The sequence below is a fragment of the Cervus canadensis genome, chromosome 32 (genome assembly GCF_019320065.1).
Source record: "Cervus canadensis isolate Bull #8, Minnesota chromosome 32, ASM1932006v1, whole genome shotgun sequence".
In the NCBI taxonomy this organism is placed as follows: Eukaryota; Metazoa; Chordata; class Mammalia; order Artiodactyla; family Cervidae; genus Cervus; species Cervus canadensis.
In genome coordinates, this window is record NC_057417.1 from 19,590,058 (window position 1) to 19,731,178 (window position 141,121).

General features: G+C 50.5%; 4 protein-coding genes across 13 annotated transcripts in view; 1 reads left to right on the forward strand and 3 right to left on the reverse strand.

Moving 5' to 3' along the window:
* Positions 1–28,601: 28,601 nt before the first annotated feature.
* Positions 28,602–82,286, forward strand: SBK1 (SH3 domain binding kinase 1). 3 transcript variants are annotated; one of them, XM_043455943.1, is made up of 4 exons: positions 28,602–29,420; positions 75,401–75,633; positions 77,413–77,615; positions 78,672–82,286. In XM_043455943.1, the coding sequence occupies exons 2-4, from the start codon at positions 75,408–75,410 to the stop codon at positions 79,509–79,511; spliced, it is 1,269 nt and encodes a 422-aa protein (XP_043311878.1). In that variant the 5' UTR covers positions 28,602–29,420; positions 75,401–75,407; the 3' UTR covers positions 79,512–82,286. The 3 variants fall into 3 exon arrangements, with proteins under 3 accessions (XP_043311878.1, XP_043311880.1, XP_043311879.1); XM_043455945.1 differs by lacking the exon at positions 28,602–29,420 and adding an exon at positions 39,640–45,326; XM_043455944.1 differs by lacking the exon at positions 28,602–29,420 and adding an exon at positions 56,320–56,694.
* Positions 82,287–118,142: 35,856 nt separating this feature from the next.
* LAT (linker for activation of T cells) lies at positions 118,143–122,992 on the reverse strand. Of its 6 annotated transcripts, none has more exons than XM_043455767.1 (13): positions 122,882–122,992; positions 122,265–122,543; positions 122,042–122,147; positions 121,881–121,915; positions 121,553–121,622; positions 121,355–121,416; positions 121,235–121,264; positions 121,093–121,150; positions 120,922–121,022; positions 119,074–119,136; positions 118,782–118,844; positions 118,590–118,664; positions 118,143–118,407 (listed from the first exon to the last, which is right to left on the reverse strand). In XM_043455767.1, exons 1-12 carry the CDS (start codon positions 122,919–122,921, stop codon positions 118,606–118,608), a joined length of 966 nt encoding a protein of 321 aa, XP_043311702.1. In that variant the 5' UTR covers positions 122,922–122,992; the 3' UTR covers positions 118,143–118,407; positions 118,590–118,605. The 6 variants fall into 6 exon arrangements, with proteins under 6 accessions (XP_043311702.1, XP_043311701.1, XP_043311699.1 ...); XM_043455766.1 differs by having other exon boundaries at positions 121,355–121,419; positions 122,882–122,990; XM_043455764.1 differs by having other exon boundaries at positions 121,093–121,264; positions 122,882–122,988.
* A 239-nt stretch (positions 122,993–123,231) lies between these two features.
* On the reverse strand, positions 123,232–131,820 carry SPNS1 (sphingolipid transporter 1 (putative)). 3 transcript variants are annotated; one of them, XM_043455761.1, is made up of 13 exons: positions 131,491–131,802; positions 131,199–131,403; positions 131,037–131,102; positions 129,405–129,541; positions 128,082–128,233; positions 127,926–127,992; positions 126,956–127,101; positions 126,174–126,329; positions 125,667–125,856; positions 125,139–125,204; positions 124,536–124,634; positions 123,849–124,020; positions 123,232–123,569 (listed from the first exon to the last, which is right to left on the reverse strand). In XM_043455761.1, exons 2-13 carry the CDS (start codon positions 131,347–131,349, stop codon positions 123,475–123,477), a joined length of 1,497 nt encoding a protein of 498 aa, XP_043311696.1. In that variant the 5' UTR covers positions 131,350–131,403; positions 131,491–131,802; the 3' UTR covers positions 123,232–123,474. The 3 variants fall into 3 exon arrangements, with proteins under 3 accessions (XP_043311696.1, XP_043311695.1, XP_043311694.1); XM_043455760.1 differs by having other exon boundaries at positions 131,199–131,407; XM_043455759.1 differs by having other exon boundaries at positions 131,199–131,820.
* A 6,461-nt stretch (positions 131,821–138,281) lies between these two features.
* Positions 138,282–141,121, reverse strand: part of LOC122433156 (nuclear factor of activated T cells 2 interacting protein) — an 11,698-nt gene continuing 8,858 nt past the window's right edge. The window contains exon 8 of the mRNA XM_043455779.1: positions 138,282–140,316. Within this exon, the coding sequence (XP_043311714.1) occupies positions 140,158–140,316 (159 nt within the window). The 3' untranslated portion in view covers positions 138,282–140,157. The remainder of the gene's footprint in view (positions 140,317–141,121) is intronic.

The window sequence follows — 141,121 nt, forward strand, 5'->3', positions numbered from 1 at the left end:
TAAATAATGTTTGATACCATCCTAAAATGTTTTAAGAAAGCAAGGGTTTTAGAAATTATCACTGGTATTTGTGCTCACCAATCTATAAAATGCTAATATAAAAGTTAGCTCTTGGTTGCTAAAGGAAAGCAAGAAGTGTGCTTTCAGTAAAAAAAAAAAAAAAAAGTGTAAAAAAAATACTAAAAATAGTTATGCATGATCAGGATTTTCTAAAATTAGATTACAATTAGTTAGATAAATAGATTTTGTTAAGAATGACACGGTCATAAGAAAACTGGTTAGAGCCAATTAGGTCCAAGATGGCAGAACTGACTTTCACTAGACCTTGAGCCTTGATATTTGCGCCCATTGTGACATATCAACAAGCAAAATGATACACCCATCAACACTGACTAAATCTGACCAAATGTTCTAAAGCTTTTAATTGATCTTTTCGATAAAACTTCCTAAATCGAATTCTTTTGAAGTTCCTTTGACATCTAGCTAACTTTGGGGTGTTTCAGAGGGCCCCTGAAACATCCCAAAGAGAGATATTAAACTGTTTATTTGGTTGGTTAAATTACATGAAAAAGATTATCAATGAGTAGTAAATCCGCTCATGTTATAATGTATAAAAAATTACTAATACAAATATCCTAGAAATTATATGGAGTTCTTAACATTTTGATATGTCTTGGTATTCTAATGAAAAACCTGATGACTTCACAAAAGTTAACAAAGGACTGAATGAACCGGTGAATATGCTTATAACTTTTATGGTTTCTATCTGAGAAATAACAGGTTTAAATCGTGTGTTTTCCAAGAGTAGGAAAAACTACACTACACCAAGATGAAAAGACAACAACCTCAGAGGTAGACAGCTTGCCCAAGATGTTGGATCTGCTTCGTATGATCATTTATAATGCTTTCTTGACTTCTTAGACCTTTGCATATAAATCAAACGCTTTTCTATCATAGGCCTGATTCTATGCCAGTTTTAAAAATCAGTCCAGTTGTTGGGTTTGTGGCCAATTACCTGCATCTAGTTCTGGGTTACCTTGGTAAATTTCTCTACTACAAGACTCTAACTGGTTGGCCCTGAGGAAATTTACTTAAAAAAAATTATAGTCATATTCAGGTCACTGTGATATTACCAGACAGGATCCCCTCACTGGGCCAATTAAAAATGCCTACTCTGACTCTGGCCATAAATTTGAGCCTTTTTATATTCCTCAAGCTCAATCAGAGCAAAAAGAAAAGTTTTAGCAAAATAAAAAGAAATCTCCCGCAATTATGAGATAGATTTATATAGATAACACCAGGCTATGGTAATTTAGGTTTAAAGTCTCCTCTGTGTTAAAAACAATTAAATCATACTAAAGGTAATCAGTCTAGTAACACTAGAAAACTGGGCTATGTGCCTTATAGATGGTGGTGCCAATGTATAATTTCCCTGAAAGATAAAGATTCATACAGAGTAGACTAAGTCAGACAACCTGGGATATACTGGGCTACATCTAATGGAAGCTCTTAAGTCTTACTTGTGACTTTACTAGTACTGCTGGCTATGTTCTTTGTATTTCACCTGTTTTACAAAATTGCTATTTCTTACAGTGCCAAATGTGTGACTGAGGCCTCTGATAAAATAATATATAGTTCCCTATGAGATCGATGATGATGGCAGTGTAACTCTAGATATGAGAAAAAGCAACAAGAGGGAATGTTTTCCTGGACCAAGAGGCTAGTAAGACAGGTGGTCCAGAGAATTTTGGATACTGTTTTATGGCCTAGTCCAGTAACAGCACATTGAGTGGCCTGTCAACAAAATCTTTGCCAAACCTGAGAATGGACATTCTCAGCACCGTGGGATAAAATGGTCATGAAATGCCCCCCTCAAAATCATGGTCAAGTTTATGAGCAAAAAGGGGCTCTGCCAACTGAAGAATGACACTTGCCATCTACATCTACAGAGATTAAATCATGGCCACTGCAACTGCTGACTTTCAACGGCCGTGAAAGGAGTTCAGGGTGAAGATCAAGAATGAGGCGTTCCGTGCTCTGGGAAAAACTGGCAGAACAGGCCTTCAGATAGTTAGATTTTTTCAGGAGATTTTGTGAGTCCCAATTCTTGCATCTTCTCATACCTAGAAAAACACTGACATCATTAATGGTGCCATCTGCTTTGGCTATTAAAGAAAAATTTTACAATTAAAAGTCAAAATAGAGTACTCAGCTATGGTTCAGACATCCTGGGAAATAACCAGGTGTTGCTATGGGTGTAATTTCAGATTAGACATTGTATTGCTAAACACTTGAATTTTCTGAGTCGTGTCAGGCTTAGATGCCACCATTCTCAAAACAATGTCTGCTGGAAGCTAGTAACTTCTACCTTACTTTTTATAAAACTAGGCAACTGGCCACCCAGCTACAAGTCTCCCTGAAGTGCCAGGTCCAGACTGGGTTTCAGGCCTATTCTTCTAAAAGAAAGAGATTTATTTTGTCTATTAAAACTCTAGTTATCCCTCCTCTAGCTACTACTAACTGGGTATGTTACAACAAAATGGCAGACCAAGGGATTGAGATTTTAATCATACAAGGCTCAAATCTAGGACTTGGAACTCAGGAATACTTCCAATTCAGTGTCTCTTCTCCAAGCTGAGGCAGTCCTATGCCCCATTTTGACAAGAAATTATCACAGTCATAGTTGCCCTGTTCCCTAAATTAAAACTGAGCAGGACTCTGTGGGGTGGTGACTCTGGAGTACAGATCTGCTGTACTGTAGGATATAGGCTTTATTCAGCCTCCTTGACCTTCCCTGAGTTCCAAAGGGTAGATTCAAACAATTGCTAATCAGGGAAGAGAAAAATACAGAAACAGAGGGGAAACAATCAAATGGTGGTACAGCCTTGAGACGGGTCCTGGTTCCTACTCAACGAAATATGCATAACAATGTCTTTTGAGTTCTTCTGCAGAACTGGAGCCCCCACCCAGCTGAAAGATGGTAACTTCAGACTAAACACAAGATTCCTAGAACACAGCTCTGTTGCTTGACCACCAGCCACTCACCCCAAATGTTGCCTCCTGTTTCTGGGGACCAGTGATGACCATCCTGTTAGGTCTCCTGTTTGGCCCCTGTCTATTTTATCTCTGAGAGGCGCGCCAACAGTTTCAAACTAAGTTGCTGTTATTACAAGAGTAAAAGCTGGTTTCAGATATAAAACACACCAACTTAGGTCAGGTATAGAGAGACTTCTGCTCTGCTAGGCAGGCCTACGCCCAGGCACAGCAGGCAGAAGTTACAGAAGAAAGAGACCTCCACCCCAATTCCCAAAAAGCATCTTGAGTATGAAGTCTCTCAAGGGGCAATTGTTAGGGAAAACACACTGCCTGTCCATCCACCTAATGTTACTCAGATCTCAATATTCGACTGCCCCCACAGATGATATAGAAGACCCATGATTGGGCCTTCCACAGAAACAACAAGACAGGGGGGAATGTGAGGCTGCTCCATGACAGGCAGCCTAGATTAGGAGTAGGCCTGGTTTTCCAGGGTAACATGATTATCAGGCCACCTGGAGCCAACCAATCAACATGCGCCTAGCAAGAAAAAGGGAACCTATCAGGGAAAGCTGAAAAAGCCCGCGAACACCCAAGTTTGAAAAAAAAGCCCGCGAAGGTTTGGGCCAATAAGATTACTTTGCAAACAGGTAACCAATCCGCTTAAGCCAGCCACCAACTGCTTATGTGCACCCTATAAATTTGGGTAACCGTTTGGGCCCAGGGCTCTTGGACCCTGCACCACTGCGTTGGTTGCGGCAAGAGCCCTGACTCGAGTCAGCAATAAACTTCCCTTCCTTTGCGTGTTGCATTGTCTTGGAAGCCTTCTCTCTTCCCGCTCAGGGATTCAGACATCGAGCATAACATATACTCTTGTCCTCCAATATGTAAATGACTTAAGACAACTTATTATTATCTGTCGCAGTTCTGTGGATTGACCAGCCCTAGCTGGATATCATTTGGGGTCTTTCATGCAGTGGCAGTCAGAGAGGTGCTGGGCCTGAAGTCTTCCCGGGTTCTGACTGGGCTCAGCCATTCAAGATGGCCTCGTCCTTCAGCTGGGCCAGCTGTGATGGCTGGAAGCTGGTCAGCCAACAGTCTCCTTTTTCCCACTGTCTTGCCATGTGGCTCGCCAGAACTTCCTCACAGCATGGCCTTTTTTGGTAATTGTACTTCTTACACAGTGGCTGATTTGCCCTGTAGGGAAATATTCCTGGCAAAAGCTGTAGGCTTTCTAAGATCTAACTTTGTGTTAGGTAGTTAGAATAGGGAAAGAGTCCAAAATGGCGGTGGCTAAAAGATCTGGAAAGGAAAAGCCGGCGAAAATAGGACAAAGGAAGGTCCAAGGACCGAAGTGAGAACCTCAGGTAAAACAAACACTCCTGGCTGGCCCAATTTACATAAGACAGGCCCAGGGACAGAGAAACATATAAAAAGAGGAGCCAAAGCTCTCCTCTCTCTCTCCTGCATGATGGAGCGATCTTCTCTTCGCCTTTGGATCTCTTCGTCTTTGGATCGACGTGCCCTCACACCTCAAAGATGGATTTTCCTGCTATTATCTAAATAAATAGAGCTGTGACACTGAGCTGTAACACTGATTTACTTAAGAGCTATAACACGGTCTGTCCTCTGAGAGCTGTGACCCACCAAGGGGCTTTAATGTCCGTCACTCCAAATTTTTGTTGTGACGAGACAAAGAATCAAGGAGCATACACTCGCATGACATTTGGAAGTCATGCTCCCTTCTACTTCATTTCACTGGTCAGAAGTGAATTCACAGGGTCAGTCCAGGTTCAAGGGCAGGGGACTACATAAGGCTGAGAACACTGATAGATATGATTCAATGGGGGTTCATCTTTGCACACATGGTCATGTGTATCAGTCAGCAAAGGGCAGGTTATGCTGCAGTAACAAACCACTCCCAAAATCTCACTGTCTCAAAACACAGAAGTTTAGGCCTCTCTTGTCTTTTGAGATGGCCCACACTCTGTGGAATGGGTTACTCCCAAGGCCTCTTGCCTTCAAAGATGTCCCATACTCTGTGGAATGTCAGTTCAGTTGAGTCACTCAGCCGTGTGCGACTCTTTGTGACCCCATGGGCTGCAGCATGCCAAACTTTCTTGTCCATCACCAACTCCCGGAGCTTGCTCAAACTCAGATCCTTTGAGTTGCTGATGCTATCCAACCATCTCATCCTCTGTCATCCCCTTCTCCCGCCTTCAATCTTTCCCAGCATCAGGGTCTTTTCCAATGAGTCAGCTCTTCACATCAGGTGGCCAAAGTATTGGAGCTTCAGCTTCAGCATCAGTCCTTCCAATGAATATTCAAGGTTGATTTCCTTTAGGATTGACTGGTTTGATCTCCTTGCAGGCCAAGGGACTCTCGAGTCTTCTTCAACACCACAATTCAAAAGCATCAATCCTTTGGCATTCAGCTGTCCTTACGGTCCAACTCCCACATCCACACATGACTCATGGAAAAACCATAGTTTTGACTAGATGGACCTTTGTCGGCAAAATAACATCTCCACTTTTTAATATGCTGTCTAGGTTTATTACAGCTTTTCTTCCAAGGAGCAAGCATGTTTTAATTTCATGGCTGCAGTCACCATCTGCAGTGATTTTGGAACCCAAGAAAATAAAGTCTTTCATTGTTTTCATTGTTTCCTCACCTATTTGCCATGAAGTGATGGGACCGGATGCCATGACCTTTGTTTTTTGAATGTTGAGTTTTAAACCAGCATTTTCACTCTCCTCTTTGACCTTCCTCAAGAGACTCTCTAGTTCCTCTTCATTTTCTGCCTTAAGGGTGGTGTCATCTGCATATCTGAGGTTATTGATATTTCTCCTGGCAGTCTTGAGTCCAGCTTGTTCTTCATCCAGCCTGGCATTTTGCATGATTACTCATGCATATAAGTTAAATAAACAGTGTGACAATATGCAGCCTTGACATACTTCTTTCCCGATTTGGGACCAGTCGGTTGTTCCATGTCCGGTTCTAACTGTTGCTTCTTGATCTGCATACAGGTTTTTCAGAAGGCAGGTAAGGTGGTCTGGTACTCCTATCTCTTGAAGAATTTTCCAGTTTGTTGTAGATCCATGCTCTACAACAAAAAAAGTTTCTGCAGTAAGAAACATATACACCACAAGAGTAGCTACTGCTCACCACAACTAGAGAAAGCCCGTACATAGCAGTGAAGACCCAGCACAGCCAAAAATAAATTTTAAAAAAAGGTTTCTCTTCTCTAGCAGAGGGAGAGGGCATATGGTTAAAAGTAGGCCAGATGGACTTCCCAGTTGGCTCAGTGGTAAAGAATCCGCCTGTCAATGCAGGAGCCACAAGAGACCCAAATTCAATCCCTGGGTTGGAAAGATCTGCTGGAGGAGAAAATGGCAACTCACTCCAGTATTCTTGCCTGGGAAGTTCCATGGAGAGAGGAGCCTGGTGAGCTACAGTCCACAAGATCGCAAAGAATCAGACACAACTTAGCAACTGAGCACACATGCACACATGAGAACACACACACACAGGCCAGAAAGAGCCCCCTTCCTGGGAATTTGAATATTGGGACAAAGAGATTGAAATGATTGGACTGTGACTTCAGATACTGTGCCTACTTCATGTAACAAGTTCCCCTTCCTGGCCTCTGGAACTGCCCATCTCCAAGCTTCCTGTTGACTACATGAGCAGCCAATTTCCTTTCAAGAAATTCACTTTTCCTTAAGTTGGCCACAGGTGATGTGAAGGTAGGCTATGCTGCTGTAATAAATAATCTAAAATCTCAGTAGCAGGACTTCCCTGGTGTGTCCAATGGTTAAGACTCTGCGCTTCCACTGTAGGTGGTGCAGATTCATTCCCTGTTCAAGGAACTAAGATCTTGCATGCCACACAGTGCAGTCAAAAAATAAAATAAAATCTCCGTAGCTTATTACATGTTCATGTCGTGGTCAGTGATTTGACAGGAGGGCTCCATTTCACACAGTCATTCAGGGTCCCAGACCTTTTTCATCTTGGGGTTCAACCCACCTTTAGGAACTTGGAGTCCTTCAGATCCTCTGCATCTGCTGGCAAAAAGAAATAGAAAGTAGAGGGTTCCACTGGAGGTACTTTAGAAGAAAGACCTGGGATTGTTATATATCACTTCTGACCCAGAGGCCATGGCCAGAACTTAATCAATGGCCCCATCCAGTTGCAAGAGAAACTAAGAAATGTAGTCTAGCTATATGCCAGAGTGAACAAAGAAACTGTGCTTGCCACCACTGCTTACTACCAAACAAAGTATATCTTGACTGGGACCTCCCTGGTGGTCCAGTGGCTAAGAATCCGCCTGCCAATGTAGGGGACGCGGGTTCAATCCCTGGTCCAGGAAGATTCCATATGTCGCAAGGCAACTAAGCCCATAGGCCACAACTACTGAAAACTGTGTGCTCTAGAGCCCATGTTCTGCAACGAGAGAAGCCACTGCAATGAGAAGCCTGTGCACTGCAACTAGAGAGTAGCCCCCAACTTGCCACAACTAGAGAAAGCCCACACGCAGCAACAAAGAAATATTTTTTTAAAAGGTTTTTCAAAATATATCTTGACTGATACACTCACTTGCTGTATTTTTAGCCCCTGGCCCCATGCCTGACACAGAGTGTGCACTCAATAAGTATTAATTGAATGAAGAAACAAATGAATGACATTTTATATTATTTAGTCTTCACAGTAACCCTGATAAGACTCAGAATAGTTAAGTAACTGGCTGAAGGTCACTCAGCTAGTAAGTGGCAAAGCCAGGATTCAAAGCCAGTGTATCTTCCATTGTTCCATGCCGTCATCCAAAAGTTCCATCTGTGTGCAGAGCCCTAAGCTGTCTAAACCAGTGCCTGGCCTGGAGGAGGTCACATAAAAAAAGAAAAGCTAAGAGCAGCCCAAGTTTGCCAAGATTTAAAGACCAGTTCCCTGGAAATTTCCTTGATAGCTCAGTTGGTAAAGAATCTGCCTGCAATGCTGGAGACCCTGGTTCGATTCCTGGGTTGGGAAGAGCCACTGGAGAAGGGATAAGTTACCCACTCCAGTATTCTTGGGCTTCCCTTGTGGCTCAGCTGGTAAAGAATCTGCCCGCAATGCGGGTGACCTGGGTTCAATTCCTGGGTTGGGAAGATCCCCTGGAGAAGGGAAAGGCTACCCACTCCAGTATTCTGGCCTGGAGAATTCCATGGACTGTATAGTTCGTGGGGTCGCAAAGAGTCAGACACAACTGAGTGACTTTCACTTTCAAAGACTCGTTCAGGATAGCAACAAACTCAATGGTACACACTTTAGTGCCAAATGCACTGCACAGATAAGTGTGGAGAGCTGAGGGATGCACTTTGGGCTAGAACCAATGGTCTGGGGAATCCTCAGGGACAAAGCAGAGCTCAAACATCAGGAGAAGCTATGTGCTCACAAATTCTCCCAGGGACACTTTGGAGTCAGGCTCTGGTCAATCACTGCATTGCAATGGATCTGACAGCAGACAGTGTATCTGACAGCAGACAGTGTGGGCCTTAAGACTCAGCCTAGCTGCCTACATACCACACTGTTAATCATGAGCTGAAATTCTCAAGATGGTTTTAGTTTGTATGAGAGAAAGCAATTCAAACTGACTTTAAGAAAACAGTGATGTATTCTGATTCACATATGTTCTTAAAAGTTCAGGTGCAGGTGACCTTCAGGCATAGCCTGATCCAGGGGCTCGTCCCACATCCTTGGTTTCTCTTGTTGTTGTTCAGTTGCTCAACCATGCCCAACTCTTTATGACCCCATGGACTGCAGCACATCAGGCTTCCCTGTCCTTCACTATCTCCCAGAGTTTGCTCAAACTCGTGTCCATTGAGTTGATGATGCCATCCAATCATTTCATCCTCTGTTGCCCCCTTCTCCTCTTGCCCTCAATCTTTCCCAGCATCAGGGTCTCTTACAATGACTCAGCTCTTTGCATCAGGAGGCCAAAGTATTGGAGCTTCAGCTTTAGCATTAATCCTTCCAATGAATATTCAAGGTTGATTTCTTTTAGGATTGACTGGTTTAATCTCCTTGCTGTCCAAGGGACTATCAAAAAGTCTTCTCCAGCACCACAATTCAAGAGCATCAACTATCTTTCTATCACTTCACTTTTGCTTTGCATTTGGCCAGGGATTGGACCCTGATGTTGTGGACCCTGATTACTCCAGACTATTATCCTCTCAGTAATAATTCTAAAGGAAAGAAAGATTTTCCTCCTGAATTGTCCTGGGAAAGAGTCCAAGGGCTTATTCTAGGTTGTCTTGGCTTGGGCCATCACTCTTGAACTGGATGAAATCAGATTTAAATTCTAGATAGTACACCATCTTCACACACTGACCATATCTGTACTCTGTCATCCCTCTATTTTCAGGCCTTGATGACTTTGGTTGAGGAAGGGTGCAGAAGGAAGGGACTCAGAAAAGGATTTGCCCTCTCATAAAGGGAGACAGACCTCAGGCTGGCACCTCTCATTGTAGCAATCAGGAACCTGCCCAACATATCATGACACACCCTGTAGAAGACACTATTAGAAATGCCTGGATTTTCCTCAGATACCCACTGAATGGGCCCTCTGTTTCCCAGAAAGAAGGCCAAGAAGGTGTGGTGGGTCCCAAGGTTGACCCTAGTAGGTGGACTATCTCCACCCTTCAGCCTTTCTTGAAGAACCAAGATTTTCCACTCATTACTGCCGAGCAGCACTTACTTGCCCATGTAACTCACTTTGAAACATAGAACCTAGTGTGGGGAACACCAGAGGACAGAACTGCTGATTGGGTCTGGGCTGAACATGATGGAAGGTGGTTAGGAATTCTCTTGTATCCAGATGGCCCAGAATTTAAGACACTGTCACTGCCTAGGGACCAGCTATAACAACAAAGAGAAACTCATTTGTGCTAACTTAAAAGAAGCGATAGTATATACATTAGAAGTGCTTTCAGCAGCAAGATACAAAGACATTTTTCCTGCTTAATAGTAAATAAGTGATGCTGTGTAGACTCAGCTGCTCAATGGCCCCATGGCATCTCTGATTCTCCTGGATTTGCCTTCATGGTGATAAGATGGCTGCTGCAGCTCCAGGTATTGTGTCCACATTCTAAGTAAGAAGCAGAAGGAAAGAGATGGTAATGGCAGCCACATCTGCGCTCCCCCCCCCACTTTTTTTAAAATAAAGTAAAATCCTTCCTGTAAACCTTGAGCAGCTTTCTGCTCCCATCTTATCGATGAGAACTGAAAAATACAACTTCCTTAAGCTGCAAGGGAGGCTGGGAAAGAAAACATTTAGCTTTTCTAGACTGTGCAGTGGCAACAGCAAGAGAGAAGGAGGTGAGGAATGCCAAATAGTGTCAACCATAGGAAAGTTTACTGAACATGTAGCAGGATAATATTTAGGGATATTAACTTGCTTTGTTTTTTCTTCTATCTCCTGATACTTTCTTTTTTCTTTCCTGCTGTCAAGTCAAAACTGGTGCTTGTCACCACAAGAGAGGAATGTGAGCAGATAGAAAGCAGTAAAAAGCCATGAATCTGGCCTTTGTGTCCCAGTCGCTTGAGTTCTATTTGGAGAAACATAGAGGCTTGCCAACCTCAGATTAGAAATATTCCCCTGAGGTATGGGACAAAAGAGAGAGAGGCAGAAGAGAGGTAATGAAAAAAGAATTTGGGAAGTCTCTGAGGATGAAGCCCTGAACTCTACTTCCTGAAAGATCCCAGAAAGAGATTTTGAGAAGCCTAAGGGCAGGTGGAAAGAATGCAGGCATGGGAACAACAGAATGATCCTGAGCCTTAAGGATGGTCCAGAAGAGGCCAGAACTCACAGACAGAAATAAGAGAACCTGGACAAGTCAGTGGCAGATACCTGAGAGTTGATGTTTGGACACACCGACAGGGACAGAGGGCTTCCCTGGTGGCTCAGGGGTAAAGAACCCGCCTGCCAGTGCAGGAGACACGGGTTCGACCCCTGGGTCGGGAAGGTCCCCTGGAGAAGGAAATGGCAGCCCTCTCCAGTATTCTTGCCTCGAAAATCCCTTGGACAGAGGAGTCTGGAGGGCTACAGTCCATGGGGTAGCAGAAGATTCAGACATGACTTAGTGACTTAATAACAACATCATAGACAGAGGACTTCAGGACAGATATTGTCCACCGTTGCTGGGCATTTCAAAAACCACCCAGGAAATTAGACATATTCATACAGTGCCATGTAAATGCCATTCTGGCTTGCAATAGAAATTATGCTAAGATACAAGAAAAAAAAAAATTATGCTAAGATACAGAAAATGCAAAGAAAGTTCTTCGGGTATCCATAAGAGGTCACAGTCTGTGGTTGCTTCCCCCGGCATCCATTCTCCCCTTGCTCCTTAGGAATAAACCCTGGCTTTTAGCACACTTCCCAAACTCCGTTGCAGCAAGGTATGATCATGTCACTAAGCAACAGCCAATAAGATATAATCAAAACTGTTCCATGGGACGTGCGGGAAGTTGCCTTCAAAGGGAGGGATCCATCCTTTATCCCGTCCTCTTTTATGCTGCATGGAATAAGGCAGCTCCAGCAGCCATCTAGGTCCAACAGGTGACCTTGAAAATAGACGGCAGGAGTAAAAGCGGAGTCTGAGTCTTTGTGACATGGCCATACCATCTTGGACTGCCCTTCTCCAGGCTTATTTGACATGAATGGAAAATGAACTATATTAGTCTGCTTGAGCACCATAACAAAGTACTATAGGTTAGGTGGCTTAAACAACAAAATATATTTTCTCACAGTTCTGGAGGCTAGAGATTTAGGATTGTCGACAAGCCTCTCTCATTGGCTTATAAACAGCTGTCTTCTCCCTGTTTTTACTTGGTCTTCCCTCTGTGTATTGTCCTAATCTCCTCTTCTGGTAAGGACACCAGTCATTGGATTAGCCCACTCTAATGACCTCATTTTTACCTTAATTACCTCTTTAAAGACACCACCTCCAAATACAGTTGTAACAGGGAAGAAAAAATCTGACTCCATATTAGACCTGTTTCTTTTACTTTAACCTTTGTGTTCTATTGCCTTTACTTCCAGTTAAGAATGTTGCTTATAGCCTGAAATATAGAGAATAGCCCATTCCCAACACTCTGACCTTTAAGAGTATAACACTTTTCTACTCATACAGGCATAAAAAGTTGTAGAACAGAGAATATTTGTCTCCTTAGATGTTTACAGGAACACCTTGAGTTGACTTATGTGGACAACTACAAGAACAAAAGATTCCAACACCAAGAAGTTTGCAACAACCAACCACATCCCTCCCTCACCTTGCCTTTAAAAATGCTCTGTTGGGACTTCCCTGGCAGTCTAGTGGCTAAGACTCTGTGCTTCCCTACAAACAATAAACGCTGGAGAGAATGTGGAGAAAAGGGGACCCTCTTGCACTGTTGGTGGGAATGTATATTGATACGGCCACTATGGAGAAGAGTATGGAGATTTCTTTAAAAACCAGCAATTCCACTCCTAGGCATATATCCTGAGAAAACTATAACTGAAAAAGACACATGTACCCCAATGTTCATTGTAGTACTATGTACAAGAGCTAGGACATGGAAGCAACCTAGATGTCCATCAACAGATGAATGGATAAAGAAGTTATGGTACATATATACAATGGACTATTACTCAACCACAAAAAGGGGCGAATTTGAGTCAGGTCTAGTGAGGTGGATGAAACTAGAGCCTATCACACAGAATGAAGTAAGTCAGAAAGAGAAAAACAAATATCATATATTAACACATATATATGGAATCTAGAAAAATGATGCTGATGAACCTATTTGCAAGGCAGGAATAAAGACTCAGACATAGAGAACAGACTTAGGGACACCGTAGGGGGAAAAGAGGGTGGGATGAATTGAGAGAGTAGCATTGAAATATACATACTACCATGTGTGAAACAGATAGCTAAGGGGAAATTGGTGTAGAACACAGGGAACAAAGCCTGGTGCTCTGTGACAGCCTAGAGGGATGGGAGGTAGAACGGAGTTTCAAGAGGGGCCAGGGGTATACTTACGGCTGATTGTTGTGGATGAATGGCAGAAACAAACACAACGTCATAAAGCAATTATCCTCCAATAAAGAATAACTAATTTTTTAAAAGGGGAAAAATAAGACACCCCGTGCTTCCATTGCAGGGGGCATGGGTTTGATCCCTGATCAGGGAACTAAGATCCCACCTGCCGAGTAGCCAGGCCCAAATAAATGAATAAATAAAATGATAATAAAAATAAAAAGGCTTTCCTGAAAACCTTCAGGAAATTAGGGGCTTGAGGAGCACGAGCCACCTGTTTCCTTGCCTGGCCCTGAAATAAACCTTTCTCTGTTCCAAACTCTGATACTTTGTCTGGCCTCACTGTGCATCAGACATAGTGACATTCTAAGGTTCCAGGGTTCAGTTCAGTTCAGTCGATCACTCGTGTCTGGCTCTTTGCGACCCCATGAACTGCAGCACACCAGGCCTCCCTGTCCATCACCAACTCCCGGAGTCCACCCAAACCCATGTCCATCGAGTCAGTGATGCCATCCAACCATCTCATCCTCTGTCGTCCCCTTCTCCTCCTGCCCTCAATCTTTCCCAGCATCAGGGTCTTTTCAAATGAGTCAGCTCTTCGCATGAGATGGCCAAAGTATTGGAGTTTCAGCTTTAGCATCAGTCCTTCCAATGAACACCCAGGACTGATCTCCTTTAGGATGGACTGGTTGGATCTCCTTGCAGTCCAAGGGACTCTCAAGAGTCTTCTCCAACACCACAGTTCAAAAGCATCAATTCTTTGGTGCTCAGCTTTCTTCACAGTCCAACTCTGACATCCATACATGACCACTGTAGGAAGGCCCAATTACCCAGAGCTGCACAGCAGGGTGGGTCTGGCCCCTGCTAGCAAGTGTGTGTTCTGGAGTGCTGTCCCCCTCCCCCACTTCATATGTTGCTTTTGAACTGTGGTGCTGGAGAAGACTCTTGAGGGTTCCTTGGACTGCAAGGAGATCCAACCAGTCCATCCTAAAGGAGATCAGTCCTGGGTGTTCATTGGAAGGACTGATGCTGAAGCTGAAACTCCAATACTTTGGCCACCTCATGTGAAGAGTTGACTCATCGGAAAAGACCCTGATGCTGGGAAGGATTAGGGGCAGGAGGAGAAGGGGACGACAGAAGATGAGATGGCTGGATGGCATCACCGACTCGATGGACATGAGTTTGAGTAAACTCCGGGAGTTGGTGATGGACAGGGAGGCCTGGCGTGCTGTGATTCATGGGGTCGCAAAGAGTTGGACATGACTGAGCAATTGAACTGAACTGAACTGAAGCCTTTCTGAGCCTCAGTTTCTTCTTTTGTGAAGCCTTGGTTTTCTCCTTTCTTAAGGGGCTTAACCTGCTGATGTCGGCCGTTGTGCATTCTGTTTCTCAAGCTCCCCCTGGGGCTGCTTTTTAGCTAAATTTAGGGCCAATCTGTCCCCACCATGGGCTTGTGGAGCTGGAGGAGGGTGTGGGTGGACTCGCGAAGTGATGGCTGCAAGCCTCCCCGCCCCTCAGCCTCACTCACAGTCTCCCTCCCTCTCCCACGGTGAGGCTTGGGACTGACTCAGGCCCCGCACTGACCGCTGACTGTCCTCCCAGGATGCACTTGGAGGAGTTATGGACAAGGTCTCTTCCCACACCTGGCATCTGCAGCCAGCCTACTCAGGGCCTCAGAGAAGAAGCAAGAGTTACATTCAAGCAACTCAGTGCTAAGTGCTCTTCATGGTTAGCTCATGGTACAGATGGCAAAACTGAGGTAAACCCCTACATTTACACCTGGGCCTTGAATCCCAACCCTCCTACCTCCTTTTTTTTTAGATGTTTTCTAAAAATTTATTTTAATTAATTAATTTATTTGGCTGCTCCAGATCATGGGATTTTCCATCTTTCTTCCAGCATGTGGGAACTTTAGTTGCAGAACGCAGGGTCTAGTTCTCTGACCAGGGATGAAGCCCAGGGCCCCCTGCACAGAGGGTATAGTGTCTTAGCCACTGGACCACTAGAGAAGTCCCCCAACCCTCCTACTTTTTTGAGAACCCCTCTCTTCTTTATTTTCAACACTTTCTCTCAAGTGAAATCCATCCCATTAATTTTTTTGAGTAAATAATTTACTGCTTAAAAAAAAACAACAACAACGCTAAAAGCAAAATAAATTTCTATTTGTCATTTCTATTCCCCAGCCTCCCTATGTTTCAACCTTCTGTGGTAATCACTTTTTACTATTTCCCTTCAGTGTTTTGTTTAATGTAAATAAAATATATTTTCTTATTTCCCATTTCCCCCATGTCTTACACAAAAGATGGCACTCTAAATATATTCTTCCTTCTCTTGCTTTTTTTTTTCACTTAACAGTGTATCCCAGCAATCCTTCCACTACAGTACATAGAAGCTTTCATTTTTTTATAGCAGTGATTCAGTCTTTTAAAAAATTCTATAGCAAGTATTCAGAAAACGTTTATTATTTGAATGAATGACTAATAATTTCAATCCAACAACCTTCAAATTGCTTAAAACTATGATAATATTTATCTTTTCAAATTTCATATGATCTTATTCTTCCTCTGCTGTAATTTCTAAAAGTTTGATAAGTATATTTCTTATCAAAAATTCGTATGCAGTGAATCAGTCCCCTATTGATGGCTTCTTGGGCTATTTCCAGTCTTGTAAGAAAAATGGTCAACGGAAACAGTAACCAACACACACACACACATAGACACACATGTTTTCATCCATGCCAAGTTGCTCAATAGCATAAATTTTCAGAGGTGAGACTTCTTAATCAAAGGATAAAAGCACTTGTAATTTTTTAAATTTTATTGAATTATAGTTGATTTACAATGTTGTGTTAATTTCTGCTGTACATCAAAATGATTCGGTTATACGTGTGTATATTCTCTTTCATAATATTTTCCATTATGCTTTACCACAGGAGAATGAACACAATTGCCTCTGCTATACAGTGTGTATGTGTGTGTGTGTGTGTTAGCCACTCAGTCGTGTCCAACTCTTTGTGACCTCATGGACTGTAGCCTGCCAGGCTCCTCCGTCCTTGGAATTCTCCAGTCAAGAATACTGGACTGGGTAGCCTTTCCCTTCTCCGGAGGACCTTCCCGAAGCAGATGTGAACCCTGGTCTCCCACATTACAGGCACATTCTTTACTGAATTAGCCTCCAAGGAAGCCCTACTATACAGTAGGACCTTGTTTTTAATCCATCTTATATATGTGAAAGTGAAAGTGTTAGTGGCTCCGTCGTGCCCAACTCCTTACAACCCCATGAACTGTAGCCCTCCAGGCTCCTCTGTCCATGGAACTCTCCAAGCAAGAATACTGGAGTGGATTGCCATTTCCTTCTCCAGGGGATCTTCCTGACCCAGGGATCGAACCCTAGTCTCCCACACTGCAGGCAGATTCTTTACCACCTGGGTCACCAAGGAAGCCATCCTATATATAATAGTTTGCATTTGCTAATCCCAAACTCCCAATCCTTCTGTCCCCCAGCCAAGGCATCTGTAATTCTGGTAGATAATGACAAATTACCAATCACAAGAATTGTACCAATTTGCACAGCCTATCGGAAATATACACAGGGGCCTATGTCTCTTTTGCCTCACAAGAGTTGAAAGAAAAATGACATACTAAGGGAAATTATTGCAGCACATATCACAAATGCAGGGATTTTCTGCCTAATCTGTAGAATTCCTAAAGTCAATAAGAAAAAGACCAGTGAATCAATAGGAAAAATGGGTAAAAATGTGAAAAAAAAATAATAATCTCTAAAGAGAAATTCCCCCTCAACCTATGAAAAGATGCCATGTTCACTCATAATAAGAGAAATGTACAGCAAAATCATACTGAGAGGCTACTTCTCACCTATCAAATAGTGGCAAAGAGACTTCCTGGTGGTCCAGTGGCTAAGACTCCGAGATCCCAGGGCAAGGTGCCCAGGTTCGATCCCTGGGCAGGGAACTAGGTCTCACATGCCACAGGTAACGATCCCACGAGCTGCAGCGAAGATCCAAGATCCGGCGCTCTGCAAGTAAGACCCAGTGCAATGCCCTCCCCACCGCCCCAACAGCAACAAAAAAGGAGTGGCAAAGGAAATTCAAAAATTTGCCACCTCATCAGCCAGAGCTGCTGCTAAACACCCTCCAAGCACAGGACAGCCCCACAACATGGAATTATCCAGCCCAAACATCCACAGTGCCAAGGCTGAGAATCCCAGCCCTGAGGTTGCCTCTGCCAGTGACATTACATCCAAGGGATCCTTTCTCAGTCTTCACCACTCTCGGTCTCTCGGGCAGCATTCAGCTCCACTCACCCTCCCTCCCTCCATCTTGAAAAGCTGACTTCTGTGACCAGGTTTCCCTTTCTGCATTCCCGTTCCTGGTTCATCCTGGCAATTAAATGTGGGGGTTCCCCGAGGTGGGGTCCTAGCCCCTCTTTTCCTCTCACTCCACACTAACCCTCCTTGATGTCACTCACTCCCTGAGTTTAATCACCATCCGGCCAAATCCACTCTTGAGGTTTGGTTCTGCATGTCTAACTTCCTGTTCATCAGTTCCACCCAGATGTTTCCCACACTCGCAGGGCCCATGAGGCCAAGCGTGCCCACCTGATGCTCCTACCAATTCTCTTTCCACGTTCCCTGTTTCAGTGACTGGCGAAACTGCCAGTCTAGATACATGAGCCAGAAGCCCAGAAGTCCCCCTCACCCTCCAACCTCACCACACCCCAAGATTTACCCCCAACATAGCTTTCACACTCATCCACTTCTTCCAGTCGCCTCCAGGCCACTATCACCTTTAGCCTGGACCACGACAGCATCTCCCACATGGGTTCCCCACCCCCATCCTGCCCCCGGTAGCCAGAGGGAATTTTTCAAGGCACAGATCTGTCCCTATCATTAGCCTCTCTTGACTCTTAGGATCAAATCAAAACCCTTCACCCGCTGGCACAGCCTGGCCCCTGTTGGTCTCACTTCACAGGATGATCTTCCAGGGGCCTCCCCAGCTTAAATACTGTGAAATTCAGGCTCCTGGGCATTTAAAGTCCTTAGACAATATACTGACTTGAGTGACACACATCTGAGGGGCCCTGTGGCAAAGCGATGTTGCTGCCTAGAGGAGTGTTCCAGGTAAATGAACAGGAAATACAGGGATCCTTTGGGGATGAGAGAAGTTGCATATCTTCCCCCATGTACTTATTGGCTGTTTCTTTTTTCTTTGTTTTGAAACTGCCAGTTCACAGACTGTGCTCTTGGTTTTATTGGGTTCATGGTCCTTTGTTTCTGATTTGTGAGAGCGAATTTTCTACTAAGGGCACTAGCTTTTATTTGTCGTTTGTGCTACACTTTAAAAATAGTTGGCCATTTGTGTTTGTTTGTTCCGTGGTACTTTTTGCTGTGTAGAAATTTTAATTTTTTTTTTTTTTTTTTTTGGTAATCAAATTTATAATTTCTGAACTTGGTTTCTTACCCTGAAGATTTTCCCATTGAGATTATTTTTTAAACTCATTCGTATTTTTTTCTAATTCGTTTATAGCTTTATTTTTAACTTTGAGATCTCTGATCCATCTGTTGTTTTCAATGCTTTAACAAGTGAGCTATCCAATGAGTGAGGGCCCAGATTTCTATTTTTCAAAGACTATCAAAAAGCCCATCTTTTTTTTTTTTTTAAATAGACCATCTTTTCTTCACTAATTTGAAATGTCCCAGGGACCAGGCATGGAGCTCAAATCCACACCTGCTATACTGGACTTTCTAATACATAGGATGCACATGTGCTAAGTCCCTTCAGTCATATCCAACTCTTTGCGACCCCATGGACTGTAGCCCGCCAGGCTCCTCTGTCCATGAGATTCTCCAGGCAAGAATACTGGAGTGGGTTGCCATGCCCTCCACCAGGGGATCTTCCTGACCCAGGGATCAAATCTGTGTTTCTTACATCCCCTGCATTGGCAGGCGGGTTCTTTAGCACTGAGCCACCTGGGAAGTTATTTGCAGAGGCTGAGGCTCATTGGAAGGACTGATGCTGCAGCTGAAACTCTAATACTTCGGCTACCTGATGTGAAGAACTGACTCTTTTGAAAAGACCCTGATGCTGGGAAAGATTGAAGGCGGGAGGAGAAGGGAACAACAGAGGATGAGATGGTTGGATGGCATCACTGACTCAGTGGACATGAGTTTGAGTAAACTCCGGGTGCTGGTAATGGACAAGGAAGCCTGGCGTCTATGGGGTCGCAAAGAGTCAGACACGACTGAACTGAAGTGAACTGAGGCTCTGTCTGCAAGCCACCTTTCTGCGGGGGTGAGCGCTCTGTGGTAGACTCTGCCAATAGGGGGCGCTAGAGGCACACTTCAGGACTGGAGGTCTGAGGACACACATTGACCCCAGGGCAATGGTGATGATTAGGGGTGACTGAGGGGCTTAAACTCTCCCACCACTTCATCAATCCCCCCCTACAAAGTCATCACAAATAAACAAAATTCAGCGGCAGCCTGGTTCTCCACCACTGCCTCTAAACAAGCTCCTCTTCCTTTTGTAATCAGCTTGCCTTCCCAAAGATGTCTACACAGAAATTATGAAACTGACCTTACTTGGATTCAGAAGAAGAGATCATCAAGATCTAAGGGGCTGCTCTTCCAGGTCCAAGACCCACCTTGCTGAGCGTTCAGTCGCTCAGTGAGCCCGATTCTTTGCAACTGTAGCCCGCCAGGATCCTCTGTCCATGGGATTGCCCAGGCAAGGATCCTGGAGCTGATTGCCCTTTTCTACTCCAGGAGATCTTTCCCACACAGGGATCAAACCTGCATCTTTCGCATTAGCTGCAGTGGCAGGAGGATTCTTTACCACTAGCGCCACCTGGGAAGCCCCCACCTTGCTGACACGGGCAGGCAGTTCACCCAGCCCACGAAACTTCTCTGTAAAGCTGAGCCCACCCAGTGTATTGACCCAAAGACAATATCCCCTGCCTCCCAGTCTCTGGTTCCTCCTTCTCACCACATACCACTCCGGAAGGAGAACCCAGACCTAAAGGCAGCGTCCACCGGTGCCAGGGACTGACCGTGCTGGGCTGGGAATCCAGTCCCATCTCTAAGGCCACCAGGCTTCTTCAGCTGTGGCTGGTGCCACCATAGTTCTTTGGACAGCTCATGACGACACAAGAGCATGAAGCAGCCGCTCGCTAGCTGGCATCTGCTGGAAGGGCTGTTGTACGGAGGGGAAGGATTTTATTTCTTTAGCTTGAGTCCCCAGGGGTAGACATAAGGCTAGTGGGTAAAAGGCGCAGGGGCCCTTCCCATTTCCAGAATCCGTCTTGGGAGGCTGTGAGTTCCCCGTCAGTGATCCTTTCTCTGGAATGGTTTTCTCCCGAGTATTAACATAACTCACCACTCACTTCCTTCAGGTCTGTCACTCAAGTGTCACTTTACCAGTCAGGCCATTCCCAACCACCTTTTCTAAAATTGCAAACCTCCCTCTGCATCCCTCTTCCTTGCTCCACTTCCCTAGGACATCTTATCATATATTTTATTAATTGATCTTGCTTATTATCTTTGTTACATGCTTATTACCACTAGAATACATGCTTATTATTTCTTAAATGCTTATTTTATCATTTATTTGCTCATTTTATTATTTGCTTATATGCTTATTTCATTAATTGATCTTGCTTATTACTTTATCTTATATGTTTATTATCACTAGAATACAAGCTCCACAAGGGCAGCGGTCTTTATCTGTTTTGATCGTGACTGAGTACTTTATGTCTAGGACAGTGCGTGCCACATAGTAAGTGCTCAAAAAATATCTGTTAACCAAATTCCTCCCAACCACTTTCAGAAGTATTATTTTTAAAGTTTTAAAATATTTTTTATGTAGACCATTTAAAAAGTTTTTATTGAATTTGTGACTGTATTGCTTCTGTTTTATGGGGTTTTCTGTGGGTTTTCTTTTTTTTTTTTTTTTGGCCACGAGGCATGCAGGATCTTAGCTCCCAGACCAGCAATCAAACCCACACTCGCTGCACTGGAAGGTAAAGTTCTAACCACCGGACAGCCAGGGAAATCTCAGTATTATTTTTATCTCCATTTCACAGCTACAGAAATTAAAGGTTAAATAACTGGCTTTAGCAGCAGCCTGTCTCCAGTCCCAGGCATTCTACATCCAGGGCCTGTGCCCTTATTGCAGTTACAAAATGCTTATATTGCAACATTGTCTGTAACAGAAGAAGGCTGGAAACAACCTAATTTCCCATCAGTAGGGGAGCGGTTAAATAAATTACAGTGTTAGGCATCCTGTAATCGTCTATAAAAGCAAGCGATAAACAAATTAAGGAGATCTATATGTGCTTATTTGAAATGACCTCCAAGGTATTGTTGAGTAAAAATAGCAGGACACAGAACAGTGCATTGCATGGGCTCTTATCTGTACGAAATAAGCAGGATGACCAGACACACGCAGGCTGGATGTGCAGAGAAATGTCCTGAATGAATATTCTAGAAACTGTTGACAAGGCAAAGGGGAGCCTGGGGTCTCCAGTGGGAGAAAACTTTTGTATACCCTTTGATATTTAGGGGATTTTAAATCATACACATGATTTACCTTTTTCAGCAATGTAAATCTTCCACATAGTTTGAGCTACAGGGCTTATATCAAAAATTAGCAGTCACCTACCCCACCCCTCTTGTATTCCACATCTTTTCCTAAAGGCAATGAATTCAAACCTTTCAGCTGTCCCTTCTGGTTGCTGTTCTCTTTCTTTTTTTCTTTTTTTTTAAATTTTTTCCATTCTCTAAATCAGGGTTTCTCAAACTTTAAGGAGCACGTGAATCACCTGGGATCTTGTTAAAACACAGGTTCTTATTCAGCAGGTCTGAGGTGAGCTCCAAGATTCTGCATTTCTAACAAGCTCTCCCAGATGATGTTGATGCTACCTGTCCATGGATCATTCTTTGGGGATTTTTCTAACTAACATGCTAATATAGCTATTTCTTGATTTTTCTGTTTTTGATCTTACTTCCTAATATAGAAAATGAAAATTTTGTTCTCTTCTCCCCCTGTCCCCACACATGTGCATCCTACCCCCATCCTCCCAATATAGTTAGGTACCTTTTTGTTTAAAACAGTTTTGTTATTTACATTACTATTTCTTTATAGATGGGCTTCCCTGGTGGCTCAGATTGTAAAGAGTCTACAACTTGGGAAACCCAGGTTCAATCCCTGGGTCAGGGAGATCCCCTGGAGAAGGGAATGGCTACCACGCCAGTATTCTTGCCTGGAGAATTCCATGGACAGAGGAGCCTGGCAGGCTATAGTCCATGGGGTCACAAAGAGTCAGACAAGACTAAGTGACTAACACTTTGACTTTCATAGCTAATATTCACAGCTTAGTCACATAATATACCTTGACTACATTTCCTTTCTTGTGCAACTTTTTGTTTTCCCTGGAGTTAATAATTTCTTAATTTTTTCCATTTCACCTTCCTTAATGCATACTCAAACGCTCTTGACAAAACTAAAAGTCTCTTCTTAGTAGATCCAAACATACATCACACAATCTACGTCTTGGCACCTTTGTCCTCTTGGACCAATATAGACTGATTACCCCTTCTATTTTTTCATTTAAAAAGATCAAAAAGTGGACTGGTAAGCAGAGTTTATGGCAGAAAGCAGAGAGGAGGGCTTAGAATCTCAGCTGTGAATTAGTCCTTCCTGACTTCAAGTTGGATTCCATTCTCCCTTCTCCCTTTTTGTAATACCCAACCCCGCCCCAGTTTTTAAAAATGCATATGACTGTGTAGTTCGGGGCTAAATTTCCCAGTCATCCTTGCAGCTAAGGGACCAACTGCTTGCTGACACAATACAAGTGAAGGTGAAGAAAGCCCCTTCTACATCACTCCATCTTTCCTCTTTCTTGAGGACTAAAAACTCAGCATGATCCCCATGAGCCAGCTTCAACCTAGAGGACCACCTATCTCTAGACTACTACCTAAAGAGAAACAAAATTCACTTGTAATAAAGAAAACCTGGACCAAACCTGGGTTTCAGATATAACTTTCTCCATATAATATAATTCTCAAGATCCTTCTGAGAAAACATTGGCATTTGCGGCAAAATGCTTAAGCAATATTCTGATAAAGCTTACTTCAAGTAAGACCTCTTCTAGGAAGCAAGCTTCCTATCTACTCAGCTGTCAGTCACTCAGGGAGCTAATGTTCTAATAACAGACACTCTTTTTCCTTGTTTCTAATTAAACAACAAATATCTCAGCAGTCTCTTTCCTCTGAAAGGGAAAGGTCTCCTTGAATCAACTTGGCCATAAGCCTCTTTCTTCATGGCAAACCTGAAGTAAAACTTTGGCCTGTGCTCTTAATTAATTTGTCAGGAGATTTTTTTTTTTGAGCCGCTGTAATTGGAGGCCTCTTTTTGACTGGGTTCATATCATTCTCCCCACAATCCCACGAGGCAGGTGTTTGGAATAAGCACCAGCAGCTTTTGCCTGCTTACCATCCTTGGAGGTGAAAAGGAATGAGAATCGACTCAAAACAAGGGGGGAGAGGGTTCTGCATAGACTGAGAATAACAATGTGCATGAACTGAAAAGGGAAAGTGAAAATTACAGTGATAGTCTCTCAGTCCTGTCCGACTCTTTGCAACCCCATGGACTGTAGCCTGCCAGGCTCCTCTGTCCAGGGAATTCTGCAGGCAAGAATACCGCAGTGGGCTGACATTCCCTCCTCCAGGGGATCTTCCCCACCCAGGGTTCAAACACCCAGTCTCCTGAAGCGCAGGCAGACTTTACCATCTGAGCCTCCAGGGAAGCCCTCGCCATAAACTGAAGGGAAGAATGAACTCCGCCTTCTGAATACTTGAGTCCAAATGGAAAATAAGGGGCATGGGGCCTGGGTAAGCAGGACAGGTTGTAGGCCTGGCAGTCACTGTTCACACTGGTTCCTGGTTTCCAAAGGCCAGGGTGCTAGGCTGGGAACCCAGCAGATGGTCTGATTGCTTCCAGCCAGCAAGATGTGGGTCCAGAGACCATCAGAAAAGGCCTAGGTTCTCAGAGAAGAAGGCAGGGCCTCTCCAAGGTGGATACATCTCAAGCCTCTTTCCTTTCTCTTCTTCTTTTTTTAAATGTTTATTTATTTGGCTGTGTCAGGTCTTAGCTGCAGCACATGGGATCTTGCATTGCAGTGTACAGATTCTAGTTGTGGAGCACTGACTTCAGGAGCTGCGGCTTACAGGATTAGTTGCCCCGAAGCACGTGAGATCTTCCCCGACCAGAGACTGAACTGTGTCCCCTGCATCGGCAGGCAGACTCTTAACCACTGGAACACCAGGAAAGTTCCAGGACTCTTTCTTTTTTGGAGGCTCACTGTGTCCTGGAAGCATTCAGAAATGCCAAAAACAGCATAATGAAGACCACAGTGTATCATAAATGTTTATGTGTGTGTTTGCTCACTCAACTGTGTCCGACTCTTTGCAACCCCCATGGACTAGCCTGCCAGGCTCCTCTGTCCATGGAATTTTCCAGGCATGAGTACTGGAGTGGGTTGCCATTTCCTCCTCCAGGAGATCTTCCTGATCCAGGGATCCAACTCGCATCTCTTATGAATCCTGCATTAGCAGGCAGATTCTTTACCACCAGCGCCGTCTGGGAAACCCATCATAAATGTTTACACTTGCCTAATTAACACACACACAAATAGAGTGCAAGATAGATATTCCACTCACAAGACAATGACAGGATTCATAAAGGACACTGACTCAGGAATAACCCGTGAGGTCAGGGGAGGGTGTAATCTGAGATGGGACAAGCTCTTAATGTTCCATAAATGTTCTTGGTTATCAACCCCATCAGAAAATTGTCATGCTTGAATATATAACTGCTTCTAGAAACCATAGCAGAAGCTTACATTTAGGTCTCTTCAGAAGCCTGGGCCAGACTCCCCCCACGCCTGAGACCGTTCTGTGAGCAGAGCCTGAGCCCAGGAGGATGGCTGGGGCTGACCCTAAGTGCCAAGGGTTGCAGGCCTGACTCCAGTCCCCCTGAGCTGGTGGGGCTGCCCCCGCTGATGCATTTTTGGCCCATAAGTCTGGTGCCAGGGCAGTCCCTCTTGGAGGGGGTTGAATGGCTTAGATGTGGTGCTCAGACTCTTCCCTGGATGCCTGATGACTAATCTTCTCTCTCCAGGCTGGAGTCAGCGGGGCAGGTGGGACCCAGAGTCTCAGGCTCCTGAGAACTGGGTCTGAGCCTCCACCCCCCAACCCTCAGCCCAAGAGCCAGACCCAGCCACCCAAACAGGAGACAGACAGAGCTTCACAGCCACCGAGAATTAAAACCTATTGATTTTCCCCATTAGCTAGAGAAGGCCATCAGAGTGCATTAAAACCAGGCAAAGCACCAGCATCATGAATAATTAACATCCACAAATGACAACCCCAGGGGGCCCAGGGGAGGGGGAAGGGGCGCCCAAAGGCCTGGGGCACCTGACCCCTTATGACTCCCACCCCCTCCCCGGGAGTCCTGGCCTGGCCTGACCTCCCCTCCTCTCCATGAATCTCTACTAGTCCTCCTGTCCCCTCTCGTTTCCTGTCTCAAAGAAACATCAGGTCTCCAAGGCAAGTAAGCTATGAAGACAGCGCCCTGAGACGAGAGTCTGGTCTGCCCAGCTCTGTCATGTGTCACTGTGTGACCTCGGGGGAGTCTGCCCCTTTCTGGGCTCATTCCTCTGGCTAAGTCTATAGATCTGTGGTTCCATAGAGGGGGACAGTGATTGGCCCAAAGCACATAGCAGGTCTGTAAACAGAGCCCGTACTAGGACCTGCAGCCTCTAATCATCCTTGCCCCCAGTCCAGCCTATAGTGTACATTTATGCAAATCCAAAAAAAAAGTTCACTCCCTTTGGATTGACCAGTTGGATAATGGCACCTGTCTGGGTGAACCAGTTAGATGAAAGTGTGCCCTCTGAACAGGCCAGTTCAAAAGAGATTCCTCTAAGTGGATTGATTTTTTTATCTTTATTATTTTTTTTAATATTTATTTATTTGGTTCCACGATGTCTTAGTTGCAGTACCTGGGAACCTTCGTTCTTCTTTGCAGAATGCAGGATCTTTAGTTGCGGCATGCGGACTCTTAGTTGCAGCATGTGGGATCTAGTTTCCTGACTAGGGATCGAACCCTGGCCCCTGCATTGGGAGCTCAGAGTCTCAGCCATTGAACCACCTGGGAGATCCCTGGACTAACTTTTTAAAAGACCCTCTTCAGGCTGACCAATAAGAAACAGGAAGTCTTTTGAGTGGACCAATGAGAAAAAGGTGCCCTCCCCCAATGAGGTCACAGTTCTGAAGGTGCAAGGCTTGGCAGAGCAAGAGCTAGGGCTGGATGTCAGCCCCCACTCACCATCTGCCGGGGTGCCCTGTGCAGAGTGTGTAGCCTAAACAACTGTATGTCGGGGCTGTGTCCCCAGCTCCACCTTTTCTGGGCCAGGGAGAACCAGATCTGTCCTCCTAGCCAGCGGAATTCAGTTCACTGAACTGATGTTTCCTTCTAAGCTTCTCCATCTCCCACGCACCTCCTCAACCCCTCTGCTGGCCCAGGTCCCCCGCTTCCATCCTCCTCCCACCCAGCCTTCCTCCCCAGAGCCCCAGGAGAAGCAATTCGGGAATGAATACCTCCTACATCTCTGACCGTGCCTGCATCTTCTTCCTGCCTTGCAAGGCACCATGCATCCCCCCCACCTTTTTTTTCCCTTAAAGATTTATTTATTTTTGGCTAGGCAGGGTCTTCGTTGCTGCACATGGACTTTCTCTAGTTGCAATGAGGGGGGTTACTCTCTAGTTGCAGCGAGCAGGCTTCTCATTGTGGTGGCTTGTCTCGTTGTGGAGTGCGGGCTTCAGCACTTAACGGCACACAGGCTCGGTAGTCGTGGCTCATGAGCTTAAGTCGCTCCACAGCACACAGGGATCAAATCCATGTCTCCAGCACTGGCAGATGGATTCTCAACCGCTGGACCACCAGGAAAGTCCTTTGCATCCTTTCATGAGTCTTTGCAGGAACTCTGCCCTCTCTGCTGGTGAGGCCCCACCTCTTGAGCTCCTGGGGAAACTATTCATGCTCAAACTCAGCTTAAAGACCTTCTCTGCTCCTCACTCTCTTCCTTAAACATACCAGCTAGTTCTTGCCTCTGAGACTTCGCACCTGCTGACCCCTCTTCCCAGACCTATTCTCCCTCCAGATATTCCACTGGCTCCTCTTCCTGCCGGTCACACCTCCCCTGTGGGAGGTCTGCCCTGAACACCCTATCCAACCACCTCCCCGTTAGTCTCCCTTGCCTCTCCCTGTTTTATTTTTTTCATAACCCTTTTCACAAGCTGAATTTATTTTTCTTGTTTATTGGTGATTCCAGGGCTACAGTGAATGGCTATGCATGTTGTAAGTTACAGAGGAAGTGAGTGGGGCTAAAGGCCACCTTGCGATCCACATTACAAGCTGGGTGCTGGGGAGAGGGGTAGGGGGGTGTGGGAGAGGCTGCACCTGCCCAGCGGGAGCACCTTTCCTAATTTACACACTGCCAGGCCACCAGGTATACAAATTTCAGCCCCAGTGGTTTCCAGCTGTGACAGGCAAGCCCAGCAGGACAGGCGGTGTCTGCTGTCTCCATCACTGTCTGTCCAGTGCTCCGCACAGTGCCTGGCACATAGCCGGTGCTCAATAAGCATTTTCTTTCGTTTTTTAAAAATACGTATTTATTTGGCTGCAATGGGTTGCAGCATGTGAACTCCTAGTTGTGGCCTGTGGTTTCAGTTCCCTGACCTGGAACTGAACCTGGACGCCCAGCATTGGGAACGTGGAGTCTTAGCCACTGGATCACCAGGGAGGTCCTGTAATAAACATTTTTCAAGCAAACAAGCTCTACTCAGATTCCTCCACTCCCATCCATTCCTTACACTCTTCAGCAGAATACACCATGCATGTGGACCATCTCTGGGGCTCTGTATGGTTCATCCCACACAGGTGATCCCACAGGAAGCCAGTGACAAAACTGGCCCCAGACTTGGTGATGGTAATTGTTTGTTAAGAGAATGCCAAGGGGCCCCAGGAGTGGGCTGTGTAAATGAAGGAGTCCTGGGGATGCTCCCTAAAACTCAGTGCCCTGCCCATGCCAGGGACCCCGCCCTGAGCCCCCAGTTTAATCCAGCTTCCTGGAGGTGCATGTGGTGGGGTCAGGTGGCCAGGGCATTCTGATCGAAATCCAGATGCCAAGCGCTGCACAGTCACTCATGAGCAGGAGGTGGCATCGGAGGGTCCCATGGGGGGATGGGCGGGCCAGGCCAGGCTTTTGCGCGGGCAGATCTCAGGCGCCGCCTTCCCTCCGCTCCCTGTGGCCATCCGCCCACTGGCCTCCCAGCTCCGGCAGGGAAGGAGTTAACCTCCCGGCTTCTCAGCGTGAATGTGGAGCTATTAATACCCACAGCCAAGCCGGTGTGCCAGAGCAGCCGCCGCTGGAGGAGCCGGAGGAGCCCTGAGCCCAGGGAGCTCCAGTCCGAGCTGGCACGGGAGTCAGGAGTCCAGGGACCAGAACTTTTCTCGTGGACAGCGTGGGCACCGTGCCAGCCTCATCTGGTCCTCGCCCACCTTCCAGCTTCAGGTCCTGACCCTCCCTCCCGGAGGCCGCCCATGCCACCCACCCCACAGGGGAGAACAAACTTTCTTGGGGAAACCACCTCCACCGCCTGTACTGGCCAGCTGGGAAGGAGCAGACAGCCGGACAACCAGATGAACAGATGGACAGGGCATCTGTGAGCCCGTCCTCCGGGTCGCGCCTCTGACCGGCTGCAGCGGAGCGGGCAGCCGAGGAGCCTCGGGCGCCACCAGGGGCGGCGAGGGGCCCTGCTGGACTTCTGTCCACCAGCCAGCTGCCTCTGAGTCCAGGCGGCTGGGAGCTGCTTCCGAGGGCCCGGCCCTGGGGCTGGAAGGTCCGTGGGTCAGGACAGCCGATCCCATCAGACAGAGCCACGGGCTCTCCCGCTCACCGAGGCGACGGGTAACCTGAGCGAGAAAGCACAGGTGGCAGGTGGGCAAGCGCAGGCGCGGGGTCCTGAGGCCAACAGGCTACTGACCCTGGAGCACGCTGGCTCGGGGAGCCCTGCCCAGGCGAGGGACGATGCTGTCGAGGCCGCCACCGGCCACCCCTGCCCCGTCCTGGAGCTGCCTCCGGCCTGGCCCCTGCGCTGTGGAAAGGAGGATGTGCCAGCCTTCTGCTTCATCTGTTTTCACAGGGAGGAGGAGGAGGAGCTGCTGGAAGAGGTCCCACTGCAGAGGTCAGTGCCCGAGGTGGGCAGTGGGTGGGCCAGGTGAGGGCACAGAGCTTGGGAAGGGGCCCCTTGGGGCCTGGGGATCCTGCTTCTGAGTTCCTCTGTCCACTGCTTACCAGCCCCAGCCCCCTCCCTGTGTCAGACTCCCAGATCTCTCACCAGGGTATCCCCATAGCCTCCTCTTTGCCTCTCCCATCCTGCCCCCACAGTGACCCTCCTGTCCTTTCCCTCTGTGGTCATGCCCCCTCCGCTCAGAGTCCTCCATGACTCCCGGCTCCCACACAATGAAGTCAACACTCAGCTGGACATTCAAGGCCTGTGAGATCAGATCGGCCCCACCCACCTCATCTTCTCTCTACTCTCCTGTATTCACCCTCCTTGAAACCCTGCCCAGACTTGCCTTCCCCTCCGTCCCCTCCTTCCAAGTGCAGCTGCCATACCTCCTCCTCCAGGAAGCCCTCCAGGAAGCCCCTGCCCCATCCTGAGCTGAGAGTCACCTTTCCTCCCTACACTGCGCTGGCACTTTTTAGTGTTAGGTTTTTGTTGAATTAATAAGTGGAAATGTCTTCATGTGCGTACGCACGCATGTGTGTGTGTGTCTGTATAAAAGAAGGCGGGGGGAGGTGATGGAAGGTTTGTGTGTCTAGGTGATTGGGTATTTGGGGGTGAGTGTGTGTGATTGTGTGTGTGTGTACATGTTTGTGGCAGTGGGTATGGGTTCTATGCACTCCAGGTGGTGGGCGGGGTGTGCACTGGGCCTGGGTGGGTGAGGGGTTCATGTCTCTTTGGCCACCTCTCCCCACCCCCACCTTCAGGGAAACCCAGGCTCCAGCCAAGTGCATTTCCCAAGCTGTGACCACAGGCTCCAGGAATAGATGGAACATCTGTAGGGGAGACAGGGGTCACCTCTGCTCCAGCCCAGCCTGCCCACGCCTCCATCACCACCTGAGTCAGCACTGCCCTGGGTGGGGAGAAGAAAGGCAGGCTCAGTGCCAGTCCAGGGGTGCCCTCCGGGCCCCTGGCAGGAGGGCGGGGGTATGGGCTCCTGCAGCCTGGGACAGGTTCCTCCCCGAATCTCACTGGTGGACCTGGGTGGGTCACTTGTCTTCCATGGGCCTCTGTCTTCTCATTTGTGAAACAGTGGGCTGCTCTGAGCATGGTGGTCAGTTCGTCATTCAGCGCTCAGAGTGCCAGGGCCCCAGGGCTCTTGGGGTCCAGCCTGCTAGGAGAGACCTCGAGCACACGGATCAGTCTGGCAGTGAGGGGCGCTGGTTGGGCAAGACTGCACTGTACTCAGGGAGTGAGGGGGAGAGACTGACCACCCCTGCCTGCAGGAACCCGGGGAGACCCTGCAGGTCTGTCTTAAAGGACAGGTCCTCTTCCAGGTACAGGCTGAAGTTTTTTTTTAACTTTTTATTTTGTATTGGAGTATAGCCAGTTAACAAAATTGTAATCGTTTCTGATGGACAGCAAAGGGACTCAACCGTATATACGCATGCATGCATTCTCCCCCAACACCCTTCCCATCCAGGCTGCCACATACCACTGAGCAAAATCCCCTGTGCTACACAGTAGGTCCTTGTTGGTTATCCATTCTAAATATAGCAGTGTGTACCTGACCTCCCTGAACTCCCTAACTATCCCTTCCCCCCATCCTTCCCCCAACCCCAGCAACCATAAGATCGTTCTCTACATCTGTGAGTCTAGGAGTGAAGTTAAGGAAAGGCCATTCCAGGCAGCGGGGATGGAGAGAGAGCAAAGACCTGGTAACACAAGGAAAAACCGTGGGCGTGGCGGGCATGGGGCTGGCAGGGTCTGCAGGGGTCAGGTCACCAGGGGTCTTGACTGCTGAGCTCAGGAGTTGATCCGTAGGTGATGGAGCGAGCTGTGTGGAAGGCGTTGAAGCAAAATGGAACGAGTTAGGTGATTCAGTGAGACCACAGGTGTGGAAATGTTTCCGGAACAAAACAATGGACTCCTGAGAGCATCACTGTTTGCATGATAGGAACTCAAAATGCTTGTTGAATGATTGAATGAATGGATGGATGGATGTGATGTGGGGAGATGGAACATCAGAATCACTGAGCTGATTGTTAAAAAATACACACTCCCAGGCTCTGCCCTGGAGACTTTGTGGCCTCACTTCTCAGAGGGGATGAATGTGTAATTCTAATCAACCCCCCACTAGGTGGGGCTTCCCTGGTGGCTCAATGGTAAAGAATCCATCTGATCAAGACCCAGGTTCTATCCCTGGGTCAGGAAGATCCCCTGGAGAAAGAAAAGGCAACCCACCCCAGTGTTCTTGCCTGGAGAATCCCAGGGATGGGGTCGCACAGAGTCGGACACGACTGAAGTGACTTAGCAGTAGCAGCAGAATGAGATAGGGATGGGATCTAGGATCAGGTAGCTATGAGATCCTGCCCTCTCCCCTCATCCCCCCATCTTCCTCCTCCGACTTTGGGGACTCCTCCTGTAGGGCATGCCCCTCGGCCTCTTGTCCTGGCAGTGTGGTGACCTGCACTGGCAGAACCTGGTCCCCTTTCCAGCTGGTGGGCGCTGGCCCTTTAAGATCTGGAGAGGGGATACCACCGGGCTGGGCAAAGACAGTGACCACAGGTGCCAGGTGGTGAAGCTAAAAATACTGAGTGATGTGGACGCTCAGGCTGCAGGAGCCAGGCAGTGCTAGTGGGTAGTGTTGGCGGGGGGAAGTTCTGGAGTGTTTCTTTCCTACTGGAGGAGGGGCAGTGAGCAGTGAGGTTTGGTGGGGTCACCTTGGGGGTTTAGAGGAGGCTGCTCCCCACCCCCACCACTCTCAGCCTTTCTCCAGCCCATGGAAGGCGCCAGGTTTCACTCCCAATTTTGCTGCATGTTTAGCCGCCCCAGGGCGTGCTAATTCTGCAGCATCCTGCTTCTCTGGGATGCCGGGGAAGTCCTTTCTTCTCTTTGAGCCTCTGTAAAATTAAAGAACTGCTGGGGCGCTTTTAGGGACAGAGAAGCAAGAAGGGATGTAGGGAGACCAGTTCCCTCATTTGTGGATTCAACAAAGATTCCCCAAGGCCTCCCGGGGACTAGAAGCTGAGGCCAAAGAGAAGAACACAAATCAGGCATTTCCCTGGAAAAGCCAGAGAACACACACTGGAACAATGGCTTGCAGTGCTGTCATTGAGGTGTGAACTCCGTTTCTGTTTGGGGCTGAAGTGAGAAACCGCCCCCACCAAGAACTCATCTGCATTTAATGAGAACTTGTCAACAAAAGCATCACCCACCAGCCATCCCCATTTGATGTCTGATGCTGTGATTAAGGTGAGGCTCTGCTGACGAGCCTGGAACCGCATGCGCTTCAAAGGGCAGAACCTCCCAGGCTGCTCACGGAAGGTCCAGAGAGGGCTGGGCAGGGGTGGGGGGAGACTCTGCTCCACTCAGTCTTTTGGGGACCCAGGCTCCGCCCACCTGTGATGCTGTCATCACCCAGGGCTTTAGAATCCACTGGATTCTCTGTTTCCATGCGCAGCCGAAGAAGAAGGGTGGAGATCACATGGAAGGGTTTTCCAAACCAAAGCTGCAAATGGCCTACTTCACTCCTGCGCACGCTATGTGGCCAGGGCAGCTAATTGCAAGAGAAACTCGGAAACACAGTCCTCTTGTGAAGATGATATGCTTGGTATACATGAAAGCACTTGGCACAGAAGAGGTGCCCAGCGTGTTCATGCGGAAATTCTGCAGACTTCACTGAGCACTCTCAGTAGAGTAGCCCTAGAAATTGGACAGAGAAAATATCTCTCATTGCTGTCATTGGAAATTTTTTTTTTTTTGGCCCTGCAGTGCAGCATGCAGGATCTTAGTTCCCTGATGAGGGATCGAATTCATGCCCCTTGCATTGGGAGCATGGCGTCTTAACCACTGGACCACCAGGGAATTCCCTCTCACTGAGCTTTTATCAAAGCAGAGTCAAACAAAACACAAGTAAACAAACAAATACAATCATCCACGTTCAAAACCCACTGATGGGACTTCCCTGGTGGTGGTTCAGTGATGAAGAATCCGCCTTGCAATGCAGGGCACATGGGTTGGTCAGGGAACTAAGATCCCACACGCTGCCTGGCAACTAAGCCTGGGTGCCACAAGTACTGAGTCCAAGTACTGGTTGCACCGCAACCAAACACCCCACGTGACACAGAGAGGATCCCTCTTTCTTCAGTTAAGACCCAATGTAGCCAAATAAATAAATACTATACATTTAAAAGAAAGATACTGTTAAGGAAATTACCAGAGGCATGGTAGCCAGACACCCACTTGGCATAAGGGGAGGGGAGGTAGGGACAATTCATCTGAGACCTCAAGAAAGAGAAGGAGCTGAGCAGAGTTGGGGGACAAGTATTCCTAGTGAATAGGGAGTGCAAAGGCCCAGAGGCAGGTTAGAATTTGGGGAATGTGAGAAAATACCAGGTCAGTATGACCAGGGCAGGTAAGTGATGGGGAGAGAGACATGGGCAATGAGGGGAGACGGGAATGGGCTGGATCACACAGGCCTTATGGGCCTTCATGAGGAGGATGGATTTTATTCTGGTATAAAATGCAACTGGAAAAGCTTTGGAGGCTTTTAAGTAGGGGAAAGCGGTAAAAGTTGATGGACATCTTAAGCGATCCCTTGGGCTCCTCTGGGGAGAATCCATGGCAGCCAGGCCAGAGCAGACACCAGAAACCAGTGTGGAGGTCATGGCGGTGATGGAGGGGGGCCATGGTGTTGGCCTGGACCAAGGTGTCCCTAGGACATGGGGGAAATAGATACTTTCTAGATATATTTAGGAGACAGAATTTGCTGATGGGTTAAAAGAAGGGAATTAAGGATGAATCTGAGGTTTCTAGGTTAGATAAATGTGTGGATGAGGGGACGGCTCGAGTGCGGGAAGAGATATATATAGTGGGAAATTCAGGAATTCAGCCATGGAGGTTTTCAATCTAGAAGCACATGAGACGCCCAAGTGAAGATGTCAAAAGAGGACTTGGTACTAACAGACTGAAGCTCAAAGTGGGAGCCTGTGGGCCACCTAGGAGATATCAGAGACTTTGGCATGGAGGTGGCTTTGAAAGCCAGGAGGTCACACTGCAGAGACAGAGGAGAGGCCCCAGGATGGAGCCCCAAGGAGCACTACAAATGTGAGGTCACGTGGAGGAGATGCTAACAGGGGTGGAAGAGAAATAAAGTAGGAGGAAAACCAGGAGCGTGGGTAGTCATGGAAACCGAGAGACGAGTGTCTCAAGGCAGAGAGAGAGGTGGACAACTGGCTTCAAAGATGCTGAACAGCCAAGGAAAAGGAGAATAGATTGAGCAGCACAGAAATAGAAAGTGACTTGGATAATTACAATTCATGGCGGGGTGGAGACAGGAGCAGGGGTGAGTGGAGACTTCTGGTTAAATATGGTGGATTGAATACACACATTTAAGTTCTCTGTGTCCTGAAACCCCATGAAAAAGAAACGAGTGGGTTTTATTTTTTTCTTTTCCATTATGGTTTATTACAAGATATTGAATATAGTTCCCTGTGCTATACATCAGTACCTTGTTGCTTATCTATTTAATATATGGTAATGTGTATCATGGAGAAGGCAATGGCACCCCACTCCAGTACTCTTGCCTGGAAAATCCCATGGATGGAGGAGCCTGGTGGGCTGCAGTCCATGGGGTCTCACAGAGTCGGACACTACTGAAGCGACTTAGCAGCAGCAGTAGCAGCGATGGGTATCAATTAATCCCAGACTGCTAATTTATCCCTCCCCGCTCCTTTCCTCTTTGTTAATCACAAGTTTGTTTTCTATGTAGTCTGTTTCTGTTTTGCAAATAAATTCATTTGTATCATATTTTAGATTTCACATATGTGATATCATCTAATACTTGTCTTTGTCTGACTTACTTCATTTAGTATGATACTCTCTAGATCCAGCCATTTTCCTGCAAATAGCATTATTTCATTTTTACGGCTGAATACTATCCCCCTGTGCATATATACCACATCTTAGTTATCCATTCATCTGTCCGTGGACATCGAGATTGTTTCCACATCTTGGCTATTGTAAATAGTGCTTCTATGAACATTGGGGGTGCATGTATCTTTTCAAACTAGGGTTTTCTCTGGATATATGGCCCAGAAGTGGGAGTGTAGGGTTGTAAGGCAACTCTAGTTTTAGCTTTTTAAGGAACCTCCATACTGCTGTCTATAGTGGCTGCATCGATTACCTTCCCACCGACAGTGTAAGAGGCCCTTTTCTCCACATGAGTGGGTTTTACGGTGCATTTATTCGTCTTTTGTTGCCACCAATACAAACTACTGCAAACTTAGTTGTTTCAAACCAAATTGATTATCTTACTGACTATATGTCAGAAATCCAACACAAACAAATCCCTAGGCTAAAGTCAAGATGTTGACAGGGCTGCTCTTGGGAACTCTTCCTGGAAGAACTTTCTGGAAGTTCCAGGGGAAAATCCACCCCCTTATCTTTTCCAAGGTGCCACCTTCCAGAGGGCCCCTCCTTCCAAAAAGGCAGCGTCTCTCCGGCCTTGCTTCCCTCACCACCTTTCTTGGACCACAGCTGGGAAAGGTTCTCTGCTTTTAATGCTGCATGCTATTATCTTGGGCTCACCTGAACAAGCCAGGATTATCTTCCCATCTCAAGGTCCTTAACCTTAATCACACCTGCAAAGCCTCTTTCTGTCACCTAAGGTAACATACTCCCAGGTTCTGGGGATGACGACATAGACATTAATGGAATTAGGTGGGGCATTATTCTGCCTCCCACAGCATGAATCAGCAAGAACTTATACAGTGGAAAAGTAGACAAGAGCAACACGACATTGGAATCTAGAAAACGGATGAACACGGTGAGGGATATAGCGGTCTGGTGACAAGTGAACCCTAAATTGGGCATGAGAAAAAAAAAGGGGGCCCCACAGTTTCCACCACAAAACCTCAAAAGGCCCTAGTGTTAATGGGCTAAGTACCTCTGGAAGGGGGAGTAAAGCTAGGGCCAAAACCAGGATTGGTCTAAGAAGGGCTTTAATGCTCAGATTTCTTTCTCTGCTCAGCTCTGCGGGGCAGCTGCCCCTCCTCCACCCTGACAAAGACTGAAGGCTTATTCCCCAGAGAGGATAAAACACGGGGTCTGTGAACTGGAGGACAGGGCACCATGAGGATAAGGAGGAATTCTATGCTCTACTGGAGGGATTATTTGAATATTTGCATCTTGAATGTGGGGTGGCCTGCCCCTGACCCCATCACCTGGAAAGTCCTTCCCCCCTTGGCTCCCAGCACAGTGAAATCTGGTCCAGACTCTCCAGGCAGAACATGGCAGAGTTCACTCCCTTCAGCTTCTGAATATATTGACGATGGGTATTTTGTTCCTGCTGGTCTCTTATTTCCTGTTTTAGCTTTCTTCTCTCCCTGCGTGCATGAGAAATTGCTTCAGTCACGTCCAACTCTGTGAGACCCTGTGGACCGTAGCCCACCAGGCTCCTCTGTCCATGGAATTCTCCAGTCATGAAGACTGGAGTGGGTTGCCATGCCCTCCTCCAAGGGATCCTCCCAACCCAAGGATCATACCTGTGTCTCTTATGTCTCCTACATTGGCAGGCTGGTTCTTTACCACTAATGCCACCTGGAGAGCGCCCCCCAAAAAACTACTACTACTATACTCAGAGATTTAGGAACATATATTGCAACTATGAAATGAAAACTAGATGCTATTTTGAAAGAAAACGAACCTCCGAGGATGAACAAAACAAAAAAGTTCTTAAAATTTAGGAATATTATAGCAATGGGAGTTTGGGGTTAGCAGAAGCAAACAAGTATACATAGAATGGATAAACTACAGGTCCTACTCTACAGAACAGGGAACTATCTTCAATATCCTGTGGTGAGTCAGAATGAAAAAGAATATGAAAAAGAACATATATTATATATGTATATATGTACATATATGTATGTGTAACTGAATAACTTTGCTACACAGCAGAAATTAACACAACATTGTAAATCAACGATACTTCAATTTTTACCAAAAGGATATCATAGCAGAGTTCAGTTCAGATCAGTTCAGTTCAGTCACTCAGTCATGTCCAACTCTTTGCGACCCCATGGACTACAGCACACCAGGCTTCCCTGTCCATCACCAACTCCCAGGGCCTCCTCAAACTCTTGTCCATCACGTCAGTAATGCCATCCAATCATCTCATCCTCTGTCATCCCCGTCTCCTCCTGCCTTCAATCTTTCCCAGCATCAGGGTCTTTTCCAATGAGTCGGTTCTTCGCATCAGGTGGCCAAAGTAATGGAGTTTCAGTTTCAGCATCAGTCCTTCCAATGAATATTCAGGACTGGTTTCCTTTAGAATTGACTGATTTCCGTCAATTCTAAAGGAAATCGTAGCAGAAATGGAAAACATTTAAAAGATTTAGATGGTGGTTCAGTGGTGAATCCACCTGCCAATTCAGGAGACACTGGCTTGATCCCTGGTCCAGGAAGATCCCATGCACCACAACTACTGAGACTGTGCTCTAGAGTCCGGGAACCGTAACTACTGAACCCACCAGCAGCAACCACTGAAGGCCAAGCAGCTTAGAGCCGGTGCTCTGCAACAAGAGAAGCCACCACAATGAGGAGCCCACGCACAGAAATGAAGACCCAGTGCAGCTGAAAGAAAGAAAGAAAAAGAAAAGAAAGGGAATGAACAGCCCATTAAAGAAGGGGGCAAAAGATCCGAACGGTCACTAGGTCAAAGATGATATACAGACATCAAATAAGCATATAAAAGATGCTCAACATCAGATGTCACCAGGAAATAGCAAATTAAAACCACAGTGAGATACCTATACACACTGATCCAAAATATTGACAATTACAAATGCTGGTGAGGATGTGGAGCAACAGGAACTCTCGTTCATTGCTGTGAGAACTCCAAAATGATACAGTCACTTTGGAAGACGGTCTGGCAGTTTCTTACAAAGCTAAACATAGTCTTAGCATATGATCCAACAATAGCGTTCCTTGGTACTCACCCAAATGAGTTGAAAACGTATGTCTGAACAAAACCCTGCACATGGATGTTTATAGCAGCTCTTTTTCATAATTGCCTGAAAACTTGGGAGCATCTAAAACGTCCTTCAACAGGCAAATAGATGAACAAACTATGATATACCCACACAACGGAATATTATTAGGTGATAAAAATTAGCCATGAAGCCACAAAAAGACATACAAGAACCTTAAATGCATATGGCTAGGTGAAAGAAGCCTTGGCTTCCCTGGTGGCTCAGTGGTAAAGAATCTGCCTGCCGATGCAGGAGACGGGGGTTCAATTCCTGGGTCAGGAAGGTCCCCTGGAGAAGGAAATGGCAATCTATTCAGTATTCTCGCCTGGGAAATCCCATGGGCAGAGAAGCTACAGTCCATGGGGTTGCAAAGAGTCAGACATGACTCAGCGACTGAACAACCGCCACCACGAGGCGAAAGAAGCCAGTCTGAAAAGGCTATGAGCTGTGTGCCTCCAACTCTATGACATTCTGAAAAAGTCAGCACTAGAGACAGTAGGAAGATCAGTGGTTGCCAGGGGCTGGTGGGGAGGGGGGAATGAGTAGGTGGAGACGGAGGATTTTTAGAGCAGTGAAGCTGTTCTGTGTGATACTGTAAGGATGGGTCCGTGACCCCATCCATCTGTCAAAACCCACAGACTGTACAACATAGGGAGCCCTCATGCAAACTATGGATTTCAGTTAATATTAGTTTATCAGTACTGGTTCAAATTGTAACAAGCTCACCACACGAATGCAAAATGCTGATCATCGGGGAAAATGCAGGGGGGGGTATACACGAAAACTCTCTGTACTTTGAGCTCAGTTGTTCTATAAACCCAAAACCAAAACAGAAAATCTATCACAAAAAGGAAACAGGGGGAAAGAAATCATAGTATTCCACAGAAAATTGTGTTTCCACACTACGTAAATACTACCAATCTTTTTTTTTTTCCCCCCTTTTGGCTGTGTGGCAAAGTTCCCCAACCAGGGATTGAACCTATGTCCCCTGTAGTGGAAGCATAGAGCCCTAAATACTGAACCACCAGGGAAGTCCCCAACACTATCAATCTTTTTTTTTTTTTTTAAATTTTATTTATTTATGGGCGTACTGGGTCTTCGTTGCTGCATGAGGGCTTTCTCTAGTCGTGGCAAGTGTGGGCTTCTCTCTAGATGCCAAGTGTGGGCTTCTCATTAAGGCGGCTTCTCTGGTTGTGGTGCACAGGCTTTACAGCACGGGCTTAGACATTGCCACACGCGGCCTTTATTGCCCCGCGGCACGCGGGATCTTCCTGGACCAAGAATCGAACCCATGTCCTCTGCATCTGCAGGTGGATTCTTAACCACTGAACCACCAAGAAAGTCCTGCCAGCACTACCGATCTTATCAATATTATTGATGCAACTGGGCAGGAGACAGGAAGTGGAGGGAATGGACATCGGAGAGCTCCATCTTCATCTTCCAGCGTGGGAAGGGGAGATGCATAACCCAAAACATGCTACGCAGGAAACATAGGAATGAAAATTACTAATAATCAGCTAAAAGAATGGAAATGATTGTCCTAAAGCAGTGGGAAATGGGAGTGGGGGCTGCCCGTGTTTCCTGATAGAAAGGGATGGAGACGTGTGGTGGAGGAAACACAGAGCCTGGGTGCTGGGGGGTTGATTCTGGAGAAGGGTGGTGCTGGAGGGGAATCCTGAAGAATCCAGGGCCCAAGGGAGGGGTTGGCCCCAGGAGAAGGGCCGTCCCCCCTCCATTGAAGCTGCTGGAAGAAGTGAGGAGTGAGGGGCTGGGTGGGTTTGCGCTTTGATAAAGGGAGTCACTAAAACTGCATCCGATCCACCTGTATTCTCAGTGAAATGGGAGCCATGGTTTGAGAAAAGAGGAGAAGGTGGGAGGACCTTGCGGCTCAGAGGAGGATGCAGGGGCCAACACCATCAGCACCCCCGGGGGGCTGGTTAGACATGCAGAAGCTCAGGCCTCACCAAGATCCCTAAAAGATGCACAGGCAAATTAAAATCTGAGAAGGCCTGCTCAGAGAGAGTGGGGAAGGGCCACTGGCAGGCATACGGGGGTTGTGGGGCGGCAGCGAGTGCCCCCTGGAGACCATGAAGGGAAACTCTCTACTTGGCGGGGGAGCCTTGGACCAGTGCTGGCTTGTGCGGTGCAGGCAGAAAGAAGGTGATGGTTGGCATTTTGCCAGGCAGGTTCTCCAACAGGAAAGCTGGGCACAGCGGGGTGGGGGTGCGGGTTCCAGGGAGCAGCCATGGTGATGGTGTGCAGAGCCCAAGCGGGCACCGTGGACCATCGTGGCAGAAGGGGGCTGATGGGCGGTGACAAAGGGATGGGGGCCGTGGACTGGTGGCCTCGATGGGGTCAAAGAACTGCTGCTTATGGGTACCAGATGAAGAGGACGGAGGGGGAAACACAGAGGAAGGTGATCAACACAGATCTCAGAGCGGGTGGGGTGTGGGGTAATTACAAGGTACGGGATGTGAGCTTCAGAGGTGGAAGGGAGCAGAGAGGATTAAAGGTGACAGAAAAGGCCAGAGAACCGAGAGGCTGTAGACTGCCTGAGATCTCCAAACTCCATCTGAGGTTTGAACTTCGAAGGTCTAGTGATGGTGAGAGAAGAGGCTGATTCCTTTGCTCTGGGTGTGGCTTCTGAAAGCTCAGGACTTTGGAAAACTCCCAGGCAGACTAGAATGTGCAGCAGAGTTTGAGAACCACGAGTGTGGACAAGGAGACCCAGGTTCTGACAGAGAGAAAGGCACAGGAGAGTAACCGGAAGGCTCCCTGGGGCCGGCATCGCTGATGGAGCCTGACCAGGGGGAAAGGAGAAGCCGGGTAGGGGCCGCGTATGGCAGGTGAGAAGATGGAGATGCTGTGGTCTTCCCCCTGGAGAACTAAATACTGAATGTGTGTGCGCGCCCACGCGTGCGTGCAGGCGTGTGAGACAGACAGAGACCCCGAGACAGAGCGAGTCCGGCGGCCGGCGAGCCCCTCGTCTGTCCTGCACTGCGGCGGGTCGGCCACTAGAGGGAGCGCCGCGCCCGCACATGCCGGGACGGCCCCCTAGTTCTGTCCGTCCGTGATGCTTCGGTCTTGTTCTGACAGATTTTATGTCCAAGCTCAGATTCTGCAGGTACATACCCCTGGGTTTAACTCCAGGTCCCGCTGCTTTTAGGCCGTGTGACCTTAGCCAGTTACCCGACCGTTCTGTGACCCAGTTTCGTCCTCCGTACAGCTGCTGTAACTCTGACCCGAGACGGTTCAGAGGATGAATGAGGTCAGGCCTGTGAAGCGCTGCGCAGCATTCGGGGATGGCTAACCCAATCCGACAGTGCAGGAGGTTCTGCCACCGCCTCTGTCTCTCTCTGCTTCTCCTGCAGCCCCGCAGCCCAGCCCTGCCCAGCCCAGATCCAGGGGGAGAAATAGAGGTCGACTTCTGGAATGTTCCAGAGCAGAGGATAAGGGTGGCCTGTAAGGCAGCGACAAGCCTGGGCGCCTCCTTTCCTGCTCAGTCCTGCTGGTTCTCTTGTTTGGGAGCAGACCTTATCCTGTGGCTCATTCCTGACCATGGTCTTGTCTTTCTGACCCCAGGCCTTCCCCTGCTCCTCCAGGCACCCTGGGGACCAGCAGTTGCCCTTGCCTGGCAACCATATCATCCTTGAGAAGTGTCACTGTCTGGTGCCCCCCAAGGGCTGAGAAGGGGTGCTCCATCCTAACCGCCCCAGTCCTTCCAGGATCCCGCCCAGACCAGCCAAGAGCTGACCTACGAGGCCACACCCCGGGGAGAAGTGTCTTCATGTGTCTGCGTTCCCAGGCTGGCTGAGGCCGCAGGCGTGGGGGTCGTGGTGTGTAGAAGACCCACAGAAGCAGCTCTCCTTGTCTTATCCTCGGTCCCTCAGCGGGGGTCTAACCTGCCTGACTTCTTTTTATCAATCATTTGCCAACATTTTAAAAATCAGAAAAAAAAAATTAAAAAAAATCAGAGCAGTACTCCTTAGGATCCAGGTTTCTAACTTCTCCCGGAAAATTAGAAGCTCTGAAAACCTGAGTTCACATTCGTACATGACAGCAATGGGCCACAGGGGAGGGAGGCCACCACTCTGATGGGCTAGGGCTTTCCAGCTCACCACTGTCCCCCACCCAGGTCATGTACCCCATTCACAGACCCTCCCTGGGGACTCAGCGTCTCAGTCTGTGACTCCATGAAAGGAGAACTATGCCTGAGAGGCTCGTGTACCTTGTCCATGTTGCAGCCGCTGGCCCCAGGCAGGCAGAAATGCAGAGGTAGAGGGGTAGGGTCCCAGAAATGAGAGCAGACCTTCAGGGGCAAGGAATCCAGGGGCTAGAGAGCTGCTTGGTGTCCTCAGCTGTTGGTGGAATTTCACGGTTCAGAGGCTGAGGGCAAATCACACACACACACACACACACACACCACCCCACTGTCCAATCTGTCAGCAGATCCTGTCACTTCTCATCTCTTCTGTTCCTACTACCTGATCCCCTGCTATCTTGTTTCACTTGGCTGGGTACCAGAGCCTCCTCGCTTCCCTTCTTGTGCCGCCAGAGGGAGCCCTGTTAAAACCTATAATCCACCTCCTCCATCCTCTGCTCAAAACCCTCCAAGGACTGCCACTGCTCTCAGAGTCAAAGGCAAAGGCTTACTGTGGCCCTGGATGAACTGTCCCCATCACCTCTCATCTCCTCCCAGGCTCCATCAGCCTCATTGTTCCTGAGCATCCCAAGCATACACTCTGGCCTCAGGGCCTTTGCACTGGCTCTTCCCTCTGCCTGGCCCACTTGTACCTGCCTGCCTGCCCTCATTTCAGCATGGCTCCCTTCCTCCCTCACCTCCTTCAAGTTTCTGCTCAAGAGGAACCTTCTCTGTGAGGACCTCCCTGCTTTATTTCATCCCTGCCTTAATCCCTTGAAGTACCATCCTTTATTCACGTACCCTCTCTGTTGTCTACTTCCCTCACTACAATAATGAGGGCAGTGATTTTTCTCTGTTTTGCTCACTGAAAATTTTGCCTAGTACATAGGAAGCACTTGATAATATTTGTTAATTGAATGGATGAATGAACAAATATGTGAAACGAGGGCAGTAACAATACCAGTAAGCAGAGTGGCTGCGAGAACTCAGTCAATATGTATCACACAGGGCCCCAAACTTGGGCTCTGGTGCTCTGTGGTTGGTATCTTAGAATTTCTTTTTTCTTTTCTTTTTCTGTCTGTGCCATGTAGCTTGTGGAATCTTAGTTCCCTAACCAGGGATTGAACCCACGCCCTCAGGTTAATACAGAGTCCTAACCACTGGACTGCCAGGGTATTCCCAGAAGCTTGCCATACTTCATCATATCATCTTTGAAGTGTAAGTGAAGTCTGAGTAACAGTGGCACATGCAAAACTTCCCTGGCGGTCCAGTGGTTAAGCCTCTGTGCTTCCAATGCAGGGGGCACAGGTTCAATCCCTGGTTGGAGAACTACAGTCTTGCATGCCACAGTCAAGGTTGATGTGCTTGGTCTGGCAGTGGCCTGGATTCCAGGAAGATTCCGCTTAAGGTGTGCATCAAGGGGCCCCAGGCATCCGTGATGCCCAAGGCAGCCTCATGTTCAATAGCAAATATAGAACACCGTGGCAGGAAGAGAGGGAGGCTTGGGTAGGAAGGAAAAGCTTCTCTCCTGCTTTCTAGACAAGAACCCTCACATCCTGTAGCTGGCCTTTGTGTCAAGGACACACACGTCACAAACAGTATGTTTTCCAGCCATGGGCACTGTTGCTGTTGTTACTCAATGCCCCACGATCAGAGGGAAACAGTGCCTAGCAAGAGAAAGCCCCCAGGCTCCCGGGCCAGCCGCTGCTTGAGCAATGGGTGGAGGAAAAGCCATGCCCCTTCCTCTCAGCCTCAGTTGCCGCATCTGTGAGCTCGGAGAGCATCAGGCAGGTTTCCCTCTGAAACCCAGGGGACTTGTGGGTGGCAGTCGTGGATCCCGGTCAGGGATTGCCGTGGCTGCTCTGCTAGGAGCCTGGTCGGGGCTCATTTTCAGCCTCCATCTCTGAAATGTTCAAACCGGGGATAGAGCTTTAACCTCTGAGGGATGGGTGACAGTGGACCAGGTTTTCGATGGGGACTTCAACCCAAGCATCAGTAGCATACATGGCCCGTAGTTTCAGGAGGTGGCCGCAGACCCTGATGGTCAGTGCGGGCCTTGGTAGTGGCCTCAGCCCAGTGGAGGCTGCAGATCTGGTGAAAAGGGGAGGTGCCCGGCGCTTTGCCCCCTGCACTGTGTCCTGCCTAAGCCCCCATCTCTCCGGAGCCACTAGGATTGGAGCCATTCTCCCGGATCCACTTAATTAGCCAAGCTCATTAATTCCCACAGGCTTCTCCTCCCCACCTAATTAACTGACTTAATTAGGGCTTGCAGGCCTGGCTCCGCCCAGCCCCCCCTCCCTGCTGCAGCGCTGCCCACCTCCTCGAGGGCCCTGGCATAGCCCATCCTCTCAGCCACTCAGGACTGGGAACAGCTGGGGGCGGGGTTGGCCCCCCCAGCACTCAGGCCTCCGCCCAGGGTCCCTCCCTCTGGTCGGACCAGCCCAGTGCCTCTCCCCAGGCTGCAGTCCAGGAGCGAAGGATTGGAAATTTGAGAGTGAGAGGTGGCTGGGGAGAGGGATGCAGGTGAGATCAGCGGGATCAGGTGAGAGGAGGCTAGGATGGTGGGGGCTGGAGGGGCTGGGCAGCCTGGACTCCAGAGCCGGCCTGGGTTCGAGCCCCAGCTAGCATCTCGGCCTCGGCGACCTCTCCCCTCCCTGCGTCTCAGATACAAAATGATCGCTCACCCACACAGTAAGTATATTATGAGGTTTAAAGGAGTTCATATGTTTAAAATGCTTCAAATCTGGCCAAATCTGTGTTTGTTAAATAAGTAGGAGGGGCTGGAGGAGGGGAGGGGACAGCAGAAGGGGCCATCCCCAGGGATCAGGGAGACCCCCCACCCAACCGCCAGGCAGGCTCTGGGGTGCAGGCAGTAGACTGGGTCTGGGAACTGCAAGCAGGGGCTGCCAGCTGGGAGGGACCCTTGGCCTCTTGTTATTGTTCAGTCGCCAAGTCATGTCCGATTCTTTGCGACCCCATGGACTGCAGCACGCCAGGCCTCTCTGTCCCTCACTATCTCCCAGAGTTTGCCCAAGTTCATGTCCATTGAATCGATGATGCCATCCAACCATCTGTTGCCCCTTTCTCCTCCTGCCCTCAATCTAGTGAAACCCTTGGCCTGGGAGAGGTTAAGAGGACCAGTAGCAAGAAGGGCACAGGGCAGGGTGTCCTGTTCCTACTCCAGGGGGCGGGAGAGGCTGACCTTGTTAGCGCAGGACTGCCACGGTCATGCCCCAGTTTCTCCATCTGGGGAAGGTCTAGCCTTCTGGAAGCACCTGGCACACCCTCGATGCTTGATAAATGTCTAGAGACTCATCCCTGAGCAGTGAGGTGACATGAAAAGATGCTCAATGGCCTTCACCTCCCCGGTGGTAAGAAGCAGGCAGAAGAAGAAAGCAGGCTGAGCAGGCAGCAGGAAGAATGCAAGTTAGCCCTGAGGTGGGACTTCCGAGGTTGAGGAGTACAAGATCCAGAAGGTGTGAAGGAGAAAAAGTGTGTCTGAGCTGCTGAGCGGGCTCCAGGGGAGAGATGGGCAGTCATCAAGGATCAGAAGGGAGAGCGTTGAGGCCCTGAACACTGGTGTGGCCCTTTACCCACTTAGCTCAGACTCTGACATTTATTGGTGTAATTAGTATAGAGATTCCCACCCCTACCCCCCACCCCACTCCTGCCAGCGGACTGGAAGCATCTGAAAGCAAGGATTGTCTGTTTAGCCCACCTTTTTATCCTGGTACCCTTTTACAGTTGTTGTTATTTAGTCACTCAGTCTGACTCTTTTGCGACCCCATGGATTATAATCCACCAAGTTCCTCTGTCCATGGTATTTCCCAGGCAAGAATGCTGGAGTGGGTTGCCATTCCCTTCTCCAGGAGATCTTCCCAACCCAGGGACTGAACCCGGGTCTCCTTCATTGCAGGTGGATTCTTTACCCCTGAGTCATCAGGGAAGCCCCCTTTATGCAGTAGGTGCCCACAAATAAGTGTGAATGTATGAATGCATGCATGCATGCAGGAACCCAGAGGTTCCTGATGTTTAGAGGGAAGGGGGCCTTATGGCAGCCCACGCTTCCACCCTGCATGCTCAGCTGTGACCCCCCAGCTCCTCACGTGACCCCAAGAACAACTACCTTAAGGAGGCAGGAGCTGGAACTCCCAGGATTCCAAACTCCTGCTCCTGGACACACTGAGGTCCCTCTGAGAATCTCCGCAGATGTCCTGGGAGGCTGAGCAGATGGTGATTATGGCAGACAGAGGGGAGAACTTTCACTTACACCTGTATCCTTAAACACTTTAGAAACCCCAATTTACATGCGGTGTAAGGAGCTTGGGAGTGTAAGTGACAGAGACCCAGTGCCAACTGACTTCAGCACAAAAGGGACTTTATCAGATTACAAGACTGAAAAGTCCAGGGACTTCAGGCATGGCTGGATCCAGGAGCTCAAATGATGGCATGCAGCTTCTGACACTCTTCATCTCTTGACTGCTTTCTGCTATGTTGGCTTCTTCCTCTGGGAGGTTCTCCTTGGTGGGAGCAACTCCAGGCTGACATCCCACCCTCTTTCAGTGCAATAGTGAGTTCTGGCACATCAGCCTGGCGTGGGTCACAGACCCATCTCAGAAATAATCACTGTGGCCAGGGGGCTGGCATATGCTAATTGATGGAAGCTGGGGTCACAAGCCCACCCCTAGAGCTGAAGAGGTAAGCCACATCTTCAGAACCCCTAGTGAGTAGGGAAAGGTATGTCAAGGAATGTGCATCCCCAAAGGAAAATTTGGGTTCTGTTGCTAAAAATGAGGGACAGATGACACTGGGTACCAGAATTCCACTCCAGTTGGAATAGGTGGGCATCAAGCCAGCCCCAGGGCCTTGTTCTAAGTGCTGGTTATTTGTGGCAGACATTGTCCCTTCTCTGCCTGTATCTCCTTGGAATGCACGCATGCTCATGCTTAGTCACATCTGACTCTTTGTGACCCCATGGAGTGTAGCCTGCCAAACTTCTCTGTCTATGGGATTTTCCAGGCAAGAATACTGGAGTGGGTTGCCATTTCCTTCTCCAGGGGATCTTCTCGACCCAGGGATCAAACCCAGGTCTCCTGCATTGGCAGGCAGATTTTACCACCATGCCACCTGGGAAACCCCATATCTCCTTGGGCCCCCTCCCCATTTCTACTTGCGCACATCTTCACCTCTCTTCCTGAGCACCTTCTCTGTTCCAGTCTGCTCTGCCCATGTCTGCAGCAGAGTCTGCACACGCCACCCAGCAGCTCTCACCAATGACTGACACGTGCTGGGATATCATACATGTTCAGTGTATGTCCATGCATGTTTTACACTATCTCTGAGAGCTCTCCAGTGGGTTCACCTCTAATTGCCCACAGTGGTAACTTGTCACTGCCTTCCTGTCTCTTTTCTCTACCCCTCTACCTGGGATCACCTGCAAAAAAAAAAAACAAAAAAAAACTGATCTCAAATTCCTGGCTCAGGGTCTGTTTCTAGGAAACCCAAACTAGGACATCATCAAAGCCAGTCCCCCAGGGATGCGTACCAGACCACACTGGCTTCCTTCAGAATGTCTACTCCTGAGGCAGGACCAGGGATTGAATGGGCTCAGAGTAGCCTCTGCTCCGAGGATGCTCCTTGGTCCCCATGCAGTAAGTGTGACAGGGGAGGGGCAAAGACCTATCAGATCCTCAGGTCACAACCTCCAGGGAAGCAGCCACATCCAGCTCTGAGGGGCCTGAGTGTCCTGATCTCCCGTGAGCAGTAGGGACAGGTATCAGGGGCCCGGGAGCCAAATGTATTGGGTTGCTCATTCAAGATGTTCATTCGAGCTTTTCTGTAACCCGAACGAACTTCTTAGCCATCTCAATACTACCCATTCCCATGATCCTCAGAGATCGAGTTGTTGTTATTCAATTGCCAAGTTGTTTGTGACTCTTCACTACCTCCATGGACTGTAGTACACCAGGCTTCTCTGTCCCTCACCATCTCCTGCCCAAGTTCATGTCTATTGAGTTGGTGATGCCATCCAACCATCTCATTCTCTGTCACTCTCTTCTGCCTTCAGAGAGCAAGAAATTGGATCATTTCAGATAGCTCTTAGACCTGACTTAGAAAACAGAATCCCCCAGTGAAAAGGTTCTTTTTTCCCTCTCTTTTTCTCTCTCTCTTAAAAAAAAAAAACAAAAAAAAACAAAAAAAACCATTTATTTGGCTGCACTAGGTCTTAGCTGCAGAGTGTGGGATCTTTAGTTGCAGCATGGGGGATCTAGTTTCCTGACCAGGGATCAAACCCAGGCCCCCAGCATTGGGAGCTCGGAGTCCCAGCCACTGAACCCCCAGGGAAGTCCCTTTCCTCTCTTTTATCCAGATCCCATTTAAAAGCATTCCCAGTTAGTAATTTTTATTTTGAAAAAAAATAGGAAAACAGAGAAAAGGGTAACCTCGTGCCTATCCATAACTAGAATCAATGGTAACATTTTATTGTATTTGTGTCAGATGTTTTGAACAAAAAAAGACTAAAATATGACAGATAAAAGTGAATTTCCGTGATCTGCCCCGGCCCCAGTCCCATTTCCTGGATTCCATCCCTAAGGGGCAACCACAGATGTCTTCTCAAATCCGCTGGCATGCTTTCAGCTGCAAGGGACAGAATTCCCTTCAAAGCAGCTCCAAGTACAACTCAGCAGCTCGGCGATGTCATAAAAAGCAGGTTCTTTCCTCTCTGTACTTCCCATCATCCTCGGCATCCTGCTGGCCACCATCACAGAGTTGTATTTCCACCAGGGATGTGCGGAGCCCGTCAGGACTGTTGATGAACATGGTGTTCTCACTTCAGAATGTATTCTCCAAAAAGGTGATGAGGGATTCAAAGATCCATGGCCTCCAGCTGCCGTATGTCCTGGACTGCCCCGCCGCCTTCTCTCTGACCCATCGTGGGTTCTGGTGGATTCATGGTTTTCCTTATCAGCTACAAATTGACTTGTGTCTCCCAGTGGCCCTGAATGTTCCCACTCCTGGCTGTGAGCAGCTTTGGTGCGCGCATGCTCAGTTGCTAAATCGTGTCCAACTCTGTGAGACCCCATGGACTGTAGCCGGCCAGGCTCCTGTCTCTGTGGGACTTCTCAGGCAAGAATACTGGAACACTGGTTGCCATTTGCTTCTCCAGGGGATCTCCCAGACCCAGGGATTGAATCTGTGTCTCCTGCGTTGGCAGCCGATGCTTTACCACTGAGTCACCAAGGAAGCCCCAGAGGCTTCTGGACCTTTGCCTAAAATGCCGTTGTCTTCAGCATCCTAAGCCTGATCAGCTCTGAGCTACTCAGCCACAATGCCACCAGGGTCCCTGATCGTGCTGCATGAGCCAGTTGCCACCAGCAAGGTCCTGGACTTGATGGTGACCATCCAGGAGAGGAGATTGTCTCTGCACAAGCCGGTCGTAACGCAGATCAACAAGCCAGGAATGTCCTCTCCCTATCATGACTGGGGCCAGATGCAATAAGGAACACCACAGAACATAGACTACAAGGGCCATCATTGTTCCACTGATGGAGATGATCGATATGGCCAAGACAGCGTCCCAACAGAGCCCTTTCAGCATGGCTGGTAAAGTTACCCAAACTCATACAGTTTGAAACACAATATTGTGTCCCACACTGCGGGCAGATTCTTTATGATCTGAGCCACAAAGACCCTCCTCCTTCTAGAAGACAAGGATTCTATTTCAATTTCTCTGTTTCTCGCAATGGTAACAGGAACTTCTGACACATTGTTAAAATGCAGCCAATGGGAAAGTGCATAAATCATCAGAAGTCCCGAAGCTCCTGGTCTCACTTGCCTCCCTGCAAGGAGATCAGCAAGTGACCGCCCGGGAGAATGAGGACATGTCAGCCCTGGAGAGGGATATGGGCAAAGAAATCTAAATGGAGATCTCTGTTTTCCAGTGTTTTTTCTATGTCACTATGGAGGTCACAGTCAAGCTTTACTTTGTGTTCAAATCACCCCCATCAGACTTCCTGGTGATCCTGTGGTGAAGAATCCATCTCAAAATGCAGGGGACACCGGTTTGATCCTGGGTCCTGGAAGATTTCACACGCTTCAGAGCCACTAAACCTTCACTCCCTAGAGCCTATGCTCCATAAAAGAAGCTATCACAATGAGAAGCCCTCTTGCAGCAATGAAGAGTAGCCCCCACTCACCTCAACTAAAGAAAGCCTGAGCGCAACAAGAAAGACCCGGTGCAGCCAAAAATTAAATAAATAAATGAAGACCACAGCCATCAAGACCCTCTCTTGCAAAGGCAGCATTTGCTGTGGATACAAAACTGTGAGTCGGCCAGGGTGGGTTGTCTCTGAATGTCAAAAAATGTTTGCAGCATTCAAACAGAAGCTCTAGTTCCTCTCTTCAGATACACTGTATTGGTTCGGCCTTCCAATAAGTGAGCCAAGATGGGGTCAGATGTGCAAGGAATTTACAATATGGGGGCGGGGGGTGGTGTGGAATGCTCGAGAAGGAACATACAGAAGGAGCTAGAGGAGGCTGGGAGAACCATCAGACTGCAAGACAACTGATATTTGGCAAAGGGAAAGAAGGAAGGAATAGGGGATAGGAAGAGTCTTCAACTGCAGGGCAAGGTTAAGAAAGTTCCCACAAAGCCAATGGAGAGTCCTTGATCTCAAGTCACCCATCAGAGAAGCCCTGTGTCTCCCAGGAACTAGATGTTTTAGAGTCCCTGCCGCACTCAGTTATTGGCTGGGATGGGCTGGAGGGGATCAAAGGCACCTCCTGTGTGAACTCTGCAGACTCCATGACCGCTGCCCCCAGAGTCAGCGGCCCGCAGTCAGAGCTCCGGGTGGTGCATTTCTAGAACTGCCCCATCCCACCCCTTGTGCCACAGGGCTCTTCCGTGGGTGCCATGAGCCTCTCTTTCCAAGCAGAAACTTTCAAGAGGGAGAATAGTGGAACGAACTACAGCTCCCCTCCCCTCTGCTGCCCTTGACCTGAGGACGTAAGTGGTACTTATCTCCCCCACCACTATCCATTCTCAATTATCCGAACACTCAGCTGTCACCTGGGAAGATCTTGGTAGGTTACCTGGTGGTGTGACCTTTAGTCCTGAAGGGTCTCAACTCTGGGTTGCATGCAAAATCGCTTCCGTCCTGTCCGACTCTATGGACTGTAGCCCACCAGGCTTCCTCTGTCCATGGGATTCTCCAGGCAAGAATGTTGGAGTGGGTTGCCATGCCCTCTTCCAGGGGATCTTCCCTACCTAGGGATCGAACCCGGGTCTCTTACATCTCCTGCATTGGCAGGTGGGTTTTTTACCACCAGCGCCCCCTGGGGAGCCCAGGCAGGTTAGGGGCTTCTCTGGTGGTCCAGTGGTTAAGAATCCACACTGCAATGCAGCAGACACAGGTTTGATCCCTAGTCTGGGAAGATCTCACACTCCACGGGGCAACTAAGCCCCTGTGCCACAAATACTGAGCCCATGCTCTGGAGTCCGCTAGCTGCATCTACCGAGCCTGTGTGCCCTTGAGCCCATGTTCAGCAACAAGAGAAGTCACCGCAATGAGAAGCCCATGCACCACAGCTAGAGAAAGCCCGTGTGCAGCAACCCAGCACAACCAAAAAAAAAAATCACAAAAAAAAATTTTTTTTTTTACAAAAAAATTTTTAAAAAGCCAAATTCTTGGTTATCATAACCAATAGATCACTCTGATGGCTCACTGGGTTCCACGTGTATATCTTCCTGCTCCCACTTTGTAAAAGCAGCCCTGCTTTTACCTAATTGGTACTAGAATTACCAATTTTAATAATTGACCAGGGTACTTCTAGTAACTTCTAATAAACAATCAGGGTCGGTGTCTACCACCAGAACAGTGACTTCTCCTCTTACCTGTTGGTCCCAGAACACAGAGTTTCCAGAGTGTCCTGGCAGCAACCATAGCTGCTTAAGTTTTAATGAGACCCATGCTGTGTCCCCTAGTAAGAGTTTGCCCCCTTTGGGGACCAGGACTTCCAACCCTGCAGAGCTGGGGGGTGGGGAGGCTGATTACCCACAGTGCATTTTGGCAAACTTACTAATCACAGCACTCAGTCTCGTCTAATTCTTTGCAACCCCAAGGAACGTAGCCTGCCAGACTCCTCTGCCCATAGAATTTTCCAGGCAAGAACACTGGAGCAGGTTGCCATTTCCTCCAGGGGATCTTCCTGACCCAGGGATCAAACCCATGTCTCTTATGTCTCCTGCATTGGCAGGTGGGTTCTTTACCACTAGCACCACCCAGAAAGCCCACTAATCACAGTGGTAGAAATCAAATCCCCAGTTGAAGATCAGGGAAGGCTTCTGCTGAAAGTGGCCTTGAACAGCACTACCCTTGATAACTATGGCTGGGAACATTTCAATTCCACCTCTGCCCTTCTCTGGGCCTCAGTTTCCTCATCTGCAAAAAGAGGAAATACTCTCTAAAAGCTAATGTTCTGGGGCTCAGGTGTTAGACTCAGGAAGATATTCCCTTCCCCCTTCCTCCCTCTCTAGTCTCCCTCTACGAGCTGCCCAGTAACTCAAACCCCTCCATTCATTTATTTGGGGCAATAAGGCCTCAGGTGGAGAGGATTAGAACACAGTTAGGATGAAATCTGAAACATTGGCAGGACAGGGAGGAGAAAGGGAAGGCAGACAGACATAGAGGAGGTATCTTCAATCCCCATGCCCCCCAACCACACAACGTGTGTGATCATCTTAGTTCCCTGACCGGGGATCGAATGCCCCCGGGGATCGAGTGCCCCTGCAGTGGGAGCGCGAAGTCCTAACCACTGGACCACCAGGGAAGTCCCCACAGAGGAGGTAGCTTGGAGGAAAGCTGTTTGAAGTACAAGGAAGAGAAGATGTTCTAGACAGAGGAGACAGAAAAAAAGAGAGGGGTTCTAGGACGTTCTAGGAACACCAGCTGAGGTCAAGGCTGAATGGAGAAGAGGCAAAAGTAAGAGACCTGAAAGGCTAAGGGCTTTGAATGTCAGGATAAGGTTAGATTTTTTCAGAGGTGGTAGTTGTACAATTGCTAAGTCGTGTTTGACTCTTTGCAACCCCATGGACTCTTTGCAACCAGGCTTCCCTGTCCTTCACTATCTCCAAGAGTTTGCTCAAACTCATGTCCATTGAGTCTGTGATGCTCTCTAATCATCTCGTCTTCTGCTGCCCCCTTCTCCTTTTGCCCTTAATCTTTCCCAGCATCAGGGTCTTTTCCAATGAATTGTCTCTTTGCCGAGGTATTGGAGCTTCAGCTTCAGCATCAGTTCTTCCAAAGATTATTCAAGGTTGATTTCCTTTAGGGTTGACTGGTTTGACCTCCTCCAAGTCCAAGGGACTCTCAAGCATCTTCTCCAGCATCACAATTCAAAAGTATTTTCAGAAGTAACAGGAAGTTACTGGCAATTTTATGTAGGGGACTACCCCAATCTACTTTGTACTTTATGGAGCTGATGGTCACATAGACTTGGATTCTTTTTTTAAAGTTTTGATAGAGGCTGGAGGGAGACAAGATAGGAAGTAAGGCAATATTCTTCCCGGAAGAGATTTGAAGGCCCTGGGCCAGATTTGGTCCCAAAGAACGTTTGGTGGCTCAGTGGTAAAGAACCCACCTGCCAATGCAGGAGCCCAGAGTTCCATCCCTGGGTCGGGAAGATTTCTTGGAGATGGAAATGGCAATCGACTCCAGTATTCTTGCCTGGGAAATCCCACGGACAGAGTAGCCCTGTGGGCTACAATCCATGGGGTCACAAAGAGTCAGACATGACTTAGCAACTAAAATACCAATGTTTCATTTGGCCCATTCAGTATTTCTGAATTTGGGGAATTCATTTCAAACATTTAAAAGTTGGACAATTGGGGAATTCCCTGGTGGTCTAGTGGTTAGGACTCCACACTCCCACTGCTGAGGGCCTGGGTTCAATCCCTGATTGGGAAATTAAAATCCCACAAGTTGCGTGGCGTGGCCAAAATTGTATTTTAGAATATGGATTCCCTGCTTGAAAAATCATCTGTCCACACAGGGCCCATGATGCTTCAGTTTGCTTCATCTCCACCATTCCCTATGTTGTTACACCTGACCCTAGCCAGTTTGCAATCAATGGCTCTCAAACTTCTAGAAATGGGGAATTCCCAGGCAGACTAGTGATTAGGACGGTTCAATCCCTGGTCAAGGAACTAAGATCCCACAAGCTGTGTGGCATAGCCAGAAACAAAGAAACTAACTCAAGCTTCTAGAAGAGTGGTATGGTTGGAAAGAGTGTGCTGGGTGGACAAATAGGAAAGGTGCAGGGCGTGTTAGGGGTTTTCTCCTTAGGGAAACAGTGTGGGTGAGGCTGCATGGATGAGGCTGAGATAGAAAGGAAAATAGAGCCTAGGAGGGTGAGCTGTTCCCATCTCATCTCCATCCTCACCCACCCCACTTCCTTCCAGGTCATCAGTTTCCAGTTACCAAACAGACAATGGTCCTTCATACCTGGGTAGTGCCTTTGCACATGCTGCTGCCTGGACTCCCCTTCCCTCCCTTCTATCTGGTGAACTCTGTGAATCCCAGCGGCATCTCGTGACTGGCTACTGCTTGTTTACTATAGGGGTCGAAAACGCAACCTGAGCTGACTTGACCCTGAAAGCCCCAGTTTATGACCTCTTTCCTAAGTAGGCTTTTCTGAGTTAGTTTTCTGAGGTCCTGCTTGGATGGATGGATGGATGGATGGATGGATGGATGGATGGATGGATGGACGGATGGACGGATGGATGGATTGATGAATTTATATCGGATTGCAGAGCTTAGATGTTTCCCTCCTTGAAAAAGACACAGGCTCCGCCGCACAAGAACAGACTGGGACAGTCTGAGACAGTCTGGTCCCGCAGGGGCCTGGAGGCTGGACCAGGTGACCCTCTCAGACTCCCCCGAGTCCTCTCTAACCTCATTCTCGCCCCCTTGTGGGCTCTGACCTAGAAAAGACAGGGACGGGAGGAGAGAGCAGCAGCCCACGGGCGCTAGGACCCAGCGCGGCCGGAAGGCGGGGTGGGGGCGCCGCGCGCCGCTCCCTCCGCGCGGGGAAAATCTGCGCCCCGCGGCGCGCGGCAGGAGGGCGCGGCGGGAGGGCGAGCGCGCGCCGGGGTTAGTGCGCGTGCGCGAGGGCGCGCGCCAAGTGGGGCGGACAAAGGGGCGGGCGGTGGCGCGCGAGCCGGAGGGCGGAGCCGCGGGCTAGGCGGGCAGGTGCGCGCAGGCCGGAGGGCGGAGCCGCGATGCCGCGATGGAGCGCTGCCCGGGCGGGCGCCGGGGCCGGGGCCCGAGCACCAGGCGGAGCGCGAGCCGGAGCCGCAGCCGGAGCCCGGACCAGGCCGGGGTCCGGCACCGCAGGGCCGGGCTGCTCGTAGCGGCGGCGACGGAGCCCCCCAGCGGCTGAGGGGCTTCCTCCCAGCTCCTGCTGGCGGCCGGGACTCAGCAAGCCCCCGCAGCCGGGGAACGCGGGGACCCCCCCCCACCACCACATCCAGGACCCAGAGACCTTTAGGAAAGCGAGTGGCCCCCCAGATCCAACAGAGATCGACTCCCCAGCCGGGGAAAGCGGAGACTACCTCCGTATTCAGAAGACAGCGACCTCCCTGCGGTTCCGCGGACTCCCCCTCTTCAGTCTGGGCCCCCACAAGACCTAGAACGCAGTGACCCCCTGTCCGGGATTGTGGGGACCCCTTCTCAAGATCCTGGCCATTACAACTCCACACCTCAAGACACGAAAATCCAGCTCAGAACGCCCCTAGATCAGGGGTCTTAGATCCCCCGATTCCGGCGCACAGAAACCCCAAATCTAGGGACCCGAGGACAGCAAGAGCTATCCCTCACCAGCAAGAGGCTTCGGGGACCCCCACTGAAAGCTCCAGGACTGGGGCGACTGAGCCCCTCGCGGCCCCCTTCTCATCCCGGCCCATGATCGTGGCGCCCTGAGCCCCCCGGGCCGGGCTAACGACGGAAACCGAGACGGCGCCCAGGCCCCCTGCCGCGGCGTCCCCGCGGCCCCAGCTCAGGTAAGCCGGGCCCAGGTAAGGGGCAGCAGGTGAGTGGCCGCCGAGGTCCCTAGCCCTGCAGGTGGGGAAGGAAGTATGGGGTGCGCACGGCCCCCTCCCCAGCGTCGCCATGGAGCCGAGGCTGAAGGACGTCTCTTTGTGTCTCGCTTGGAGGAGCCGCCCCCTCCTCCTCTCCCTTCCCCCACCCCCCACCCTAGCCCTGGGGTTCGGGCACAGCTCCCCAGACCGCGGGGGAGTGGTGGCAGAGACCCTTCGGCCGTGAAGAAGGGAGAAGAGGGTGGGGAGTCCACCCCCAAAATCGCGAGCCTGGAGCTGTTGGGACCCTTGGTCCTTGGAGGATATACACCCCTACCCCCAAGGCCAGGCTGAGTTCTCAAGTGAAGTCCTCCCCTGGGAAGAGAAGATTTGGGGTGTCCACAGGTGAGGGGGCCTGCAGTGGGTGGCCCTGGGGTGATGGCTGGGGCTTTGGGTGTGTGTCTTTGTCTGTGAAAGTCAAGGAAGGGGTGTGTTTGAGAGAATGAGTGGGATCCCCGTCTTTTCTCTGTGATCCCATTGCCCCCCCCAACCCAAACTACAGGGGGCGTGGGGGTCTTCACCGAGGCCATACTTTGTGCTCCCTGCAGGACAAGTTGGGGGACAAGCCCTTTCTGAAGTGAGGCTCTGGTTTCTGGGGAGGGGAGGAAGTCTGGATCAAGGAGCCATTTCAGGTCAGGGCACCTTTCTGTCCCCATTTGCCCCAGGGGCAGCAAAGCCAAGGCTCTCCCTTGTCCTCCTGACCTCTGGGACACCGAGGGCCAAACCTCAGGTGGGGTCAGTGTGTCCTGGACAACCAAGGAGCCGTTCTAGATTCCGGCTTCAGCTTTACAGGTGGTGTACAAAGCAGTATCCCCGCCCGGCCATCAGTGAGGTCCTGAACCCCAGCCCCTGCAGCTCATGGGAGGATGAGAGGCCCAGGGGATGTTTTATCCTGGACTTCTGGATCAGAGGTCCTGAAGAGGGACGGGGCCATGCGAGGGAACACACGGAGCCGCTGGGGTTTCCGCCAGCCTCCTCTCTCAGCCCTCTGCAGGCGAGCACTGATGCTGAAGAAGGTACAGGTAGCCCCACCGGGAGTGTCTTTGTTCACTGGTTCATTCAGCAAACCTTTAGCTAGTGTCTGTGAGGTACCAGGTACTCCAGTCAAGGTCCTTTTTCCTACTTCATCCCCTTTCCTGATCTTTCCTGTTCAACACATCTCTGGGCTGTTCTCCATTTGCCCGTACTTGGTTGGACCAGTTGAGATGGGTCTGGTCAGTTCTGATCCCACACCTGAAGGAAGCACCTGAGCCTGGGTAGCAGATTCCTCTTCTCCCCACTTCCCAGTACCAAGTGCCCCCACCCCTCCGTGCTGTTGGTGTTGACTTAAGGGGTAGGATGTGGCCAGCAGGAGAAGAGGCTTGGGGGCTCCAGGTCAGACCCCTGGCAGCCCTGCCTTCAAATTCAAGGGCAATTGAGACAGCCCCCCGCCTCAGCTCAGGCTCTGGGGGAGCCAACTGCTCTGAAGACTGGGTGACCTTGGGCAAGCATGTGGCATCTCCCAGAGAGAACGACAGCGAGCTACTCACTCTGCAGCCAGCGGGGTGGATGTGGATCGCACCTGGGCCCGCAGAAGTATCCAGGTGTGCCCTCTCCATCTCTAAAGGAGCTCCTCTTCCCCCACTGGGTTCCCAAGAGCCCGGGGCCTTGTCAGACAACCCACCGAAAAAGGAGTGGAGTCGGCGGCTAAATGAGTGGAGATTTGAGTCACTGTGACTAGGGAAAACCACCAAGAGGCCAGAGGGAGACAGAGAGTAAGCTCTCCCCTTCAGGCTCACCTGCGATGGCTCCCCATTGAGTCTGGAATGAGCGCCATCAGAGCCCTTTGCAGTGTGACCTGAAACCACCCCCGAAGCATCACCTCCCGTTCCTCACTCTCCATCCTCTACTTTGGGCTCATCTCTGTGTCCCCCAGCTCCTTCCTTCCACCATGTGTTGTTCCCTCTACCTGAAAAGCCCCACTGCAGGATGGCTCACGGGCAGTTCTCTGTCTCCACCCTCCCCTTTTGCTCTGACCTGGGCTGGCACAGAATGGAGAGTAGAGTTGGGCTGGGTGATGGCTGATGGCTGTGAGAGTGTATCTCCACCTCGAGACTCCAAGCTCCAGGAGACAGGACCAGATCTGTCCCCCACTCCCTGCAGCGTCGGCTTTGCCTAACCCAGAGCCCAGCATATTGTACAGCACATGTTGTCAAACACAACTTCTCGACACATTTTGTTGATCCAAACAGTGTTTTTCTCCTGTTTGTTGCCAATGCTAAACAAACATGCAGTGTCACATACAAATATTGATTTGGGGGTCCTCTTGAAAAATTGAATGCTGTGACAAGCCCAGACCAGAGCCGAAGAATGATGACCTCCTTTAGATCAGCTGTCATCCTCTAGCTCGCCCCAGGCCCCACATGGCCTGTTCACTCATTTACATGACCTGCTGGTCCCTCATGTAGCATCTAGCTTTGCAGGCCTAAGGTAGAGGCCAGAAAATGTTTGCTCAGGGGGTGACCTTTGTCTCTGTAGATCTGTGCACTCAGGTCTTCCCTGCCTCCCCCATGGCCAGGTCAGAACAACCCTAGAGCAGCAGCTCTCCAAGGTCTTTAAGGCCAGGTGATGCAGTGAGCCTGAATTCCTTCAACAGCCAGAAGCATCTCCACCCTGGTCTCACTTTACACTCTGGGCCCCATCTTATGCCCCTTCTTCTCTTCTAGAAGGATTCAGCCAGCAAAATCTTGTTTTAACTGTCCCACTTGCCCCAGGAGCAAAAGTACCAGGTTCTAGACCAAGGTCTTGCTGAGGCCTTGTGGGGGAGGACCGCCCTCCGGGCCTCAGTTTCCCCACATGTCAGGGATGAATTGGACTAGAGGTTCTGCCAGCTGTAATCGTCCTCCTTGTTCTAACTCTCTAGGACTGAATCCAAAGTGCTCTAAGTTTTGGTCAGGCAGGAGAGGTGGGGGGGCCTTGATGCCAAAGTCATGCAAAAATATTAACCAACCCTAAATATTGAGGAAACCAAGGGGTGATACTACTTAGTATCACAGATCAGCTGCACAGGGGTCAGGAGTCAGCAGTGGGCCCCAGGCATAGGGCATGTCCCTGGGAGGGGGTGTGCCATCTTCCTGGGTGAAGGTCAACAGCATCCCGAGGCCAAAGGAATCAGCAGAGATCTGTAGTTGAGCTCTGGACTTCTGGGGTTTAAGTCGCCACTGTGTGACCTTGGGCAAGTCACTTAACCTCTCTGAGCTTCATCTTACTTATGTGGAAAACAAGGATAATATCTATCTCAGGGTCAGCAGGGGGATTAAGTGAGCTAAAGCGTGAGAAGGGCCTTGGACAGGATCGGGCAGGTGGCATTACTGCCAAGGGTTCCTCATCCACTTGCCAATGCCCTTTCCAATAGGAGCTAATTGTGCTCAGAAACTATTCTTGATTTTCCTACTGGGGAAGTCACAGGGCTTTTGGTACTCTCCTCAGGAAAGGGGAGGTGGGTGTTTGAGAAGCAGTTCTGTGTGGTGCTTAAGGAACTTGCCCCTGCTACGGGTGGGGGTGGGGTGAGAGTCAAGCCTGAGGGGTGGGATCTGTGTTAGCTGTAGCTGAGGTCCTCTTCCTGCCCAGAGCGGCTTTCCAGGTGAGGTACCTGCCAGGCTTGTGTCCCCAGACTTCCTGTCCAGGCAGATGGGCCTCTGGCCAGAGCCAGACCAGCATCTCCAACAGATCTGTTCTGCTCCAGGCTTCCCCCTCCCTCCCTGACTCCCTCGGTCCCCCTTCCGGCCTCATAAAGCCTGGTGGGGCCCTAAGAACACCTCTCCTCTCCTGTCCTTCTCCCCATCCTCCCCTCCCCTCACTATATACCTTGGCCACAGCCTGAGAGGGGATATCTAGACTCCCAGCTCAGCCCCCATTCGGGGAGCCATGTAATATCAGGGTTCAGGGAAGCATTTTTCAGTGTCAAAATGTCCCACGCCAGTCTCTGGACATCCCCTCTCCCAGAGCACGAAGAACAGCACCTCATTAACCCAGTGTGGGGATTTGAGCCCAGCCCCATGAACTCCCAAAGGTTCGTGTGAAACTAACATCAGACCTGTCTCTACCCCTCTCCAGCCGTGTGACCTTGGATGAGGCAGTTTCCTCCATCCTGTTCCTTCTGATGAAGAATGGGAATAGTCCTAGCTCCTTCCTAGTGTGGGGAGGTTTACATGATCGAGCACTTTTAGTGGTGCCTGCTACTTTAGTATTTGCTTATGACTTCTGCCACCTGCTGCGGGGTCTGTGATGAGTGGGTCCAGCCACTGTGACTCCCTTCCTTGTGGCCTTAGCCAGTCCTGGGAGAGGCAGAAAATGTTCCAGCTGCCTCTGCGTGCTGGGATGACCCTGAGGGGCAGGGATGGGGACTGGATAGAGGACAGGAGAGAGCCTCATCCTGGTCAGGCCCTGTAGAGGCTGTACAGATCCCCGCCCCAGGATAGCTCCTCATCTGATGGGCCCCGCAACATAGCAAGAAGGCGTCTTGCTCTCTTGAATTGGAGGCCCACAGTCCTAAGGCAGATCAGACCATCCCACCCTGAGAGCTCAGGTACCTGCTAGCCCTGATCCTACATGTCTCCAGGAGGTGCTGTGGGACCCGCAGTTAAGAGGGGTTAGTGGCCAAAAGCACAACTTCTCGACCTGCTGTGTGACCTTGGGCAAGGTGCTTAGCCTCTCTGTGCCTCAGATCCCTCAGCTACAAAAAAGGGATGAGACCAGTCCCTGACTTGCAGTGTCATAGTGAAGATTCCGTGATGAAGGTGTGTAAAGTGCTGTGAATGGCATCAAGTATCCTCTATGCTTTGCTGTTAATATCAGCCCCCTGAATCCCTGAGCAGAAAGGGAATGTTAGCCCCACTTTTACAGGTAAAAAAAGAAAAGAGGATTGGGGCAAAGGTCTTTACTCAAGCGTCGGTATCTGGGATTCACAGAGGATTCTGTTCATTCTTCCATCATTCACACACAGCTGACAGGGCATGGCCAGACAGAAGGAACGGGCAGAAACTAACTTGGGCTCTGGCCGTGTTCCTGGACAGACTGCCCTCACACCTCACCTGGGGCCACGGCAGCTGAGAGCTGCAGCACTGGGCCTGAAGTGCTCCCCACTCCTTCCTCTCTCGGCCCCTCCGAGGACAGTGGTGGGATGCTGCTGGCCCGGAGGGGTCTCTGAGTGCAGCAGGGCGGGTTCCTGCTGTTTCTTGGCCTCTGGGGGCCTGGCGCACGGGCTGGCTTTAGGAAAGGTTTGCTCAGGTCCAGAGACTGGCGTGCATCTTCCTCGGAGTGAAAGGCAGGTCTTCACTGAGGCCTCTGAGGCCCTGTCCACTGCCCTCCACCCCTTACCTCCACCCTCCCCTCTGGCCCTTGTCCCTTACTCTCCACTTCAAGCCATGCCGACCTCCTTACAGTTCCCTGAGCACACCAAGCACAAGCCTCGGCCAGGACGACTCTTCTCCTACAAGATCCAGTCTCCATAGGACTTGCCTGGGTGTCCAGTGGCTAAGATTCCAAGCTTCCAATGCAGGGGGCCCGGGGTTCGATCCCTCGTCAGGGAACTAGATCCCGCAGGCTGCAACTAAAGATCCCGTGTGCTACAACTAAGACCCAGCACAGCCAAATAAATAAATATTAAAAAGAAAAAAGACTCACAGACCCACACTCCTCCACAGGCTTACAACCTTCTCAGTAGGGCCTTTCCGGACCCCCTCGTCCCCTGCCCTTCTACAATTTCATTCCCTACCCCCAGCATTTCCTTGCCTCCCTGCTTTGCTTTTCGTTTAGAACATCCCACTATCTGACTTCCATCTCTTACTTACCTTTATCATTGTCTGACTCCAAATGAGAACAAAGGTCCTTGAGGACAGGGCTGTTCGTCTGGTTCGTGAATGTATTCCAACTCCAAGCACATAGTAGGTGCTCAGCAAACATCTACTGAATGTTCTGGAGCCAGGCAGAGCTCTGTAAGCCACACCCGAACTGCGTGCCACTGGACACATCACTTAATCGCCCCTTCTCTGAGTCTCAAGTCTCCTGCACAGTGAGGGATATAATGGGAACAGCAAGAGCAGCTTCTCCTAAAATGGTTGTGAAGTATGAATGAGTCAATATGTCTAAAGTACTTTAGGTGGTTCATAAATGTCAGCTATTATTAATAACACTTTAACCCAGACCACTATTAACCCTATTTCCTGACAAGGAAATGGAGGCACAGAGAAAGCAAGTGATTTACCCACTTGACTTCATGGCTAGACGTGGTGGTGACCTGGTTCCACCCGGGGGAGCGCTGAATCTAGGCTCCAGGCTCCCAAGCTAGGCTGCATCTCCCCTTCCATCCCTCGCTAGGGGTCAGGGCAGGCGGGCGCAGAGAGGGCTGGGGAAGGGCTCAGCTCTTCAAGGAGCCTCTTGCTCGCCCACCCAGTGACCGCTCCCTTCCACTGGTGGCTGATCAGCCAAGGGCCCTGAGGGCCAGGCTGCCCATGTCACCCAGCAACAAGGCTCCTGCCTCCTCCCGCACCCGTAGGGGCTGCCACAGGTACGTTGGGAACAAGGAGGCCCAGGGCTCCCACCTCCCCTCCAGGCCTGACTGGAGCGCCTATCCCAGTTCTGGGCACCAGCTGCAGGCAGGCGTAGCACAGACTATTAATAACCACCAAGGCTGTGCCCTGGGGAAGGGGCAGACTGCGCCAGCTGGGCGGGAGGCTGAGGCAGAGGCTGGAGCCAGAAGCAGAACCTGGCAGCGCAGGGAACCCCAGGCCGCCCCTGGTGGGGAGGGCAGTGGGAAGCAAGTGGTTTCCAGCTTCTGCTGCTTGATCTCGGGTCAGTCTCAGCTCTCCCTCTGTCTCCTCACCTGGGAGATGTGGGGGTGGGCTGCGTGATCTTCAAGGTCCCTCCTGACTCAGGCAGGTCTGGGGGGTGAGATTTAGTAGAGCCAGTTTGGCCCCCATGTCCAGCCTAGAAAACCAAGACACTCAAGACACTACAGCGTCTTCAGGGTCCAGGATAGAACCAAGGTCTCCGTCCCCTCTGTGAAACAAATTCTTACCAAGCATCTGCTCCATGCCAAGCACTGTGGGAAGTGCCCCTTTAATTCTCACAGAAGCCCATCATATTAAATAGGCATTTTCATCCCATTTTACTGATGGACAAACTGAGGCTTAGGCAGGGGATACAGCCAGAATATGCACCACGAGGGGAAGATGAAAAGACCTGAGAATATTCTTTTCCTTTTGAGCAAGACGGGATGTTTGGTGGAGTCTGTGTTAAAGAACCGAGGAGAGGGAGAGGACTTACTTGGCCTCTCTTATGGGCTCCTCGGGGCCCAGATGTTGTATGCAGAAGTGTGTAGGTGGTGGCTGGGGACATTTTTCAGGGGAAAGAGAACCGAGACTTTGGTGACCCATGAAGGGATATGAAATAGCTCATTTTATAGATTGGAAACTTGTGCAGAGAAGGGTTTAGGGGCAGGGCTGCACAAGGCTCCTTGGGCATGAGCAGCAAAGGCCGGAGCTTTCCCAGGCAATTCACACTTTTCTTTTTGGTGTGAGAGGACCCAGCTCTGGACGCCGCCCCCCAACTCTCTCACAGTGGATGGGAGAGCTCACGTGTGAACTGATTTCTGCCCTGGGGTAAAAACCAGGAGGGTCAGGGACACCCTTCTGAGAAGGTGTTAAGTGGCAGAGAACCAGACTTGGACACTGGCTGTGGGGGTGGAGGGGGAGAGCTCTCCTCAGGGGTGAGTGTCAGGGGGGTTCCCAGCTCCCCCACCTTCCTGAGCCTGGGCCAGCTCCATGTGGTAATTCAGGGCAACCAAGCTGGGCCACTCCTTCCCCCCAGTCCCCTCTCTGGGGACACCCACCCCAGGCTGCTGAGCCTGGATGAGTGGGCATTATCTCCCCTCACACTCTCCCTTGGGATTGTCTGGTCCCCTAACCATGCCTGGTTCCTTATACCCCACCACACCCCAGATCCAACAGGACTGTACCCAGTGAAAATTTAATTCTCACCCTGCCCCTGGTCATTGAGTTCCCACTTCTTTCATTCATTCAATCACCAGTATTTAAGTTTCCTACTATGTGCCAAGCACTGTGCTATCAGGGGATACACAGTGAACCAGACCAGCCTGACAGTCCCCCCCCCTCCTGATGCTTACATTCTCATGGGGAAGAGAGACATCCACAATAGACAGGGTTACGTTAGACAGGGCTACACTCTGCTGGGGGGGAAAGTAAAACAGGAAAAGGGGAGTGCGGTAGGATAGCCCTAGTTGAGAAGGTGCTGTTGGAACAGAACTTAGAGGAAATGAGCCATGTGGATGTCTGGGGGCAGAGGGAACAGCTCCCGGGTGGGGAGCTGGCGTGTTCAGGGAACAGCAGGGAGACCGGTGTGTCTGGAGCAGCAGGAGGACGAGACAGGTCAGAGGGGTAAATCAAGGGCTGTTGTAAGGACTTGGACTGAGATGGGAGCCCCTGGAGGGTGATGAGCTGGGGAGTATTGTGGTCTGATTGGGGTTTGATGGGCTCTCTGGCTGCTGTGTCAAGGAGAGGTTGAGGAGGGTAGGGAGCAGTAGCTGAGCCCTGATGATGGCTCAGAACAGTGGGAGAGAGTGCTGAGGATGGTCAAGCACCTTCACTAGTGTCTGGTTGCATCCCGAGTTACTTTATGCAAATGCAAGCAAATAAGAGACTTATTCCTGTTTTCCCCCTCACTTCAAAATAACATACTAAACAAAGTGATACAGAGGCTGGGAGAGAGCCAGGAAGCTGGTGGCAGCTGCTGTGTCCCACCAAGAACAGCCCTCTCCTGATGACAGGTGGGCCAGTGGTACAGCCCCCTGGGGGACATTGGCCTCTGTATAGAAGTCCCAGGTGCACTCATCCTTTAACCTGGCAACCCACTTCTAGAATTGATCCTACAGACACACCTGCACACTGCCACAGGACTTAGGTACAAGGCTGCTCATTGTCTGTGGCAGCAAAAGGTTGAATGAACACAGTCAACATCTATCAGTTGGTTAAATAAATGACAGTGTCTATATCCACGGACTTCCCAGGTGAATCAATGGTAAAGAATCCACCTGTAATCCAGGAGACGTGGGTTTGATCCCTGGGTCGGGGAGATCCCCTGGAGAAGGAGATGGCTACCCACTCCAATATTCTTGCCTAGGAAATCTCACGGACAGAGGAGCCTGGCGGGCTACAGTCAGTGGGGTCGCATTAGACTTGGACATGACTTAGCAACTAAACAACAACCTATATCCAGACATACCTGTTCACGCCCTGGGGGCCTTGGTTGGTCTGTCAGCAGTTCCTCTGTCCTGCTGCCCAGTCTCCTCGGACCTCCCCTAGCCAAGCATTTAATGCCAGCCAGCCCGGGTGCTGTCCACACCTGTGGTGCTGAAGATGGAGCTGGAGGGAGGTCTGGGCTGCAAACCAGAGACCAAAGATAGGAAAAGGGAGACAGAGCAGGAAGCACTCCAGGTTCAACTCCCAGCTCTGCCTCTTAGCATCTAGGTGACCTTGGGCAAACTGATTAACCCTTGTGAGCCTCAGGGTCCTTATTTGTAAAATGGGGTTGCTGTGAAGATTGAATGACAGCAGCAATGTAAAGCATTGGCAATTGAGAAAATAAATAGTCATTTTGACTATTAATGTATCATTTTAGAGACTGTAAAGCATAGTGGAGAAGCATTTGGACACTGCAGTGATAATGCCTAGATTGGAATCCTGGCCCCGCCACTTACTGGATGGATGGTCTTGATCAAGTGACATGACTTGCTCTATGCCTCAGTTTCCTTGTCTGTAAACTGGAGTGAATAACAGATTAGATGAGCTCATTTACATGAGGGACTTGGCACAGGACAGGGTTTCCTTAAGTGTTAGTTGTTGCTGTCAACTTCCTCTCCGTTGTATTCAGCATTCTGATCCTGGCTCCCCAGCCTCTGTTTATGGTGACCAGCGTCACTCACTGCCACTCCCATCTCTGCTGTGTTTGGGGCTGGGGTAGCACCTTGTCCTGCAGATGCCCTGGCTTCTAGTCCAGCCCTGCCACTGACTCTCTGTGATTTTTGAGCAAATCATTGTTCCCTTCTGGCCATCAGTCTCTGCATCTGTAAAATGGGGCTAATGTTATCTCATGCAGACCCTTGGGAAAATAGCTATGTGCCTTCAGGGTCACATTCAGGAAAGCCAAGATATAAAAAGTTACAGCTTCCCAAACACGTAAAGAATTATTCACCCGGCATTTGTCACACCCTGGCTAAGAGCTAGGAATAGCAAGATGATTAAGGCATGGGGCTTGCTTTAAGGAGCTCTTGGGTTTCTTGCTAGATTGTCAATCCTCTTCAAGGCCCATTCAGGTGTCATCTCCTCCGGGAAGGCACCCTGATCCCCACTGCCAGTGTTCTTCTTGGAAATGGCAGAGCACTGATCATGGCCTTCCTGGCCTCATGATTATCTGAGTCCTTCTTTGGTTTGCCTCCTTGATTTGTAGGCTCATACCCTCTATCTAACTTACTCACCCCGTGCCAGTACCCAGCACGGTGCCTGGGCTTGAATAGATATGATTGTCTGGAGGCTTTAGGCTGTAAGCTACATAAATTCAACTCAAATTGGCTTAAGCCGAAAGGAAATGTATTGATTCAGGAAACAAACATTCAGGAGTATGACTGACTTTAGGCATATCTGGAGCCAGGTGCTCAGAGTCATCAGAAATCTCTCCATCTTTCAGCGCTGCGTATCTCTTTGTTGCTTCTTTCTCGGGCTACCCTCATGCTGGCCAAGCCAGCCCCCAGCAGCTCCAGGCCTGTGTTCTTCAGCTTTGTAGGCCAGGGGTCAGAGCTATCTCTTTACTCATAACTTCAGCAAGAGTCCTAAAGTGAGATCTCAGTGGGTCACCTTGGATCACATGTTCATCTCTGAACCAGCCAGAGTGACCTGGCGGATGGGAAGGATCCCCTGGTTGGCTGGCCCTGGATCAGGTCTGCGCTGAGAGTCAGGGTGGGGACAGCCCTACTGAACCAGTGGACTGAAGGAGGGCACCATTCCCCAGAGAAAGGGAAAGTGATGCTGAACAGGAGAAAACACTATAGGCCAATACAAGAAACCACCAAAAATGCGAACAAGGCAAGGATCAGGTCAACTCTGGCCTTGAGACAATTTATCTGCCCCCATAGGTGGGGAGGACTAGAGGGGAGAAACCTGGAGACAGGCTAGGGGAGAATGTGGGATGCGGAGAGCTGGCTCAGCTGGCTTCAGCCACAGCTGAAGGAATGAAGTGACAACCTCTCAATTGTGTTATTGTTTAGTCGCTAAGCCCAGGCTATATCCTGCCAGACTCCTCTTTCTATGGGGTCTTCCAGGCAAGAATACTGGAGTGGGTTGCTATTTCCTTCTCCAGGGGACCTTCCCGACCCAGGGATCAAACCCATGTCAATTGGCAGGCAGGTTCTTTACCACTGAGCCACCAGGGAAGCCCAGCCTCTCATTTGACACAGAAGCAAAGTGAAGCAGGTGAAGTGAAGAGAGGCCAAATTCCATCCAGATTCATTACCTGAAATTCCACATCATGGCTGCTTTTTCACGGGGACTTTTAGTGACACTGCAGAGGCAGAGAGGGGACCCTCCCCCAAGGCACAATCACTGTTTGATGGCATCCTTCCAGGCCAGGGCTTTGTAAGGACACCCTTGGGGTTTGCCTGTGCCAAGGGCAGAGCATGGGTCCAGTGACCTGAGGGAAGGGGCCCCAGCATGGGGACCGAGAATCTTAGAATCCCAGAGTGACAGAGAGGACTGGCTGACTCGGTCCAATCTCACCCCCCACCGATTCCCCCCAACAGATGGGCTTCCAGTATCTGCTTCTCTGCTCCCAGCGACGAAGAACGCACTTCCTCCCTGCTGGGAGACTGTGAGACTGTGAGAACTGTCTCATTTTTGAGTTGCTGTCTGCCTACAGGAGCCTCACAGGACACAGCGCATGAGAGCATGGGATCTAAAACCACATAGCCTGAGATCAGATCCCACTCTGCTGTTTATTAGCTCTGGGGCAAGTTACTCAACCCATCTGTGCCTCAGTATCCCTTTCTGTAAAATGGGGATAAGAATAGTAGCACCCACCTCCCAGGCTTGTTGGGATTAAATGATTTAATCCACTGTTTGCATACCACCTGGCATACGGTCAACACTCAGTAAATATTTGCCGGGATGATCATTCTCCCACAAGACCGGAGAAGAGCAGATTCCCTTACCTTCACAGGCTGGTCACCCTCCACCTAATCCAGTAACTGAATTCTTACCACTCAGTTGCCAGTGTTACCACCATCCGGGTTCCCTCCTCTGGCCACATCCCAGGAGTCCAAACACTGAGGTTCAAATCTCAGCTCTTTTGCTTACCTGCAGCATAACCCTTGAATCAGGGTGATGTCAGCTGCTCTAACAAATAAATCCCATATATGTCAGCAGCCTAATAGAACAGCATTTTACTTCCAGTTCCCAAAATACCAGAGCAGGTAATACTGGTCAGTGGGAGGCCTCCAACACCTGGGGACCCAGGTTCCTCCCATCCTTAGTTCCACCACCATCTTTTAGAGTCTTGGGATCCTCTGCATCAAGCCACAGAAGAAGAGAGACACTATAGCCACTCTTAAAAGCCCCAGCCTAGAAGTGACACCTCATTTCTGTTCACATGCCACTGGCGGAAACCTGCCACAGGTGTCCACACCAGGTGACCACACCTGGATGCGAGGGAAGGGAGGGATGTAGTTCCCTGTTGACCGCCACCCTCCAGGACAGCTCTGTATCACAGAAGCGGGAACACAGCCATGACGACTAGATGGCCATCTTTGTCATAACCACAGTAAGTCATCAACCTCCTGGGCCTCTACTCTTCATCCGCGAAGTAGACAGCATCACTTGATGGAGGCAGTGGTTGCATAGCTCTGTACATTTACTGAAATCACTGGATTGTACACTTGTCATGGGGGAGTTTTGTGATATACCAGTTGTTGCCATCGTTCAGTCACTAATTCATGTCTGACTCTTTGTGGCCCCATGGACTATAGCCTACCAGGCTTCTCTGTCCTTGGGACTCCCCAGGCAAGAATACTGGTATGGGTTGCCATTTCCTTCTCCAGGGGATCTTCCCGACCCAGGGATCAAACCCATGACTCCTGCATTGGCAGGTGGATTATTTACCGTTGAGCCACCAGGGAAGCCTAGATATACCAGTTACACCTCAGTTAAGCAGATTTTTTTAAAATAGGAGGCATCTTGCCCCCTTCTCAGGGCACTTATGGGGACCCAGTAGTGAAATTTTGCCAGTCTGGCACTGTGTGTGTGTGTGGTGGGGAAGGGGGTCCCAATGTAGACCTGACTTGGGTTACACATTGGGTGTTGTTTTCACAAAGGTGGGACCCAGCTCGAGCCACCTGCCAACAGGAAGTGGTAGGTGGTTCGGTCTTGCTTAGGAAACTCTTCCCCCACCACCGTGGCCCTCCCAGCCTGTGGCGGAAGAGCCAGCCCACGGGGCCGGAGCCTTTGTGGTCAGGGCCACGACCGCTGCCATGAAGGCTGGGTGAGGCTCTCCTGCCTTCAGCACAGATGGGGAATCTATGGCCTCCCTTGGGGTCAGTGAGGACACACACTGGAGGTGCAGGTCACATGGGGCCCCCAGGGGCAGCATGCCCTCGAGTGTGCACGGATGCAGTACCAACCACACAGGGTGAACAGAGGTCAGCCAGGGCCTCCACACCTGGTGCTGGGAAGTTCACGGCCACCAAGTTCTCAGCTGCTCCTCCAAGTGGAGGAAGTGATGATGCTGAAGGTGAAATACCTTAAGGTCAAGTTCCCCTTGATACCAGACATGTATGCCTTCAACCACCCAGTGAGGCTGAAGGGTCTGACTTCACTCTTTGGGCTCAAGTCTCCACCTGATAAAAGGAGCTGGTATACTTCGGCTTCCCAGGTGGCTCAGAGGTAAAGAACCCGCCTGCCAATGCAGGAGATGCATGGTTCAACCCCCTGAGTCGGGAAGATCCCCTGGAGAAGGGAATGGTAACCCACTCCAGTGTTCTTGCCTGGGAAATCCCATGGACAGAGGAGCCTGGAGGGCTACAGTCCATGCGGTCGCAAGGAGTTGGACACACTTCACAACTGAGCACGCACGCACACCTGCCGCAGGGACTGTTGTGAGAACTCAGTGAGTTAATGCCTGGACCAATGCCTGGCCCCCAGTCGACTCACCGCAGGAGCTCCGGGAGGGCATGTGCATCCCTGGCTGAGACAGTGCCCTCTTCTGGGCCTCCGTTTCCCCACTTGGATACTGAGGGATCTGGAGGTGATGTTCCCGCATTCTGGCTTGGGAAAAAAAGTTGGTGGTTAAAAGCACCAACTTTGGAGTCAGTGCCAGCACTAGCGAGATGACTCTGGGCGAGTTATACAGTTTCCGTGTCTTGTGCTCATCACCCCTAAAATGGGGATACTAATAATACCTACCTTGAAGACTTCCCTGATGGTCCAGAGATTAAGACTTCATGCTTCCACTGCAGAAGGCATGGGTTCAATCCCTGGTCAGGGAACTAAGATCCCACAAGCTGCGCCATGCAGCCAAAAATAATAATAGTAATAATAATACTAGCCACTTCATGGAATTGTAGGTTTCCCAGGTGATGCTAGTGGTAAAGAACCCGCCTGCCAATGCAGGAGTCATAAGAGACACAGGTTCAGTCCCTGTGTCAGGAAGATCCCCTGGAGGTGGAAATAGCAACCCACTCCAGTATTCTTGCCTGGAGAATCCCATGGACAAAGGAGCCTGGCAGGCTACAGTCCACAGGGTCACAAAGAGTCAGACACGACTGGAGGGACTTAGCATACACACATGCCTGGAATTGTGAAAACGAGATGAGAGATGAGGTCAGCCTCCCAACAGGGCTTGATATGCAGTGAGTAGCCGTCACTGCTGCTACTACTGTTATTTTCTTCATCTTACGGATGAGGAAGCTGAGACCCAGAGAGGGGATGTGGCTTACTCAAGGTCACCCAGCTAAAAAGTGGCACACCTTAGGATCAAGGCCAAACCTGCTGAGCCCCAAGGCCCGTGCTGTTTCCATCCCTTCCCCACTGCGCCTCTGAAGTCACGAGCGTAGTAACTGGGTCAGAGGCAGCGTACCTGGGGGATGACGCGGCAGCATCAATCAGGGACGGGTGCAGGTCAATCCCTTGTCTCCTGCTGACACCTTGCAGAGAACAGGCCTGGAGGAAGAGGGGGATTGAAGAAGTGAGTAGGGGGAAGAAATGGAAGACCCACAACCTGGACCCTCAGAACCAAGGGAAGGGGCCATGGAGAGTTGGATTTGATGTAGCACTAGCCCCCAGGGTAGTCTTGGCCTGTTGATGGGGACTGACAGAATAAAGCTGAGACTACCCAAGATATTCAACAGGGACTGTAAGAGAGAGGCATACAGACCCTGCCTGAACCCTGGGGCCCCTCAGAGACATGAATTGACACCTGGGGCAGCAGGGAAGGCTTCCTGGAAGAGTGGGACCTGAGGATAATGAGATAAGGGGAAGGGGCAGGGGGCGGGGAGGGCAGGCCAGCAGGAATGGCGGAGGGTGCTGCAGAGGCACATTCAAGCTGATGAGCGGCATTGCTGGGCAGTGGTCAGAGCCTGGGCTGAGGCTGGGGATGAGGAAGCCGGTGTGCCCCCCACCCAGCCCGCAGAGCCTGCCCAGGGCAACTCTTGAGGCCAAAGTGGCAGAGAGAAGCAGGCACCTCACAGTCCCTGGGGGAGGGAAGAAGGGCTTCTAGCAACTTGAAGCTGCCAGTCAAGCTCCCAGGGGATGCAGAAAACAGCCCCAGAGGGACCTGACGGGACCAAAGCCTGAAGTGGGAGCATCGCCACACGTGTGCACACAGGTGCCTGCACACACGAGGCAGCCCTTGGGGAGTCCACGCGCGTATCAGAAGTAGGTCAGCAGAGCAGCCCAGGGTCTCCTCTTGATGGGCAGGGGGGAAGAGCTCCAGGTCAAGAGGATGCGCTCTCATCAGCACCCGAGGGGCGGGGGGGAGCCCCACACGCTCCACAGGAACAGCCTGACCCCCCCTCCCCAGGCTGCATCAGAGCCCACGGCCTGGCTGTTCCCCCTCGGAGTCCTCTCCACCCAGGCAGTGGGCGGACATGTGACTGGGGTCGGGAGAGCTGACCCCTTCTAGCCCTGAGACTGCCATGGGGAGAGGTCACCCTACTTTAGCCCTGCAGCGGGGAGATGCCCAGTGCTGTCCTGCCCTGAGCAGGCACTGCGTGGACTCAGTGGCCGTGCCAGGTAGGGCTGGGCTCGACACACTGTCGCTGGTGGAGGAAGCAGGGCTGGGGGTCCTAGGTTCTCGCTGGAGATGCTCCGAGGGGAGGGCACCGTATGGGACTTCATGAATGGAGGGGAGGGGAGGGGCCTGTGTGGGGGAGCAGGATACTGAGGAAGGAGCAGGGGGCGGGAGCCAGAGGAGGGGAGGACGGCTTGCTGCACCCCCACCCCCCGCAGCCAGCCGGGAGGACGTGCAGATGGAGCTCCGTTTGGGGCTGGGTGGGAGGCAGGAAGTTCCCTCCTGATGTTCCTCTTCTCCGCGTGAAGTGGGAGGCTGGGTCGTGCCGAGGGGGAAGGGGAAAGCAGAGGAGGAGAAGAGGGTTTGGGCCTGGGAGGGGAGCGGCTGGCCCGGCCAGGGTAAAGATGCCAGGCTCCCAGGCTGGGCTCACCCCAGATCCCAGCCTCCAGCCCAGCTCAGCGGGCAACCATCATCAGAATGTGAACCCAACCAAACCTGCCTCTTGGGTGGGGGGGCGCTTACTGTGCACCAGGGACCAACCACTTCACGTCCTGTAACCCTCAGGGAAAAGACACTATTGTATTCTTTTTATAAGATGGGGAAACCAAGGCACAAAGACAGGAAGTAACTTGCGCAAGGACACCCAGCTAGCAAGTCATCAAGCCCGGCTTCCAACTGGGCAGTCTGGCCCCAAGTCTGTACCTTCACTCTGAACCGCAATGGCAGGGGTGGGGGCTGAGGGGCGGGCTGTGGGTACCGAGAACGCTGGTGGTCCACCTGGGACTGGAGGGAGCTGGTGCTGAGACTCAGCACCAGAGGAGGTTCACAGCCAGCCTTCCTCACTGGTGCGTAGACGGACATGGACACAGACACTTGCTCCCAGATGCTCGGCTCCCTGGTCTAAGCCTCCCTCCATTAGACGTGATGAGAAATGCAGACCCCAGATAAGCATTTGCTGTCACCCACCCCTGAACACTCCCCACTGCAGCTCTCTGCACCCCCAGCACCATCGAGAGGCACACTCAGTACCCCCGAAGGGGTGGGTGTGTCCAGGAAGCCCCCTCCCCCAGCCCATGTGAACACAGAAGGGGCCAGCGGTGAATGTGGAGGATGGGTCGTGGTAGAACGGGCGTTCTGTCCTTGTATCCGGGGAGCCTGGGCGGACAACCAGGATCTACAGCTGCAGTTGTGTACTTGAGTGGGCTGTGTGTGGTCATCTGAGGTCGGGGGCAGATTATAAGGCTAAGGCCGTGGTGGGGATGTGGCCAGCCTGCACCGCCCTGCCACGATTTTGTCTGAGACTTCTGCCCCCTGTTATGGCTTCCCTGGTGGCTCAGTCGGTGAAGAATCCACCTGCAATGCAGGACACCTGGGTTCCATCCCTGGGTCGGGAAGATCCCCTGGAGAAGGAAATGACAACCCAGCCCAGTATTCTTGCCTGAGAAACCCCATGGACAGCGGAGCCTGGCGTGCTGCAGTCTGTGGGGTTGCAAAGAGCCGAAACGACTGAGCGACTGAACAACCTCCCCTCACACCCCACCTTCCCCTCCCCAGCCTTATTTTCTCTGCAGCCCATGTCACCTTTTATCACAGTACATAATTTGTGGGCTCACTGTGTATTGTCCATTTCCCCACCTTGAACATAAGTCCTGTGTGTTCAGGGCTGTGTCCCCAGGGCTCCAAACAGCACCTGGCAAACAGCGGGTTCTGATAATACTTGTGAATGGGAGCACCCATGTGAACTCAGTATGTGGCATGTCTTTATGTGACATAAACACATGTGCCTTGCCTGACACTGTGTCTGGATGATAGCGTGAGACACCCAAGTAGGGAGCGGTGGGGCAGTGGCCGTGTCTCTGGGGAACGCTGGCTCAAGCCTGACCCTGAAGCTTCCAGGAAAGGATGGGGAACTTCCCAGGTGATTCTTCTTTACCACTGAACCAGGTGACTCAGTGGTAAAGAACCCGCCTACCAATGCTGGAGGCGTAAGAGACGCAGGTTTGAACCCTGGGTCAGGAAGATCCCCTGGCGGAGGCCATGGCAACCCCCTCCAGTATTCTTGCCTGGAGAATCCCATGGACAGAGGAGCCTCGTGGGCTACAAGTCTGGGGGTCTTTTGAGTTTGGACACGCCTTAGCAACTAAACAACCAACCATTCGCAGCAAAGATGCTCGTCGCCCCCTCGTGGTCATCTGAGGCCTGGCATCGGGCCCAGCCCCAGAGATCCTGGGTCCTGGACGGGGAGAAGGTGTGTGGTGGAGGGGCCTGATGTCACACTCCATCCCTCTCCCCACCCCCACACCAGGGAGAAGATGAGCGTGGGCTGCCCAGAGCCCGAGCCTCCCCACTCCCTGCCCTGCTGCGGGCCAGGGACCGCCCCCGGGCTGGGTGCCGGCGTGCCCCTCCTCACCGAAGACATGCAGGCGCTGACCCTCCGCACAGTGGCCGCGAGCGATGTCACCAAACACTACGAACTCGTCCGGGAGCTGGGCAAGGGCACCTATGGAAAGGTCGACCTGGTGGCCTACAAGGGCACAGGTGAGTGTCTGCAGGGCGGCCCGCTGTAAGACAAGAGTGGGGACCTGGCGGGGGCTCTCTGTGTGGGCCAGGAGGCCAGCAGGGAGGCAGAGTCCAGTACCTGTGGAGACAGTGTGGGGCGAAGCGGCCGGGGAAGGAGGGGACAAGGGAAGAATCTCTGGGTAGAGTGCCTGCACTGGAGGGTGGGCTGCTCTGGGGCCATCCACAGTGCCCTGAGGACAGCCAAAGAGGACGAGATGGCTGGATGGCATCACTGACTCAATGGACATGAGTTTGGGCAAACTCCAGGAGATAGTGAAGGACAGGGAAGCCTGGCGTACTGCAGTCCATGGGGTCGCCAAGAGTCAGACACGACTCAGCAACTGAACGAAAGTGCCCTCAGGACAGCCAAGGAGATGCGCCCGGGGACATGTGGAATCAGGGGAAAGGTCAGGGCTGGCGGTGGTGTTTGGGGGCTGACCAGCATATATGTGATAGCTGCCCTCAGGAGGGTGGACCAAACTGAACTGGGGTGCTCAAGAACAGAGCACCATGCTTAACAGCAGGTGGGAGAGGGCCCTGTGAGGTCCGTGTGGCATCTCCTTTCCTCAGATCCCACGGACACTGAGACCCAGAAAGACGCAGTCACTCAGCCCAGGTCACGCAGCTACAGAAAGTGTGAGCTAGGATGAGCCTCTAGTCATCAGCTCCGGGGCCTTCTTGCTTAACCGCTGAACGTGACACCTTCGCCACAGTGTAAGCTCACTGCAGTGCCCATCAGCCAGCCAGGGACGGGGGGCTGCATAAGTGCCCAGAGCTGCACTCAGAGGGGACCGGGCCAGAAGGAGGAGCCCTGGACATGGGGTCACCTGAGCTTTGCTGCTTGCTTGCTGTGTGACCTGGGGCACTTGACTTAACGTCTCTGTGCCTAGGTTTCCTCCTTTGTAAAACAGAGGAGCATTAATGCCCAGCTGATAGGGTCTTTATAAAAGAGTGAGTTGTGAAAGTGAAGTGCAGAAGGCAGGACCCGCGATGTATGAGCGCTCTGTGAACACACATGTGTGTCACACAGCTGTGTACCCAGCTGGGTATAGATGGCTGCTCAAGCTCAGAGTTAGGGACCTGTGCCTTGCAGGCCCTCACCGCTGTGTGTCTAATGCCTTCTTATTTATTCATCTGCTTAACAAACGTTTTTGGAGCACCTGCTATGCACCAGGCTGTTCTGTGAGCGCTGGAAATACAACAGCAAACAAGACACAGATTCCTGGGACTTCCCTGGTGGTCCCGTGGTTGGGACTTCACCTTCCAGGGCAGGGGAGTGCCGATTCCATCCCTGGTCAGGGAACTGGGATGGCACATGCCTCACAGCCAAGGAACAAAAGCAATAGTGTAACAAATTCATGAAAGACTTGAAAAAAAAGGTCCACAACAACAACAAAAAAATCTTAAAAAAAAAAGACAGTTTCCTGTGCTCAAGGGCCTTCTGACAGGGGGCAGACAGACAGGATAGGTAAGTACACAGTGTATCAGGAGGAAAATGAGGGTGGAGGAAGCAGCAGGCCCACCTCGTCGGGGGCTGCAGGCTGGGCAGAGAGGACCCAGGCTGACCCCTGACTTGCTGCATGGCCTTCCCCTCTTGCGCCTCAGTTTCCTACCTGTGAGACGAGGACAGCCCGCCCACTGGGGCTCCCGTCGAGTCTTGCACGGTGGCCCGGACAGGCTGCGCAGACAGGCACAGCTGTGTGGGGCGCAGGGGCGCAGGGAGGGGGCTCCTCACCGCTCTCACTGTCGCCCGGCTAGGCACGAAGATGGCGCTGAAGTTTGTGAACAAGAGCAAAACCAAGCTGAAGAACTTCCTGCGGGAGGTGAGCATCACCAACAGCCTCTCCTCCAGCCCCTTCATCATCAAGGTCTTCGACGTCGTGTTTGAGACCGAGGACTGCTATGTCTTCGCCCAGGAGTACGCGCCCGCCGGGGACCTATTCGACATTATTCCTCCTCAGGTACCTGGGTGGTGGCTGAGGGAGGGGAGAGGGTCTTCTGGGTCCCCGAGTGTGAGAGCTGAGGAGGAGTCAGGCCACTCGCTTAAATCATTTATTAGGCGCCTACTGTATATCAGTCACTGTTTGGAGGGTTGTGGATACACAGTGAACAAAAGGTCCTGCTATGGTCCTAGTAGGGGAAACAGACACTCCACAGCCAGATGAGGCACTGAGATGATGGAGAAGGGAATGGCAACCCACTCCAGTATTCCTGCCTGGAGAATCCCAGGGACAGAGGAGCCTGGCCTGCTACAGTTCACAGGGGCACAGAGAGTCAGACACGACTGAAGTGACTTAGGCACAGCACTGCGATGAGGACCAGGTGGGTGGGATAAAGTCCAGCAGCCCCCTCCTCCACCGCCGCATAAGAACAGGTGGGGACCCAAGAGAGGAGGTGGCAGGGCCACCAGTCTTCCCAGAGGAGGTGCCCGCGATGGGGAGACTGCCCCCGGGGATTCCCCGCACCTGGCTTTGCAGTCGGCCAGGATGAAACTGCCCTGCCGCCGGATAACTGACAAGGCGTCTCAGAGCCGCCGTTTAAGGGAGATGGGCATGCAGCAGACCGTGCGGGCTGGGGTCCTTATTAGCCCAGTACTTGGCCCAAAGCAGGCGCTCCGTACAGGCACTGGGGGAAAAGGTGGGCAAAGTTCGAGGGGTGCGTGAAAACCCGGGGGCCAGGGAGGGAGCCGGGGATGCCCAAGTAGGATAAGGAAGGGCGGCTGGCCCTGGATCTGCTGAGGAAAGGGGCCCGGGAAGGAGTTCGGGTAGTTGGGGGGGAGGGCGGGGACGGGGGCAGGGCGGGGCGGGGTGGGAAGGAGGGGGCGGGGTGGGAAGGAGGGGGCGGGGCGGGGCGGGATGGGAAGGAGGGGGCGGGATGGGGCCGGGATGGGAAGGAGGGGGCGGGGCCGGGATGGGAAGGAGGGGGCGGAGTGGGGCGGGGCGCGGATGGAAGGAGAGGCCGCGGTGGGACCCGCCCGCGCTCCTGAGCCGCTCTCCCGCCCTCCCCTCCGGCCGCAGGTGGGGCTCCCCGAGGACACCGTGAAGCGCTGCGTGCAGCAGCTGGGCCTGGCGCTGGACTTCATGCACGGTCGGCAGCTGGTGCACCGCGACATCAAGCCGGAGAACGTGCTGCTGTTCGACCGCGAGTGCCGGCGCGTGAAGCTGGCCGACTTCGGCATGACGCGCCGCGTGGGCTGCCGCGTGAAGCGGGTGAGCGGCACCATCCCGTACACAGCGCCCGAGGTGTGCCAGGCGGGCCGCGCCGACGGCTTCGCGGTGGACACGGGCGTGGATGTGTGGGCCTTCGGCGTGCTCATCTTCTGCGTGCTCACCGGCAACTTCCCGTGGGAGGCGGCGTCGGGCGCCGACGCCTTCTTCGAGGAGTTCGTACGCTGGCAGCGGGGCCGCCTGCCGGGGCTGCCGTCGCAGTGGCGCCGCTTCACCGAGCCAGCGCTGCGCATGTTCCAGCGGCTCCTGGCGCTGGAGCCCGAGCGCCGCGGGCCGGCCAAGGAGGTCTTCCGCTTCCTCAAGCACGAGCTCACGTCCGAGCTGCGGCGCCGGCCCTCGCACCGCGCGCGCAAGCCCGCCGGGGACCGCCCGCCGGCCGCCGGGCCGCTGCGCCTCGAGGCGCCCGGGCCGCTCAAGCGGACGGTGCTGACCGAGAGCGGCAGCGGCTCCCGGCCCGCGCCTCCCGCCGTCGGGCCCGGACCTGTGCCGGTCCCCGTCCCCGTGCCCGTGCCGGTCCCCGTCCCCGAGCCCGGCCTGGCCCCCCCGGGGCCTCCCGGCAGGACCGACGGCCGCCCGGACAAGAGCAAAGGGCAGGTGGTGCTGGCCACGGCCATCGAGATCTGCGTCTGAGCCGCCCCCGCCGCCCTCGGGGCCCGGGCGCCGAGCAGCAGCCAGGCCGGGGCGCGGGGAGCCGCCCTGGCCTAAGCGGCCAGCCCCCCGCGGCGGCAGGAGGGATTAGTGGTAGGCGAGGCAGGCGCCCGGCCCAGCGGCGGGCCGGTGAGATGCCACCAAAGGAGCCCAGCCCCACAGACCCGAGGATTCAGAGGCCCCCCACCCCCGACACCAGGAGCAAGGGAGCTTGCCGGCAGACTCCCTCACACCTCCCTGAACCCTGGGACCCTGAACTAGTTGCTCCGGGCCCTTTGCACCCCCCTGGCAGATAATCCCGCAGAGAGAGCCCCACCCCTGGTCCCGTCCCCCTCCCCACCTTCCCGCCCCCACCCCCACCCTGGGAACGTAAGGGAACCGAAGTGTTGGGGCCGAGAAGGGGCTTAGGGCGTCTAGGCACTGGCTGGAAGGAGGGCGGAGAGCCGAGGGCAGGGGCGTTGCTCATCTGAGACCGGCCCCTTTCCAGGGAGGGTTAGAGGGGAGGGACCACGCCCCCTACAAAAAAGTAGCAAACGTCTGGATGTCGCAGCAGTGTGTGTAAACAGGCCCCAAGAATCCAGTGACTCTCCCACCACCCAGTCCCCCCCACCCCGATGAGGACACAGAGCCCAAACGGAGAGCGGCCGGCCAAGACCACACAGAGCCAGAGAGGCCGCAGCCCTCCCCTTCCCCCCACAGGGATTTCAGGACAACTGAAGGTCTCCGTGGCCAGGGACCTCAAGCCCCTGCATCCCCAGACCCGGCCCAGGGAATGAGTTGAGAGCCCGGGCGCGACCCAGCTTGGCCTGACCACAGGCACCCTCCCCCGGCCAGGGAAACCTTGCTCAGATTCTCTCAATCCTCGCTGCCCCAGCCCAGACTGAGTGGCCTGGACTTCGAGCAGGTGGCGAGGTTACTTGTGCCAGGAATTTCTCCTGGGTTTCTGCTGGAATCCAACAACATCTGAGCCTGGGGCTGACTCCATCCCGGCGTCTCCCAAGTTTCTGGTACTGGGGTGTGAGAATAAGGCGCCCTGGAAATGGGAGGGGGTGAGTGTGAACAGGTACGTGTGCAGTGTGAGCACATGCAGAAGGCACCTATGTGCGTTTAGCCCTGTCTGTTCAGTGGCTGCATCCAGACACCCCAGTCACTCCGCCCCAGAATTCTCAGCGGGCAGCTGCCAGAGGGCGCCCAGGCCCGCGGCTCAGCACACCCCTCAGGGAGCCCGGCAAGGAGGCACCTGCAGGCCCATTAAGGCCCCGAGGCAGCCCAACAGTCCAGAGGAGCCCAGCCTCACAAAGCCCACCCTCACGACTCCTGCCCTGTCCATGAAGGCCTGGGACCCCGCAATAACCTCATCCCGGGAGAGGCTGCTCCCTCTGCCTGGCAGCACCCTGCCGGCTGTCCCGGGCCACACCTTCCAGGGTCCCTCCTGGGGTTCTCGGCCATTTGAGGGAGCTCCCTAGTGGGCCAGGCTAACCAGAGGGGATCCTCTGGCCGAGAGCCCCCACTTCTCCATTCACCCGCATTCCCACCACGCAAAAGGGCTATAGGTCCCCCCGCCCTGCCCGGGTCCAGTTTACAGTGTGCGGTTGCCCCAGGGCCTGGTCCCCCTCCCTCCTCAGTATGCCCGCCCGTCTAGAGACCCACCTCCCCGGCGGGCATGGGGGCCCAACACATGCCAGGTAAGTAGCAATCCCCCCCCAAGGGCCAAGTCTTAGAGCAGGGCCTGCCTCCCCATCACTGCCCCGCCCCCCCCAGCCCACCTGGAGCCCATCTGGGCACCTCTCCCAGCCGCGACTTCTCCTTTTGCCTTAGGCCTCTTGACATCCCGTCTCTCCTGCAATAACACGGAAGCGAGATTCCAAGTAGACACCCCTCGCGTGCGCCCTCTTTTCTCTCTCTCTCTCTGTTAAGATCCTGTTTGAGAGTCTCTCCCTTGTCGTAGTATCTAGGATGTTAGAGTTGGGAAGGGACCGTAGTTCTGTAGCCCAGCCCCTGTTTTCAGAGGCACAGGGAGGGGGCAGCGGCAGCCGACAGGGAAGCAGGACTGGAACCGGTTCTGCACCCGCCCTCCCGGTCGGGGCCTGCCGCCGCCGCCGCCACCACCTCTGCTGGGGGGGCTGGGACCCTTTGCCCCTTAGGAGAGGTGTTGGTCACAGATGTTTACCTCAGTTTATGTCACTGTCAAAGAACAAGTAAATAGCAAAAAAATGAATCACACCGTAGACCTGAAGACTTAGGAAAAAAAAACCCTCGCAATTCTTCTGTGCAGGTGTTTGTGTGTGCGCACACGCGCGAGTGTCTCTGTCCCACCCGGGGCCGGCCCGGTCATCCCCGACCTCTGTCCCAGCCCCACGCCCCCTACACTGCCCCCTGTCCTTCGGTGCTTCCCAGAGGCCCCTCGGAGCTGGCCTGTGGGGTGTGGCGAGCCCCTGGGCAGGAGGCTGGGCCACAGGTTAGCTAAGCGGTCTGCCGCCAGGCCAGCTGAGCAGAGCCCTAAGGCTGCCAATGCTCCCCGGGCCCACGCTGTGGCCGGTGGGACCATCCTGGTGGCTGGTGTCAGCATTCCAGCCTGACTCGGGGCCTGGGTGGGATCCCAGCCCCGCAGCTCCAGACCCTCATGTTGCCACCGTCCTCCACCGTGTGTTTGTAAATACTCTGGCACCCTTTGGCCCTGAGAAGGTTTTTAAATGTGTTATTTACTTCTCTAATCATGACAATTGCTATAAAATAAACAAAAGTTTAGAAAAATTACCACTGGGTGTCTTGTCTCAGATAGGGCCTAGAGAGGGAGGTACACAGAATTAACTCTGGAAACTGAAAACAACACATGGTTTAAGGTGGGGTCTGCAGAGTCCACAGGCAGCTACCCCAGGCCTCCTGTGACCTCTTGCGTGAGCTAGAGGAGACCCCAGCCAGGGATGATGGAGCATGAAAGGAACAAGGACCCGGGTTCTGTGGGGGAGAAGTAGGGAGCTTTCCCTGAACTGGACTCCAGCCTCAGCGTGGAGCCCTTCAGACTGGGCAGGAAACAGCAGCCAAAAAGCCCAGAGGAACAGAGTAAGCGCTTCATCCAGCCACCCAGCAGCAAATGTTTACTGTGCGCGTTTTGTGCACCTGGCTTCCTAGCGGGGCCTGGGGATGTGCCAGTAAACAGGACAGATGGGGCCCCGTCCTTGGGCAGCCAGTGATCTAATGATGCAGCAGACATCACCCACGTGGAAGCCTGGGGGCCAGGAAATTACGTAACTGGGAAGCTGGTCAAGTTTGGAAGCGGCAGGAACTCCCCAAAGACGGAGACCAGAGGCTTCGGGAGTTGTCTGGGTGGCGGGCACAGCGGGTGCAAAAAAGCTGATTGGCTGAGGCTGCAGACTCAAGGCAGCAGGCAAATGGACGTTCTAATGCAGGGGAGTCAGGCGGGTGATGAGGAGTTTCATGATTCAACATTCATTCAGCAAATATTTATTAATTACGTACCCGTGACAACAGAACAGTTCTGTTGGCTCTGCCTTCAGCCACAGCTCTACCCAGAATCTTGAGTGCGTGCACCGCCAGCAAGGAAGTTGGCAACCCTCGTCTGCCTGCTACCCCTCACTCACTCCCAGCTTCCTCTCCTGAGCCTCTTCAGGGTCTTATCAGGACAGCAGCCAGAGTGAGTCTGCGCATAGATGACACCTGTCATTCTGTTGGAAAGCCTACAAAAGCTCCCTGCATGCATGCATGCTAAGTTGCTTCAGTCATGTCCAACTTGTGAACTGCAGCCCACCAGACTCCTCTGTCCATGGGATTCTTCAGGCAAGAATACTGGAGTGGGTTGCCGTGCCTTCCTCTGGAGGATCTTCCTGACCCAGGAATCGAACCTGTGTCTCCTGCATCTCCTGCATTAGCAGGGGATTCTTTACCACCAGCGCCACCTGGGAAGCCCCAGAAAATCTCCCTATTTCACTCCAAATCAAATCTGAAGTCCTTACAGTGGCCTTCAAAGGTGCCACTCCCTACTCCACTCCTGTGCTGCCTCCAGGCCCTGTTGGCCTCTAGGTCAGCCAAGTACACTCTACCCTCAGGGCTTGTATCCTTGCCTTGGACTCTCCCAAATCTCCCTGCAGCTCCCCTTTCCCCTCCTTCAGGTCCCTGCTCCAAGGTCAATGATCAGAGTCCACTTCCTGGAGCAGATGCTCCTCACCCTGCTTCACTCACCACCATTCCCAATACCAGGCATTGGTTTGTTCTCCATCTCTCCCCACTAGAACATAAGTTCCATAAGAGCAGAGTCAGTATTTGGCAAATCGCTACTCCCCTCCCACCCCCACCTGATGCCTAGTACAGGGCCTGGCACATGACACTCCGTAAGAATTTGTCAACTGAATGAATGAATGCCTAATACTGTTTTAGGGGCCAAGGATACAACAATAAACAAGATATACAATCCATATCTCCTGAAGCTTACCTCCTAAAAACAGGTATTAAATAGTTTACAAAGCTATCTGTGAAATTTAGAGGCATGGAGGTAAAAGAGAGAGGGGGGAAATAAGTAGAAAAAAAGACTTCTTTAGTGGTCCAGTGGCTAAGACTCCACACTCCCAATGCAGGGGGTCTGGGTTCAGTCCCTGGTTGGGGAACTAGATCCCAAATGCCACAACTAAAGAGTTTGCATGCTACAACTAAAGATTCCACAAGACACAGCAAAAATGGAAGATCCCGCAACTAAGATGCCACAACTAAGACCTGACAGAGCCAAATAAATAAATAAAAATAAATTTAAAAAAAGAGAGGGCAAGCGAGGAAAAAAAAAATCCACCCAGACTAGATCAGATGGGGAAGGATTCCTACCCAAGAATTTTTTTTAAATGTCTGCTATTTGTCTGTAATGATAAGGGAAGCAACAGGTAGAACTGGACATGGAACAACAGACTGGTTCCAAATAGGAAAAGGAGTATGTCAAGGCTGTATATTGTCACCCTGCTTATTTAACTTATATGAAGAGTACATTATGAGAAACACTGGGTTGCAAGAAGCACAAGCTGGAATCAAGATTGCCAGGAGAAATATCAATAACCTCAGATATGTAGATGACACCACCCTTATGGTAGAAAGTGAAGAGGAACTAAAAAGCCTCTTGATGAAAGTGTAGGAGGAAAAAAAAAAAAAAAGAAAGTGTAGGAGGAGAGTGAAAAAGTTGGCTTAAAGGTCAACATTCAGAAAAGGAAGATCATGGCATCTGGCCCCATCACTTCATGGGAAATAGATGGGGAAACAGTGGAAATAGTGTCAGACTTTATTTTTTGGGGCTCCAAAATCACTGCAGATGGTGACAGCAGCCATGAAATTAAAAGACGCTTACTCCTTGGAAGGAAAGTTATGACCAACCTAGACAGCATATTAAAAAGCAGAGACATTACTTTGCCATCAAAGGTCCATCTAGTCAAGGCTATGGTTTTTCCATGCATGGATGTGAGAGTTGGACTGTGAAGAAAGCTGAGCACCGAAGAATTGATGCTTTTGAACTGTGGTGTTGGAGAAGACTCTTGAGAGTCCCTTGGACTGCAAGGAGATCCAACCAGTCCATCCTAAAGGTCAGTCCTGGGTGTTCATTGGAAGGACTGATGCTGAAGCTGAAACTCCAATACTTTGGCCACCTCATGCGAAGAGTTGACTCATTGGAAAAGACCCTGCTGCTGGGAGGGATTGGGGGCAGGAGGAGAAGGGGACGACAGAGGTTGAGATGGCTGGATGGCATCACCGACTCGATGGACATGAGTTTGGGTAAACTCCAGGAGTTGGTGATGGACAGGGAGGCCTGGTGTGCTGCGATTCATGGGGTCGCAAAGAGTCAGACACAGCTGAGCGACTGAACTGCACTGAACTGATAAGGGTGGATACCTGGGGGCAATAGTCCCATTACTATGTAAAGAACACTTTGGTGAATCAGTGGTAAAGAATCTGCTGCTAATACAGGAGACATGGGTTTGATCCCTGGGTCAGGAAGATCCCCTGAAGGAAATGGCAACCCACTCCCGTATTCTTGTCTGGGAAATCCCATGGACAGAGGAATCTGGCAGGCTACAGTCCATGGGATTGCAAAAGAGTTGGACATGACTTAGAAACTAAATGACAAGGGGATGGAGGGGAAATCTACAAATGTACAAATATCCCCTCTTGTAACACCCAATGTGTCAAGCCTGGCATGCTGCAGTTCATGGGGGTGCAAGGAGTCGGACACAGCTTAGCTTCTGAACAATGTGTCAGAGAATGCCAGGGCTTACCACTAGGGGGCCTTGGTTTTCTGCGTTGTTACTTCTGTCTGCCACTCAGTATCACTGCTGAAACCAGGCATCTTCTACGTGATAAAAGTCATCGTCCTGCCAGGTCAAAGGGGCTTGACAAGAAGGGCTTCCATAAACACATACACTGTTTCAGAACCCAACCAACGCCCAGAATCCCTTGGATCCTTCTGTTTAGCCCGGGACACCTCCCCTTGATCATGGAAAGTTTCTTCTCCAGAGCATTTAGTGTCCTTTCCTGCCCATAGTCTTCAATCTAGATTAACTTAGTCCCTCAAGAGATTTCCTATGACACTGAACTTCAGAAGAGATTTTATTCTTTGGTTCCTTTTTCCCCAAGGTGCTCCTTGAACCCCAGGCAAAATTTTCCCCACTCCTTGCCAGTGACAGCTAAAGCTGCCAAGACAAGCAGCACTGGAGGGGGGGCAACCTCAAAGCTCCCAGTATATCCTACATGCCAGACAGTGGATGCCTACTCAACTTACATCACTCAGGAAGACAGTCCCCACACAGCATCTCTGTCTCAAAAATGTCAAGCCCCACCCAGCCATCTAGTGCCTGCATTGGGGTGGAAATGTGGGTGTAAGAAAAGTAAATTTGAGGTATTTACTAGAAGTGGAGGGGAGGAGAATATTCATCACCCAGCCTTGGGTTAACAGAGTTTTGGGGCAATGGAGGAATTCAGGGGTTTCCATCTGGAACCAAAAGGGCAGAAAGAGGATGATGGCTTCAGAGGCCAGGACCTTATGGAGACAGCCATGGAGTAGGCTGTATAATTAACATACTGTATTGTATACATGACATTTGCCACAAAGGTATATCTTGTGCTCTCACCACACAAAATTTGAACTATGGGAATTGAAGGATATATTAATTAGCTAATGATGGTGGTGATCACTTTGTAATATACACATATATCAAAACATCAAGTTGTACACCCTACATGGTGTGTGTGCATGCTCAGTGGTGTCCGACTCTTTGCGACCCCCATGGATTGCAGCTCTCCAGGCTCCTCTGTCCGTGGGATTTCCCAGGCAAGAATACTGGAGTGGGTTTGCCATTTCCTCCTCAAGGGGATCTTCCCGACTCAGGGATCGAACCCATGTCTCCTGCATCTCCTGCATTGGCAAGCAGATTCTTTACCACTAGCGCCACCTGGGAAGCCCCACTGTACACCCTAAATATAAGAATTTTATTTTGTCAATTAAACATCAGTAAAGCTAAGAAAAAAAATTAGTAGGCTAGGATGGCCTAACTCAAGAGACTGTGAGCCCTGGGACTTCCCTGGTGGTCCTGTGGTTAGGACTTTGGGCTTCCACTACAGGGTATGTGGGTTCAATCCTTGGTCAGGCAACTAAAATCCCACATGCCAGGTGGTTCAACCAAAAAAAAAAAAAAAGAGTGAGCCCCAAGTTGGGAATCCTCAGAAAGATCATGGAGGGGCCTGGTTATCCTTAGCATGTGGTGAGGGGCTCACAACATTTTATTCTGATGTTAAAGGAAAATGGGGGCAACTGCAGAAAATAGAAGACTGGGGGTTATAATTAATTACAGCTGTGATAAGGACCATGGGCTGCTAAGAAAAACAGAAGACTTAGTGGACATCTGCTATTTCCTGGTCAGCACCCATTCGCCCCTCTCTGGGTGACAGCAACCCAAGTTTCCCTTGCATGTTCTTGATCCATGTGGTTCCGGTGGGGCTAACTCCATCCCTTGGCTCCATGAGGTGATCACATGACCCAGGTCTGGTCAAGCAACATCTTCCTACCCATGAGCCACGGCAATTGGCTCAGGTTTACAGAACTGGGTTATACAGCCCAGGTTGTATAACTAGGTTTAGGCAGCTCCTGGCCCTTCTCTACACCTATTAGGGGAAAAAGGACACTCTTTTCCTTAGAGCTGTAACCTGTGAGATGTAAGCCTGGTGGCCATCATTGCCACCACTTGGGGAGATTCTGGTTAAGCATGAAACCAACACAGTGAATGAAACGGAGCTGAGACAAGGAGTGATGGACTCTGATGACATTATTTGAATACAAGAATCCATGACTGATCCATGGGCTTCCCAGGTGGCGCTAGTGGTAAAGAACCTGCCTGCCAATGCAGGAGACATAAGAGACCCAGGTTCAATACTGGGTTGGGAAGATCCCCTGGAGGAGGAAATGGAAACCCACTCCAGTATTCTTGCCTGGAGAATCTCATAGTCAGAGAAGCCTGGCGGGTTATCGTCCATAGGCTCACAAAGAGTCGGTCGGAGGAGCCTGCCAGGCTGCGGTCCATAGGGTTGCAAAGACTCGGATACAACTGAAGCAATTTAGCATGCTTCCTTGACTGAAATTAGATCAAAATGGGTTTTGCAGTTACATGAGCCAACATATTCTCACAAATCTATTTGAGTTCGTTGTCTGTCCCTTGCAAATAAAAGAGCTCTAACTGGACTTCCTCGCAGGCCCAGTGGTAAAGAACCTGTCTTGCAATGCAGGAGGCACAGGTTCCATCCTTGGTCTGGGAAGATTCCATATGCCACGGGGCAACTAAGTCAGCATGCTGCAACTAACCCCAATGCAGCCAAATAAGTTTAAAGAGAGAGAGAGAGCGCGCTGTGACTGGTAGGCAGAGAAACCTAATCTGTAAGACCCCTGAAACCACCAGTATCTATGGGGTCCTGTCCCACAGCAGCCGCTGATCAAAATAGGTAGCATTGATCTCTAGAAGCCACTGAGCCCTTCTGGGTCTAGATTCTCACTTCTCAGGCTGAGATTACCTGAGTGTTCATCAGGACCCATTTGATCCTGAATAACAGATAAACCTGGCTTCCCTGGTGGCTTAGTGGTAAAGAATCTGCATGCAATGCAGGAGACCCAGGTTCAACCTCTGGGTTGGGAAGATCCCCTGGAGGAGGGCATGGCGACCCACTCCAGTATTCTTGCCTGGAGAATCCAATGGACAGAGGAGCCTGGTGTGGCCTACAGTCCATAGGGTCCCACAGAGTCGGACACAACTGAAGTGACTAAGCAGCAGCAGCAGGAATAGATTTCTGCAGATTGGCTGATTTGAAACTGATTTGTGAAAGTGAAGCACAAATCAGGGGCAGCTTATGCAGAGGCTTCAACTTCAACACCGCGATGGATTTCCCTCTCCACCAGCTCGGCCCCCTCTGTGTCAACTTATTCCGGGACTTCTTCCTCTCTACCGGTGGTGTAGGATGGCTGGCAGTCCCCTCAACCGGCGTCATCTCAGAGTGATTCCCAGCAGGAAAGTGTGCGAGTCCCCTTCCTCTCAGTCTTGTCCTGGCTGGGGTTTGCGTTGTGTTTGGTTGGTCCTGAATGGATCCTGTATCATGGATGAGCCAATCACCAGCAGCCAGGGCAATGCAGTTCTCTGATTGGCTGACGCCTTGTCAGCTACTCCACCCCTGAGCAGGAGGTGGAACCTCACTCAAGGAACTGACAGAGAGGGTGTATTCTCCCGGGAAAATGCAGATGTGGTTTGGGGGATGTATCCTTTGGCTCCAATTCTTCACCCTTTTCTCCACCCACGTCCTTTGCCAGATTATTTTGCAGTGCCCTCCAACCACGGGCAGGACGACCTGCCCATTCTCTTGAATCTGGGGTCAAAGCATATGACTTGCAGTCAATGGGGTATTAGCCCAGTGTGAGCCCAGGTGTGACCCTGAGGTTTGAAAGGGGGTTTGCTCCTGGGTGCTCAATGCCTCTTACCTTCTCCCATTGCAGTGAAACCATGTTTGTTTCTTTTTCATGGACCAGGGGTTAACTGCCTTTGTATTATTCCCTGTTTTTCTTTTTCTTTTTTTAAGTGCTACTTCACAATCCGTGTGGCCGCAGAGTTGGACACAACTCAGCGACTAAGAACGGCACAACACATGGAAGCCTGCAAACTAACATCAGAATGTCATCTTTTATTTCTATTTTATTTTATCTTTCGGCTATGCCACATGGCTTGCAGGATCGTAATTCCCCTATCACGGATCAAACCCAGTGAAAGCACAGAGTCCTAACTGCCGGACTCCTAGGGAGTTCCCCCCCACCTCATTTTTTGTTACTCCTTATCTGCATACATATGTGTTTTTAAGGACTAAAAAGTATTGAAATAGTTATCTTCTTTAAGAATGGCCCTGTCCCTCCACTGGCATGGAGGGGTCACTGCCATGTTTGTGCCATAGCTGGTAACTTTATGGGTAGTCTCAAGCTGTCCCAAGTTGGGCCAGTTTGAGTCTTTCTCCCAGAGGTGTAGAATTGAAACTGAGAAGCCAATCAATACCTGCTTCAATATATCAGTAAAATATGAGTGCGTAGAACTCATGGGGCAGCTGTGTTTAATCTGAGCCTAGAGAAGCAGGAACAGTCAATGTGTTGGTTAAACTGATGCTGTAGCACATGAAACTGGAAATCTCTGCGGCTTAACATCACAAACATTATAACTGCCTCACCAAACAGTTTGAGGCTGGTCTTCCGCACGGTGATTTGAAGACCACTGTCTGTTGTTCTGCTCCCCCCGGGGCCTCAGTTGGGAGATGGCAAACATTATACAGAGAAGATAAATTTTCTCTCTCTGTCCCAGAAGTGGAACACACCTTCCACTCACATCCCATTGGCTGGAACTGGTCATATGACCACACCTAAAGATCCGCTGGAAAAGGAAATGGCAACTCACTCCAGTATTCTTGCCTGGAAAATTCCACAGACAGAGGAGCCTGGTGGGCTATAGTCCATAGGGTCACAAAGAGTCAGACATGACTGAACGACTAAACAACAAAAAAACATAAGGGAGGCTGGGAAATAGATGCCCAAGAGGAAAGGAGCCACATTTCTCTGCTACAGAAGGACTGGAGAGAGAAAGAGGGAGGAAACTGATAGCGTAAAGCAGAGAGGAATGGCCAGAAATGATCATGAAGGTAACTGGCTGGGTACTTACCAGTTCTCTGGTTCTAAATTCCTACACGCTAAAACTATGGCCACCAGATGCGAAGAGCCGACTCATCGGAAAAGACCCTGATGCTGGGAAAGATTGAAGGCAGGAGGAGAAGGGGACAACAGAGGACAAGATGGTTGGATGGCTTCACCGACTCGATGGACACAAGTTTGAACAATCTCCGGGAGATGGTGAAGGACAAGGAAGCAGGGGGAAGAATAGTTGGGCTGGTCTATCAGTGATTCACAAACTTGCGCATGAATAAGAATCACATGGCTGGTTGAAACACAGACTCCCAGGCTCCACCCCCAGAGGCTGGAGACAGGAGATCAGGAGCAGGGCCAAAGAAGCGGCAGCTCTCTCCAGGTGCTCTGATGCTGCAGTCCCAAACCTCACCATGTGCAGCTGTTCTAGACTAACAGAGACTGAAAAAAATGCAACCTATAAATCTTACTGGGTCCTGATTTAGGAAATAAACATCTATAAACTCATTTGGGGAATAACTGAGTTCATTTGAACGTGGACTCAGTATTGTTGTAGCCATGCGTTCCAGGAAACAAACTCACTCAGAAGGACAATGCAGATAATGGAGTGCAGTTTTTTACACCGGTGGGCCCAAGAGGGTGTCTCCTCTCAGTCAAGGACCCCAACCAGTTTATGTGAAAACTTTATATACCCTAAGTGTATAAGGTTCCCTTAAACTAGTCTGAACAAAGGAGAAAGATACAAAGTTAACCCCCAATCATATACCTTAAGCCTAGGTAGTTAACAGTGGACAATTATCAATAGGCCTGTGGTCATACCCCAATAAGCATAATAGAATGTATGATTCTATTCGGTTACACAGATAATTAGGGTATTCTTTTAGGTGATGGAGAGTCCTGGGGCTCTTCCTTCCGGGGGCCTGGTTTTCCAGTCAGTGTATCGTTTCCATAGATACTGGGCATATAGTTCAGTCCACAGTCTGGCCCAAGATGGAGTCTGTTCTGTTTCAAAATAGAGCCTGTTCTGATTCCTCCTTCAATATTAGAAGATATTTGAGGATTACTGTTAATTTTCTTGGATATGATGAGGGCATGGGACTGTGAAGGAAGATGTCCCTATTTTTAGCAGATTCATGCTGAGGTCTTTAAGGGTAAAGTGTCATGAGCTCTGGGCTTCCCAGGTGACACTAGTGGTGAAGAACCTACCTGCCAATTAAGGGGATGTAAGAGACTTGTGTTCAATCCCTGAGTTGGAAAGATCCCTGGAAGAGGGCATGGCAACTCCACTCCAGTATTTTTGCCTGAAGAATCCCATGGACAGAGGAGACTGGCGAGCTACAATCCATAGGGTCACAAAGAGACCGACATGACTGAATCGACTTAGCATGCACGCACATCATGTTTTAGCAAAATACACACACATGGCCCAAGCAATAAAGCAATTATTGGTAATTATTGAATCAGATGATGAGTGATTATACCATTCCTTCAGTTCCTCTGTGTCTGAACATTTGAAAAATAAAAAGCTGGGAAGAAGGTATGGCTGCTGTCTAATTGAGTGGAGGCTGCTCTTGTCAGCCCTTCTGGGTCATTTAAGGACCTTGGATTCTATCCTGAGTGTGTGAGGAAGCCCTGGAAGGTTTTAAGCAGGGTGTGACATGATCTGATTTTTTTTTTTAATTTATAGTTTTTAAAAAAGATGTTTTCCTTTTGAGGCTTGGCAAAATGGATGACCTAGAAAATGGTTCATGGCCAAGCCCCAGAGAGCTGCCGGTCTGCACCAGGAAAGCATAATTATCAAATTATAAACCAGAAGACACCGCATGTGTTCATCATTCTGAATAAAACTAAAATGAGTTTAGGGTTTGGGTTCCCCAAGGCTGCAGGAAAACAAAATCTCATAATCACTTACAGATAACTTATTAATAACACAGGGGCTTCCCTGGGGGTCCAGTGGTTAAGACTGGTGCCTCCACCTCTGAGAGTGCCAGTTCAATCTGTGGTCAAGGAACTAACATGCCATGCAACACAGCCAAAAACTAAAGATGGGACTTCCCTGGTGGTTTCAGTGGTAAGGAATCTGCCTGCCAATGCAGGAGACACAGGTTCAAACCCTGCTGCGGGAAGATCCCACCTGCCGTTGTTATAGACATGCTTTCCGGGAAACAAACTCACTCAGAAGGACAATGCAGATAGTGGAGTGCAGTTTATTACACCGGCGGGCCCAAGGCAGTCTCCTCTTAGCCAAGGACCCCGACTAGCATTATGTGAAAATCTTTTATACCCCATGTGTACGAGTCCAAACCCACCAGCCCAAATCCCTTTAGGCTTACAAAGGAAGGGTAAATACAATCACAATAACCCCATCATTCACGTGTTATGTGTTCAAACAGTTAGTAATCAATAAGCCCGAGGTTACATTCCAACCAGTTAATAACCGATAAGCCTATGGTTACATCCCGATAGATACTGTCGGGAGGCAGGGGTGATTAGTGTCTGTTTTCTCTTAGGCAATGAGTAACCTCGCTGTGATCTTCAAGACTCCCCTGCCCAGAGGGGGTCTTATCCTTCCATTGTCGTTCCCACAGGCGCTAAGCACAGAGTTCAGAGTCCACTGGAGAGGTGGCCACGCACGACCAGCACGGACAGGCCTGAGATAGAGTCCAGGCCCTATGAATTCCTTCTTCACCATGGAGCAAGCAAGCCCCTGCGCCACAACTACTGAAACCCACACACTCTAGAGCCCATGCTCCGCAACAACGAGAGAAGCCGCTGCAATGAGAAGCCCGAGCACCACAACTAGAGAAAACCCGAGAGCAACAGTGAAGACCCTGTGCAGTCAAAAATAAATAAACAGATAGTGGAAAAACAGAAAAACATATTGGGGCATGGGGGGGAAATGTGGCTGAAAACTTCCTAAACTTGATGAAAGAGATTAATCTGTCCATCCAACAATCTCAGCTGACGTTGCTAAGACATGTAAACTTTTCTTAGTGCTGAGCTAAGTAGTAAATTACAATTACCTTCCCTTTCTGCACTTTTGGTTTTCCTGGTGTTAGTAATTTTCTTTCCTTTCTCCCCATTTGCTTAGAAAAAGCTATGCATGTGTTAATTCAACTTCAGACTCTCCACCAGTTGTTTAAATTGTTTCTCAAGATGTTTGGTTGGATTAACTGGTTTGCATATCTAATCTTCTTGAAGAAAATCTCTGCTGGAGCCCCTCCCCCTGCTCCAATGTGGACTTGACCACTCGATGAACCAGTTGCCTTGGCATCCTGGGGTCTGTCTCTCAACATTTCCCGGAGGAGTCCCTTCCCTCTTTTCTGTGTTGGAGCTCCTATTTCTATATTAAATTATGTTTATCCTCCTTGATTTCCTCTCTTGTTTTGGTGGAGCACATTCTTTTGCAATTGCTCAATAAAGTGTGCCTAAAATCTTGCAAAAATTGTTATGAAAAAAATTGTTATGAGATGTTGCCAAATTGCTTTCTAAAAGAGCTGTTAACAGTTTACATTTCCATCAGCAATATATGAACCCCAGACCCCTCCAGTTCTTTCATTTTTGCCTACCTGCTGGGTATAAATTGCCAGCTCATTGGAGCTTTAATTTGCCTTTCCCTGTTGCCTATGAGATTGAGCATTTTTAGTTTATGGATTTGCCATTTGCATTTGCTGTCTACCTATAAGGACTGTCTGTGCGGAACAAGCCTGGACCATCTTTGCAAATACAAATCATCCCTTTTTGAAAAAGAAAATTTTTTATTTATTTATTTTTGGCTGTTCTGGGTCTTCATTGCTGCTCAGGCTTTTCCCTAGTTGTGATGAGTGAGGGGCTACTCTCTAGTTGCGGTGTGCAGGCTTATTGCGGTGGCTTCTCTTGTTGCAGAGCACAGGCTCTAGGGCACTTGGGGTTCACTAGTTAGGGTGCACAGGCTTAGATGCTCTGAGACATGTGGAATCTTCCCACATCAGGGATTAAACCCCTGTCTCCTGCATTGGCAGGCAGATTCTTTACCCTGGAGCCGTCAGAGAAGTCCCTAGTTATTCTTTTAACTCTGCTGATGGTATCTTCCCATACCTTTCCCTCTAATTTTAACATAGAATCATCTAAAGATTTTTGGCAGCCTCTGGGCTTTTTGACATGGTTTTAAAAAGTTTCCCCCAAGTCCTAGATTGTAAATCTAATTTCCTGAATTTTTCTCTAAGACTTTTTTCTGGCTACACTGGGTCTTTGTTGCTGCCCGCAGGCCTTCTCTAGCTATGGTAAGCAGAGGCCACTCTCTAGTTGCAGTCCTCGGGTTTCTCATTGCAGTAGCTTCTCTTGTTTAAGAGCACTGGCTCTGGGGCATGCAGGCCCCAGTGGTTGTAGCTTACCTGTCCCACAGTGCGTGGAATCTTCCAGGACCAGGGCTCAAACATGTCCCCTGCATCGGCAGGAGGATTCTCAACCCCTGGACCACCAAGGAAGTCCCTCTTCTAAGACTATTACTAAGATTTTAATTCATCTCTAATTTACTTTTGCCTATGATATGAGGGGTTATTGATTCAATTTTCTTTGTTTCTTCCAAACAGATAGCCAGTTGTGCTGGAACATATTACTATATAAACTGCCCTCTTCTGGTACTTCCTTGGTGCCCAGTGGTTAGGGCTCCGAGGTGCTACTGCAGAGGGCACAGTTTCGATTCCTGATCCCTGGTCAGGGAATTAGGATCCCACAGACCACCAGTGTGGGCCAAAAATAAAGTTAAAAATAAATAAACTGCCCTCTCTGACTAATGTGAAATTCCACTTTTGTGATGATTATTATAGGCCATTTCTATGTTGTCTATTTAGTTGTTCTGGTTGCAGATTTTGACATGTTCCACGTGAACTTCTATATTAAAATTCACTATATCATGTTATCTAATTTTGAAAAGACCCCATTTATATTTTAATGGGAGCTGCATGTGGGAGCATTAATATCTTCTGAAATAAATAACCTTATTTTCTTTAAAAAAAAATCATCCTATTTTCTGATGTTGCCTCTTTATTTTTCCTTCAAGACATTTTTTTCCTTCATAGAGATCCTACATCCTCTGATAATATAACTGTGAATGAAATATTTTCCTTTTTCTATTTCAACCAATAATTTTTTACAATATCGAACTACCTCTTCCACAGTGAGCATTTCATTTTTTAAAATCCTGGTGTATTTGATAGACTCTCCAAAATACTGTTTTATTTTGATTTCAAGGGAATGGCTTTTGTATTTAGAATGATGTTTGCTGTCAATGTTTGGCAAAGAAAACTTATCATATTTAAGTAGTTTATTTCTTTTAATTTCTTTATTTTTTTAGTAATTTTTTGAAGAAGCTGTTGAATTTCTTCAACTGACTTTTCTACATCAGTTGATATGATCACATTGTTACTTACCTTTAATGTAATGTAAAGAATTACACTGATCTGATCTACTGGCTTGAGTGAAAGTCACTCAGTCGTGTCCGAATTCTCCACACCAGAATACTGGAGTGGGTAGCCTTTCCCTTCTTCAGGGGATCTTCCCAACCCAGGGATTGAACCCAGGTCTCCTGCATTGCAGGTGGATTCTTTACCAGCTGAGCCACAAGGGAAGCCCAAGAACACTGAAGTGGCTAGCCTTTCCCTTCTCCATTGGATCTTCCTGACCCAGGAATCAAACTGGGGTCTCCTGCACTGAAGGCAGGTTCTTTACCAACTGAGTTATTGATATTAAATGTGTCATACATTCCTGAAATAAAGTTCTATCTTCTCAAATTATGTTATTCTTTTGATATACAATTTTATTTTGCTTGTTAGCATTTTATTTATAAGGTTTGCATCCAAATCGTGGAGAGACTGGTCTACAGTTTATTGTCTTGAGTTTTGTCTTTCTGTTTTTATTATTGTAATCTGTTTACTGGTTTACTATGTTTATCAGATTTTCATATTAATGTCATGCTCCCTTCATAAAATAAAATCGAGAGTTTCCATCTTTTTCTATGACCTAGAATAGTTTAAGTAACATTGAAATTACCTTTAATTTCATCAATTTAAACTGTCTGATGACTCATCTTTGAAATCGCCAGGGCCTGGTGCCTTTACAAACAATTTTACACATACAAAAAAGGGAATGTAACATAAATGTTAAGTTCGGAGACAGAACGAAGACCCAAGAGCCAAGTTAAGGTACATTTATAAATTACTCATCTGTGTCCCAAAGGTTCAGCGTGTGCACATTTGGCGGTGGGTTTCTGAGCTGTGAATAGATGTGTGCAAGGTTTAGCTAAGACAAAGGCTGTGAGCGTCTTCAGACGTTCCAAAATGTGCCTCTTCCTTTCCCCCTTGTCCCAAGCTCCCCCTGACGGAAGGCTGCACTTCTGCCCCGTCTGCACTTTGCTGTGTGGGGACCAGGGAGCCTTTGCAGGGCTCTGAGGTGGGAAGTCCCCAATAAAAGCACAGCAGAAAGGGCTTAATGCTGGGAAGTGGATTTAATTAGCGTGATGTTACAGATGAGGAAACTGAGGCACAGAGAGGGGAAATCCCTTGCTCAAGTTCACCTGGCCACAAAGCAACGGCCCAAATGCAAACCTAGGCCTCTCCAACTCCAGGCCTCTCAATCACAGGATCTATCCAGCCTCCAAACCCCAGAATCTGGGAGAAACCCCGGCCCTCCAGAGCCCACTGAACCACCAGCTTCTTGGGAGGCACACGCATCACCCTTGTGCCCTGGCACCTCCCGTACCTGCCCCCGCATGAGTCACTCGCCCCAAGCCAGAGTGAAAGAAGCCACCCCCTCCCCCCACCCCCCCACAGAGGAGTGCATTTCTGGTTCTGTCTTAGTCACCACGTCTCTGGTTCCCACCCCTCCCCCGACAGCCAGGAACCTCTGCTTCCCCAGCCCCGGGAGGCAGCCCCTGTGGGTTCTGGTCCCAAGTGTGGTGGGGGCGTGGTGGTGGGGCTGGTGAGGCCAGGACCTGAGTGGTGGGCAGGGCGGCTGGCGGGGTTGGGGTGCACCTGGCTCTCTAACCACTCCTCACTTCCTTCCACCTTAGTGAAAGCAGTGAACCGGCCAGGCAAACGCAGCCTCGGGGTTCACAACAGCTGAGCCCTCGGGAGTGCTGACTGCAGCCAGGCTCTGTTCCAAGCCCTTTGCATCCGTGAAGACACTTAGTCCTCATATAAGCCCACGAGGTACTATGGTCCCTGTTTGATAGACGAGGCAGCTAGGACCAGAGAGGGGAAGCGACTTGCCCAAAGTCACAGGGCCAGACAAGGACACAGGAGGGATTCCAACTCAGGCGGTCGTGGCCTGAGTCTGGGCACAGACTCACTATATGATCCTGCCTCTTTGGCCTACTGACTTCCCCTGGCCCTCCCCTCCATGATCAGTATCAGCACCAACACTGCCCAAGGGCCCAGCAAGGCTGGGTCTTTGCCCTGGGGCCTCATCCGGTTCTTTCAGCTGAGACCAGCCAGAGCCCCTGAGAATGGCCTGCAGCTTCCCCTCAATGCCAGGCTGCTCAGCCTCCAGGCCTTTGTAGGGGTTTTCCTTTATTTGAATCACCTGCCTCCTTCTCTCCACTGGGCCAGTTCCCTCTCTGGTACATCTCAGGAGCAGGACACCTCCTCTGGGAAGCCCTCTGGGATATGCCCTTATAGAACTCTAAACTGCCCCTAGTGAGTCCCAAATTTGTCACGTTATTGCTGTGACCTTCGGCAAATTACTGAATCGAAGTCTCAGTTTACTCATATACAAAATGGGGCCAACAACATCTCAAGGGGTTGTTCAAAGATGAAAAGATAAGCTGGGTAACCGGCTTAACGACATGGCCTGGCCCGCGGTGAATGTTCGTTACAGCGGGCTCATTTTTATGGCACTGATTTGTGGATACTGGGTTGTGTTTATGCCTGTCTCTCCCGCTGGGCTGAGTGCACCGCAAGAGCAGAAGTTCCACAGCCCAGCACAAGGCCCTCACTGGAGGCCATCTCAACACTTATCTGATTTATTGGATGAATGACCGAGGTCCAGCTCCCTGGTGGTGAACAGCATTTAGAGGCTGGGGCCCAGAGCTGCCTGAACAGGCAGGCTGGGCTTACGTTGCAAGGAGAGGAGGTCTATCTCTTTCTGGGCCTCAGGCAAGTCACTTAAATTAATCTTTCAGTTACTCAGTGTCTCCACTGGCCATGTAGGGATAACAGTCGTCCTCCCTCCAAGGGCTCCAACCAGGATTAACAAATGGCTATTTATAAAGCACTTAAGGCAGGGCTGGCCACAGCAATGCTGCCTGAGGGTTGTTGGAATAAAAATAAGCCACTACATCCCCTTCAAGGGTCCACATTCGGCCAGCTCTCACTTCCTGCCCCCGCGACCTCAAGGTCTAGGTCACAAGGCCCTTACTCCCCGGGCCCCTTACTCCTTCACGCCACGCCCTGGTTGATCCATCACCCTCAAGGCCCTGCTCCCAGCTGACCCTCCACCCCACATCCGGGGCTGGGTGTCCTGTTCCATGCCAGGCGCTCCCTGCAGGAGCAAAAATCACAGAAGCCCGGAGCAGACGAAAAAAGTATAACTTTGTTTTCTGGACCTAATTTTCTTGACTTGGACCCTTCCCACCCTCCCATGCCCCACCCTCCGCATCACCTCTGACACCATAATGGAGACGGGGTCAGGGAAATCCAGCGTAGACTGGTGACTTTCAATCACGGTGAAGACTGAGTCCCAGCCATTTTATGACAGGGATCACGAGATTCTTCCCCCATCACCTGCCTCTAGGCTGGGCCATGGCAACAGGGCCGGTGAGGGGTGGGTAGGAGGCCCGATGAAGCAAGGGGAGAGGACTGGTCGGACTGAGCTGGGGCCTGGCTGGTGCTTCTGCCCCACCCCCTCCCACCTGCCCTGGGAGAGGATGAGCAGGAACGCTGTGGTTTCCCCTACAGCTTCAAGGCTTTCTTCTTTGGGTTCACTGTTGCTGAGGCTTCTCAACCCTCTGCTCGATGCCTGGTTGGTACCAGCCCTCAGCTACACGGTCACATCACCACCAAGAAGCATGAGCCTCCCTGCTGCCAAGCACCCCAGCTGTTCGTCCCAGCTTCCTCTGTCCCCCTGGGAGCCCGCAGAAAGTTCTGGAAGGCCTTTTCTCTAGGCATAGGCCGTGGGATACGCCCTCCCTCCAGAAATGCCCTCCTGTTCCTTTCAAGCCCACGGTAGACTTGTTGGATAAAATATAGGACACTCAGTTAAATAATTCAAAGTTCAGAAAAATCAATGTTTTTGTGTCAGTATGGCCCAAATATTATATTTTTATTTGCCAAACCTGGCAGCACAACTCAGAGGGAAGGGACTGGATTTGTCTGGAAGTACCCAGCCCAGCAAATCCAGTTGAGAAGGTTGTTGGTTTCCTTCTTCCTCAAAGACCCCAAACTCCTTGGGGGGCTCTTTTTCTGCCTTTCCTTCCCTTCCTTCTGCCTTCTTCCCACCCCATCCTCGCCCCTGGACAGGTCCCATCACCTCAAACTCTCCCTGTCTATCCCCTTTCTGGATCAGATACATCTCACTTGCTGGCAAGGAAAAAACCTTTTCTCCCACTTGGCCTCCCCTCCCCGTCCTTTCTGGGTCACACCTGGCACAATCCTTCGAACTGGCAGTTCGGGCTCTCAGTCTCCATTCCCAGCTGCCTTTGGGGGGGGTGGTAGAAAACAACACATTGTTTGAAGTCTCACATGAGCAGGCCACCACAAATCAACCCCTGCAACCCCTGCACACCATCCTGCTCTGCACACGTCCTCCCCTTTGAGTCTCCCTACAACCTGCCCATTTAACAGATGAGGACACTGAGGCTCAGAGAAGTCAGGGCAGCCTCAACCCAGGTCACACAGCTGGTGAGTGGTGAGCCGAGGTCTCTTTCAAGGACTTCAGGGTTGCCCAGAGCGAGCTCTCGCTTCCTCAGAGAGCTGGGCTCCACACAGAGGTGATCAAGCCCTGCGGGGAGGGGCTGAGCAGCTGAGGCTCCCAGCCCCTCAGCCCTCGAGGTCTGTTCACACAGGAGCTGGTGCTGCAGCCACCTGGTGAAGCCTCATCCCACCCCCTGCAGCTGGGGCCTCGAGTGACATTTCCTCTCAGAGGATCAGCCTCTGCCTTGGGGCTAGGGGAGAGGGAGGAGGAGGGGCCCCTCGCACCCATGGGAACTTGGAGAAATCTGTGCGTGGGGCTCAGGAGCGGACAAGCCCCCTTTCGGAACCAGTGCCGCCACTCAGCAAGGTCCCGGGAAAGTCATTTCATGACTCCAAGTCTCAGCTTTCTCATCCCCAATAGGATCAACAACACTTGCTACATCACAGACCTGAAGGAAGGGTTAAAAATGGCCTTAAATAATATAAATAGAGACTTTCCTGGCGGTCCCGTGGTTAAGACCCCACACTTCCAAAGCAGGGGATGCGGATTCGTCCCCTTCTCCTCCTGCCTTCAGTCTTTCCCAGCATCGGGGTCTGGGAAGAAACTGAGGCAGAGGGAATTCCTGGTGGTCCAGTGGTTAGGACTCATCACTTCCACTGCTGTGGGCTTGAATTCAATCTGTGGTCGAGGAACGAAGATTCTGTAAGCTGTGCAGCATGGTCGGAAGAAAAAGAAAGAAACAAAGTGAGGCAGACAGATGAAGTCACTCACTCAAGGTCACTGAGGTCACAGGAATTCTCGGGGCTCAAGCCTCTTATGTGGAAACTGCCCAGCACAGAGGTGCTCAAAAAACCTCCACATCAGGAATCACCAACTGAAATGGCCCAGGAAAAGAAAGATGCTAACAAGTGGACTAAAAATCCAGAAATAGGCCCAGGGAATTTAATATAAGATATGGCACAATGTCAGGTTATATGTTTAATCCATAGACAGAAAAAATAGATTATTTCATAAATGGCATGGGGACAAGATTTAGCCACCCAGAAAAAAATTATGAGACTGCTCCATACTTCATACCTTACACTAGCATAAATTACATTCAAGATTTAAGTGGAAACAATAAAACAGCAACAACACTAAAATATATCGTCAGAAAAAATGTTTTTATCTCAGTGTCGGAAAGGTCTTACTATGACACAGAACCTAGAGGTCATAAAATAGGAGATGGATAAACTCACCTGTGTAACAGTAAGAAACTTCTCATGGCAAAGCCTAGGATAAATGATGATAAATGTCATAAACAACTGGGGACACAGGTGGTCCATTTTGTGAAGGTTCATCAAGCTGCACACTTCTGATTTAACACCAAGTATTTTATATATTGAGAAGGGCATGGCAACCCACCCCAGTATTCTTGCCTGGAGAATCCCCATGGACAGAGGAGCCTAGTGGGCTACAGTCCACCGGGTCCCAAAGAGTCAGACACAGCTGAGTGACCAAGCACAGCACAGCACAACATGTACGTTTTTATTTTTAAAAAAAGGGAAATGACAAATTGGGACAACATGTTTGCTCCTCATATCATAGATGAAGGGTCTTTTCCCAATATGTAAAATGTTCTGAGAAATAAACAAGAAAGACTACTCAAAAATTTGCCAATGGACAAGTCACAGAAAAGAGTTCACAAATGACTCTTAAACACATGAAAATATGCTCAACTTTTTCTTATAATAAGAAAAATGCAGACTACAACTACAGTTAGATGCCAATTTTTAACTGACAGTCTGGCAGAAGATGAAAGAGTTCTATCGCACTGAGCTGACAAGGATGTGGGGAGATAGGCGTTGTGGATACCGCTTGTGGGAGTGTCAACTGCCCTCCTCCCCCAAAGGGGAATTTGGCAATATCTATCAAAATCACACTTGCTCGTTCACTTTGATCAAATGACTCCACTTCTAGGGATTTGTTATACAGAGATACTCCCACGAATAAGATCGTTATTGCCTCTCAATGTGTATGAAGTAAATTACTGGAAACAATCTAAGCGGCTATCGCTAAAGAACTAAAGTACATCCATATAGTGACAAACTATGGATCTGACAAAAAAAAAAAACAAAGAAGGAGCAAAATTTGGGGATATGCACAAAACAATCTCTAATACACTGTTGCATGAAAAAAGCAGCATACAAAGAACATATAGAATTATACCCTTTATTTAAAAAAGGATGGGTGGATAATATGCACATACATGTATTTGCTTATATATGTATGAAAGATCTCCAGGTAACATAACACCTACGATGCCTTGCGTCAGGAACTTAGTGGCAGGGTATGGAGTGAAAGAGGAAGACTTTCCACTGTGACTTTCCACTTTCCACTGTGACTTTCCACACAATCCTTTAGTGCTTTTGGGATTTTGAAGCACAGAAATCTAATACCTTATTTTTAACTTTTTATTTTGTATTAGGGTACACCTGATTAACAATGTTGTGACTGTTTCAGGTGAACAGTGAAGGGACTCAGCCCTACATGTGTGTGTATCTAATACCTATTTTTAAAAACATATTACATTTTTATTTTATTTTTTTTTTTAATTTTTTTTTTTTTTTACATTTTTATTTTAAAACTTTGAAAATAAAATAAAACAGGGCAGGCTCTCCCCAACTCTGGCCTGTGATGGCCACATGGTAACGCAAAACCAGTCTTGCTAGACCTGTCATGCTTCTAGAAGAAGTTGGAACTGAATTTCATATGTAAATCACCTGTGTTCATGGTGGCGACGATGCAGCGCCCACCGTGGCACGCTCATTACTTGCTCCTCCCTTAGTTACAGAACTCTGATTTGAAGTCTCAACATGATCACATTAAAAAAACAACAAAAAAAGTATTTCCTGGCCTCCTTTGCCATTAGGATTGGCTAGTGAAATAGAATCTGTGGTCTCCCTGAGTGGAGATACACAAAATCTGGAATGGGGGCTTTGAGCTGGTGGGAGAGCTGCCCATTTTGCCTCACCCGGCTCTTCTTCTTCCTGCTGAAGCACAGATGTGAGCACTGGCAGCCATTTTGTGACTCTGAGGATGGAGCTAAGAGCTGAGGATGGTAACACAGAAATACAGAAGGAAGCTGGGTCCTTGGTAATACCGTGGAGCTGGCACACCTCCTTGGACTGGGCCTACTTGCCTTGCAGGGCACATTCACATAGTAGACATGTGACATAGCTTACATGTGTATGTGACCATTTCCTAGACTACAAATAGTGGAAAGTCTTGTTTGAACAAAATCAGCATAATCACAACAATTTTTTTCAACAAGTGGAAAAAAGTCTTGGAGAATGGGGTATCTTTCTCTAATTTGCACAGAGAATTAGGTTATTATTTGCCTAAGCTACTATAGTCAGGTCTCAATCAAATGTAAATTCAACTAACCCAGCAACTAATTTTTAAAAATTAAATAGAAAAAAAACCACCCTAAAATTCATATGAAATCTCAAGGAACCCTGAATAGCCAAAACAATCTTGATAAAGAATGAATTTAGAAGACTCATACTTTCTGATTTCAAAATTTATTACAAAGCTACAGTAATCAAAAGAGTGTGGTACTGCCATAAAGACAGACATATAGACCAATGAAATAAAATAAATCCTCACATATATGGTCAAATGATTTTCAACAAAGTTGCTAAGACCATTCAATGGGAAATGGATAGTCTCTTCAACAAATGGTATTAAGAAAGGTGGATATCCACATGCAAAAGAATAAAATTGGGGACTTCCCAAGTGGTCCAGTGGTTAAGAATATGCCTGCCAATCCAGGAGACACAGGTTTTATCCCTGGGCCAGGAAGATTCCACAAGCCAAGGGGCAACTAAACCCATGTGCCTAGAGTGCATGCTCTGCAACAAGAGAAGCCACCACAATGAGAAGCTACCACAGTGAAAATCCAGCTTAGCCAAAAATAAATAAATACAAATCTTTTAAGAATTAGACTAAAGTTAGGCCTCTAACATAATACCATATACAAAAATTAATTCAAACTGGATTAAACACTTAACACTGTAAAAACTCCTAGAAAAAAAAAATATAGGGGAAAAGCTTCATGAATCGGATCTGACAATGAATTCTTGAATATGACACCAAAAGCACAGCAACAAAAGCAAAAAAAAGATAAAAGGGACTACATCAAACTTAAAAGCTTCAGCGTCTCAAAAGACATAATCAACAGAGTGAAAAGGCAACCTACAGAATGGGAAAAAATATATAAAGAATCCCACAACTCAACAACAAAAAACAAATAGCCAGATTTTAAAAATGGACCAAAGTCTTGAATAGACATTTCTCCAAAGATGATACACAAATGGCCAATACACATCATTAATCATTAGGGGAATGCAGAAAAATCACAATGAGATATCAGCTCACAATTATTAAGATGGCTGCTATAAAGAAGATTTTTTTTTTTTAAATCAGAAAATAGGGAATTCCCTGGCAGTCCAAATGATTAGGACTTGGCGCTTTCACTGCCCGTGGGCCTCAGTTCAATTCCTGGGTGGGGAACTAAGTTCCTACAAGCCATGTAGCACAGCCAGAAAGCAAACAAATAAACAAATAATAATAATAATAAGAGTTGGGGAGGATGTAGAGAAATTGGAACCCTTGTGCACTGTTGGTAGGAATGCAACATGGTGCAGCCATTATAGAAAACAATATTGCAGTTCTTTAAAAAATAGCATATGATCCATCAATTCCCAAGAGCCAAGAGGGGGAAGCAACCTGTGTCCATCAACAGATGAATGGATGAGCAAAATGTAGTGTATGCATACAATGTAATATGATTCAGCCTTTAAAAGGAAGGAAATCAAGGGCTTCCATGGTGGCTCAGGGGTAAAGAATCCACCTGCCAATCCTCCTGCCATACAGGAGACATAGATTTGATCCCTGGTCTGGGAAGATCCCACATGCCTCAAGCAACTAAGCCTGTAGGCCCAGTTATTGAACCTATGCTCTAGAGCCCAGGAGCTGCACTGTTGAGCCCCTGTGCTGCAACCACTGAAGTCCACGCGCCCTAGAGCCTGTGCTGTGGGCTCCGCAGCACAGAGGAGCCACCGCAGTGAGAAGCCCGAACACCACACGGAGAAGCAGACCCTGCTCGCCACAGCTACAGAAAAGACCTCACAGCAAGCAAGACCCAGCACAGCCAAAAATAAATTATTGAAAGAAAAAAAAAAAAAGGAAGGAAATCATGTCTCATGCTACAACATGGATGAACCTCAAGGACAATATGCTAAGTAAAATAAGACCATCACAGAGGGACAAATACTGTATGACTCCACTGATAGGAGATCGCTCAAGTCAAATGCATAGAAACAGAAAGTAAACTGGTGGTTGCCAGAGGCTGGGGGAATGGGAATGGGGAGTTTTTGATGGGCCTAATTTCGGTTTTGCAAGGTGAAAATGTTCAGGGGACCTGTTGTACAACAATGTGAATTTACTTAACACTACTCAACTGTACACTTAGAAATGGTTAGGATGGTGAACCTTCTGTTACATGTGTTTTTTTTTTTTTTAAACCACAAGTTTAAAAAAAAATTAAACACTGAAGTCAGTCACCAGGTTGCCATCCTCTTAGACAGTGCTTCCCCGAGGCTGGATGTATGAGGACAGCAAGAGCCATGGGGAACTTGTCTCTTAGGGGCTCATATGCTTTTCTGAGGCTCTCTCTGTCTGTCTTGATTGAATTTGTTATAATATTGCTTCTGTTTCATATTTTGGTTTTTTGGTCACAAGGCATGCGGGATCTTCGCTCCCTGACCAGGGATTGAAGCCACACCTCCTGCGTGGGAAGACGAAGTCTTAACTGCTGGACCACCAGGGAAAGCCCTTAAGCTCCCTTTTAATTCATTCATTCAACAGTACTAATTGAGCACTTACTCTGTGCCAATATCTATGCCAGGCCCTAGAGTGACAGAGATGAAGTAGCTCACAGTCTAGAGAGGGGACAAATGATAAACGCCAAATGCATAAAAAGATCAGTGTTATTGACTTTTCAGCCAATTCAGGGGGGATGACGGGATCCAGGGTGACTTTGAGGGGGGACATGATTACTTGAAGATCGAATGATGGAAGGAGGGGGCCATGTGAGGACATGGGAGAAGGGCTCCTGGCAGAAGGGGAGGGCAAGTGCCAAGACCCAGGGGCAGAAATGAGCCTGGCCTGTTTGGGGAGGATGAGGCAGGAAGGCTGCGTGACTGACTCAGAGAGCAAGGCGGAGGTGAATGGTTAAAGTACTGGCAGCAAGCCCACGTATCCGAAACAGAGAAAAAGCAGTGTTTTATCAGCATAAACTCTTTTTTTAAAATCAGCATAAACTTGGTTTGGGAGTTCAGATATATCATTAGATTTTATGGTAAAAATATATATTGTAAAACCATTATCCTTCAATGAAAAATAAATTTGAAACAACAAAAATACCAGGCAAAAATAAATAAATTATAACAATAATTTTGTCTTAGAGAAAGACTGGGTCAACAGACACCCCTCAAAGTCTGCTATTTACCTCAATACATCCACTGTCTGCCGAATCTCTGAACTAGTTCCTTGGGATAATTTAAAAACCACTGATCTTCGTGGGTCCCATCACCCCTACTCAGCCACTGGGTATACTGAGGCCCGGAGCAGAGAAGGAGCTCCAAGTAAGGCCAGGGGAGAGCAGGAGTTAGGCCTGCAGGTAAGGCCCACCTCTCCCAGTGTGGGCTTGGTGGGCATGGGAGAGGAAGCAGGCCACAGCCCATGACCCTTACTTTCGTGGTAGGAGCCATGAGTGGTGGGACACTGGAGGGCCCTGAACCCACTTCCAGCATGGGGAGAAGCCTCTTCCTCACTTACCCCTGCAGTCTGGGCATGAGTGTGGGGCCAGGGAGGAACAGCTGAGGGTCAAGCTAGTGGCCTGCTGGCAGGGCTGGGAGGGTCTGAGCACAGCCACTTGTGCTCAGACCTTCCCCTCACTTCCTGCCGGTTTTCCAAGCCCGCCTCGGCCCTCTCCCATGATCCTCTGGGCCTGGCTCCCCGTCTAGTGCATCACTTTGAAGCCAAGAGTCCCCCTTGGTTTCTGTTGCTTGCTGTCAGGAACTCTGCAGGATGTGGAGGGTCTCCCAAGCTGCAGGGCTTCCATTATCAGTCCTGTAGCCCTTTCGACAGCTGCTTGGGTCTCAGCTCTGTTACTGACTGGCTATGTGGTCTGGGAGAGGCAAGCTTGGGTTCTGCCAGGCTGGGAGGGACATTGGCAGAGCAAGTTAAAGGCTCTCAGTCACCGACTGGCTCTGGGTTTCCTAAAATTCAGTTCTGAACCCACATTCAGGATCTTTACCATATCCAGAATGGCCTGGATTCAGTCTTCCCATTTTTCTTTAAAATGACTTCCTTTTAAAACTTAAATTCAGGGACTTCCCTGATGGTCCAGTGGTTAGGACTCCGTGCCTCCACTGCAAGGGGGTACAGGTTCATTCCCTGATTGGGGAACTAAGATCCCACAAGTTTCACAGCATAACCCAAACAAAACAAAAAACTCAAATTCGTTTAAAAGGCAACTACATGCTATATTCCTAAATGGAAAACCTGCATTAATTTCCTCAAACAAAAGGAAACCCTAAAAAACAAATCCAGCAAAACCAAAATGATTAAATTCTATCCAGCTGTCTTCACAGGGCATAGAGCTTGAGGCTTCCTCTCACTGCAAAAAGGGAGATTAGCAAGTGTCTATGTTGGATGGCATCATCGACTCAGTGGACATGGGTCTGAGCAAATTCTGGGAGATAGTAAAGAACAGGGAAGCCAGGGGTCCACAAAAAATCCGACATGACTGAACAAAGCAAGTGTCTAAGGGTAATTAATAGCACCCAAAGAGCATTTCTCCATAACCATAATCAGAATTGAGAAGAAAATTACTTCTCTTTCCCCAGGATTTAAGGCGAGTTAGTGATGCTACTAAAGGAGGGCATGGCAGCCCACTCCAGTATTCTTGCCTGGGAAATCCCATGGACAGAGGAGCCTGGTAGGCTACAGTCCATGGGGTTGCAAAAGAATTGGACATGACTTAGCGACTAAACAAGGACACTATTTAAAACAGGTGCATATACAGTGCACCTAGACATTGGCAACGACCAGTCTGATTCAACCAGAGTCCTGTCACATCGACGGTTCCTTCAGAGTGACCTTGGGCAGGTCACTCAACTTCTCTGTGCCTCAGTTTCCCCCTCACTAGAATAGGATAAATAACAGAACCCACTTCCTCAGGGTGCTGTGAGGATTAAAGCCGGGAATAGGAAACCTGCGATAGAGACAGGGCTGAGAAATCCCTGTGAAATAGATAAGCCCACCACGTCATAGGTGGGACTCCTGAGGCGCAAGTAGGGGAATGGAGGAGCTCAGAGCATCTGGGAGCCCCCCTTCCCTCAGCCCCTCACCAGCCCCAGCCAGCCTCACCCCACCCTGCACCCTCCCTCTGCCCCTCACTCACCCCATTTCCCGCCCCCCAAGCCCAAGCCCTTGCTCCAGCCAGGAGACTTGGTTGAATTCTCACAGGAACCCCGAGAGGGAGGCGAGTTCATCAGGCCCAGACCCCTGAGGGTAGGGCTGAGCCCCAAAGGGGTGACATAATTCCTGTCAGCCTCTTCGTGCAGCAGGGCTGGGAGGAAGACGCGGTGGATTCTGGGCTCCCCCATCCCCCATCCAGCCCGCGCCCCCCACATGCACTTTATCTCTGGGCGGCAGCAGCTGAGCCTCCGGGTATCTCTCTGATCCCCCAAATTTCCGGTTCCCCAAAGACAGCTCAGGATGTGGGGAGGGAGGGGCAGGGAGAGGAGGAGGGAGACAGAGAACCAGAGAGAGAGAGAGAGACAGGGCAGAGAGACAGACGAGAGAGAATAGCTTCAAGACAGAAAAACAGATTGAGGCCCGCAGAGATGGAGACAGAGTCAGACTGGGGACACGGGGACCCAGAGGCACCCAAGACGAAGGGAGATGGGAGGGCAAAAATGGAAAGTGGCACAGGGAGATAGGGGGCTGGAGTCAGAGCCTGGGGTGCAGGGTGTTGGGGGGGACCCGGAAATAGAAAGACAAGGCAGGCCTGAGAGCCAGTGGGAGAGGGTGGGAAGTGCTCAGAGCCCCCGCCAGGGCGCACGAGGAGGCAGGCAGGGTCCCCTAGCCTGGAGGCAGGAGGGGCTCCGAGTCCCCCTCTCTCGCAGAATTCAGAGGACTCCCAGCCCCCACAGGGCCACAGATGCTCCAGGCATCCACGTCTCAGGCTCACATAGTCACTGTGTCCTCGAGAAGAGGGACTCAGCTCAGGCCCAGCTGCTCACAGCCCCAGAGCTAGCAGCCCATTTGAAGTCCTGCCAGGGAGTGAGTTCTGAGTATCCTCATCTACCCGCTGAGCAACAGAGGTGGACAGAGAGGCTGAGGGGGGATTTGGTGGGTACAGATGGAAGCACTCGGGAACAGGGGCTGCTTGGACCACTCGGCCAATTCCCTGCTTGGTGTGGCCACCTGCCTTCTCTGAGCTTCAGTCTCCTCATTTGTAAAAGGGTGATAATGAACAGAACTTGCTCAGGGTCACAGAAGCCACCAAACATATGTGAAGTGTGTGGCATCTTGCGTGGCCGATGTCAGTGCCTGCAGGCGGGCATTGTTGAAGGTCGATGATCCACAGCATCCTGTCTAGATGAGTCAGGGCCCTTTCATTTGCAAATGACAGAAACGCAGCTCGAGCTGAGCCAAGTGAGGGGTGGTTATTAGCTCATGTAGCTGAGCAGTTCACGGGTGGCGCCAGCTTCAGGAACGAATGGATCCAGGACCTCAACCCACAGTCTCAGAAGCCTTTTTTCCCCTACCTGGAGCTGCTTATCTCTGTACTGCCTTCTCCCTCACAGGCGCCCTTCACATGGTGGCCCCTGGCAGCTCCAAGCCTACATCCTCCCTGTTAAGGGGTCCCAGGAGAGAGAGAAAGAGACAGCCTTAGTTCCAAAAGTGTTAGCAGAAGTCTCAATGCCAATGACTTTTATAATTACTTTTATTTATTTATTTAGGTCGCACTGGTCTTCCTTGCTGTGAGCAGGTTTTCTCTAGTTACATCGAGCGGGGCCTACTCTGTTGCAGTTCACAGGCTTCGCATCACGGTGGCTCCTCTTGTTGTGGAGCACGGGCTCTAGGCACATGGGCTTCAGTAGTTGCAGGACTCGGGCTCAGTAGCTGTGGGGCCTGGGTTTAGTTGCTCTGTAGCATGTGGAATCTTCCTGGACCAGGGATTGAACCCATGTCCCCTGCATTGGCAGGTGCATCCTTAACCACTAGACCACCAGGGAAGTCCTGCCAAGCAGAATTTACTCTCTGTGGAATTTCTCCTTTGGTTTGCCTCTCTCTTTTCACCTTCTGCACCAACTTTTAGGAGCTTCCCTGGTGGCTCAGACATGAAATTCTAATATGGCCTCCCTCCCTCCCTTCCAAAGTAGGCCATGCTTCCGTAATAACTTTGGGATTGCTGGGTGACCTGAAGCAAATCACTTAACTTCCCTGAGTCTGTTTCTCTTCTCTACAAGAGGGGCTTCCTCATACCTTGTAGACAGAGTGTTATGAGACTCAGTGAAATCGTGAGTGCAGTTCTCAAAAAAATGTGAGAACCCCACATGTGAGATGTCATCCCAACCACCATCTTCCCTTCTACCAGCAATAGGCCCTAATTTTCTTTGGGCATCTTCCCCATTTCCAATCCCTCAGAGAGGAGCATAGGACCCAGGCCCAAATCAGTTAGCTGATGGCATTTTCCTGGCCAATGATTGGTTCAGGCAGTCTTGTGTGTGTGTGCTAAGTTGCTTCAGTCATATCTGATTCTTTGAGATCCCAAGGACTGTAGCCCACCAGGCTCCTCTGTCCATGGGATTCTCCAGGCATGAATACTAGAGTGGGTTGCCATTTCCTTCTCTAGGGGAATCTTCCCGACCCAGGGATCGAACCCACGTCTTTTACGTCTCCTGCATTGGCAGGCAGGTTCTTTACCACTCGTGCCACCTGGGAAGACCAGGGAGCCTTGTGACCCAAGCTAAGGTCATTAGAGTAAGTTTATGGCTTTTGTTGGAGATGCTGGGACATCCCTCCCCTCCCCCCACCCTGCCACCGCCCCAAGGCTGGAAATTGGAAGGACATATTCCCTGCAGCTGCTCGAACCATCACATGACCACAAGGGAGAGAAAACAGAATCAGTGGAGAAAGGAGAGATGAAGAGGAACTAAAAATTGGTGGTGATACTTAGGCCTCTGACTCCAGCCATACCTGAGTTCCAACCTTCTCAGCAACAAGGGATTCCATTCTTTTACTTCCAGGGACACCTTGTGGGGCTCGGGACCCCAGAATGAGAAGGTTTTAAAACTTAAGTTCAGGACTTCCCTGGTGGGCCAGTGACTAAGACTCCTCACTCCCATCGCAGGGGGCCTGGATTCGATCCCTGGTCAGGGAATAGATCCCACCTGCTGCAACTAAAGATTCTGCTAAAAAGATTCCTGCATGCCACAACTAAGACCTGGCACAGCCAAATGAATAAATAAGTTTTTTTTTTTTAATCATGCTTTAAGTAATTAGCATCCAATTAAAATAAATAAATTTAAAAAAAAATTTAAGTTCAACATCCTCAAAGATTCCCAAAGCCCAGAAATCTCGTGGCAGAGTTAGAATTCAAACTTCATTCTCCTCACTTGTATTCCAGTGCTCTTGCCACCAAACTTGGTTCTTTTTCTGGAATTCTTGCTCATCAGCTCTAAGACTAATAATACCAAGTAGGTAAAGCAAAAGTTAAGAAAAATACAGAAGTATTTCCCTACAGGGTTGAGGAGGAAGATAGGCACAGGACAGATGGGTTACCAACCATAAAGTGTGCACCCAGGTGTCTCTGAGGGGTAGTTAGAAGGTGAAGAAAAAGGTGAGTTTCACACATTGATCACCAGCCCAGGCTGGCCTGATTGTGGCTGGGATTTGGTGGAAATGAGAGGAGCCATGGCTATCCACTAGGAATCGCTTTGTGGCAAGTGAAAGAAAGCCTGGCTCAAACTGGCTTAACCAAAAAAAAAAAAAAAGACTCATCAAGGAGTAATGCCTTCAGGCACAATGGATCGTTGGATCTGGAGTTTATACAGCTATTGGGACTCAATTTCAGAGAAGGCAATGGCACCCCACTCCAGTACTCTTGCCTGGAAAACCCCACGGATGGAGGAGCCTGGTAGGCTGTAGTCCATGGGGTCTCGAAGAGAACACGACTGAGTGACTTCACTTTCACTTTTCACTTTCATGCATTGGAGAAGGAAATGGCAACCCACTCCAGTGTTCTTGCCTGGAGAATCCCAGGGACGGGGGAGCCTGGTGGGCTGCCGTCTACGGGGTCGAACAGAGTTGGACACGACTGAAGTGACTTAGCAGCAGCAGCAGGACTCAGTTTTTCTATTTTTATTTCTGTTGACTCTGCTTTCCTCTCTGGAGTCTTCATTCTCCGGCAGGCTCCTTCCAAATGGAAGCCTGCAAAAGCTGTAGGTCTATGTCTTATGGGTTTAACACCCCCAGTGGACAACCTACTAGGAACTCTTCCCCATTAGCTCTACCCAAAGTCTCAGGAATGTGTCTCATTGGCCTAAATTTGGGCATGTACCCTTCTATCAACCAATGACTGTGGCCAGGGGGTGGGATATAATGAATGATTGGCCAGTTCTGGGTCATAGGCACATCTAAGACTTCAGTTCCACCTGAGCCACATAGACATTTCAAATCCAGGTGGCATCATTGAAAGAAGAAGGCATGGATACAGACAAGGAAAAACAAAAGAGGTCTTCTGTAGACATTAAAAAGGTGGCCAACAAAATGCTAATAATAATATTTTTTTAAAGGTTCTGAAGCCAAATATATTTGGGGAGTACTAAGTTAGACAAAGAGTCACAGGAGCCCTCAGAGCCAGAAACTCATCAAAGTGCATCTGACCCTGCCAGGAGGATTCAGAGAAGGTGCTTCTCCCAAACTCTTCTGAAGGCAGAGTGCTTTCTTGAGAGGCTTCTTCCAGGATTCATGGGTCATGCAGTGCATTTTGAGAAAAATGGGACTGCCCCAACTCTTTATTTATTTATGGCTACACTGGGTCTTTGTTGCTGCACGCAGGCTTTCTCTAGTTGCAGAGAGTGGGGCTATCCCCTAGTTGAGGTGAGCAGGCTTCTCACTGCAGTAACTTCTCTCGTTGCAGAGCACAGGACTCTAGAGCACAGGTTCAATAGTTGTGGCGCATGGGCTTATTTACTTTGCTGCATGTGGGATCTTCCCGGACCAGGGATTGAACCTGTGTCCGCTGCGTTGGCAAGTGGATTCTTAACCACTGGACCACCAGGGAAATCTTAGCCCAAGTTCTTGTAGCAGGCACTGACAATGCCTTGTCAGTCTGCACCTCCTCACCATTTCGGGGTGCAGTTGCCCACGCATCTGCCAGAACCTGCCTTCCTTTGCTCCAGGCTTGCTGGGGCCACGGAGCCCACTGTGTCTGTATGGGTGGGAGGCCAGAAGTTCTAGAGAATAAACAGCCCCGTCTCCTCCTGAAACTGCCCTCAGTGGTAACTCGTGGGAGATGTTGTCAAACACTGCAGCTCCCTCCCAGGGCAGCATGGCTCACACCCACCCACTTCACTAGGCTCCCAGCCTGCCCCCGCTCCTCTCCTCCCCAGGCTGTTGCCTGCAAGGGTAGCTGGCTCTTTCATGCACCCTTTCTTAGCTGCCATCTCTTTCCTATCTCACTTTCCTGTCATTGTTTTTGGGACCACCTCCCAAATAAACTATTTTACTGGGACCCTTGTCTCAAGGACTACTTCTGACCCTAAATCAAGAGAGCTGTTACCTCTTGATGGCCTTTTTTCTTTTAATTTATTATTATTTTTTTTAATGTTTAATTTTATGGTGGTGATGGTTTAGTCACTAAGTCATGTCTGACTCTTGCAACCCCAAGGACTGTAGCCTGCCCGGCCCCTCTGTCCATGGGATTCTCCAGGCAAGAACACTGGAGTGGGTTGCCATTCCCTTCTCCAGTGGATCTTATATATTTCCCTGATGGTCTGGACTTCCCTGAAGACTTTTAATTATATTTATTTTATATTTATTTGGCTGTGTTGGACCTTAGTTGCGGCACGCAGGCTCGTTAATCTTCCTTGCCGCATGAAGGATCTCTCGTTGCAGCACTCGGGGTCTTCCAGTTGAGGCATGGGGAATCTTAGTTGTGGCATGTGGGATCTAGTTCCCTGACCAGGGATCAAACCCAGGCCCTTCTGCATTGGGAGCGTGGAGTCTTAGTCATCAGGGAAGTATGAACCATCAGGGAAGTCCCCAGTGGCCTTTGAAAGCACCCAGTTGTCTGCCCAGCAATTCCAGAAAACATTCTCTGACTCATCACTAAATCTACCTTTCCTCCAACAACAGAGTTAAAGGAAAAAAAATTTATTTCTGCTTCCCAGCTTTCAGGTCTCTACCTCCTGACTCCCTCCACTGTGTGAAGTGAGAAACCTAGCCCCAGCACTGCAGACCTCCTGGCCTTGACTGTCTGTTCTTCCCGGCTCACCTGTTGGTGGAAGCAAAGCCACATTCTCTTGCTGATCCAAGAAACATCAATGGGAAGCTGCTCGGTCCCTCCAGGAATACCCACCCCCCACCCCCTACCCGCCACAATCCACCAAGGCAAGGACCAGAGACACCTTGGACTTTCCTGAGCCTCATAGCCCATGGCCAACCCATCACCACGTCCCTTGCTTCTGCCTCTCAAACACTTCCTCTCGTAGAACCACCTCGTCTCGTCACTATGCCTGCCACTTCTTCGGCTGGCCTGCTGTTTCTCTTGTAGATGAATCCAGCAGCCACCTCACTGATGCCACCTCAGGGCCTTGCCTTCGCTGATCCTGAGGCCTGGAGTGCCATATGCAACTCACCTACTTGGCACAGACAGACGTGCGCCTCTCAGCCTCCTGTTCTCTGCCTCCTAAAGCTGCCCTACTTTCCTGCCCCCATCCATTCCCCCCTTGAGCCTAGGTCTCTTTTCTTATTACAAAATCATTCATACATGCAAACACTTAAGAGAATCATCTATCGTACACCTGTGTATCCAACCTTGCTTAAAAATGAGACATCATACATATCATGGAGGCCTTCTTGAACCCCTTCCCACACACCCTCCCCCTCTGGCCTGTGGTAACCACTCGCCTGAGTTTGGCATTCCTCATTCCTTTGCTTATCTTTTGTTTTTCAACTGGGCTGAACAGCTTGTGGGAGCTCAGTTCCCTGACCAGGGATTGAACCCAGGCCCACAGCAGTGAATGTATGGAACCTTAACCACTGGACCACCCGAGAATTCCCTTGTTTGCCTATCTTGGTATCTTTGCATATATGTGTATCCCTGGACAACATATACAGATCTTCCATGTTTCATTTTTAAGTTTATATAAATAAAACAATTTGTTTTCCTTTGCCCACTCCACATCCTGTTGGTGACATTCATTGGAGTTGACAGGTGTTGCTCCAATTCAGTTTTCTCGGTGGGTGGGTTTCCACTGCACCTCTGCTGTCCACTCCCCCAATGACGGCATCTGCCGTGTCCACTGTGGGCCATTACAATCTGCTCTGAGCCCCTGGGGCCCACTCCCTTAGCCCACGTGCTGGTTTGTCCAGGTTTATACCCAGGGATTTATTTGCTAGGCAAAGGGACACACCGTCTTCAGCTTGACAGATACTGCTAGATGACACTCAGGGTGACCGCACCAACATAACCTTTTGGTAAACTCTTTCTGTGCCCAGGCAGGAAGGTGCCTCTGCCCTTTAACGGCATTTAGAATTATTTCAGGTTTGGGTTGTTTTATTTATTTATTTATTTGGCTGTGCCGCATGGCATGTGGGATGTTAGTTCCCAAACAGCTTGCAGTTATCTTGGTCCCTAGACCAAGGGAATGAACCCACACCCCCTGCAGTGGAAATACAGAGTCTTAACCGGTGGCCCACCAGGGAAGTCCCCCTCTGCCTTTTAACTACCTCCAAACAAAATGACTTAATGCCACCTGCTGACATCTAGCTTGTCAAGCCCCTCCCCAGACCTCCTTCCCCCACTTTTACAACAGGCCTCTCACAACCTGCCCGCCTGGGGCAGCCAGCAGCTAGTATGACACCCAGAGCAAAGGTGTTGCCAGCAATGATTCTGAAGATCAACAGGCAAACATCTCACCCTAGATTTGCCATTCTGGCTGTGTGCCTCTGGGCAAACCACTTTTCCTCTCTGAGCCTGCATTTTCTCACCTGCAAAATGGGGATACAGGATAGGCACATTCACTGACAATAGGGGCATGATGATGGTAAAGTAAGCCTGGAGATGCGACAGGCACTCCATAGAGGAGCTGTGACTGTCACCTTTGGAGCCCGCAGCTTTGCAGAGGACGCCAATGACTCTGCATCTCACTCAGGCCTACTCTGGTTGTGTGAGACAGAAACCCCCCATCAAGCCAGTTGAAGGAAACTGGTCATTTATTGGCCCAAGTAACTGGCAGTCAGAGGGGACGTCTTGCTTCAGCTCTGGGTCCAAGCATTCTGACGCCACCAGAAAGCCAGCCCTGCCCACCTCCAGGCCGTCTCTCCCCTCCACGCTGGCTTCGTTCTCAAGAGACTCTCCAGGTGGGGGGCTCCAGGGCCACGTTCTCCCTGCTCCACGACTGCCATGAACAAGAAAGCTTCTCCTTCCTGATGCTTCCCGCCCACATCCAGCGCTGGGTCTCACTCTGGCCAGGTTGTCACACGCTCGCGCAGGGAAGCCAGTCACAACCAGGGTATCCACCAGACCCTGCGACTCGGAATGGGGTCTCAGAACAGCAGTCGTAGAACCACCACGTGGGAGCTCCTTAGGAATGCAGAGTCCATCCAGGCTCCATCCCAGATCGACTGAATCTGAATCTGCATTTTAGCAAAACCCCCAGAGTCATTTGTACATCCAAGCCTGAAGATGACTGTGCTGCCCGTTAACATTTTCAGTCGCTTAGACAATTTTTTAAAGTTCTGTTTTATTAAGAACCACAAAAATTAAGAATTAAGAAGGTCCTCTGAGGTCAGCAGGTCAACTCCTCTGTTTTAAAGATGGGGACACTGGGAGCCAGTGGGGAAGGTCTTACTCCAGACGCCCACCCAGTGCTTCCCCACACCCCCTTCTCCCATCATCACAGCCGTCGCCTGCCACTTCCAAGGACTATCTTGTGGGGAGACGTGTCCGAGCCCCAGGAGTGCCAGCCGGGGTCAGAAACGACCGCACTCAGAAGGCGACATATCCCAGGCTTCATGCAGTCACTCACACATACCTGGTCGGGACCCTTGGGAGCACGAAGGGCCTGTGAGAATGGAGATCCAGAAACACACATGCATTCACACAACCACACAAGTCTTCAGACATAGCCCACTCTCACCCTGACTCCGACCCACTGGCCAGCCAAAGCCAAGAGTACTGCAGACCGCACCAGCCTTTATTCTCTGACAGAGCAGGGCTGGGGCCAGGGTGGTTCATTCTCAGGCTGTGTCAGAAGATGCAGAGTTTAGGGGCCACAGAGACCGGACCCCAAAGTGACAATAAGTTAGGGGGAAAATTCTCAGGCTTTTGTCAGGCCGCAGCCGGGGCAGGGTGCCAAGTGGGGCCCCGCAGAGCCACCACCAGCCGCCCAGCTCAGCATTCCCAGGCGAGGCTCGTTCCAGAACAGGCACGGCCGCATGCTGAAACACAAGAAGACAGGGAGATGGGGAGGGGCTGTGAGTCAGTGGGGAGGTCATCGGTGGGGGTCAGAGGGGGTCCCCAGAGTCAGAGAGAGAGGGCTGAGAGGGTGGGAAGGTGAGGGGAGGGAAGGGTCAAGGGCCTACAGGCCCAGGGCAGGGCTGGGACGGGCAGGCCCTCTCACCAGGCCCTCAGTTCAGCTACAGATTTTCGTAATCCGGAGCTTCCTCGTCCTCCACCTCCTGGGAATTCTGGGTGTCTGTGAGGGAAGGGGAGGCTGCTCTTCAGCTCATAAAGCGAACCCACCCCCATCTCCAAGGCGGCTCCCTCAGGGTCTGCCCCACCTCCCCCACCCCCTCCACACACACACACACACCAGGCTTGGTTTTCGCCCCGGGCTGCAGCTCCTGGGACACGTTCACGTATTCCCGGCTCCCATCTGTGGGGACAGGTCAGAAGGAGGGACAGCCACACCCAAAGGGGGCCAGGTCACACGGAGGATGAGAGAGCAAGAGGACACCCAGGCAGAGGGTGAGGGAGCCACGGGGGGCAGGGGACTGGAGACACCCACCCCAGGATGGTGTGAGAGGAAGGGTGGGGGAGGGGGCAAGAGGGAGGGAGGAGGGACGGCAGACCCCAGGAGGGCGCCAGGAAGGCCCCCCACTCACTCAGAGACGCGTTGGCACTCTCCTCACTCTCAGGAACATTCACGTAATCTTCCCCCGACTCCACTAGAGGAAAAGCATGGGCGCCCCGGGCGCTGTTACCCAGGCTCCCCAAATGCAGACACCCAAGACTTCCCACGTAACCAGCCCGAGCCTCCTGCACACAGACCACCCCCCCTCCAGAGATCATGCCCACCGTCAGCCCGGAGTGGTTCAGTGAGGCCGGCCCTGCAACACCCATGGCCATGGAGAGAAGCTGGGCAACTTAACCAGAACTGAAGAGGGGAAACAATTGTGGGAGGAGCGGCAACAGACCCCAGCGTGGCCCCCAGGCCGGGGAGCAGGGACACGGAGCAGCTCGGGGCGGTGGGGCTGGGCGACATGTGTGGAGAAGGAAACAGCACGCAAGGCTGGGTGCTGTCGGGGCGTCATCAGCCCCACTGGCTCCTCCTCCTCAGCCAGGCCTGCCCTGACCCCCGCTCCTGTCCTCGTTCCTTCCTGGTGCCTCGCGCCATCGACGCCATTTTATTCTTTCAGGGGTTGACTTATTTTCTCCATGCGGCTGGAGACAAGCAGGTGTCGGAGCCAGACTGCCCAGGTTCAAGTCCAGCCTCAGCATTAAACTAACCTCAGACGATCTACCTAACCTCTCCGGCCCTAGGTTTCGTATGATAGGGTGAGGAATGGTACTCACCGCAGAGGGGTGTTGTGAAAATGGTGAGTTAAATAAAATAAGGTCTGTCATATAGTAAGTGCTGCCAAGACTTCTGTTTTTTTTTTTTTTTTTTAAGACTTCTGTTAAAAACACAAATCATTGTACAGATGGGACAAGTGAGAGGCAGGAGGGGAAGGGAGAAGCTCAAAAGCCCCTGGGAAGTGCGAGGTTTAATATTAATAAGTTGGTTGGGAAGATCCCCCAGAGAAGGAAATGGCAACACGCTCTAGGATTCTTGCCTGGGAAATTCCGTGGACAGAGGAGCCTGCCGGGCTACAGTCCACGGGGTTGCAAAAGAATCGGATATGACTTAGCGACTAGACAACGACAACGAACACACATAAAACTCTTAGTAGCGCATGTACTAGGCCCTCAGTAATGTGAGCTGCTTTAATCACAACTCTATCTCATTAGCAGTGATTATTTCAGGGGCAACCAGTAAGTATGATGGATGAATTGCGTGAGTGGATGGATGAACATGAGTGAGTGAATGAATGAATGAAAATAAGCACTTAGACAGATGGTCTGGGGCCCAAGAGAGAGGCCATGAGTTAGGGATGATCTGGATGGCAAATAAAGCCAGGGTGTGGACATGATGGCACAGAGCAAGCATAGAAGGAAAAGAGTAACGGACACTGAAGATCACAAGACACTGATAAAAGCCTCCAAGAGGCAGGATGAAACCAAAACGAAGAGAGAAAAGTAGCCCAAAGGAAACTGAAACAACACTGGAAGCAGAAGAAAACTTTCCAAAGAAACCTAAAAAAGACAGCTGATCATCCCTATCCTTCGAGATTTGCAAGATGATATTGCCTTCATAAAACCAGAGAGGAGGCTCTGAGAAAGGAATATTCAGAGATGAAGAAAGAGCTTTTGGACAAGAAAGACAAAATAAAAGCTCAGAGTCAAAAGAAGAATAGAGTCAAGGAAATCTTGCAGACAATAAAGGCAAACGACAAAGAGGGAAGAGGAGAGAAAAGAAAAGAAGACCAGAGCCGGAAGTCCCCTAGCTGAAGGACAGGAGGGCTAGAAAGAGAGAAGCGAGAAGATGGAGGGGCGCAAGGATCCAGGAGGAGAGGGAAGACCTGAGGGGCCACAGCGCGGAGGGGCAGGGAGTGGTCAGACGGCCGACTCACTGGAGAAGGCGCTGTCTCGGAGGCCGGGTTTGCTGGACGCAGGAGCCGGTGAGACGGCGTTGCCAGTGCTGGTGGCCGGGTCCCTGTCAGGAAGCACCACCCTGCGGGAGTCAAGGGTCGGGTGAGCGAGGAGCCCTGGCCTCGGCCCCCACCTCCCGCCTGGCCACTCACAAGTAGCCCTCGTTGTTATAGTCATCGTCATCTTCGTCCGCATCCTCACAGGCTGCCTCTGGGGGTAACGACACAGGGTCAGTGGAGCCCAGGACGGGTCTCAGCCGCCTCCCAGCCGGGGCCACGGGGGTCCCAGTCACACCCTCGTTCTCGTAGCTGGCCACGCTGTTGGCTGCAGAGAGAACGTGAGAGGGAGACTGAGTCAGCTCGGAGGGGGCCTCTGCCCAGTGGCCCAGCCTGGTGGGTCCGGCTCCACGCTTACCACTGTCTGAGTCCTGCCGGGACGATGCCATACGGTGGGAGCCTCCGAGGGGCTGCGGGGACCTTCTGGGCATCAAAGGTCAGAGGTCATGCTGGGGTGGGGCTCTACGGGGAGAGGGCTTGCAACAGGGCAAGAGGCCCCCAATCCGAGGAGGTGAGGGGGTCAAAGGGGGGATTTGGCAGGGGGAGGGGTACTTACGGGATGGGGAGCAGGTCTGGCTGGCTCTGGAGTGGGTAGGGAGTGGCGGATGGCCGTGGGACGAGTGTGGCTGAGGACACAGGACCAAGCTGAAGGAAATGACTCCACACCTCACCCCCCTACCCTGGCCAGGGCCTCGAAGGGCAGACTGATCCCTGCCACCCCTGGGGCCCTGGAGAGGCCTGGGTGGGGGGACACCATCTCCCTCCCCACCCCCAGCTCAGGCCATGTGGGCGGCCACAGGGGGGAAACAGGACAAAGGCACATGCTATCCCAGGCTAGGGGACCCTCTCCCCGCACCCAAGGGAAGGGACACTCAGGTACTCACGAGGCAGTTTGATCATGATGCTACTTGGGGTCAAACTGGCAGGAGAGACACAGCTCGGGTCAGCAGGTGGGAGAGGCCCTGGACCCCACCCCAGTCCCCCAGGGGCCCAGCCCCACACAGGGCTTTGAGGCAGTCGCACGGGGTCGACAGGGCGGACTCACCTATCGGAGACGGCCGTGTCATATGAGCCTGGGGAAGAGAGGGCCCGTGAGGCAGGAAAAGAGGGTGACGAGGGCAGAGGGTGATGGAGTATGGGGCTCTCAGCGTCTCCGCGTGCAAGAAAGAGTTACAGACAGTTAAAAGCGGGGGAAGGGGTCAGAGAGTGGAGTGAGAATCCCTGGCAGTGTGTCCGGGCATCTGGTCAACCCACCGGCACCCACTCACCTGGCAGCTCCCGGCAACGCACACACAGAGCCATCAGCAACACGGCCAAGAGAGGCAGCAGCAGGGGCCCCAGCACGTAGATGGCCAGGCTGACCGCCTCCATCTGCTTGGACCAGGCCCAGCTGCTCACCGCACACCCCTCCACACAGAGCAGCAGGATGACGGCCAGGCCGGGAAGGGTACTGGCCGCTGGCTGGGAGCCTGGTGGAGGGCGGGGGGGTCCCTGGATCCCCTCCCCTCGCTGGGCTGAGCGGGCGTCAGCGCTGGCTCTGGAAGACCCTGGACCCCAGGGTGGTCAGGCCAGGGCCTGGGCTGGAGTCTGGGGCACCAGCCACCCCTACACAGACCCTGTGCCCCAGCCCTACCTGCCCCTCGCTCCGCGCCCGCCTCTCCTCAGCGCCTGCCTGCCTGTGGCAGGAAGCTGTGGTAAGCGCCGGGTGAGGGCAGGAAATCATCGGGGCTCAGCCGGCTGCACCCGCCCCCTTTCCCACCCCCACCCAGCCAGTGAGGAGGGGGAGGAGGCCGCCTCAGGAGCCACCCTGGGCCCTCCAGAAGGGTCAGCTGGTCTCCCCGGTGAACGGCAACTCATACCCAGGGGAGGAGGGAAAGATGCTTACAGGCTGGCCAGCGGCTGTGGCCTCTACAGCCGTGGCTCATGGAGGCAGCAAGGACAGAAGCTCCGACACCGCGAATTCCGAGGGGCCCCCGGGTGTGCCCACCCCCACCTCACCCTGGCCAGCCTGCCAAGGAGGGCGGGCTCTAGGGGAGACACGGGCGTGACTCACGGTCACACAGAGCCAGCTCACTCCACCCCAATGCTCAGCAGCCCAGAAGGACAGGGCTTTGCCCCAGGGCCCACGGGGGTCACCCGACAGCCCCTGGGACCTTGGGACTAGAGAGGGGGCATCCCCCACCATCCAGAGGTCAGAGGTCCCTAACCCAGAGAGACTCCAGCAGGCACTTGGGGTCTGGCTACAAATTTTATTCAGTTACAAATAGCACCGAGCCCCAGGGCTGCTCCAGTGGCGGGGGCTCCCCTGTCCCGAGCCCCCAGTGTCCCCACCTGGCCACCTATGTAGTGTGTGGGAGCTGGAACATGGCCCAAGGCCCCTCCCAGAAAAAGGGCTAGCCGAGGAGGTGGGCCCTGGGCACCTCCCGGGTGGGCCCGGGGCCAGCTGTGATAGGTCTGCAGACAGCAAGCGGTGATCCCTCAGATAAGCACACTGGACACGGGGACCCGGGTGGAGCGTCCTCGCTGGGGCACCACGATCCGGTCATCAGTGGACTCGGCCTCAGGTAACAGACCTGCCGGGGGAGAGAATCAGAGCCAGGGCTGGATGGACAGACAGACACAGGCCCAGGGAGGGGACAGACAAGCAGTGGCAAATGGACAGGGCAGCAGAGCCGGGCACACAGCAGGGCATGAGCTCATGGGTCAGGCAACCTCGAAGCTGAGGAAGGGGAGGGCTGAGGACTGACAGTGGCCAGGTACACGGGGCTGGGTGGGCAGACAGATGGACAAGCAGGCAGCATCATGAAGCTAGGCAGGGAGCTGTGGGCGGACAGCGGGGAGGCCCGACGGACCCTGCACGTGCAGCTGAGCCTGCCGGCGGTCGCTCTCAATGAAGATGGCGGTGCCCAGGAAGGCCGCACCCCCGAGCGCCCCCACGAAGGCGCAGAGCATGAGTGAGAACTGCAGGGCCCGGAACTCGGACAAGAAGGAGGGGGGCCAGTCCCGGCGGAGGCGGTCAGAGATCTGCAGGGAGACAAGGAAAGAAAAGTCAGGAGAGGGACTTCCCTGTTGGTCCAGTAGCTAAGACTTGGCCTTCCAGTGCAGGGGGCGCAGGTTTGACCCCTGGTTGGGGAGCTAAGAGCCCGCATGCCTCACAGCCAACAAACCAAAACATAAAACAGAAGCAATATTGTAACAAATTCAACAAAGACTTTGCAGAATTTTTCATCAAAAAAATCTTAAAAAAAAAAAAAGTAGAAAAAGAAAAGTCAGGAGAAAGCGGCATGGAAAGGAAGCCCCCAAACTCCAGAAGAATTAAGACTTAAGCCAGGACCTCACCAGTGGAAATCTACCAAGACAAATCCTGCCGGCCGAGCTGAGGCTTCAAGGTGAGGGGTGCCTGGCACAGGGACTCGGATGCCTCACTTGGACTGGGCCCTCCAATTAGGCCTGTGCTCAGGCCACTGGCGACTGGCTGGTGCCAGGAACGTAGGGTCCCTTGAAGCCCACCCCAGGCCTGGCCAAGAGGTCCTGCTCACCGAACCAATGAGGTACGGGCTCCCAGCATCACCTAGCAGGTGGGACAGTACAATCTGGAAGGCTTCGGCAGTGGAGCGTCGTGTGGGGATCACTACGTACTGGTGGGAGAGAGGAGCAGGAGGCAGAGGGTAAGGACAGGACCGAGGCACACCCTAGGCTGACATCAGGGGAGCCCCAGCTCAGAGGTGTGGCTGGGATGAATGGCAGGGCAGGCCCAGACTACAGGCCCACTTGGGGCTGGAAGTCAGTCTCAGGGCTAGGTTCTGAAAAAGGGGTGACCATCACAATTCAAGACAAGTGAGGTTCCCTATGGGGCTTCCCAGGTGATGCTAGTGGTAAAGAACCCGCCTGCTAATGCAGGAGACATAAGAGACATGAGTTCAATCCCTGAGTCAGGAAGATCCCCTGGTGGAGGGCATGCCAACCCACTCCAGTATTCTTGCCTGGAGAATCCCATGGACAGAGGAGCCTGGAGGAGTACAGTGTCCATAGGGTCGCAAAGAATTGGACACAACTGAAGTGACTTAGCACACATGAGGTTTCCTACCCACCACCTGCTCCCATCAGCCACTGGGGTAACCGTGGGCCAGCCACCTACTTACCAGCAGAATATCAGCCACGATGGCCCAGTTCATGGACAACAGTGTCTCTCCAATAAAAATGAAAATCTGGACGATGGGAGGTAGGTGGTGAAGGAGGGGGCATGGGATGGGTCTCACCACAACATGAGCAAACACGTGGTGGGCTCACCAGGTACCAGGTCCCTCTATTAATTCCTTTGACCCTCACAACACCCCAAGGAGACAGGTGCTACAATCATTCCCATTTTACAGAAGAGCAAACACGTGGCGGGCTCACCAGGTACCAGGTCCCTCTATTAATTCCTTTGACCCTCACAACACCCCCAGGAGACAGGTGCTACTGGCATTCCCATTTTACAGCAGCTGACTCTGAGCACAGAGAGGTTAAGTCACTTGCCCAATGTCACACAGCTAAGCATGGCCAGAGCTGAGATGCAAACCCCGGCATTGCCACTCCAGAGTCGGCTCTGACCCCAGTCCTGCCCCCCAGTGCACCATCCCTCCACCCTGGACCCAGACCACCCCCCTAGACACCTGCTGGCTACTCACGTAGGTGGCCACGATGCTGCCACGGGCGCAGGCAAGGGACAGGAAGAGGAAGGGTGCAGAGCCCAGGAGGCCAGCAGCACAAACCAGTGGGTCAGCCCGGGGGTTGGAGCGGCGGAGGCGGCGGCTGATCTCCACGCCGAGGCCCACACCCAGGACCCCGGTGAGGCAGGTGATGAGTCCAAAGATGAGACTAGGGGAGGGAGAGGGAAAGAGGGGCTAGTCCTTCTGCCTGTAAAGCCCCCTAGCCTCACCCTCAAGGCCCAGAGAGGAAGACGGTCCATCCCAGCCACGCTCACAACCCAGGCCTATCCAGGTACAGCATCCCAGAGTTCACAAAGCTCCGAGAGGAAGGCACCTACTCCCAGACCAGGAAACTGAGACTCTGGGAGAGGAAGCAGCTGTGGAGTCAGGATTCAGACTGTCCTTGCCCGAGGCTGAATCACAGACCCTCTCCACTTCATCCCCTGCCACCTGCAGGGCCCCCCAGCCTAGTCCCCATCCCGGTACCTGTCAGAGGAAGAGCAGGAGTCTCCAGGAAGGCAGGGGGGGGTCTCCCCCAAGACCACACGGGAACGCAGCAAGAAAGCAGGGGCCCAAAGAGCCAGGGAGCCCGTGACGAAGGCCACAGCAGTGAAACCAAGGGAAGACAGGATGAAACTGGGACTGGACACAATCAGGAGGGAGGAAGTTAGACTCCACCGAGGTATCGGGTCAGAGAGACCTCTGCTCTTCCTCTCTGGCTTATCTGAATTGTCTGGGCACTGGGTGTAAAGGTTGTCCCTGCTCCGAGGATCTGGGCCTGTAATTTAAGCAGCTACCACAAAGGGGCCACAGTGATAGCATTCCTTACCTTGGGGATAGGGTCAGCTGACAGAACACAACAAACACCATACCCATGTAAATCTCAAAACAGACCCCAGGGCCTCCCTGGGGGTCTCAGATGTTAGGTTAGGATGGAACTAAACTCAGATCAAACCAGTCAGTTTCTAGTAAAGGAAATCAGTCCTGAATATTCACTGGAAGGACTGATGCTGAAGTTGAAACTCCAATACTTTGGCCACCTGATTTGAAGAACCGACTCATTGGAAAAGACCCTGATGCTGGGAAAGACTGAAGGCGGGAGGAGAAGGGGACGACAGAGGATGAGATGGTTGGATGGCATCACTGACTCAATGGACATGGGTTTGAGCAAGCTCCAGGAGTTGGTGAGGGACAGGGAGGCCTGGCGTGCTGTAGTCCATGGGGTCACAAAGAGTCGGACACGACTGAGCGACTGAACTGAAACTCACTTTCTTGCCAGAGCCCTCAGATCTGCCCACCACGAGGTGGGGTTCAGGGGTGGTGAGTCTGAGTGGCGCTCCACAGCTCCCCTTGGTGGCTCCCGTACTACCAGGAATAGCAGCACAACAGCCAACACTCCTAGACCTGGCGTCACCTGGGGAAAGAGTGGGCTTCAGGAAGGGAACAGACTGGGAGGTACTCAGCCCTGGGGAATGAGAGAACATAAAGGGTGTATAAAGACAATTCAGGGCCCGAGACCTCAAACAACCAGTGAGTGCTTGCTCAAGGAAGTTAAACCTGTGACTGAGGGGCGGGAATGACTGTCACTGTCAATGGATCCCCTTTCTGCAAGCCTAACTGCTCCCTCCTTGGCAACAACGGACTTTCCCTAACTTTCTTTTGGGAAACCACTCCCTACATCTCTTTCAACTCATTGGTTCAAAGAGGGTGAGGCTTGAAACCCAGACTTAGCCAACAAGAGCCACATTAACCTCCCAGGCCTTCCTTGGTAGCTGATTCAGTGGAAGGCATGTGACCTGCATTCATCTAATCAGACACCATCCAGGAGTACTGCTCAAGGATCCAGGCTGCTAAAGTTTCTAAATGGGAAGATAAACATGTGGAGCTTTCATTTGCTTGAGAATGAAGACAACACGGGGGAAAGTAGAGCTGAGAAAAAAGATGAGCAAATTCCTGGGACAGTGTGGGTGTCCTGGATCCAGCTTTACCTGACGCTCACCCTGGGACCTTCCATTATGGAGCCAATACAGTCCCATTTGGGGGCTTACAGTTTACAATGGCTTCTGCCACCTGTAACCAAGAGTTTTATCTAGCATGTGGCTTCATGGTGAGAGCAGCTAGGCTTCCTGCAGGCTTAGCAGAGTGAGCAATGACTTAAAAGGGGAGTGCCTGAAGGTAAAAAAAGGGTGAATCAGTGAGCATATTGCTGACCTTCTCCCAGGCTGTGACCCAACTCACCCGCAGAGCCCAGTGCCAGTCTCCAGCCACATCCTTCACTTTGGAGCCTGCAATGTAACCCAGACCACTGGGGAAAGAGTCGGGGAGGAGACAGCTGGTCAGTCACGTCCCAGGTGAGGCCCTCCTGCCTCCCTATCAGGCTCGAGGTCCACTCACCTGCCCACCGGGATGGCAAAGTAGAAGACGCTGAGCATCCGACTCCGCTGGTCTGCCACGAAGAGGTCAGCGATGAGGGTGGGCGCGATGGTGGAGTAACTGGCCTCCCCAACCCCCACCAGGCCCCGGGTCAGGAGGAGCAGCCAGAATCGCTGGGGAATGAGATATGGGGGAGGTGGCACCCCACCCTGCGGCCAGCCTCCCCGCCAATCTCACCAGCCCACTCTGGGGAGGTGGCGGGGATGGCAGGCGAGGCCTGAGTTTCAGAAGCAAACAGACCTGAGCTTGAATCCTGGCTCCACTACTTACTAGCTGTGACTTTGAGAAAGCAACTTAACCTCTCTGAGCCTCAGTTTCCTTATCTGTAAAAGGGGATAATAACAACAACTTGTTCACATAACTACTGTGAGAACTGGACCACAAAAGGTCTATTCATCATTTTGCACCTACTGGTGCAAAATAAATCTTGATTTCTATCTCGTCCACCCATCCAAGACACCCCAGTAGTGAATAATGATCTTAGGTGGGGGTTTATTTGTCTGCCAAAGACACCAAAAGCCAACAAGGCATGATCACCGAAGGAAAGGACGCAGTGTCTGGGGCTGAGGAGACAGAGTCGCAGGGCAGAGAGAGTGAACAGACAGAGGAAAGTTCAAAGGAATAAAGAAGCAACAGCCGGGGAGGCGGGGCAAAAACCAGAAGAGGGGAGTCGGAGAAGTCAGAAGAGTTTCCGGAAGGAAGAAGTGGGTCAACAGAGCCAGAGGCTCCTGGGAGATTAAGGGAGAACAGGCCTAGGAAGTTGGGAGCTACAGTCAGCAACTGAGAGGGCCCTGTTGACTTTGGCAATGGAGTGGTGGGGGCAGGTAAGCCAGCGGTGCTCAAGGCGGGAGTGGGAGGAAAGGAAGTACAGGCGAAGCAGAGCCTTTGACCGGTTGCCCCTTCACCCAGACTGGAGCTGGGGTATGGGAGCCTTTGGGGAAGTCTGGCTAGGAAAAGGAAGACAAACAGAGGGCAGTCCGAGTACAGTTTTTCCCATGGCAGAGGAATGGGAGTGTTTGGTGTGCAGTGGAAGAGGTCAATGGCCAGTCAAAGGGCGAGAGGGGATGATGGACAGAAGAAGGTTCTGGAAGAACAGGGGAGAGGACGGGGTGGGCAGATGACTCAGGCAGGCAAGGGTTAAAAGATGGTATGGACCAAGGGAAGCACACAGCTCCCCAGGCCCAGTCTGCAGTGACTCCAAAGAGCAGCAGCGAAGACTGATGGGAGGGCGGGGGCAGGGGGTAGGGGTGGGGGGTGGAAGCAGGAACCAGCATGGGACCTCACCTCTCTGGGGATGAAGGACGACCCCAGCGTCACCAGAGACCAGAAGGCAATGCCCCCGCACATGAGATACTTCCGATTGTACCTGTCACCCAGGTAGCCAAACACAGGTGCCAACACCATGTAACTGGAGATGAACACTGGGGGGAAGCAGAGAGTCACAGCCCAGCCTCAGTACCCCTACCCCACCCTCCACCCCAGCTCAGGGAGTATGAAGAGGGGTAGAATAACCCCCAATCCTGAAACCATCACAGCTTCCTTCCCGGGTATGGATGGATTGGGGTGGGGGGAGTAGTCATCCAGCCCCATATGCAATGTCTTTCAAATCTTCCACTGTAGAATAGATGGCCCAGCTGACTTATCCTATCCTCCACACCCTGGCCAGAAATCTTATCTAATCCAGCCCCTCCCTACCTCTCCAACCTCACGCTTATCCACATTTCCACTCTGCACCCCAATGGCCCAACTGCCAAGTTCAATACCAAAGTAAGGCTTTGGTATCGAAGGCTATGGAGATGCTGTCCTCTCCATGTCAAACAATCTCTCCTCTCCCCTGAGCTTCACAGACCTCAGCTCCTTTACCTTCGGCTCAGAAACCTTCCCAACCACCACATATCCAATCTTTCTCTATCTCATCTACTCTGTCTTCTTTGACATAACAGTTATTCCTATAGAATACTATCTCATTATTAGTTCAGGGACTGTTGCCCCCTCATGCACAGCAAAATGTTAGCTCCAGGAAGAAAAAGACCTTGCCTGTATTGGGCATGACTGTGTTTCCAGCCCTTAACACAATGCCTGGCACAAAACAGGTGCGGAGAAAGACCTGTTTCTTCTCTAACTCAACAACTCTTTGGAGCTGGGCAGAACTGGACCTGTGATCCCATTCTCATTCCATCCAACTTTGGCTTAAATATCTCCATTTCCTTAGTGGCCTGGAGTGGAGCAGAGAACACTGCAAGACCTTGTCTCAAGCTCCTCTTCTGCCTCAAACCTGTTGTATGACCCTAGGCAAGTCTTAACTGTTCTCCAAGCCTCCGTTTCTTTTTAAAAGTATAGCTTTATTAGCACTCCCTCCAGGGCCTGGCACAAGTAGGTGCTCAGAAATGCATGAAGGAGGGAAGGAAGGTAAAGAGGAGTTGGTCTTGGCTTTGTCTCTCCCATAAATCCCAAAGTTCTGAACAAGTAACACTCACCTCTTTCCCTTCTAGATACCTCCCTCTTCTGCCACTATTTACTGGGTGCAACATTGCACAATCCACTTCACAGGCACTACCTCATTTAATCCCCACATCAGCCCTAGGAGCTGAGCCTGGTTATTGAGTTCCATCTCACCCACAAGGAAAGTGAGGCTTAGAGAAACTGAGGGTCTTACCTACCATCACATTCAGTGAAAAGCTGATGTTTCAACCCATGTCGGCCTAAATATCATTACACTAAACTGACTCCCTCTTGAAATCTCTTTAAATGTGGTGTCCTAGTCAAACAGGACAGCTTCAGGGTAGAGTCGAGGCCATCTCCCTTAGCTCTGGCCACAGTACCTCCCAAAAATGAGGCCCCAGGCAGGCCAGAATGTGGCTTCAAGGAGGTCAGGACAGAAAGAAGAGCCGCTGTGTGTGCCCAGCCTCCACTTACCGGTCTGGATGAGGCCGGAGCTACCGTCTCCGATGTCGAAGAACTGCTCAATGTCCGGAAGGACGCCTGGGAAGGAGAAGACTCAGGATGGGCCGTCCGAGGCAGCCCCACTCAGGACCCCGCTCCCTTCCCCTCTTCAAACTTTCTCCCAGAAGTCAGTACCAGCCACGGTGAAGCGGTCCATGTAGTTGAGGAGGTTGATGTAACACAACACGGCCACTATGAGAGCCGAACGGCCCGAAGACAAGCCCGTGATGCGCTGCAGTCCTTCCTGGTCCGGGACCTCGGGATCCTCGGACTTCGGATTCCCCATGGACCCCGGCAACCCTGGGGTGCCGGGCGCCGGCCCGTCGTCCGTGTCATCCGCCTGGCTGAGGAAGGGCGCGGTGTCGGACCCGGACATGGTCCCGGGGGGCCGCGCCCGCCCGCGCTACTGTCCCACCGACGATCCCACCTGCGAGGGGAGGAGGCTGGAGAAAGGAGGGAACCCAGGCGAGGGTGATGAGCCTGGACACACGAGAGGAGCTTGCCCCGAAGCACAGAGCCGGGGGATGGCGGCCGGGCTCTATCATGCGTCCCCGCGCCGGCGGACACACCGCGCGGAGGGGACCAGTGGAACTCGGGTGAGATCGGAGACAGGAACGGGTTGAGGAGAGTTTGTGATCCTCTGCTCCCCGGTTGAGGCCACCCCTCGCCCCGGCTAGGAGCCCACTTGCACTCGCGGTCGCTCAGCCCGGGTGCTGCACCGCGGCCACCGCCATGTTGTCTAAGAGGCGGTCATGTGACCCTGGAGCAGGGGCTGGGGCGGGAGACGCCCGGGCGCCCGACGCGGCTACGGAGGCCGCGCGCGCCCCTGCGGCGTCGCAGCCTCTCCCACGTCAGGTGACTCTGGCCCCTCACTGGGGTCCTCCGCCGGGTGCGTCCCCGCCGTGACCAGCGACCTAAAGGTAGGTGTCTGGATGAACTGGTGCAGCGCCTCCCCCTCTGAATCTCTGGCTTCCTTCTCTGCAGCGCTACTGGGCAGACCTCTTATCGGAGGAGATCAAACGAGATAATGGAGCCTTAAAAGGTTCTGGAAATAGTAAACATCTCTCATTTCAGTTCAGTCGCGTACGACTCTTAGCGACCCCATGGACTCTAGACGTGCCAACAAACAACTCTTACTCTCTCCCCCACGGTGTCCAGGTTGGGGCTTTCATACGTGTTGGATGAATGGATGAATGGTGAACATCGCGACCCCGTCCCTACTTTTCCAGTTCCCCAACCCAGCTACCGGTAAACCCCTGAACTTTCCCAGCGGATGTTGAAGAAAGCGTCCCCAGGCCCCACCCGCGGCTTCTGGAGCCAGTGTTTCCTCACCTCCCAGCGGGACCAAGGTCCTTGCGCCCTCAGATGGTCTCACTTGGAATAGGCAGGGGCTAAGGAGACTCCTTTCCAATTCGTGTTGGAGAAGACTCTTTTGAGAGTCCCTTGGACAGCAAGGAAATAAAAGCAGTCAATCCTAAAGGAAATCAACCTTGAAAGATCATTGGAAGGATTGATGCTGAAGCTCCAATACTTTGGCCACCTGATGCAAAGAGCTGACTCATTGGGAAAGACCCTGATGCTGGCGGAGATTGAGGGCAGGAGGAGAAGGGGGCAACAGAGGATGAGACGGTTGGATGGCATCATCGACTTAATGGACATGAGTTTGAGCAAACTCCGGGAGATAGTGAAGGACAGGGAAGCTTGACATGCTGCAGTCCATGGGATCGAAAATTGTTAGACAACGGCTCAGTGACTGAACAACAGCCCCAAGGAGACTTGAACACAACAGAGCCCTGGCACCAAAAACAGCTTGGTTCTTAAGCGTCCGCTCACCCCAATCGCCAAGCTACAGTTAATAAACATACACTCTAAGTAAGACTAGTGTTGTTGTTTAGTTACTAAGTTGTGTCCGACTCTTTAGGACCCCATGAACTGTAGCCAGCCAGGCTCCTCTGTCCATGGGATTTCCCAGGCAAGAATACTGGAGTGGGTTGCCACTTCCTTTTCCAGGGGATCTTCCCAACCCAGGGATTGAACTCCAGTCTCCTGCATTGCAGGTGGATTCTCTACCACTTAGCTAGGAAGTTAACACTCATTGAACTGTAGATTTAAAATAAGTAAATGCTTAGGCATGTAAATTAAATTCCATTAAGCACCTCTGGACATGAATGAAAATAAAACTTTCTGGTTATAAAGACAAATATTTTGATGCTAACTGGTTTTGGCAAATGGGAAAAATACTTGATTCTTCACCAAGTACAGGTACCTTTTATTTTATTTTTGGCCATGGGGTATATTAGTTCCCCAACCAGAGGTTGAACCCATGCCCTGCAGTGGAAGTGAGGAGTACTAATCACTGGACTGCCAGTGAGTTCCCCCAGGTGTCTTTTAATTTTATGGATGTCTTGATTAAAATTCCTTTAAGGTCAGATAAATAAGATTAAAATTCCTTTAAGGTCAGAAAAATAAATATATCCATACAGGTCTATCGGTTTCAACTGGAGCCCAGATTTTTGCTCTGGAAACTCTGGTTTGTGAAATATAAGTACATGTGGAATTTTGGGGGAAAAAAGTTCATCTATGACAAGTGTCACAAAAAAGAAGTCTGGCATGTGGTATTATAAGGACCTGATAACAGGGGCATTTGACCTGGTCAGGGAAGTTTGACAGCCTCTCTGAGGAAGTGGTCCTTGAGCTCTGCAAACAAAATAAGAGCACTTAGCCCTCAAGCCTGGACTTCCCTGGTGGTTCAGACAGTAAAAAATCTGGCTGCAATGTGGGAGAGCTGGGTTTGATCCCTGGGTCGGGAAGAAAAGAAATGGCAACCCATTCCAGTATTCTTGCCTGAAAAAATCCCATGGACAGAGGAGCCTGGTGGGCTACAGTCCATGGGGTTACAAAGAATCAGACACCACTGAAGGACTAACACTTTGATTTCACTCTTCAGCCCCTCAAGCCTAGAGCCCATGCTCTGCAACTAGAGAAGTCCCCGTGTGCCTCAACTAGAGAAAAGCCTGTGGGCCACTCCGAAGACCTAGTGCAGTAGGAAAAAGTAAAAAAAAAAAAAAGCATTTTTCTCAACATCCTACAAAGATTAACCTGCTGCAGCCGCTGACCAACAGTGCACTTGGTGCTTCAGACAAGAGATTAAGTTGATAATCAGATGAAGCGCTTTGCGCTCCAGACAGAGGAAATTAAGGATAATAGGATGCTCTGTGATTTGAATAAACAGGCTGTTTCAAGAAGAATTTTAATGAACCCTGATTGTTGCATCTTCCCATACATAGAAAAGTACTATAATCATTAATTTGAGAAAACTGTTCTTTGTTTTTTGTTGTTCTTGTTTTCTGTTTTTGTTTGTTTGGGGCCACACCTTGGGGCATGCGGGATCTTAGTTCCCTGACCAGGGGTCAAACCCGTGCCCCCTGCAGTGGAAGCATGGAGTCCCAACTGCTGGACCGCCAGGGAAGTCCCTGAGAAATCTGTTCTTTGTGACTGGCAGTAATCTTTTACCAAAAAGTATATTGACAGCTTGTATTTCCTGACCAAAATATGTACATGTAAATTGACCTTGCCTCCTACCTCTTTGGAGCAGTTTCTCAGTAAGTCCCTGAATAAAACCTCAGTTGTTGGGGAGGAGTCAGGCAGCAGAAGAGCATGTGCAAAGGCCCTGTCACAAAAGGAAGCACAATGAACACAGGATCTGAAAGAAGGGCAGTGAGAGTGGGAGACTGGCTGGGGAGCAGGCAGGGAGCAGGCTGGGCAGGGCTTGGGCCATGTTTAAGGATCTGCTTCATTTTAGGCCACCTCATGCGAAGAGTTGACTCATTGGAAAAGACCCTGATGCTGGGAGGGATTGGAGGCAGGAGGAGAAGGGGACGACAGAGGATGAGATGGCTGAATGGCATCACTGACTCGATGGATGTGAGTTTGAGTAAACTCCAGGAGTTGGTGATGGACAGGGAGGCCTGGCGTGCTGCGATTCATGGGGTCGCAAAGAGTCGGACACGACTGAGCAACTGAACTGAACTGAAGTCAGATTTGCATTTGAGAAAATCACTCTGGCTGGATGGGAAGGGTTCAGAGGTGCAGCAGTCCACGGCACTAGACTGCAGGTTGTGATGGCCTGTACCAGGATGAGACAGAGGCAGGAAAGTGAACTGCTTTGGGGCAGTTAAGTTAATCTGGTGATGGAGAAGATATGGGGATGAAAAAGCTGTGTGTGTGTTAGTCACTTAGTTGTATCCGACTCTTTGAGACCCCATGGACTGTATATAGCCCACCAGGCTCCTCTGTCCATGGAATTCTCCAGGCAAGAATACTGGAGTGGGTAGCCATTCCCTTTTCCATGAGATCTTCCTGACCCAGGGATCAAACCCAGTCTCCTGTACTGCAGGCAGATTCTTTGCCATCGGAGCGTGGCTCCATGAAAGAGGTATCAAGAATCAAACTTAGAGGGATTTCCCTGGCAGTCCAGTGGTTAAGACTTTACAATGCAGGGAGTTGGGGTTCAATCCCTGGTCGGGGAGCTAAGATCCCACATCCCTTGCAGCCAAAAAACCAAAACATAAAACAGAAACAATATTGTAACCAATATAAAGACTTTTTAAATGGTCCATATTTTTTTTAAGACTCTTAAAGAAAAAAAAAAAAAAGAGCGAAACTTAGGGAATTCCCTGGCAGTCGGGTGGTTAAAATTCCTAGGACTCCATGCTTCCACTGCAGTGGGGGCTCGGTTAAATCCCTAGTTAGGGGAACTAAAATCCCACATACTGTGTAGTACAGCCAAAAAAAAGAGTGAAACTTAGGTTTGGGGCTCATGGATGGTAATGGGATTCTTTGAGATGAAGGATTTATTTATTTATTCAACAGACATTTGTTAGGTAAAACTATGTGTCAGACACAGAGCTAGGGAATCTTTGGGAAGAAGAAGATACAGTATTTTTTTTCCAAGGAACTTAGTCTAGTAGGGATGGAAGACATAGACCAAGAAAGACAGCTTAGGAGTTTTGAGCTAGATCCTTGGTCCAGGCTAAGATGGGACACACAGGAGAGAACATGCGCAGTCCTGTGGGGGGTTTTATGGAGGGAATGGGAAGGGTAGGGGTCATGGGAAGCTTTAAAGTTGTGAAAGTGAAAGTGTTCGTCACTCAGTCCTGTCTGACTCTTTGCAACCCCACGGACTGTAGCCTGCCAGGCTCCTCTGTCCATGGGATTTTGAACACTTGGGTGGGTTGCCATTCCCTTCTCCAGGGGCTTCTCCCAACTCAGGGATTGAACCCAAGTCTCCTACATTGCAGGAAGATTCTTTACTGTCTGAGCCACCAGGTCACCTCATAAATGTGAAGCTATAGCAAAAAAGGAAAATGGCATCTTGCCACTCAGCAGTGTGGCAGCATCTGGGCGCATTGTTAGACATGCAGCATCGGACCTCTCCGGTGGTCCAGTGGTTAAGAATATGCCTGCCAATGCCGGGGACACGGGTTCAATCCCTGGTCTAGGAAGATCCCACATGCCGCAGGGCAACTAAACCCACACGCCTAGAGCCTGTGGCTCCACAAGAGAAGCCACCACAATGAGAAGCCCAAGCACTGCAACAAAAAGTAGCCCCCGCTCACAACTAGAGAAGGCGGCATGCTGCAAGACCCAAAACAACCAAAACTAAATAATTTAAAACCAGAAATGCAGCATTTTGGGCCCTACCCCCTAACCGTGGGTCCCCCATCTCCATCATGACAAGCTCCCCACCTGGTCTGTGTGCACAATGAAGTGTGAAAAGCACACAGCTCGTTAACTGAGTCATCAACAGGCCCACCTGGTTTTCCATCTTGCTCTGCATTCTGTGGCTGTGTGGCCTGGGACAGGTTATTTCATCCAAGCTTCTATTTCTCTTCTGTAAAGTGGGAAGTATCACACCTACCTCCCAGGATCGCCCTGAGGATGAGTGTGATGAGGAAAAGTGCCGAGCTTGGTATGCAGTACCAGACTGGGGGTCCTTCAAGTTGTGAAGGTTTCTCATCGGGAGAGTGTTAAAAAGATGTCCTGACAGGTGATCAGTCTGTTTGATTAGAAGGATGAATAATCACTCTCATCAGAGAACTGCAAATCCTTTTACAATGAGGAATCTTTCCTGAATCATCCCCAGATGAAGTGCCAAGAAAGAAAAGAAACCGGAACTTTCTAGTACCTGCTAATGAATTTATCATGAAGAGGTCCAGCCACTTGTACTCAAGTGAAAATGGGTAGGTGCACATTTGAGGATCTGTGATTCCATTCCTGGATATAAATCAGGAAATCCACTCAAGGTCACTACAACATTGCTTGCAATAGCAACATCCTGGGGCTAGGATGGGGTTTGGTTACAAATGACAGAAATCCTCCAAAAGCAGGGATTTTTTTTTTTTTTTTTTTAATGTCTTGCCACATGGCTTGCAGGATCTTAGTTCCCCAACCAGGGATTGAACCCGGGTTCCAGGAGTGAAAGTGCAGAGTCCTAACCACTGGATTGCCAGAGAATTCCTATCCAATAGCAGTGGTTTAAATAAGACAGAAGTTCCCCTTCCTGCCAAACCCAGAGGTCAGTGATGTGGGGCCAGTAAGATGCTGTATGGAAGCTGAGACCCAGGGGCCTTCTCTCCATGTCCTGCACTGCATGGCTTCCTTCCCCAGGGTCACCGTGTGTCCAAAGGGATGCTCCACCTCCAGTCAGCAGCTTGAAAAAAGCCAAAGAGAAGGGCACACACTGCCCACTTAGGACTGATCCTGAAAGTCAAACCCCATCCCCCTGTATTGGCATTTGGCCACACTAGGCTACAATGGAGGCTGGCAGGCACTGTCTTCACTCTGAACACTCTGTGCTCTGCTAAAAACTGGGGGTCCTGAAGAACAGATGTGAGGGGACAACTGATGGTCTCAGCCACAGGATTCATGGGGGGCGGTGGGTCACATGGGGGGGGGCAGACAGAAATCCTCAAATATACACAAGTTTAATGTATTCCCGTTTATTCTGCTGACACTGACCATATCATTTAATGTATTCAGACTTATTAATGAACATATCATATCTGAAAAAATGAGCTATACCATATCATGGGTTATTTAAATATTAAAAATTTTCTTTCTATATTTCCCACATTGTAAGTTCAAAGGAATGCTACATTCCAACAACAAAAACATTTTAAAGAGAGTGATACGCTTTTGTCAAAATCATACCACATATCAATGGAAAATTCATGGCTTTATTAGTAGATGGCACTGAGAAAACTGGCTCATTATACAGTGGAACTAAAACTTGGATCTCATAGACAAAGGTGGATTTTAAATAGCTTAAAAGTAATATTCAACATTTCAGCCTGGCATCAAGCAATGAAAACAAATATTTGACCACGCAGGGCAGATGCCAGCTAGTACACATACCAGCATGTACTGGCCGAACTTCAGCCCAATATTTAGTGGCCTAGATGTGAAAGAAAAGCTAATAAAACTAACAGAAGAAACTGCAAAGTATTGTTAACTATTTTTAAATAAGAAATAACAAATGATATAACAAAATAGCTAATTCACCTACGTTAAAATTAAGAATGTCTATTCGGTGAAGGACACCCCTGTCACTATACAAACCCAAGTGCCATCTTCAGTTTTTGCAACTTCCCAGGAATATACGAGGAACTTTTGATAGTAAACAAAAAAAAAAGGCAAGAAGCCCCCATGAGAAAAGGAACAAAAATAAATTAGCAATTCACAGAAAGGGGCACCAGAAAGGCTGACAGGAAAATGAAGGGATTCCTCAAATTACTGGTGACTAGATGAATGTACATTAAAACACGGCACCACTTTCCACCCAACAGACTGGCAAAAGTTAGAAAGTTGGGCAGTAATAAATGCTGGTGGGGATGAGCAGAAATAGGAAGCTTTAAGTGGGAGAGTCAAAGGCCATTCTAAAAAAACAACAGAGAAATTAATCTGGCTGATGCATAATCCCATCCTGGATACCTCAGCTGGAGAACTTTCCATAAAGTATGGACAGAGACACAGAAAAAGATGTTCACCATGGCCTTGCATATAGGCCGAGGAGTTGCAGGTAACCCAGGTGTCTACCACTTAGCAAATGTGTAAAAAAAAAATGCACTTAACACCCACCATGGAATATCTTAGAGCAGCTCAAAGAAATAAAGCTGATGTAGCCTAAGCAACCCATGTTGAGTGAGAAAAGCAATAGGACAAGATCAATAGCATTAGACTACATGTGGGCAAAGTATATGCACACATACAGCATAGCACATTCAAGGAAACATTCATATTCAAAGACATGGAATCAACACATTAGAATGGATGCTTACAGGAAAGGATGGCGTGAAGGGGAAAAGTCATAAAACCAAAGAAGCCTTGTGTGGATTGCGATCCTGAGATCAAAACCAAAAGGTTCAAGGTGCTCAATTATGCTTTAAACAACATGTGTGCATCAGGAAGTTGGCTCAAAAGGGTCCTAGGATAAGGAAGACACCCAAGCCTAAGAATCTACTGTATTCTTCAAAACAATAACCCACTGTCCGCCTCTGGTGAAGCTAATGCATTTGTGAGGTTGATCATCTAGTTTCCGGCTGGGCAGAGGGACCACACCCTTGTATGTGCCTCAAGTCAACTTCACCTCCACCCCGCAATGACCCCGAGGCCATGGCTGGTCCTAGATGTGGCAGAAATCTGAGGCCTGGAGTCCCCTACCTAACCCTTACTCATTTCAACTCACTCTTTCAGTATGAGAAGTTTCATATACGAGACATTTCAGTGAGTGATGGTGGAGGGGTGAAGGTGAGGGATACCTTCTCCATGTCCCAGAGGGTGGTAAAATTCAGGACACCCTGTAGATGGAGCCACAGTCCACCTAAGGCAGCAAAGACCATCACACAATTAAACCAGGTAGTTAACGGCTTGAAACTGGGGTCAAAAGAGAGGGAGTCAAAGATCACTCCTGTATTTTGCTTCAGCTTGGAGATTAATTCTAAGTCAGCTGCAGCTAGCAAGCCCTTACGGGGCCAAAAGGGGGCAGCCCATCCTCCCCAAGTCCAGGCTGGGCCTCCAAACAGGGAGTGGGGTTTCAGCCCCAGACCTCAATGAGGTCCCCAGATTCCATGCCCAGGTCAGCTGGCAGCTCCTTCCCTGAAAGCTTCGTCCCATCAAAGAAGAAGGAGAGCTTTTGGCCGGAGAGTCCCATAGCCTCCTCATAGCGGGACATGAGGGTCTTGAGAGGAGAATCCTGAGTGGAGAAGAAAAAAACATGGATGTAAGAATCTGAAAAGAGTCTACGGCCATACCACCCTGAACGCGCCCGATCTTGTCTGATCTTGGAAGCTAAGCAGGGTTGGGCCTGGTTAGTACTTGGATGGGAGAATCTGAAAAGAGGGACTGAGGAGAACTTGTAGGGACAGACAGAGAGCTTGGGACAGGGAGGACAAGGGAACATGTCAAGTTGGAGCCCATGGAAAGGGACGCAAGTGGACGAAGAAGCCAGCAGCCAGCTGATTCCTTTCTCTAGGGAGCTGGGCCATGGAGCCCAGGGCTGGGATGTTGGCTCTGGGTTGGATATATTCTCCAAAGCCGGTCTCCTCACCTAACTTGGAGGCGTGAAGCACAAGGAGGAAGCCAGCCAGGCTCTGGAGTGAGCATGACCCAAGCTGGGGGCCAGGCGCCGTTATTAAACTGGATGTGTAACCTTAGCCAAGTGCTATAGGTTTGAGAGTCCCTTGGACAGCAAGAAGGTCAATCCTAAAGGAAATCAACCCTGAATATCCATTAGAAGGACTGATGCTGAAGCTCTAATACTTTGGCCACCTGATGAGAAGAGCCAACTTATTGGAAAAGACCCTGATGCTGGGAAAGATTCAGGGCAGGAGAAGGGGGCAAGAAGAGGATGAGATGGTTGGATGGCATCACCAACTCAATAGACATGGGTTTGAGCAAACTCCGGAGATAGTGAAGGACAGGGAAGCCTGGTGTGCTGCAGTCCATGGGGTCCCAAAGATTGGGACACAACTTAGTGACTGAACAACAACAGTGTCCCC

Excerpts from the sequence above, each read along its gene's own strand:
- SBK1 (XM_043455943.1), top strand. The coding sequence starts at position 75,408 with ATGAGCGTGGGCTGCCCAGAGCCCGAGCCTCCCCACTCCCTGCCCTGC. Across the intron at positions 75,634-77,412 it reads GGTGGCCTACAAGGGCACAG|GCACGAAGATGGCGCTGAAG; the intron begins GTGAGTGTCTGC and ends TCGCCCGGCTAG. Across the intron at positions 77,616-78,671 it reads TCGACATTATTCCTCCTCAG|GTGGGGCTCCCCGAGGACAC; the intron begins GTACCTGGGTGG and ends CTCCGGCCGCAG.
- LAT (XM_043455762.1), bottom strand. The coding sequence starts at position 122,921 with ATGAGCCACGGCTGTAGAGGCCACAGCCGCTGGCCAGCCT. Across the intron at positions 122,148-122,264 it reads GCGTTGCCGGGAGCTGCCAG|ACGCTGAGAGCCCCATACTC; the intron begins GTGAGTGGGTGC and ends TTGCACGCGGAG. Across the intron at positions 121,265-121,354 it reads CCGGCAGGACTCAGACAGTG|CCAACAGCGTGGCCAGCTAC; the intron begins GTAAGCGTGGAG and ends TTCTCTCTGCAG.
- SPNS1 (XM_043455759.1), bottom strand. The coding sequence starts at position 131,439 with ATGTCCGGGTCCGACACCGCGCCCTTCCTCAGCCAGGCGGATGACACG. Across the intron at positions 128,234-129,404 it reads CGTCCTTCATCCCCAGAGAG|CGATTCTGGCTGCTCCTCCT; the intron begins GTGAGGTCCCAT and ends CTCATTCCCCAG. Across the intron at positions 125,205-125,666 it reads GCAGCATCGTGGCCACCTAC|ATTTTCATTTTTATTGGAGA; the intron begins GTGAGTAGCCAG and ends CCCATCGTCCAG.